Below are 117,874 nucleotides of genomic sequence, written 5' to 3'. Positions count from 1 at the left end.
TCATTCAAAGATTTTCATGTATATATCATTATCTAGTGATCCATATAAATATGCGCTAACCATATCCATTAAACGCATATCTAAACTTTATATGACTACCAAGTTAGTAAAAACTATGAATGTAAATGAATCCATTAAAGGAGAATCTGTTTCTTGATAATCAATGTCAGGTTTATGCAAGAAGCATTCTGCAACAAGTCGTGCTTTATATCTCACGACTTCATTTTTCTCATTATATTTACATACAAATATCCACTTATATCAAACATGCGTCACACCTTTAGGCCTTTGGACTATAGGTCCAAATACTTCACGTTTTGCAAGTGAATCCAATTTTGCATGAATTACATTTTTTTCATTTTGGCAAATCATTTCTATGACAGCATTTTGCAGCTGTTTGTAGTTCAATTTCATCGTTACTTCTTGTAATGTTTAGAGAAACTTTAAATGAAAATAGGTTGTCGACAACGAGTTTATTTATATCCCATGATTCTCCTGTACTTACATAATATATCAAGATCTCATTATTTTCAAGTAGTTGTTCCACTTATTCCTCTTCAGGAGATTCTTTTTTAGGAGAATTTGGTGTTAAGAGTTTGGATGGATCAATTGATTTTATTGCATATTTTATGGGTATGGCTTCTTCAGGAACACCAGTTTCTTTTTCTTTTAGTCTTCTCTTTAGAAGAATCTTGTCAATTGCACCAATAGGTCTTCCATGCTTTAGGCATATCTTTGATTCGTTTGCTGCTAGATTTCTTAATTGTCCTATAGGGACTTCAATCATCGCAGGGATATTAGCAGCTGAAATATAAGATTTTATTATTTTCTTACTATCAGTAAATTCATTTGGTAAATGATTCACAATACCTTACAATTGAATAATCCTCTGAACTTCCAAATCATATTAATTTGTATGAGGATCAAGATGAGATAATGTCGAAACATTCCATGTTATTTCTTTTTGTGCTTCAGGCACATTTTCTTTTCATAATGGTGGGAAAATTGTTTCATCAAAACGAAAATTTTTGAAACGTACTTTAAAAATATCACCAGTTAAACGTTCAAGGTATATAATAATAGAAGGAGAATCAAAACCAATATAAATTTCAAGTCTTCATTGAGGGCCCATTTTAGTACATTTGGGAGCTGCAATTGGAACATAGATAGCACAACAAAAAATACGAAGATGAAAAATATATGGTGATTGACCAAAAGCAAGTTGTAACAAGGAGTATTTCCTATGGACAATTGGTCTAATCCGAATTAATGATGCACCATATAAAATTGCATGTTCCCAAGCAAAAATGGGTAGTTTTATTCTTATAAGTAAATATCTAGTAATTAATTGTAGTCGTTTAATATACGATTCCGCCAAACCATTCTGAGTATGTACAAGGGCAACTAAATGTTCAACATGAATTCCTATTAACATGCAATAATCATCAAAGGCTTAGTATGTAAATTCTTCTGCATTATTCAATCTGATAGACTTGACTGAATAATCAAGAAATTGAGCAGTAATCTAATTATTTGTGCAAGAAGTCTAGCAAATGCAACATTACGAGTAAAGATAGACAAACATATGACCACCTAGTTGATGCATCTATTAAGATCGTAAAATATCTAAATGGTTCATATGGTGGATGTATTGGCCCACATATGTCCTCATGAATTCTTTTTAGAAATAACAGGGATTCAATTACTACCTTAGAAGGGGATGGTCAGATAATTAGTTTACTTTGAGAACATGATGCACATGGATAATCACTTGGTAAAAGAACTTTCTGGTTTTCTTATATCCATGTGAGTTCTCAAATATTCGATGCATCATAATTGATCTCGGATGTCCAAGGCAATCATGCCAAAGCATAAAGATCTTTGGATTAGAGCACTTTCGATGCATTACAATATTTGATTCAACTGTATTCATAATTGTTTAATATAACATCGAAAAGAAATCTGACAGTTTTTCTAATTTGAGTTTCTAGCCCAAAATCATAGAAGTAATACAAAGATGTTCATTATTGCCTTTATTGATGTTTCAACATGATCACCATTACGATGTATATCTTTAAAACTTAGTAAATTTCTTCTAGAGTATCGTCAATACAAAATTTTGTACAATTTGGTTACACTATATTTGTTCTTTCGGAGCCTTTAATTAGGTTCGAAAAAATGGATATAGTATTGCCATTAGTTTTATTCAATGTTAAACATTGAAAATATTTTTTATCTTTAAAAATTGTATGTGTGATACAATTGTCTGCGAGACATACATTTCTTCCAATTTTCTTCAAATTGATTAATTCATCAATAAAATCCATGATTCCTTGTAAAAGAAAAACATATATAAAACTTCATTAATTTAAAAGAAAATTACAAAATATATTTCAAGATAATAACTGAAAAATATAATGTGATTACAAGAAAAAGAATGAAAATTAATTATTATAACCATAATCATCACTAATAAAAAAAAAAATATTTTTGTTGGGGTTCACAAAAAATCAGAAAACATCTAGGTGGCTGAGATCCATTCTATTTGGGGTATAAGTTGGATCTATTGGATTCGTATGATCAGCAAAATTCATTTCGACCCCATTTTCCTTTTCTTTGATATAGGCCTAATATAGGTCTACCAAATATTTTGATGTACAATAGGTATGTGACCAATGTATATTCATACCATATCTGTAACATTTATCCTTATAGTTTCTTGCAGGCTTATTCTGTAAGCTTTTATTTTCATCATTTTTTGTCTCTGTGTGATTCCACTTCTGGTAGTATACTGAGTTCCTCTTTAAATAATTTTTAGTACAATATCCTTAATTTTTATAGCTTTTCTTACCATGTCCACGTCCACATCCACGATTTCCTTTATGATAATAAAATGAGGTTTCATTCGCTTCAAGGAATGAAGTAGAACTGGTTGGACGAGATTAGTGAATTTTCATGAAAAACTCATTATTCTATTCAGCCACTAACAAATAAGATATTAGTTCATAATATTTTATGAATTTGCGCTCTCGATATTGCTGTTGCAAGAGTACATTCGATGCATGAAATGTGGTATATGTATTTTCTAACATATCCTCATAAGTGATTTGCTCTCCACATAATTTTAACTGTGAGCTTATTTCTCTATTTTAAAATCTTGCAACCTCACGTGCATCCGATCATAGTGAGCTTTTGGCAAGATTATGGTCTTATGATGCTCATATCTCTCCCTCAGATTATTCCATAGAATCAATGGATTTTTTTATATTGAGATACACAGTTTTCAATTCTTCATATAAATGAAGGCGAAGAAAAATCTTTGCTTTGGTGCGATTTTATAGAAACGTTTCATTCTCTTATTGGATAGCATTTTCAAGTTTCATTGCATCAAGATATATCTCATCATCCAAGATCCAAGGTAAATAATTGTTGCTAAAAATGTCGAGAACAACAAATTCTAGTTTTGTAAGATTTGACATTATCTATAACAAATATCTTAAGAAAAGAATATACAAAACTCATAAACTCTATGAAGTCATTTGAATTCTATAATATTTTGCTTCAAAGAGCATAGAACATACGTTATAACATAATTCATAATAGATGTCAATATTTATAAACACATGATGCAGACATAATGATTAGAAAGTGACATTATAAAATTGTGGAGAGACGGGGGATGTTTGGAAAAAAATTTCATATCATCCTATCTCATCATATCTCATCTCATCTCATCCTATCTCATTTCATTTCCAAACATTTTTTAAATACAAACACTTTCAAACTAATCATTACAACTTTCCTAAACTTTCAAATAAAAAATAAAAAATATTTCAATATTTTCAAATTTCAAAACAAGAATTATACTAAAAATTATATTCTAACAATATTTTAACTTTATAATATTTTTTATTCAACTTTTTCTCTCTCATTTTTTCAAAACCTAATAAATACTTAACTCAAACTATCTATCTACTATTCACAAACCATCTTACTATTATTCACAAAATTTTCATTTCATCCCATTCCACAAACATCCCTTACATTGATCAGCGAAAATCTCACATATAGTTTTCAATATCAAAGACCAAAAGAACACTACAATTGGCTAGAGTCTCGTGCTGATATTGTATTGTAAAACTAAAGAGAAGTAATAAAAGAATTGAAAGACCACAATATATGAAACTAGTTCTTCAGGAACTCAATATTGTTGTTTCTCTCAACTTCCTTGTTGTGTGTTTACAACAAATGCTCATCAATACTCCCATTTATAGGCATGAGATAATACATAATATTAAATGAATATATGAACTTAGACAATGGAAATACATGAATCAAATGGATATATGAACATGAGAAATAGGAATACATGGATGTATAAGAATTCTAATGGTCATCTATCTAATATATGGAATATATTTTACTACATTTATGCGTTTACAACATATTATTATTATTATTATTATTATTATTATTATTATTATTATTATTATTATTATTATTATTATTATTAAATTCTATATATTCTAATTAAATCTCATTCACTTTTCTTTCAGTTTAATTTGATTTCTTAAAGCCTTTAAAAGTTTTTTGAAATTTTTTGTCCTATGCAATTTTTAATGGGGACTGCTCATACTAGCTCATATAATTATATTTAAAAAAAATTTAAAATTATAATAATATCATTTTTAAAATGATATTTTCTTTCATTTTACCCACATTTATCAATGAAACTGCATATATAGCCCCCACTCAGGATTACAAATATAATTTCTCAATTTGAAATAGGCTTACCCAATTTTTTTTTTGTTTTCTCCCTGTAATTACAATATTACGAGGGTTGCCTATAATTTTATGGGCCAAGTCACTTAACAAGTCCAATGGACTAATGTTAAATTTCAAAATGAACCAACTCGTCCAATAAATATTTTTGATCTTTTAAAATAATTCATTGGGCCTAATATCAATTAAATATGGGTCCATTTGCTCAATAAAAATCATTAACCTATTATATAAATGTTGATTCTGTAGTCTATTTAAAATTATCTAAAAAATATTAATTAGGTTTTCCAAAAAATATTGGCCATTAATTCCATCCAAAATCCTTGTCTAAACCTCAACGGGCCTTAAAAATAAACTTTTGGGCCTACAAGCCTAATTAAAAACTCATAGCCAAACTCAGTAGACTATTGCTCATAGGCTTATCCAAAAGGAAAATGCTAGTATGCCGCCTGAGTTTGCTCTCTCATTTTGACTGCTCATATATATTTTTTTTAATTTTTTTATTTAATGATTAAGGAAGTGACTTTTAGTGTATTAATGTATTTTTTTTTCTTTTTTTAAAAATATTTAAATATGTTAACAAAATAAAAAGATAAATTTGTGCTAGGTGGTACGGCTCGATTCGAAGCTGGGCGGCAGCCTAGCACAACTCTATCCAAAATAGACCATTAAACCTAATTTAGGCATGATAAAATTATTCATATTTTCACTACGAATATTGGGGTAGGGTTGCTACATAACCAATTCAAGAAAGAACCTGTTTTCTAAGTTCTACTTAAATCTCTCCCAAGTTAGAGCTGTCGGGCTTCCCAATTCCATTATTAACGGCTATCTCTTGGTATCCCACCAGATACTCCTTTCACATGTCATCAAATAATCTTGATAGACTCGATCAAATTCAAGTTTCACTCGATTCATTAATTTAACAAGCTATTAGCACCTAAAATTATGATCTATTTCTAAATGATATAATTTGTATAAAACTCGATTAGACTCTTATAAGCTTGTATAAACCAAAATAAATTTATATTTATTATTTGAGAAATGCTACAAATACTTATCACACTTTCATCTCACTAGATGAAATGTGGCATTTTTACTACTTTTGAATGATTTTTTATTTTTTTAAAGAAGAAATTCAAAGAATGATGGGCAATGTGACATCATCATAATTGGATGAAAGTGAAATACGTATGAAATGAGAGTGTGATTTGTAGAATCTTTATTATCATTTATTATAGTATTATTCTACATTTATAAAGAGAATATTCTACACATTTTAAGGGAGAGTATGAATCATATCCTAATACTAAACATGTTACTTGAATATTTATTGAATATAATCATTAATACGTGGAGTGGCCGAGCCCACATGTATGTGAGTGAGTGCAATTGCATCCCGTAGATTTTTGGAAAATTATTTAAATGTATATGTGATTTATTTTGAGAAATTTTTTATAATTGCGCCCACTATAAATATTTCTTGGATCAACTATGACTGTTATTTTGATAGTTGCACCCATAAAATGCTAAGTGCATCGAAAGGGTCAACAGATAATGTGCACTACTATGCATTTTGTGTATTTTTTTAAATATTAAAAATAAAAAGATAAATAACAAAATGCATGCACATTATCGATGCATCCTTCAATTCTCATGAAGGTATACTTGAATTAAGGTCTCGTTTGTTTTTAGAAAAATATAATCTGAATTTATTTTATTCCATTTAATTATTATAATTTTTTTAATTTTTAATATAAAATAAAATAAATAATTTCTTTTTAAAATCTTAAAATAAAAATAATATTAAAAAATATATTATAATAATTTTTTAATTTTAATCTCAACTCATTCCGTTTTATCCGTCTCATGTCATTTACAAACAATCGCGATGTTGCTACGTCCATAGGTCTACCGAACATTTGAAATCTCTTTTTCTTTTTTTTCTTTTTTACTTTTCTTTCACATTTTTTTAAACTTTTTAGATATTTTTTAAAAATAAAAAAAAAATTATATGTTCATTTAAAACTTTTTACTTAATTACTATAAAAAATACAAACTAATTGGTGGAAAGTTTCGGAAAAACATTTCTGTGGACATATCATTTTTCAAAAAAAAAAAAGAGAAAGAGAAAAAAAAAATGTTTCGAGAAAGGGACAGAATATTGCAGTGATTTACTGGTTGGGAAAGGATACAGCTCACGCAGGAAAGGATAGGATACAGCTCACGCAGGATGTGCAGTGATTTACTGGTAGGGAAAGGATACAGCTCACGCAAGAAAGGATAGGATACAGCTCACGCAGGATGTGACCTAACCTCACTTGACTTCAACACGAAATTTAAAAGAGATGATGAGGGAATTTTTTTTTTTTCTTTAAATAAAGGATTGGTGAAGGGATTTCACTTTTGAAAGAGATGGTTTGATTTTTATATAAGTAATGCTATATACAGTTGTAAAATGTATAAATATCGTGCAATCGTTTTGAAAAAGAATGAGATTCATTATTAAAAAATTAATTTCTTTTCATGTGGGTCTAATATTTATTCACATTTTTCAAAGCGACTGCACGGCGCTTGCACACTCACGACTACAAGTATCATTTCTCTTTTTATACTGACATAAGTTGAAATAAAATTAGAATAAAATATCGTTTTTATTTTAAAATTTAAAAGAATTGAATTATTTTTAATATTTTATTTAAAAATTTAAAAAATTATAACGATTAAATGATATAAAATAAAATAAGTTAAAATAATTTCATTTTTCAAAACGAGACTAAATAAGGGAGCTTCTTGTCCTCCTAACCTTAGCTTGAATTAGAGGTGATAAATCGTGTTTTCGGATTGTGCCAAGTTATAAATATTTAATTATATAGGTCAACTCGAACCAGGCTCGTTAAGTTAAACTTGTCAAACTTTTAAACCCTGACCCAACACATTTAGATAATGGATCGTGTCATCTTACCCGTTTTGACCCTTTTAAGAACACTTTAGCATTTGCTTTTTAGTGGTATAATATGTCTAGTTCAATACAGTTTTGGATAAGTTTTAGAATCGAACCAATATATATTAGTTTTAAAAATTTAAGAATTGATACAGATCAATTCGTTATTGAAATTGAAACTTTTGCCTTTTTAGTTTCGGTTCGGTCTAATTTTTAGGCTTATTCTTTTATTTAATGTTTAATAAGTATTTTGAATGAGTTTGTAATTTTTTTTAAAAAATATTTAAAAAGATTTCCAAAATACTTAAAAACAAAGAGAGTGCAAAATGCACTTTCGCTCGGTGGATGTAACAGGTCCTTCACTTTTACCTTCCTATGTCGTAAACAAATATTAAGGAAATTTTGTAAACTCACTCAACCGAGTCTAGTGTCGTCTATTGCAATATATATATATATATATATATAATTGAGAAAGTCTATTTACAACCGGCAGGAGAACCGTAGGGAAACCACATCCCATGTGGCCAAATAGAAATGACGACGTTTCTATCATCTTCTGTCTTCCCTTTTTTTCTCATTTGTAAATCCCAGGGGTAGCACGGGAGAAAAGAGCTCAATCCACTAGACCCAGGTCATGCTCTGTAGCTTCAATGTCCATTTGGAGAAAACTGCAATCGGATATGAAGTAGAAGACGAAGACGACGGCAGCGTGCTAGGGTGCTACAACGGAATTATCTTTACGGACCGGGTCGACGTCGGCATCGAGTAGTACGACTTTTGTCGGATCCTGGCATGCCATCATCCGAGAACCTCCTCCCCGGTGATAGACAACTCCGACAAGTTATGGAAGGCTGAAGAATGGAAGACCCAGCTTTTCATCGCCTATATTCTCTCATTTATGCTTTTCTTGCATTTTTTGTTCTTATTTTTACAGTATACCCAAAACATTTGAGTTTGAGTATGGCGAGTTGCCATAGTCGTTGATCCAATAGAGATATCAAGAATAGTATTTTGCTACTCAAGTCGAAATTCAAAACTCATTAAATAAGCAAATGCATCTTCAAGAGAGACTTGATCAACCCAAGTTGAGAGGGAGGTGACTATGGAGTTGTTTGTAGAATCTAGGCCTACAAGTAGATACGTCAAAAATTCTGAGTCCCGAAGGGGTTCTCCCACAGCGGCCAATGTATCGGCCGACAATTTCACTTTTTGATAATACTCAGAAATGGACATATTACCCTTCTTGAGGGTTGATAGTTCAATGCGAATTCCTACCACAGGTGCTCAAGCATGGTTGGAGAGCATTCGCTCAAGAGTAAGGGTGTAAATTTAAACCGAAAAATCGGTCCGGACCGGACCGGTTGGTCCGGTTTTGAACTGGTTCCTATTTTATGAAAACCGGCCGGATTTGGTCTGGTTTCGATTCTGTAATTTCCGGGACTGGTTGGAAAAAATATATATATAAAAATTAATTTTATATATTATACAAAATATTTATATATATAATATATAATTATATATTAAATATTTATATATAACATATGAAATAAATATTATAATTTATAAATTATAACATAAAATGTTAATCTTAAATATGAACATTTGTAATTTGTTTGATCATATGTTAATAATATAATTATATATAAGATAATGTTCTTATAATTTATAAAATAAAAGTTTACTTTTAAAGATGAAAATTTAATTGATTATATGCTTTAAACATAATATATATATATATTAAATTATTAATAACATTTGATCATAAGAAGTAACACTTTATTATATGTTTTTCACATTTCAAAAAAATCAGAAAACAAGACCGTACCGGACCGGAAGCAGGTAACACCGGAGGTACAGGTTTAGGAGAATAATTGAAGTGTAATCAGTTTTGAAAAATGAAAAACCGGTACATACCGGTTCGATCCTAGATTATGTCCAAAACTGGACCGAACTAGTTACACCCCTACTCAAGAGCATTCCACACATCCTTGGAATTTTCAAGTCCCACCATGTGGGTAATAACTGATTCGAAAAGAGATGACATTAGAGCACTGAGTATGACTTGATCCTGATTGTACTAGTGAGAGTACTCAAGATTTGGAGCAGTTTAAATTTTTCCATCCTCTTTGGACGTGATATGAAGAATTGGAGGTAGACATGGGATCATGCCATCCACATATCCGATCAATTGTTGGCTTTTAAGGTACGGGAGGATTTGGGCTTGCCAAAAAGATAATTATCCTTTGTCAGTTTTATAGTGACAAGATTTTGTAGGCTAAGTGGGAGTGAGACGGATCCTATTTGTGAAGCGATGAAGGATTGGGAGATTGAAGAAGAACCGACAGGGTTAGGGAGGCCATTGGAAGAAAAAAAAAATGTTTAGACGTTTATCTTTTAGTTGGCTCTTGATACTATAAACAAATATTGATAGAGAATGAAATTTTGTAAACACACTCAACCGAGTCTAGTGTCGTCTAATGCAATATATATATATATATATATATATATATATATAAAATTACATGTGTATGGTAAAGGAATATACAGCCTTAGGAAATTAGGCTATACATGGAGAGAAATCAATCCTATAATGGTCTATTGCAGGAATCATGTGGCCTAGTCTTGTGCACATTCAGTGATAGCATTTGTTTCCTTATTATGTCGACTGCTTATTTTACTGTGACGATCCAAAAAAGTTCCAACTTCTTCAGAGAAACTGCTCAACATAATGCAGAGAAAAATAAACGCATTTTTTTTAAATCAAAGTGATGAATGCAATTAAAAGCGACGGTTTGGATAGTGAAGTATTTTTAGGTATTATGTAATAATAATAAAAAATAATGATAAAATAGTAAATAATAATAAATAGTAAATAAATAATAATAAAATAATAAATAATAATAAGATATTTTGAGAATATCAATATCCAAACTAGTAATAAACACATTATAGAAATAGAACCACGTTTGGTCCAAACTAACCAAAGTGGGGTAAAAAAATATCAATCTTCCATTATGTTTGGTTAGAATCAATGGTATCATAGCACAATAATCTTAGGAATGGCTTAGTTACGTAAAATCAAACTATCTCATTTCATCTTATTTCATATAATTATTATAATTTTTTTAAATTTTCATATCAAATATAATAAACAATTTAACTTTTTCAAATTCTAAAATAAAAATAATATTATAAAAATATTTTATTTAATTTTTAACAAAATATCTCATTTCATTTTATCTAAACTGCGTAACCAAACAGGACCTTCAGTTGGGTTCCAAAATTTCATTTTATTTCATCTCTTCTCATCTTATCTCATTCTCAAACATAATTTAAATATAAATATTTTCAAACTAATTATTACAATATTTTCAAATTAATTATTAAAATTTTTTCAAATTTTTAAACATAAAATAAGAAAAATTTTAATTTTTTCAAATTTCTAAATAAAAATAATATTATAAAATAATATTTTTTATATAAATTTTTTTCTTTTATTTTTTAAACTATCTTATTATTAATTATTAATTATTTAATTATTATTTTAAAAAATTTCATCTCGTATCATTTTTCAAATAAATCCTTATCAATAATTTTACTTATTTTTTGGTGGACATGCATTTAATTCTTACTTTTATGGGCACAGTATACCTACTTCAATAATTTGGCGCCTGGTCTCACACCGGTTCGACTCGTGTTGGTGTTCGACTCGTGTTAAGTTATAAATATTAAATTAAATAATTTAATTTGAATTCAATTTGTTAAATTAAACGAATTAAATTTTTAAATGTTAATTTAATCTATTTAAATAATAAATTATGTCGTATCATTTATTTAATCTATTTAATAATTAATTAAAAATATATTAATACGATATGATTCATTTAAATCTGTTTATTTCATTTTATGAATTGAATTAAAACGTATAAATTATTTAATTTTATTAACATAATTTTATATAAAAATTAAAATTTATATTTATTAATAACTACAGTATCTAAAAAAATACATATCAATATTTTTCAAATGAAAAATGATAAAAATACATCACTTTATAAAAATACTCTTATTTTAAAACATGTATAGTAAAATATATTGTGTGTATATCATTATTCCTAATTTTGAAATAAATTTTAAAATGAGTTGATTTTATATATGTTAAACAGATTTACTTGATATTAACTTGTTTATAAATCGTATCTTAACCGGTTAATATATTTTAATCCAAATCTATTAATATCAAGTTCAAATTATTAATTTCTTATTTTTAGATTTACAAATTATATCAGATATTACCACCCTAATATTAATGCATATATGAAATATTTTATTCCAATATTATTTAAACCAGAATCTTCAAGGAAGCCGAATTCCAAATTAACTTTACTCATACTGTCCTATCTCAGATGACGCGTAATGATTACGTCTACGATGACGCCTAATGATGCTTGTATATAAATATCTCACCTCCATACACTCCATTTTCAAGGATAAGCTCTTCTTCGTCCACAGGCATGGTATGTCATCTCCAAGCTTGTAGCTCCACCACTTACCCTTTAACGCCGCCTGTTTTCTTTTCCCCTTCGAAGACGACAAACCCAAGACCCTCTTTTTCTTTTCGTTCTCATTATTGTAGAGTTTGCTGATTAAATTGTGCTTCATTGGGATTCAGGTCATGAGGTCGATCGAGAAGTAAGCTTGCTTCAGGAAAATTAAAGGAGCATTACTTACTAACTTGGAATTAGTAAGGTTCGTTTTCATTTGTGCTCTCTATAAATAGTTCATGATGTTAATAGTAGCGTAAGTAAGGCATAAAACAGGGCAATATGCGAAGGTTAGAGAAGAACTGGAATGGCTCAGGGTTTCCTTTCTATTTATTTTCCATACTGCTATTTTACATAGGAGCTGGACTATTTATAGAATTCTTGCATGAGTCAATAACCGAGAAAGAATATTTAATTCAATACAATGATAATGCTAACTCAGAGTAACAAACTCTAACAAACTATAACAGAATTGGTTTATGGACTTTCACGTGGAGCTGTGATTGTTTTGGAGGGATGAGCTTCCGTAGAAGTGTGAGCTTCCTGCATCTTCAACAGCCCCCCGCAAGATGGAGAGTAGATGTTAATTACTCCCATCTTGAGTAGCAATCGATTAAATGTGGGAGAGTGTAATGGTTTGGTGAGCAAATCTGCTATTTGAGCCGAAGATGATACATGAGAAGTGATAATCTGTCCAGAGGTGATCTTATCGCGAACGAGATGACAATCGAGTTCTATGTGTTTTGTTCGTTCGTGAAATACGGGGTTGGCTGCGATGTGAATTGCAGCTGAGTTGTCACAGTATAAAGTCGCAGGCTGTGAAATATGTATGTTCAAGTCATGGAGTAAGTATCTTAGCCATGTGAGCTCTCATGCAACTAATGCCATGGCCCTATACTCAGATTCTGCCGATGAACGAGAGACAGTTGTTTGCTTTTTGGATTTCCAGCAAATGAGTGAGCTTCCAATGAAGACGCAGAAGCCAGTTGTAGAGCGACGGGTGTCTGGACAATTTCCCCAATTAGCATCCGAGTAAGCCACAAGATTGAAGGTAGAAGCTGTTGGAAAAAATAGACCTTGACCTGGTGTGCCTTTGAGATATCGAAGGACTTTGATGACAGCATTGTAATGAGGAAGCCATGGGGTCTCCATGAATTGGCTAAGCAAGTGAACACTGTAGCTTAAATCTGGTCTTGTGTTTGTGAGGTAGAGCAATTTTCCCACTAGCTTCCGATACAAGGTGGGGTCATGAAAAAGTTCTCCTTCAGCTTTGCTTATTTTGAGGTTGGGTTCCATGGGCAGAGGGGATGGCTTTGAAGCTAGTAATCCGACTTCAGATAATATATCCAAAGCGAATTTACGTTGGCAAAGCTGAATGCCTTTGTTGGAGCGTGCGATTTCCATGCCAAGGAAGTACTTAAGTGGTCCGAGAGTCTTAATCTTGAATTTGGATTCCAGAAAACTTTTGACAGCAGTACATGAGATATTATCTGAGCTCATTAAGATAATGTCATCGACATAGATGAGCAATGCAACAAAGGAGCTTCCTGTGGTCTTGGTAAATAAGCTGTAATCAGCTTTTGATTGAATGAATCCATATTCAGCAAGTGTTGAGGACAGCTTGGAGTTCCATTGCCTGGAAGCTTGGCGAAGACCATAAAGACTCTTTTGAAGACGACAAACCTTGTTGGTCTTGGCAGCATGGTGACCAAGGGGAATTTTCATATAAATCTCTTCGTTAAGTTCACCATACAAGAAGGCGTTGTTGACGTCTAATTGCTGAAGTTCCCATCCTTTGATAGCGGCAACAGCAAGGATGCAACGAATGGAAGTAAGCTTGGCAACCGGAGAGAAGGTGTCATGGAAGTCTATCCCTTCACGTTGAGTAAAGCCTTTGGCAACCAAACGAGCTTTAGCTCTTTCAATAGTTCCATCGGCATGAAATTTATATTTATAAACCCATTTGCAATCAATTGGCTTCTTGCCGAGGGGAAGATCAACTATAGACCATGTCTCATTTAACTCAAGAGCAGTTAGTTCTTGTTCCATTGCTTTGCACCAAATAGGTGATTTGAGAGCTTGAGTGTATGAAGAAGGTTCAGTGTGAATGGAAATGGATGTGGTAAAAGCTTTGAATGTAGGTGAAAGAGAATGATATGACAAAAAAGAAGAAAGAGGGAATGAAATTATTTTACCTGCAGTGGAGTTAGCACCAGAATCTGTCATCATAGATGTGGACTGGAGTGAGGCAGTAGCTTGTTGGCAGTGGAAGTCTTGAAGATATGCTGGAGCTTTTCTAGTTCTACTGGAGCGGCGTGGAGGTGGGTTTGTAGAAGTTTGGAGAGGAGAAGATGGGGGTGTATTGGTGTTGGTTGGGTAAGGATATGAAGGGGCTAAATGGCTGTGATCAGTTGGAGTAAAGGAAAGGTGCGGAAGTGGTGGAGATATAGTGGTATGTAGTGTGTTTGTTGGTGGGGTAAAAAATGGATCAGAGGAAATGAATGTGGTGGTTTGTTTGAAGGGGAAACAATTTTCATGGAAGATAACATCGCGAGATATGAAAATGTGTTTGGTATTGAGATCAAGTAGTTTGTATCCCTTGACTCCATAGGGGTAGCCAAGAAAAATGCAAGGACGAGCTCGAGGGTCAAATTTGGTACGGGTATGGACAAGGGTGGATGCATAGCACAAGCACCCGAATATTTTGAGGTGAGAATATGATGGCTTGCGGTGGTATAAGATCTCAAAAGGAGATTTGTGTTGGAGAAGAGGTGTAGGAGTTCGGTTGATGAGATATACTGCTGTTGTGATGAATTCAGACCAGTATTTCATTGGTAAGTTTGACTGAAATTTTAATGCGCGGGCCACATTTAAAATATGTTGGTGTTTACGTTCGGCCAAAGCGTTTTGTTGAGGTGTAGCAACACAAGTGAGTTGATGTATTACACCTTTAGAGTGATAAAAAAATGGCATTTGGAACTCAGCACCATTATCGGATCTTATGGTTTTGATGTTTGTCTCGAATTGAGTTTGGACAATTGAGAAAAAATTTTGAAGGGAGATTCGAGCTTCAGATTTGGCCTTGAGTAAATAAACCCATGTGCAGCGAGTAAATTGGTCAACGATGGTAAGAAAGTATTTGATGCCATCGTGAGATTGAGTTTGATTGGGCCCCCATATGTCCACTGAAATGATTTCAAAAGGTTTTGATGCATTGTTTTCGGATTGAGGAAATGGTAATTTATGGTGTTTTGCAAGTGGACACACTGTACAAGGATTCGTAGAAGCTGTATGATGCTTGGGAAAAATATTAATATCATTCAAAATGTATTTAGTCATTGAACTATGTCCAAGAAGATAGTGCCACAAAGTAACTGTATCAAACTTGGTATTATTTGTAGTAAGAGCTGTGCTATCCGAATGTAAAAACTGGGAAGAAGGAGATGTTGGTTGCAGAGTAGTGGTGTTGGATCTTGGTAGCTGGAGGTGATATAAGCCGTTAAGGACAGTCCCCACTCCAATCGTCATCCAAGATGAAAGGTCCTGGATAAAACAAGAAGTGGATGAAAAAATTAAACAGCAATGTGAGTGAGTTGCTAATGCTCTAGCAGAGATAAGATTAAATGAAAATTCAGGAACACATAAGGCATTTTTGAGAATGAGTGAATGAGAGAGGTGTACATCACCGATGTGTGTAGCTGCTGTGGAGTGACCATTGGGTAGTTTAATGGAATGAGTAACAGGGGTCATGTTGTGTATGAATAGGTGGGGGTTACAGATCATGTGATCTGTAGCACCCGTATCCAATATCCATGAGGTGGTGGGACATGTGGATTGTGTGGGAACACTTATTGAATTACAAGAAAAAATACCAGATGTGGGAGAGGTGCTAGAATCAGAGATGCTAGCTTGGACTTGGTTCACTGCTGGAGTGGAAACGACATTGGAGGAGGAAGATTTGAGCAAAGTAAGGAGCTGACTATATTGTTCCTGAGATAGAGGTGGTCCATAGTTGATCTGCTCGAGTGAAGATTGATTTGCGGAGCATTTGGATTTGGAGTGGTTCTTGTGTCCGGGAGGGAATCCATGTAACTTGTAGCACTTCTCCTTGGTGTGTCCTGGGATGCGGCAATCAGCACAAACTGGAAGATTCGGGTTAGCCTTAAAACAACGTTCAAGAGAATGACCTGAGATATTACAGTGGGAGCAAAAAAGTCGAGTCATGCGGGATGAAGTGTTTGGACGTTGATCTGAAACTCGAGTAGCCATGGCAAGAGGTGCAGGTATAGCATGAAGCTGTCTGCGTCGTTCCTCTTGCTGTACCAACGAGATGATGCGATTTAAAGGAGGGAGAGGTTCCTGAAGGAGAATTTGAGCTCGTATTGCATCATATGAATCTTGAAGTCCCATTAAAAATTGCATAACCTTGTGTCGATGATTGTATCCCGTTAATGTCCTGAGCGAGCCACATGTGCATGTCGGCATTGGTTCATAGATCTCTAGTTCATCCCAAAAACTCTTGAGTTGATTGTAGTATTGGCTTACTGATTCGTTGTCTTGAATGAGAGAGGAAATTGATTTTGTAAGTTGAAATATGCGTGGAGCATTTTGGATGGAGAAGCGTTCACAGAGATCCTTCCAAACGTTTGCTGCTGTGTTTGCATGCGCAATGCTCGATCTATGTTCTGAACCAACAGAATGTTGGATCCAAGCGATGATCATGTCATTACATCGCTCCCAAGGAATAAGAAGAGGATCAGAATCTTGAATTGGTTTGGAAATTCTGCCGTCGATGAATCCGAGCTTATTTTTTATGTTTAGTGCCCGACGCATGGTTCTTGCCCAGGTGACATAGTTCTCGGTTGTGAGGAGATCTGGAACCAACAGAGAAGATGCACCCTCGCCAGGTTGAATATAGTACGGGCTGGCGGGATGATGTGGATTGTTTTCGGGATTGGATGGTGGAATGTTGGAATCGGTATTGGAGGAACTTTCGGTCATGGCTGCTCTGATACCATGTTAATAGTAGCGTAAGTAAGGCATAAAACAGAGCAATATGCAAAGGTTAGAGAAGAACTGGAATGGCTCAGGGTTTCCTTTCTATTTATTTTCCATACTGCTATTTTACATAGGAGCTGGACTATTTATAGAATTCTTGCATGAGTCAATAACCGAGAAAGAATATTTAATTCAATACAGTGATAATGCCAACTCAGAGTAACAAACTCTAACAAACTATAACAGAATTGGTTTATGGACTTTCACGTGGAGCTGTGATTGTTTTGGAGGGATGAGCTTCCGTAGAAGTGTGAGCTTCCTGCATCTTCAACACATGAATGGTGAAATGTCTCGTTCGTAGTTGTGGTACTGAATGATGAATTTTTTATTTTTTAGTTTTGGATCTGAGATATTGCACGCTTTATTACTGATTAACTATAAATGTTTTTAAAAATTAAATCAAATAAAATATATTATTATTATCAACAAATCATGATGGAGAGGGATGCAATCTTGGACATTTTTATCGTTAATAATCACGACGGTGCAGCATACAGATCTGTATGCTAAAATCTATAAAGCGGTGGCACAAGGAAACCTGGAGGTCTTGGAAAAGTCACGATCCATTTGATTGGTTTTTAACAGTTAATCAAAATACAATCCTACATATTTGCATTTCAAGTATCCTCGTAGAAGAAAAGTATCCAGCCACTGGAGGAACTGACCAAGCCTCAGCGGCAAAATTTGTGAAAGATGTACTGGACAAGTGTCCATCACTTTTATTGAAAGCCAACGCAGAAGATGATACTCCGTTACATTTGGCGGCAAGTTATGGGGCATGCTTCCATCGTCAAAGTCCTAATTGAACATCAAAAATCTCAACATCAAGATCTCGAAAGTGGAGTCGTTGAAGCTATGAAGGAAATGATTGGGAAGCTGAACATAGAGAGAGACACGGCCTTACATGAGCCTGTACGACACAATCACATTGAAGTGGTAAAACAGTTATTAATGGAGGTAGATCCAAAATTTTCGTTTGGTGCTAATGCTGCCGGTGAGACCCCACTTTACTTGGCTGCCGAGAGACATTTTTCAGATTTGGTGTCAGAAATTTTAAGCAAATTCAAGTATCCAGCTTATGATGGCCCCTTGGGTAGAACGGCTTTGCATGCTGCAGCATTTTGGGATGATAAAGGTATTGCCTATATATCTTTTCCGCATTCTAGCTTCATTACATGGTCCAATCGGTTTAAAATATGGTTTGGTTAAAAAATGATCACCTGAATAATCCTTTTTCTATCTCCTAACGTCGTTCTTTTAGGAATGACCCAAAACATTTTGCAAAGATACGGAGGCGATCTATGTAAACAAGCAGACCAAAATGGTTGGACTCCGCTTCACATGGCTGCATACATGAACAATATTGAGCCAACAAAACTATTGTTGGAATCGGATAGAGAAGTAGCATATGTGAAAGATGCAGAGGGTAGGATTGCTCTTCACATTGCAGCTCATTGCAACCACTCCTTCGTAACAGAAGAGATTTTATCAAAGTGTCCGGATTGTTGCGAAGTGGTTGACAATGAAGGCCGCAATGCACTCCATCTCGCCGTGACGACCAACTGGCAGCCACATGTTGCGCTAATGATCCAAGATAATTCGTCTCTCCGGAATCTTTTGAATCAAAAGGACAACCACGGGAATACACCTCTCTATTACTACTGCAATTCTTTACGGTACCACGAGCGTGTCCTGAATTCTCCAAGAGTTGAGAAAATGGTCTTCAACAAAGAGAACCAGTATGCTTGTAAAGTCTTACTTCAAAGCTATCATACTGTTGATGATCAATTTAAGGTAACGTAATCTTTTATCTGTTCATGAAATTTTCTTGAAAAAACTATTCATTTTTTTTTTAACTATCGATGGATCGACCTTTTCTTTTTCAATTTCTCCCATATAGAAATATATACTATTTTTCTCTCTTTTATCAAATATATATTTTTAAGCCATACTTCAAGAATCTCAATAGGTATTGAATTCTTCAAAGCAAGCTTTTAGCTTCCATATCTCTTAAATGATTTATTATATATTTATGACCACCCACAACTGTATTTTTTAACTCCGAGCACAATATTTACCATTATTTCCTTTCGTTTGGCCCACAAAGTCTCTAAATTAGTGTGAAGAAGAGTTTGAAAGAAAATGTCACGTTAATTGCAATCGAGGTAGACAATTGGGTTTGTAGTATTCAATTTTGCTTTCGTATTGTGTTGTACTTGTATCGGGTTAATATAGGGCGTGGGTCCAATCCGAATAGAAACCAGACCCGGTCCAATTCCATCCAAGCTGAATCCTTTTAGGTTACGACTTTAATTTGATGATGATGTGACAAAGAAACCACGACCTTTTCCTTTGATGTAAACTTTATCCATTTATCAATATTATCCATTTATGACTCAAATTATAATTATAAACCTAGCTAACAACATAACTTGTTTCGTTTCAAAACATATTTGATTTGATATATCTTCTATATTTTGATGCATCTTGGGAATGATACTATTTTTCTATTCATTTTATAACTACTAAATGTTTTTGAGTGGGACTACTTTACCGCTCCACTCTTACCGCTGGGCATACCGTCCAGTGGTTTTTTTTTTTTTACATTTTTTTAATATATTTAAATATTTTTAAAAAATAAAATAAATACACTAATACACTTAACATTACTTTCTTAATCACTAATATATATTTTTTGGTCAGAGGTCAAATAGAGTGGTCAAAATGGGGAGGTAAAGTAGTTTTATTCAATATTTTTTTGTAAGATGCATTTAAATACAAAGTTAACTATCTTCATATATTCTGATTTTTGTCATTCTTTTTTACCGAGCTGCCTTGCTTTCTCAAACAAATGTTCTTTGGATTTGTTTTATTTTCTCGCTTTCTTTCAATCTATAGAATAATACTGAATACTCACGATTCCGCCAAATAAATATTTTACAGAAGATGGAGAACTTTTTTGGAGACTTAGAAAATGATAAACTCTTTCACAGGGGACGAGTATTAGAAGTCGGGTTTGGTGCCATTAATATGAAGGAGCCGAAGTTGGAGGATGTGAAGTTGGAGGAGAGGGAGAAAAAGATGAGAGAGGAGGATCAAACAACTCAAGCCAGTTTGGTAGTTGCTGCACTCGTTACAACCGTGACCTTTGCAGCAGGCATTACCATGCCAGGGGGCTTCATTGGTGGAGATGATCATCCACATCCAGGCTCTGCAGTTTTGGAAAAAAGTACTGCTTTTAAAGCATTCATCATTACAAACGCCCTAGATGGAGATGATCATCCACATCCAGGCTCTGCAGTTTGGTAGTTGCTGTCTTTATCCACTTATTTATTCCGTTTATCCATCCTAGACTCATCTTCAAAAAGCGCACAAGTTTTCTTCAAATGGCCTTTCGGTTCCTTCTGTCCTCCATGGTACCAATGATTTTGGCATTTGTCGCAGGTACATATGCTGTATTAGAGCATTCAAATATTGCCATTCCTGCTTGTATTATTTGCTTATCCTTCGTTCCCATTCTTGTTTACATATTTATAAAATTATGGCGGTCAGCTCTATGATTTAACCACTATGCAAAGATGTTTATGATCTAATCAATAAAAATATTACGAGTACGTAACATTTTTATTTTAAGATAAATATCATTGTATATGGGGTTTAGTTGCAAATTTAGTAACTTAGCTTTTGCCAGTTTCCAAAATGCCACCTCGGTTACTTATGAACTAGTAACATTTATACCTACAATTTCAAACTTTTACAACTGGCAACTTCCATTGATCTCCATTGACGAACTTTTGGCCTCATGGCATGTAACGCTCTGTCCTCCTTTGAGCATTATCAATGGCTTATCTAAATTTTCATATGAAAATATCTAATTAAAACTCATTTTTTCTATTTTAATTAACAATTTTTACAATGTAGTATACATCAATTTAACCATTCTTTCTATGTATCATTTAATTTTTTTTATTTTTTCTTTCTTTATTCAGTTTAAATAATTTTCATACCTACCATTAAATTTGTAATATTTTCAAATATTTTTCATATATTAATATGAATGCAATATCTCTCTGTTGACAAAATGATATCAATCGCGCAATAAAAAATTAAAAAGAAAATAAATGAGAAAAACTTGTTCATTCTATTTTTTGTGATCTTTTTATCCTTTTATCATATCTTGCACAATTGTTAATATGAGTATTTTTCTTTTTCAAAAAGATAAAATATTCTAATAATATTTTTACATTTGCATGTTTTTATTAATAAAAGTGTAAATTTGAGAAATAAATATAAAAAAAGATTAGGAAAAGTAAAAAAATAATAAAGATGATACGTAGATGAGTTCGTTAAATGTATGGAAGCACTTTAGCTCATACGTATAATGTATTTACATTGATATTACACAATTCAATGGAAGCCTTATTTTGACATATTGTTAGTTATTTTACATGAAATTGAAAAATAGAGAAGTCATTGAGAGTGCCTGGCCTAAGTTTAAGAATAAGTTATTTTAGATAACAAAGGGACCAGAATGAAACTCAATTTTAAAGAATGAAGCATCAAGTATAAGAGATCTCCTTTAATTTATAAGATAAAACGCATTGTATGAAAAATGAAAAGAGAGTTCGCAGAAGCTCTTGTTAAAACTTTTCTCAAATCTTATTCTATTAAAATCATAAATGAAAACATTTGTACATAATCTAGGCATCTGCCTCTTCTCCTTGTCCCATCTTGCGGCTTCAAACCTCAGTTTAAGCATTTCTTCGGATAGTCATTCATTGAAATAAAAATAAGTCGAATACTCAACAAGAACTACTTCATACAATAAACATATAAAAACATAAGTTTTCGCAAGAACTTTCACACTCAAATTCATCACATTCAGTCACATTATGAATACATCCCCTTGATTTCTGAAGGCCTCAATCATACAATTCAGTTGTGCAGTCACATTCAATAACATCAATCTCATTTCTGCTATAATAGGCTTTCCTCTTTTAACCTCTTGGTCAGTATATACTATTAACTCTCGTGTGTTAGGTTAGCAATCCTTGAGGTCATGTTCTTCCATAGCAAGTGGATAAGAACCTAGCCTTGAGAATAGGCATCACTAGGTGCATCGCCAAAAACTTTTTGGGCGTTGCAATCCACCCCTTAACATTATGGTTACCATCTTCACTAGCAAGGCACTTTATATGCAATTTTCTTCGAATAGACAAATATGCAATTCAGTCCATTTTCATTTGGTCTTACATTTCCTTATCTTATCATTGATTTATTCATTTAATATATGGAGATACTATAATAGTCAGAAATATGCAATCTATTTCATTTCATACATCAAATATAATAAGAAGAGGGTACTTAATTGTCTAGCCTAGTTTCCCTCCCGTTCGGCGTTGCAAAGCTATTAATTGGCAACAGCCTCTAGCGGGTTGGGTTAAACTGAACATAGATGGTAGTAGTTTGGGTAACCCGAGGGTTTCTAGCGTAGGTGGGATTATTAGAAATGATCATGGTAAGTTAACTCTTGTTTTTTCTGCGTTCATTGGTACTGGTTCTAATAATCAGGTAGAGCTTTTAGCTCTCCTTCATGGGCTCTAGGTTTGTAAATTTCTATCCTTCAATTATGTGGATAGTGAACTTGATTCTATAACTGTTATTTCTTGGTGGATGAGTAAAAGATGTGGGGTATGGTATCTGGAGGATTTTTGTAAAGATGTTCTTGATATTATGAGTTCCATGACTTGTTCGATTTACCATGCTTTTCGAGAGTGAAATAAAGTTGCAGATTGGTTAGCTAAACATGGGGCTTCTGATAGTGATTCTGTTTTTCCCCACTTGATGGAGACTCCCTGAGTGTTGCATGGCCTTATTCGCATGGACTACTTCGGGATGTCTTCGCTTCGTATTATATAATCTCGTTTGTCTTTGCTTGAGATTTTGTTGTTTTTGTTTTTATTTCTCCTGGTTTGGTTTTCTTTTGGCATGCTAGGTTTAGTTTGTACCCCAGATGCTTGATTTGTAACCACGGTTTTCCTCCATAACAAGTGAAGGTTATTAATAATATTGGGGAAGGGTCACTATTAGATAGGTGACCCTAACTCTTCTAAAAAAAAAAAAGGTACTTAAAAAGAGGCTATCGATGAACAGTCTATACACACATTTCATTAAAACATGTACACATAATATAGCTTGCAAAAATGACACTTTTCTTTCCAATAAAAAAGTAAGAAGGGTATGAACATAGTCATTTACCCTCGAGCTTGTGCAAAATCACCTCCCTTCAATCAAATCTCATTCACGTCCGTGCCACGCCAATTTCCTAATTGTTAAGTGCATCATTAATAAAAAGGCTTAGAACTCTACTTAATGAGGCTATCCATGACCTTAGACCCATAATACGTACTTAAATAATTCCCACTTGACCTTGGAATTAGTCAAGTATCCAACTAATGACACAATGTCAAATCCTTGACCGTCGTTTTCTTTTATAATCAACCTTATGGCCGTAATACTTGTAAATTTTTAAATGTTAACTCGTAACATAAAATAACCTTTGCCATTTTTTCTTTCAACATTAAGCCCATAAAATTCATTTATATCACATATTAACCTCAAATCTATCAAACCTAACCGAACATAGTAACCATATACCTCGAACATGCAAATTCGTGATTTACATAACTTCATAATTTCATGCAAGTCCATAATGCTAAAAATTCATCACCATGACCTATAATAATTCCTCCTAAAATTTATCATCTCCTTGTAACATGCATATGTAAAAAAATAAAAAACCTAATTTAATTCCATGGCCTATCATAACCAATATTTACCCTATAATAACTATAAGAAAAAGGCCCTTTTCCCTCCATAATCGTCGCAATTACAATTTCCCAGCGGTTTTTGCATCGACTCACATTGGATGCCAAAGTTTCTTTACAACTGCTTTTTACCAACGATTCAAAATTATTGTCCCAAATGGATATTATTTCTGGTGCCCATACATTGTCGCAAATATCCAAACTAAGTGCCAGAAAAAAAGCCACATGAGTATCACCCATTTTGTTGCGAAAGACATTTACCGACAAATTTTTTTTTACCACAAATATGAATACAAACGTTGAAAAAACTATAATTCTTTTACTGACAATATTTGGAATCGCCGATTCAGTCACTATACAAGCGCCGCAAATAAGTTTTTGCCTCTGTTTTGAGTGATGAAATAATTATTAGGGCGATTTAGTAGCGCTAGAAATAGTCTTACGCTTTAAGTCGTCGATGCAAAAGGTATGGCCATTTTTGTCGCCCTTTACTTTGCAATGTTTACTATGAGGCTTTGATTGCCTTTTGTGCGACCGGTCCGCGACGTGTTAGACGTCCTGGGGCTCGCCCCTGCTCAATTGTTGCCCAACGCCTGAAGGATTTTGATGGCCATTTGCATTTTTTGGAGAAGGGTACTGGAGAACTTGGGCGATTGTACCCTGACCTAACAGCCCATGAGTTTTTGTCTTTACATGGGTTTAGGTGTTTGGTAGGGAACATTTGTAGTTTTAGATCCTATAGTAAATTGGTCAAATTGGAGCGTAAGTATTCTCACAACAAAGAGTGGGGGAACAAATTTTTCTTGCTTTCTGGCTCGGGTTGAAAATTTCCCGCCGATGAAGCTTCCACTCGAGAATTCCCTATTAGGGCTTGTTGGTCTCCTGTTCTTGACTCTAATGACTTTGAGATGATCTTTTCCCCTCGCGAGGAGGCCCGTGTGAAGTTAGTAGAGTCCTGAGCCCAAGCTCATTTCTAGCTATGCTTCTCGGATGCTCTTTTATTTGGTCGGGAGTTTTTGGGCGCTCCTTCGCTGATGGGCGATTTGAAGAGGAAGAAACGCCCTGGCGTAGGTGGGAAGAAACAAAGAAAACTTATGAAGGCTCGTATCTCGCCTCACTGAGATGAGTCTATTTCATCCAAAGGTGGTTCATCACTTTCCTCTGCGCCAAGCGGAGGTATAAAATTAGTATCTCCTCGAGAAAAACAGAGTGGGACAACATTTCAGGCCGTTGGTAATGTTAAGTTGACTTCTTCTCGAGAATTGCCAAGTAAAACCACCTCTCAGGCAGGTGGAAGCACCAAGTTGGTCATTTTTTGGGACGAAACAAGTGTTATGGCCACCTTTGTGGATCACCAACTCTTTCTCTGAATGACATCATGTCCTTGGCCGAAGCTACTGCTCAGCCTTCGACGACACCAGTTGAAGATTTCCAGCATCAAGGTGATAACAATCCAGTGGAAGATGATATTCTTATTTTGAATCTCGACCTCCTTACGGTGCCTCCATCCACTTCTTCAAACTTTCCGCCCTTTGATGCTTCTATGCCTTTATTGATTTTGCCCTTGCCGATCATTGTTGGGCCCTCTAATGTTCCTCCGGAACTTCCCCAGTTGGAACATGACGAGGAGGGGAGTGTTGAGGAGTTAGCAGTAGTGTCTAGTTCCCCCCTCGCCTCGACAATTTCAAGTGGGGTTACGCCTGACTTGCCCTCCGTGTTTCCAGCCCCCACCCTCGCCAGTGGTAGTAGTGTTTCGATTCCTTCTCCACCATTCAGTGTTTCAAGTAGCGAGCCATCTTTGACAGCTCCTGAGGAGAATCTTGGGATTGATCAGCTTGTTCACTGCCAGGATGAAGCTGGGGCAAGGCATGAAGTTGAAAACTGCTTGGGTCCTCCTGTTAACCCACCTGTCAGCACTCCTTCGTTTGTCCCAACTGAAGCTACTTTTCCTCAGGAGTATTTTGATACTGCCTCCTTGCCAGCCGTGAACCCGAGTGGTTCCTCAAGTTCTCATCCATTAATTTCCCTGGCATCCCTACATCCCTACATACTTGCCGAGCGGAGGTCATCAATGCTTTTTTTCAATAGCCTTGTAGTGTTTTTGCGTCGGTACTCCCTTTTTTCAGGGAGTTGATTGCCTTACCGCCAACTTGGCAGACGATAAGCTACAATTGGAGGATGAGAAGAACCAGGCTCATTCCCATTCTTCCGACGGCGAGTTGGTTACCCTTCATGCCCAAGTTGCTTCACTCTAGGAGGAGTTGGCGAATTCTGCCGCTAATGTCGATCACTATCGTTAAGAAGTAGCAACAATCGAAAAAGAGCAAGATGATCTTGCCACTTGCCTAAATCAAATAGAGGGAGTTGTGTGAGAAAGGAACAACTTAGCTGCTCAAGTAGAGACTTTTAAGAAAAAACGAGATGAGTTGGTTGCTCGGGTGGAGTTTGCCTTGAAAGATAGGGATGACTTGGCCACCAGCTTTGATCGTGCAAAGGTAGAGATTGAAAAATTAACCAAGTCCAAGTCTGACTACGCTTCTCGCTTGGCCTCTCTCGGAAACGAACAACAGGAGCTACTCATAAAGCTAAGGGTGGCCGAAGGGATGAAAGCTGAAGCTAAGAAAAACTTGGCCGAGGTGAAGAGCCTTCTAAAAAACAGCAACCATCAATATCTTCAGCTTGATGAAGTTGTTAAGTTTGCTAAGAAAAAGATTGCTCTCCTGGAGCAAAAGTTGGCCGAGTTGGGCCCTGCTTTGGAGAGTTCTCAGAACAACCTTAATCGGGTTCTCCCCCAACTAGCTACCACCCCCAAGGTCCGATTACGAGACTGGGGTGTAGGTTTCAAATTGGGTGTCAAACAGCTCCGTGAGCTTCTTCTTTGGGAACCCACAACGAATCTGCATACTCTGGAGTGGAAGTCTATTCGGGCTAGTGAGGTTGCCCTTCATTTCTATGACTCCCTCGACCAAGCCGAGATGCCTGACACTTTCCTTCGCCCATCCTAGCATTTGTACACAATAGAACTTTGTAAGCCGTTTTGAGGCTATTGAATTTTGTAAGCCGTTTTAAGGCTTTTGAACTTTGTTTGTCCGTTATAAAGTATTTATTGCGATTTCTTGGTGACCTGCATCAAGATATCAATGCATGTTATTCATACCTTAAGTATTAGGCTATGTCGTTCACAATCTTGAGCATTACGTTAGTAGGAGAGTTCATTGTCCCTTTTGGGCGAGAAAGTGTTAACAGAAGATCCCTCGACCGTTTTACCTTTGAATTTGAGGCTAGTGGGAGAGTTCCTCGACCACGTCACCTTTTGGTGAGAAGGTATTCACTGGAGATCCCTCAACCATTTTACCTTTAGGTATTAGGCTTAGTGGGAGATCCCTCGACCATGTCACCTTTTGGCGAGAAGGTGTTCACGGGAAATCCCTCAACTGTTTTACCTTTAAGTATTAGGCTAGTGAGAGATCCCTCGACCACGTGACCTTTTGGCGATAAGGTGTTAATGGGAGATCCCTCGACCGTTTTGCCTCTAAGTATTAGGCTAGTAGGAGATCCCTCGACCACGTCACCTTTTGGCGAGAAGGTGTTAACGAGGAGATCCCTCGACCGTTTTACCTTTTAGTATTAGGCTAGTGGGAGATCCCTCGATCATGTCACCTTTGGCGAGAAGGTGTTAACCGGAGATCCCTCGACCGTTTTACCTTTAAGTATTAGGCTAGTGGGAGATCCCTCAACCACCTTTTGATGAGATGGTGTTAACAGGAGATCGCTCGACCACGTCACCTTTGGTGAGAAGGTGTTAACCAGAGATCCATCAGCCGTTTTACCTTTAAGTATTAGGTTAGTAGGAGATCCATCATCCACGTCACATTTTGGCGATAAGGTGTTAATGGGAGATTCTCCGACCATTTTAACCTTTAAGTATTAGGCTAGTGGGAGACTCCTCGACCACGTCACCTTTTGGCGAGAAGGTGTTAACAGGAGATCCCTCGACCGATTTACCTTTAAGTATTAGGCTAGTGGGAGATCCCTCGACCACGTCACCTTTTGGCGAGATGGTGTTAATGGGAGATCCCTCGACCGTTTTAACCTTTAATTATTAGGCTAGTGAGAGAGTTCCTCAACCACGTTGCCTTCAGTAGAGAAATCCCTTATTTTGGGTTGTCACAAAAATTAAAAAGTAAATCAATGAAACATAAATTTTAGAATGCCGCCATTTATTATTGGAAATGGGAGTGACAAGTAAATCAATGAACCATAAGTTTTACATATCTTTCCCTTAGGAGTAATATTTTCATAGATGCTCTGCGTTCTATGGGTGGGGTAGTGCACGCCCTGTGGCATCTTTGAGGTGGTAAGTTCCCAGCCTGTGGCTTGTAGTCACGACATAACAGCCTTCCCATCGAGGGCCCATTTTTTCTCCTTCTCTCTTGGTGACACCGGTCTCCTTTAGCACCAAATTGCCAATTTTGGAAGATCTGGGTCTCACTTTTTTGTTGAAGTACTACTCTGCCTTCTTTTTAAAAGCTGCAACTCTGGCTTCTGCATACGTCTTTATTCCTCCAACAGATCTAAATTTTCTTCCAACCTTGCCACGTTTGTTTCTAGGTCAAAGCTTTCTCTTCTGTGGCTTGGTAACCCCACTTCTAGGGCAAAAGGTGTTTCTCCCGTTGATGTTTTTGGTGTAGTTCTGTAAGCCCATAAGGTTTTTGAGAGCTCATCGGCCCACACTCCCTTTCTATCTCCCATCTTCCTTTTCAATATCCCTACGATGGTTTTATTGGTTGCTTCAACCTGCTCGTTCACCTGATGGTGGCCTAGGGAAGAGTACTTGACTTTGATTCCTAACTTCGTACACCATTGGTGATAATGTTCGAAATCAAACTGTCTTCCATTATCAGAAATGATACACTGAGGTATCTCGAACCTGCACACTACTGCTTTCCACAAGAACTTCGTCACACTTTGGGCGTTTATTGTAGCCATCGCCTCAGCCTCTGCCCACTTCGTAAAGTAGTCGATGGCTACGATGATGAACTTGGTTCCTCCTTTGCTGGGGTGCATAGGGCCTACCAAGTCTATCCCCCATTGGGTGAATGACCATGGGGACGTTAAGGATTGCAGCTCTTCGGGACGTGCACCTGGAATTGTTGCATGAATCTGGCACTGGACACATTTTTTCACGAACTCCTTCGCATCTTTGAGTGCGTTTGGCCAATAGTACCCTGCCCTTACAATCTTTATGGCGAGTGATCATCCTCCTAAATGACTTCAGCAAATCCCCTCTTCTACTTCCTTCATCATGTACTCTACTTTCTCCTTTGTTATACATCACAATAATGAGTTTGAAAAACTTCGCTTGTAAAGCACCCCGTCTAGCATAGTAAACCGGGTCGCTCTGCTTTTTAACTTTCTCACGTCTTCCAAAGATGGGGGAAGATCACCAGTCTCTAAATATTTTTTTATATCAACAGCCCATCTTAGCATACTTTCTCCAATTTGCAAACTTTCCTCTCCTACTACTAGACTAGCCAAAGTTCGTAAATCAACCTTTCATGGCAGCACCTCTTCTTGCTTTGCTGAGGCCGCGCGTGCCAATCGATCAGCTTTGAAATTATCTCCACGAGGTATCTTCTTGATTTGAAAGTATTTGAGGCCTTTGCACTGCTCTTGAACTCGATGAAGGTATTTTATTAGCTTGGTTCCCCTCGCCAAATACTCCCCAATGATTTGCCCGACTATTACCTGTGAGTCGGCTTTCATCTAGACTTCCTTGCCTGCAATCGTACTGCATCATATTTAGCTTCGTTGTTTGTTACTTTGAACTCCAATCATACTTCATCCACTTATACTTGCCATGGATTCTTCTTAGGTGGTTTATGGACTTCTTCTTTGAAATTTGAAAATTCTACTACGAAATCGGCCAAGATCTGTCCCTTCACAGTGCTTTTTGGTATGTAACTAATGTCATACTCACTTAGTTCAATTGATCATTTGACCAGTCGTCCCGAGGTGTGCGGTTTCTACAACACTTTCTGTAGAGACGATTGTGGCGCCCTTTGCCTCCGCCTGGGATTGGACAGTGCCTGAAACGCCGGGACATATAACACAAGGCTACACACCCCTCGTACATGATATATAATATGCTATGCACCTAAGTACACTAGTAGCATGCCATAATATAGCAGCGGAAAAATAGTAAAAGTCGGAATATTCTAAGCAACGCGACAAGCAATTGCAAATCGGTACCGTACTAACAAAATATCCCCACATCGTCCATAACCATAAACATGTACCATAAGATATGGCATCCCAAAAACATAGAGTAAATTTTAATCTCCCAAAACATGGGACCTCCTCAAAATATTGTTCCTAAAAAAAGTTGAGATCTAAACCATAAGTTCTCTCTTTCTTTTCTTTTCTTTTCTTCTTCACAAAATAACTAGGTTCCATCTCTCTTCATTTCTAAAGTCCCATCGAGAGTTAGACACCAAAAGACTCCATGGGATTTCTAAGGTCTGGGTGGTGATGACTCTAATTCCTTGGCTACTGCCCTTTCGTCAGATGAGGGCTTCGAGGTTTGCTTAAGACAAGCGGACAACTGGTCCATATACCAATCAAACGTCAAAAAGTCAAAACGAGCCTGCGCAGAATACTCATCCTTTGCCACGGAACCATCTAGATTAATGATTCTTGGGAATCCGGGGTACCTGTAACCACTTCTACTATTCGGGTTGGGGAATTATAGTGGAAACTACCACAATGAGATTTTGAGAAATCTCAGCAAGTAATCACACAACATACAATAGTTAACGGAAGTATACAAGAGGTATATCATGAAATGAATGCATAGACATGTACTTGACTTATGACTTGACCATTTTTAAAAGACTTGTATCCTTAACGTACACTTGAGAGAGTTTTTCCCTAGAATCTGTGTTAGCTATGGGTAGAAAATGTGCACTCTTAGTCAATCGATCGACTATAACCCATATCGAATTCTTTCCTGACGACGTCCTTGGCAGACCTAATACAAAGTCCACTGACACATCTTCCCATTTCCACTTTGGGATAGGCAAAGATTGTAGTTCACCTGCTGGCCTCTAATGATCAGCTTTTATAATTGGCAAACAGAGCATTTTGCCATGAACTCAGCAACTTCCTTTTTAATTCCATCCCACCAAAACTGACCTTTCAAATCTTGGTACATCTTTGTACTGCCAGAGTGCGTAATGTAAGGGGTCAATGAGCCTCCCTTAGTATCTTTTCCTTTAGCTCGGCAATGTTAGGAATCACTTTCCTCTTCTTATAAAACAGCATCTCGTTCCTTCTAATAAAGAAATGTTGTGGTCCTTCTGATTTTAGAATCTTCTGTCAGAGCTTCTCCAGTTTGTCATCCTTACGCTGTCCTTCCAGAATTTCTTCTCCAGTCACGGATATAAGCTCTTGTACTACTGCAGAAATAGCATCCCACGGTGGATCTCTAATCATCAATTTCCCTAATCTTGCTAAGACAAATGGCAAGTCTACCTGAGCTTTGCGGCTAAGTGCATCAGCTACAACGTTAGCCTTGTCGGGATGATATTTGACCCCACACTAATAATCACTAATGGTTTCCACCCATCTTCGTTGCCTCGTATTCAAATTTTTCTAACTAGATAGGTACTTGAGACTTTTGTAGTCCATGTACATTTGGCATTTCTCCCCATACAAGTAGTGCCTCCAAATCTTTAGTGCAAAAACTACCTTTGCCAACTCCAAGTCGTGGGTAGGATAATTTTTCTCATGATCCTTAAGCTGTCGTGAAGCATAAGCGATGACTTTTCTTCTTGCATTAGAACACATCCCAAACCCATCTTAGAGGCATCACTATAGACTATGTAGGGCTTGTGAGGTTCTGGTAATGCCAATATTGGGGCCGAAGTTAACCTCTTCTTTAACTCCTAAAAACTCTTCTCACATTGCTCGGCCTAGACATATTTAGCATTCTTCTTTGTTAATGCCGTTAAAGGGCTAGAAAGTCTAGAAAACCCTTCTACAAACCTTCATTAGTAAACTAGTAACCTGCTAAGCTGAGGAAACTATGTACTTCATGGGCGTTAGTTGGCCTTTGTCATTTTGTTACAGTGTTGATCTTCGCGGGGTCCACTGCCACTCCTTTACTGTAAATGACATGTTGGTGAGTGTATGAAAGTACACTCTAAATATCCTATTATTAGACTAAAATGCTAAAATATGAGTAAAAATTATAGGAATTAATTTACAGGAATGAATTTATTCTTTTATTTATTCTAAGATATTTTTAATCACAACTTTTTTTTTATTTAATTTCAGAGTTCATAAATTGAAGGGCATGCATTTTGACATGGACGTGGGACCAAAAGACAAAAGAAACGAAGCAGCTTTATTCCTCTTGGAAGGCTAACAGATTTGGATGACACCTTATCTTTTGGTTGGAGACGTAAGAAAGGAAGAGTTTTACTTCATTTTGACTTCCTTTTTGGAGTGGAGACGTGGGAAAGGAAATGGGGAGTTTTTGAATTTACTTTGACTTGGTCTTCCTTTTTGTTTTTTTTTTTTTTTGGGGGGGGGGCTCACATATAGATCAAGAATAAAAAATTTTCATGGCTGCCGTTTGTTCTATTTTTTCCTTGAGATTTTTGTTGTCCATTATATTTATGGGTAACTAAATTCTTAAGTAGGGCTAGGGATGAACTTGGACAATAGGCGATATTTTTATTTATTTTTTAATTTATATATTTGATTTTCAATTACTAAAACTTTTTTGTTTTATCATTCTCAATTCCTTATTGATGTTTTCTTCTCCGAATAATTTTAAAATTTATTCTATTTATAGATTCAGTCATGCCTTTTCTATTGAATGAATTAGCTCTTTGATTATGTTTGGATCAATTATTTATCTATATTGATTTAATTCTTTGCTGCACTATCACTTCCTGAGTATATTCTTGTCGTTGGATTTTCTCAATAGTGATAATAATTTACATATTTTAAAAGCAATAAATGATTTTTCAAAAGGTTACATTTGATTTAATGTTGGTTTATAAATCTATACATTCCGATTGAGAATTTTGGGAATTGAATTCTCAATTGAGTTATTCAATAAATTAAGAATAATTAAAATACCAGATTTGTGCAAGGGATTCCTTACGCTTTACTGTTTGTCAAATTTGAGTACTTTTTTCGTTAGTCAGTTTGCTTCACTTTAATTTGCATTTAAAATTAATCTTTGTTCTTCATTAATCATTTAATATTTTTCTTTAGTTTATTTGTTCATTCTACTATTCTTTTAATTTGTCTCTTTATGGAATCGACACCCTAAAGCTGTGCTACAACTACCGTGTTATTCTTTGGGAGTAATCACATGTCCTAAAAATTTCACTTCTTGGAGCCAAAACTCACACTTACTACTGATGTTCTTGCAGCATTTCCAGTACAATCCTGAAGTGCTTCTTATGCTCTTCCGTATCATAGGAATAGATCAATATGTCATCTATGAACACCACTACAAAAATGTCCAAGTATTGCCAGAAAATCCTATTCATCAATTCCATAAATGTTACAGGGGCATTCGTTAATCCGAAAGGCATAACTAGGAACTCGAAGTGTCCATGGCATGTTCGAAAAGTAGTCTTAGATACGTCTTACTCCCTTATTCTGAGTTGGTGATATTCGGATCGTAGATCAATCTTTGAGAAAATCGCAACTGCTTGCAATTGATCTAACAGATCGTCTATCTTTGGCAAGGGTTATTTATTCTTGACAGTCACCTTATTCAAATCCCTATAATCGATGCACATTCCAAAAGTCCCATCCTTCTTTTTGACAAACAAGACTGGTGCTCCCCATGGCGATGAGCTAGGTCAAATAAAACCATTCACTAGAAGCTCTTTGATTTGCACCTTAAGCTCTTTCAACTCTGCTAGTGCCATTCGATAGGGTGACGTATGCATTGAGGTTGTGGCCGGTTCAAGCTCAATTGCAAAATCTGTCTCTCAATTCGGGGGTAATCCAGGTATTTTCATCGGCGAACACCCTAGGAAAATCCTCAATCACAGGAATTCCTTGGATTTCTTTAGGTTCTTCCATTACATCTGTCATCATTACTAGATAAACGATGTCCACGTTCATCAGACTCTTCTTGGTTTGTTCAGTTGTTACCATAGATGGATCAAACAGAACAATCTCACCCATATAGCAGATCCTTTCCTCAGTAGGTAGATCGAATACCACTTCCCACCTTCGACAGTGTATCTTGGCATAATGCCTCGACAACCAGTCCATTCCTATACTCGTGCAACCAATTACTTTCCCATCTAGAATAGCTACTAAAACCTTATGAGACATCGGCTTAGTCTCGAATTCACACTGTCGCACGCATCTACTTGAAATAAAAGACCTTGATGCTCTGGAATCAAACAAAGCTCACACCACGTACTGCTTCAATCTAACTTTACCTAAAGAGGTAACTATAGTTATTCAAGATTCCCAATTACAAACTATCGATGGGTTTAACGCTTGGCATTGACGGTCCTCTAGGCATAATCTGTTGACAATCCCAGATCATATGGCCGGTCTGATCACATCTGAAACATGCTCCTAAAGCCTTACGACACTCTCCACTGTGCCTTTTTCTGCATCGGCGACAAGGTGGTAGCATGTGACCCACGTACTGGACCTTTTGCTCTTTGGTGCACCCGCTAACCTCAAAAGTCCTTTCTAGGTCCATAAGCCATTTGTTAGCCTTCATAGGTCCTTCCATTCCAAAGAATTCGAATATCTTTACACCATGAACTTCTCGTAAGTACATCCGGGTTCTACTCTGGGCGGTACTTGTCTAGCGTTCTGTCCTTGTTCCGTCTGATTATGCACTACTTCTGTCATCTGGTGAATAACTTCTACTATAGCCTGTCCCCCCTCCAGTGGAGGATTTTCAGTCTCTTGATCCCCACCTCTCTGAGATGTATTCTCAAGTCGGTTTCATACCATGATTTCCTTATCCTGAAAATGCACAAAACCAGCGTTGGTCAATCCCTTCCTTAGAGAAGGATACCCTTTCTTCTCTTGAACTCACAATCTTGCGGGCATATCTTCTCCTTCCTCATGATTCAAGCCTATAGCTATAAGATCCAAGCCTACCACTACAGATCTCAAAACTAGTTAATGGTACCATGCATCCCTAGCACAAAGTGTGGGTTTACGCAGAGACAAAATTGCTCTGATACTATGCTCTTTGGCGCCCTCAGCCTTCACGTGGGATTGGTCGGTGACTGAAACATCGGGACAAGGCTACACACCCCACGTACATGACATATAATATGTTATGCACCTAAGTACACTAAAAGTATGCAATAATATAGCAGCGGAAAAATAGTAAAATTCGGAATATTCTTTGCAATGCGACAAGCAATTGCAAAGCACATGGTATCATACTAACAAAATATCCCCACATTGTCCATAACCATAAACATGTATCATAAGATATGGCATCCCAAAAACATAGAGTAAAGTTTAATCTCTCAAAACACGAGACCTCCCCAAAATATTGTTCCTACAAAAAGTTGAGATCTAAACCATAAGTTCTCTCTTTCTTTTCTTTTATTCTTCACAAAATAACTAGGTTCCCGCTCTCTTCATTGCTAAAGTCCCATCTGGAGTCAGACGCCAAAAGACTCCGTGGGATTTCTGAGGTCTGGGTGGTGACGACTCTAATTCCTTGGCTACTGCCCTTGCGTTAGATGAGGGCTTCGAGGTTTGCTTAAGACAAGCGGACAACTGGTCCATGTACCAATCGAACTTCAAAAAGTCAGAACGAGCCTGTACAGAATACTCGTCCTCTGCCATGGAACCATCTAGATTCATGACTCTTGGGAATCCGGGGTACCTGTAAGCACTTCTACCATTTCGGTTGGAGAATTCCACTACCACAATGATATTTTGAGAAATCGCAGCAAGTAATCACACAACATACAATAGTAAACACAAGCATACGAGAGGTATACCATGAAATGTGTGCATGGACATGTACTTAACTTATGCGCTTGACCATTTTCAAAAGACTCGTAACAAAGACTTTATAACATTTTCAGAAAACTTCTTTGACTTTCCTTTTTATGTTGATCTTAATCAGAACTTGTCTTATCAGAACATATCATAAGATTTGTATCGAGTGATCCTTATCATATGAGCTCTTATTCTTGTTCATAGGGTGAACACAACACAGTTCCCCTTTGCACTGCGTGTTCCTGCTAGTTACCGCATCATCAACGGTCCGTACACCGTGATGAATACGTCATAAACACATAATCATATTAACTCGACCTTACTTCATAGGGTTACATGCCTTATGCACCCACTAGCATTAGGTACTTTCTCGCTCCGACATTCTTAAGAATTATGACCCTCTCTCTCGACCCAGGGGTTATGTAACATACCAGTTTTGATTTTAGGGTATATAAGTAATTTTCCTAGTAAACTTTTTTTTTTAGAATTATGATTATAGTTTTATCAGAATTTATATTTACTTTATCTTTATATTTTCTATTATAGTTGTTATTTAAGATTTGTTAGAGTTTCGTTTTAATAAGGATTTCTAAAGTGTATCAGATTTCGTTTACTACGGTTTTGTTTTGAAATTTAAAGTTTTATTTTTCCTCTAGTCACCAAACCTCATCTCGATGTTAGCCTCTGTTTACTCACTTAAAATCTCCAAAACCCGTATGTTTCTCAGTGATTTTCGCTAACATCCTAGTGGAAAACCCAACTCTGTTGCCGAGTATTTTTCTACACATGCACGTCTCTACTCTCTTGCACGTGCACGTCTATGCTCCTCTAGGGTTTCTCTTATTTTTCTCTATCATTCTACCACTATAAAATGTGCTTACCTGTACATGAGAGGAGAAACTTGTGAGCCGCGAGATTCCCCTGTTTCTGAAATACCCGAGTATCAACACTTTCGTTTGAGCCGTAGGTTCTACCCGCGTCAATGTTGTTGCCCTTCTCCTCGGTAGCCACCTCTAGAGGCGCCGAACCCCTCTCCGACGACACAGAAGCCTCCGACCCGTAGCCCCGTCAAGCCACTCATTTTTCCGGTAAGGCCTCGGCCGCCCCCAACCTTTTCTCTTTCTCTTTTGTTTCGGTCTAGTAGTTCCTCTCTCTAACTCCCTCTTTCTCTCACTGCATCGCACCACCATACTCAGAGGAGTCACTAGTTGTGCCGCTGTGACCCTTTTCGCCAGAACCGCCGTCGCAGTGGCCTTCTTCCTTCCTTGGTGAGTTTCGAACCATCGCAGACCCTCTCTCTCTCAACTCTTTGTTTTCCTTGCTTTGATTAGCCATGTTTTCGGATTCTAGAAAGAATCTGTAAGTTTTGATGGACTTTGGGCCCTGGGCCCTTATGTGCATGCGTGTGATGGGCTTGTTCTTTTGATTGGGCTCATTGTAGTATTATTATTATGGGCCAGGTTTTTACTTTTACAAAATTATAATGATGTTTAATTGAACTTGTATTTTAAGTTGGACATGATCTTAGTTTATTTCAATAATTGTTTTAGTGATTTTTATTGAGTTTAATATTCCTAGTTGAGTTTATTTTTATTAAATAAATATATTAGTTAAAGGTTCATTTTAATAAAAAATGTTTAAAGAATTGGAAATATGTTTTAAAGTATAATTTTAAGTCTAATATTTTAGTTAAAATTTCCTATGTCAATTTAGTAGGATTTAATAAAATTACGAAGTTAAGAATTTAATGGAATTTATTAGGTTTCTTATAAGATTTAATAATTATGTTAAGAAATGAAACTTAGTTTAAGAATTTAAGTTTTTATGAATTATTTTAAAATAGCTCGAGTATTTCCACTAAATTATAAATTAGTATTTTTAAGTAATTTAAATACTAGAAATTATTGATTTTAGTATTAAACAAAATATTTGTTTGACTATCTTTTAGAATTCCAAATTCAGTTAAGTAAGATATTAGTATTTATTTATTTATTTCCAAACAATTTAGTGATAGTTATTTATTGTATATAGGTCTCAAGTTATAAAGTATTATTCAAGAAGAAACGCAGCGAGGTAAGTAATTTGATCATAAATTAGGATCATCACAATTAGCCTAAATGTATGTATATTTTAAGCCAGTTCATTGACAGCCATTATTTATGAACCGCTCATGTCATGTGCAAGCATGTCATCCAGCATAGCATACGATCATGTCATTCCGCATCATGTTTAAATTCAGAAATTATGATTATGTATGTAATATGTCATGCATCTCATGTGTATAAAACACGTAAGCCAGCTTAAATTCAAGTGATACTATCATAATAATACTATATACTATACAAATACTAATACCATATATAGTTATATATATTTTGTTATAGTGATTTAATCTATTAAAAAAAATTATAGTGACTTATATCATATAATATAGTATAGTATTAGTTATAGTGATTTAGTATAACTATATTAGTACAAGTATAACTATAGTTTATATTAAACTATTAGTATTAGTATATATATTAGTATTAGTTATAGCTATATAATATATTAGACTATATAATAGTATTAATATTAGTTATATATTAATATTAGTTATAGCTGTGTAATATATTAGACTATATAATAGTATTAATATCGGACTATTAGTTTAGCTATATATTAGTATTAGTTATATATTAGTATTAGTCTTAGTGATTTAGTATAACTATATTAGTATAAGTATATAACTATAGTCTATATTAGATTATTAGTATTAGTTAGACTCTATTATACTATTAGTATATCTATATAATATAAGTATGACTATAGTCTATATTAGACTATAAGTATAACTATAGCTATAGTGAGTTTGTTAATTGTTATATTAGTATTTGTTAATTGTTACATTGAGTTTAATTTATTATAACTATATTATTGATAGTATTATGGTGATAGTATTAGTATAGTAATTTATTATTAGTAATTAGTATTAATTAATTACTATATCATTATTTTATATGTGATTATTTAATATAGTGATTATTTAGCTATATATAATATATCAGTATAATTAGTTATATATTAGTATAAATAAAATGTTATTAATAATTTAAATATATATTTTATGTTTAAAGCATATGATAAATTAAATTTTTATATTTAAGATTAAACTTTTATTTTATAAATTATAATAACATTATCCTATATATAATTATATTAATAACATATGATCAAACAAATTACAAATGTTCATATTTAAGATTAACATTTTATGTTATAATTTTTAAATCATAACATGAAATTATTTCATACATAATTATATATTTGTAACACCCCCTTCCTGTAGGCTAAGAGTGTCACGTGTTTTTCATAAAATAAACCCGACAAGAGATCTCATATTTAATAAAATGAACTTAGGATTTATTTTGTAGAAAAACTGTCTAATAAATTTTTTTTTCCAAAAACATTAAATGAATAAACTGAATAAATTCATGTCATAAAGCATGTTTTATTCTAGAAGATCTGAAACTAATTTAACTGCTCCTTCTAATCCTGGCTTGCCTGCTCGTATTCATCATCCTCACCTTGGTGGTTAAAAAAAATGAAAACAAACTAAAATGAGTCGAAGACTCAGTAAGAAATCCATCACAACGTAAACGTAATAAACATAAGATTTTCATAAAAACTTTCATGCTGAGAGCTTAAGATCCATGATTGTTCATACTGATGCTTATGCTATGTATGATTGATTTAACTTAATTAATTGACTGATCTGACTGATTTATCTGATTTAACTGATTTATCTGGCTGGCCAACACACTTAACCATGTGTGCGAGGTTGTGCATCGGCCCCACGTCCTGCTATAGCAAGGGGAGCCGCTGATAGTATTCTAGCATACTATGGTGGACCATGACTGAGTTCGTGGCCTGCACATCCACCCTGAACTAAACTGCATTGGTACCATGCTTCTGAATGACCATCCGATTATTAACTGATCTGATATTATCTTGCACTTTGAACTTAAGATAACTTACGTGTCTTATACACATAGGATGCATGACATAATACATACATAATTATAATTTCTGAATCTGAACATGATGCAGAATGACATGATCTTATTCTATGCTAAATGACATATTTGCATATAACATGAGTTGTTCATAAATAATGGTTGTCAATGAACTGACTTGAATAATACTTATATATAAGCTAAACTGTGATGATTCTAATTTATGATCAAATTATTTACCTCGCTGCGCTTCTTCCTGAATATCACTTCGTAACTCGACACCTATACGCAATAATAACTATCACTAAATCTGTTTTGAAACAATATTTACTAATATCCTATTAAATCAAATTCACAATCTAAAAGGTAGTCAAATAAATATTTTGTTTAACACTATAATTAATAAATCCTAGTATTTAAATTTCTTAAAATACTAATTTATAAAACTAATTCATAAAACTTAAATTCTTAAACTAAGTTTCATTTCTTAACATAATTATTAAATCTTATAAGAAACTTAATAATTTCAAATATTGTTTAAATATTCTTAACATAATAATTTTATTAAATCCTACTGTATCGAAAAAGGAAATATTAATTAAAATATTAGGCTCAATGGTATACTTTAAAATATATTTCCAACTCTTTAAACACTTTCTAATAAAAATGAGCTTGTGACTAGTATATTTATTTAATAAAATTAAACTCAACTTAAGATGTTAAGCACAACCCAACTTAAAAATGACATAATAGTTTCCATAATTAAAATAAAGTCAAGCCCAATGTAAAACATTAAGTTCAATCCATATAAATGAGATAAACTTAACACATATTTAAGTGTAAGGTTATAAATGTAATTATACTTGAAAAAATCCTTCAATATACTTCACAGAATACCAAACGGGAAAATTAAAAGGGCATATATTTCTCAAAACTAAAACAATCTACGCATGCTTTCTGAAAAGGCTAACTAGTAAGAGCATTCTCATTGAATTAGCTAAAAGCTAAATTCAATGAGAATTTAGCTATTAGGTCATAAAATCTCTCACATTAAATTAGCTATATTCCAAATATTTGGAATATAGCTACAGTAAAGTCTAAACTAATTTCTAAATTTGAAACACACTATTCATTCATCAAATCTTTTTTATATTATTTCTTTCTCTCTCCTTTTAATATAAATTATTTCTCTCTCCATTTTAAATGACAATTGAAAAAATATAATTAGAATACAATTACTAATTAATATATAATATTATGAATAGTAAAATATGATAAAATAAAATAAATTCATAATTAAAAAAATTAAAAATTTTTCAAAATTATTAATTATTCATTACTATATAATGAATAAATGGATAATTCAATTTGGAGATTTGATGCGAATAGTCAAAGTTAAATTTATTTTATATTATTTTATTGTCATATAATGAAAAAATGGCTATTCCAATGTAGAAATTTATGTGAATGTAATAGCTAAATGTTAAATTCATCTTGCATTCATAAAAAATGTACTTTAATTTAGCTAATCCAATGAGAGTGCTCTAAAAGGTAAAAAGTTGGTAGGATAAAATTGTAATGTCACTTAAAATTTTACTCTAGCAGTACACGAGGAAGAACTCAAGGCATCATTTTTCTTCTTTTTCAGCCGACACTCTCTTGAGAGGAAAAGAGTAGTGAAATGGAGGATTACCATGCAAGAGAAATAGAGATCGACGGAACTGTGGCTGGACTGAGAATCACGGTGGTTGCTAGTCGGCTTCCTTTGTAGGTGTGGTGGCGTCGAGAGAAGAGAAATGAGACATGGTTGCTGCCATGGCTAATGGTGGTGAGTGCGGCAGTAGAGAGCAATGTGCGGCGGATCTAAGCCGACGGAGAGTGCTCGGGTGGTGGTTTCCGTGGCCACCTAGCTAGATGGTTGGTGGGTGTATTTCGGTGATGACCAGCGGAAATTTCTGGGCCGTCCGTAGCTGCTTCGGTGTGGTGGAGACTCGTGGTTTCTCATGAATGCAGCAGTGCTCTGTTTTGACGAAGAGGAAACGGGGGATTTGTGTTGGCTATTTATGGTGGTCTCCATGGTTACAATTTGTTTGCTTGTGTTTGATGGTGTCTCTACTGTGGTTTATGGCGAAGCAAGGGCTGAGACGTGGGGGAAGGCTTGTTGTTTTGTTTGCCGAGGAAGAACGTTGTTTCGTGAAGATGGAGAGAGTGCTGCCATGAGGATAAATTGTTACGGTTTTTGAGAGGATTTCTGAAGGAGAGAAAGAGTATAAAGATAAATACTAGTTTTAATTCGTGGGTTACGGAACTGAGTAACGTCTAGAGGAGAGGGAGAATGTGGAGTGGAGAAATTGATCACCAACTGAGTCGGTTTCAATTAGAATACTAATAACGAATACTGAGAGACATACGGGTTTTGAGGTTTAAAGTGTTTAAAAAGAGGCTAAAATCAAGAGATTAGATTCAGTCGAGATAGGAAGAAATAAGATTTAAATTCAAATCAAAATTTTAGTAAAATATGATAAAATAATAATAATAATAATAGAATATTTATAGCTATATGAAAAAAAATACATAAAATTTATATTATAGTCTAAATTTAGGATCGGGTAGTTAAAATATTATATATAAAATTTATATATAAAAAATATTTTGTATAATATTAATTATGTATAAAACTTATATATATATAATTTTTATTTTTTTCCCAACCGAGCCGGTCTGGTCCAGTCCGATCTTGGAAACCATGGAACCGGAATCGGACCGAGTCCAGCCGGTTTTACGGTTACAAGAACCGGTCCCGGACCGGACCGGTTCAAAACTGATCCAACTGATCAGGTTTTTGGTTCAAATTTACACCCCTATGTAAAGTCATAAACATTTAATTATATAGGTCAATCCGAACTTGGCTTATTAAGCTAAACATGTCAAATTTTTAAATCTTGACTCAACACATTTAAATAATGGGTTGTATCGTGTCATCCGTTTTGACCTTCTTAAGATCACCTTAATTAGCATGTGCTTTTTAGTGGGATAATTTGTCTGGTTTGATTCGATATTAGATAAGTTTTAGAACAGAATCAATATATATTAGTTTTAAAAATTTAAGAACTGATACAGATTGATTCATCATTGAAATCGAAACTTTTGCTTTTTTTAGTTTCGGTTCGGTCTAATTTTTTGGCTGATTCTTTTATTTAATGTTTAAATAAGTATTTTGAATGAGTTTGTAATTTAAAAAAATATATATTTAAAAAGATTTAAAAAATACTTTAAAAAAAAGGGAGTGCAAAATGCACTTTTGTTCTGTGGACACAACAAGTCCTTCACTTTTACCTACCTATGTCCACTGCTTATTTTACTATGAATATCCAAAAAAGTTCCAACTTCTACAGAGAAACTACTTAACAATGCAGAGAAAAATAAACGCATTTTTTTAAATCAAAGACATGATTTAAAAAAATGCGTTTATATAATGATAAAATAAGATATTTTTAGGTATTTTGTAAATAGTAGTAAAAAAATAATGATAAAATAATGAATAGTAATAAAAAGTAAGTAAAAATAATAATAAAATAATAAATAATAGTGAGATATTTTATTAGATATTTTCAATACCTAAACTAGACCTTAATAAACATATTATAGAAATAGAACTATGTTTGGTCAAAACTAACCAAAGTGGGGTAAAAAAATATCAATCTTCCATTATGTTTGGTTAGAATCAATGTTATCATAGCACAATAATCTTAGGGATGGTTTGATTACGTAAAATCAAACTAATGAAATTTTATTTTATTTCATCTCATCTCATATAATCATTACAATTTTTTCAAATTTTCACACTAAATATATTAAACAATTCAACATTTTTTAAATTATAAAATAAAAAATATTATAATAATATTTTATTTAATTTTTAACAAAATATCTCTTATCATCGTATCTAAACAGCGTAACCAAACGAATCCTTAACAAGGTTAGTTGGGTTCGCATAACAGGTCATGTAGCCCTCTACATTTATATTGGGTCCACGTTATCGAATTATATATATATATATATATATATATTTATTTATTTGTTTATTTTATCTTTCCTATTTTATACCATTTATTTATATTAAACAAGTCATATAGAGATTGCTATTGACTACCAAATACTACCGTGTAAAGAAAATGGTTCATCAAACCGTACAATAGCGTTTTTTTTTTAAATATATCCGATTTCAAAAATTTTATTTTATCTTATCTTATCTTATTTTCAAACATAATTTAAATATAAATATTTTCAAACTAATCATTGCTACATTTTCAAATTAATCAATACAATTTTTTCAAATTTTAGAACATAAAATAAGAAATAATTCAAATTTTTCAAAAATAAAAATTATATTATAAAATTATATTCTAATAATAATTTAATTTTATAATATTTTTTATTTAAAATTTTTACTCTCATTTTTTAAACGTCTCACTTTTAATTACAAATTATTTTATTATTATTTATAAAATTTTCATTTGATATCACTCTCTAAACGAATCCTTATCAATAGTTTTAATTTTTTTTGTTTTTGGGTGGACATGCATGTATTGTTACTTTTTATGGGCACAATTTACATGCTTCAATAATTTGGCGCTTGGTCTCACACCGTACAACCAGTTCGAACCCCCACTCCGTTCGGAAGGCAAATCGTATTGGTGTTTGTCTCCTGTTAAGTTATAAATATTAGATTAAATAGATTAATTTGAATCCAATTTGTTAAATTAAACTTTTCCAATTTTTAAATCTTAACCCATCTATTTAAATAATGAATTATATATTTTCATTCATTTTGATCTATTTATTAATTAATTAAAAATATATTAATACGACATAACTCATTTAAATCCATATATTTCATTTTATGGGTTGAATTAAAATGCATAACTCTTTTGACTTGATAAACATAATTTTACATAAAAGTTAAAATTTATATTTATTAATAACCACAATATCTTAAAAAATATATATCAATCTTTTTAAAATTTTAACAAATAATTAAATCAATATTACAAAATATACATACGTTCCATGAAGCAGCACATCAGTTTTGAGAATTAATTTAAAATATTACAAAATATTTTAAATCAATATTACAAAATATACAAAATATAATTAAATCAATATTAAAACACATTCTGATCACCACATCAGTTTTGAGAATTAATTTAACCCACTTTCATGAAGCAGCACTACCAAAGGGAGGCGTAATTATGGCCATATATTTTGATTCCAGTTGAAAATTATTCACGGCTGAAGGCCAACTCGAATTAAATATTATTCTACAGTCTCTATGTGCAATTGTTTTTATTTTTTACTCTGTCAGTGATACATGTAGTTTTCCTTTTCTTACTTCTAAAAGAAAAGTATTTTCTTATACATGTAGTTTTGCTGCTTCATATGATTTGATGGATTTACTATATCTAACATGTGTTTTCTCTCTCATTCTTGATATATCTAAAATTATGCGTGAGGCTACAAATATTATTGTGAGTGTTTCAAACCCAATGTGGCATAATTCCCGCTTAAAACTGTAAATCTCTTAGTGTCAATGAAGCTTTCTGTGCTTTTAGTCACAGCTGGACTAGTTATCTTAACTGAACTAGCTATCTTGTTTATATGGTTTGCAATATGCTGCCCAAACACTTTGTGAAAGTTAATATCTTCTAGTGTCGCAAACATTATTGTATTGTTATTCTTTTCTTGGGAAAATGTTGCTGAGGATTCTTGTGTGCTTACATGGAATTTTCAGTTTGTGAATGCCTTGGCGGATTTTTTAGTTTGTGAATGCCTTTGGGGATTTTTTTAGTTTGTGAATGCCTTCGATTTATGGTATATTTTTTATCCCTTTACATTTAGAAAATGTTATGTTGTGAAGCTGAAATGGTGTTGTGTTGAATTGGATAGATTTTCTATATGTATTGACTGTGTTGATTGTGGTAGACTTAGAAGAAGTGAGGTGTGGCTGTGATTGAGGAGTAAGTGTGGATATGTAAGTGTGCATCATTTTGCAGTTGTAATGTGGTTGGATGTCATGTGAAGTGTTGGGATGAGCCATGTAGTTTTGGCGTACTGCGTGGAGTTTTATTTTGGTTTGGGTTTGTATAATTGGTGATTGGTGTGGAAGAAGCTATAAAGCTTTATGATTTTAATTGTGATTTGTGTGTATCAATGTTATTTTGGTTTGGGTTTGTATAATTAGTTATATGGTTATATTGTTGTGTAATGGGTTTGTGTTGAACTCAAGTGCTAGATGGATGGAGTATGTGTAATTTTGCTAAATTAAATTACGTGGACAGCAAGCATGTGTTATTTTTTATTAATTGAATTATGTATATGGAAATGTGTAGAGGAATTTGTGACTTTGGTGCTAAGTAGTCAAGTAGTCAATATGATGTAATAAAATCATTTTATCGCTCTTATTACATCATATCAAGAGCGATAAAATGATGTTATCAACTGGAGTCGTTTTTACTCACTGCCATATATATGGCTTCCTACAAAAGCTAATTTGGTGCCAATACCTGAAGTTCACTATGTTGATGTGTTGTTAGGGTTGATATTTACAAACCAACAATTTTTGGCTAACTTTTTCGTGTCATTTGCTTATTCAGTGTTCCCTTGATGTAACTAACTTTTGAGTTACATGGTTGTGGAAAGTGGTCATTGACTCTTTATGAACAGCCTGATATTCAGTCCAGCTGCATTTTAATTTATATAAACACAACCCCTTTTGGGAATTGGAGTTGTTTTCATTTATATTTCTATAGCATAAATAACTATTGGATATTAACCCTATTGTCTTGATGATTATTTTGTATGATTATTTTTATGTTATATTAGACAATTTTGTGTGTTTATTTTTGGCTCAGTCTCATCTTTTTTTGCTTTTATAATTTTTTTTTCGTGAATTCTTTTAGCAATTGCCATGAGATGTTCTCGCGGCAAATACTATTTTTTTGCCGGAAGAAGTTTTTTCCACGAAATGTTCTAGTGGGTTATACGTACATGTCCATGAAGTTTGCCGCAAAAGCATGTCCATTTTTGTGGAAGTGCTTGAGCTTGGGATCCAAGAGATTATAACGTATTTCCGTTTGGCCATGTTTCCTTTCTTTCCTCTGTTTTGTTCTCTTTGTTGATTTTGGGTTTTTTTTTATGAGAATGTTTGAGGAGCATTTTTATGAGTTAGATCTGTTTAAATTTTTGAGGAGTATCTGTTTAGATCTGTTTAGCTGCAAAATGCTAGAGCCGTGGTTTATTATTATTTGGAAGATTTGTTTAGATCTGTTATATCCGAAAACGTATATATGTGTGTGTAAAATGAAGATTTGTTATTATTTGGAAGAAATGATTTTTAGGATGTTGTATCTTTGATTTTTCTAGATTTTTTTTTTTTTTTAAATTAGTTGTGTTTTTGGGTGGAGTTTGGAAAAAAAAATTTGGGCCTTTTGTTTCCAAAATAGTTTTAGGAAAAACAAAGACTTTAGAGAGTTAAGCCAGGTCCAATCCAGTTTCAGACTTTAGAAGTTGTAGCCTTCCTTTTGTGGTCCATTCCCATTGCTATGTTCTGGTTCATTGACCTGGTAGTTCTGTATCCGGGTGGAAACTCAGTCCGGATGAACAGTCTTATTAATGTATATATATGTCTATTAAAGATTACTTCGATTGGAAGTAATTTCATTTTAGAGTGTTTTCTTGCGGCGTTTCAATGTTTTTTCCCGGGTTTATTCAATTTATTTTTTGGAATAATTAATGGAACTTTTGTTTTGAACGTTTTCGGCCTCTTTTAATAAGAAAACTTCTGTTTTGTTTACAACGTTGATCATTTAGTCGTGTTTCAAAACCAATAATCTATATACTCTGTAATCTATATACATAGGATTTGTGCGCTAATAGAAAAATGTTGAATGTGACATCAACAATTGTGGCTAAAATATATAGGATTTTCTGGAGTACTCTGTTGCTTTGCATTGAGGCCTCCGCAGCTAGTAATGATGATCGTGCAGCATACAGAGGCCATCATTTTAATGGATCCTATTATCTATAAAGCGGCAGAACAAGGCAACCTGAGGGCCTTAGAAAAAAAATATGATATCTCCCATCTACTTGATGAGTTTTTAACCGTTAATAAAAATACAATCCTACATATTTGCATTTCAAGTATCCTGGTCAAAGAAAAGTTTCCCGCCACTGGAGGAACTGACCTTGCCTCAGCGGTAAAATTTGTGGAAGATGTACTGTCCAAGTGTCCAGCATTTTTATTGAAAGCCAATGTGGAAGACGATACTCCGTTACATGTTGCGGCAAGGTCTGGGCATGCTTCGATCATTAAAGTTCTGATTGATTGTAAAAAATCCCAACATCAAGATCTCGAAAATGTCGTTGCTACTAAGGAGATGATTACTAGGGAGATGATTGGAATGCTGAACAAAAAGGGAGACACGACCTTACATGATGCTGTACGTCACAATCACATTGAAGTGGTAAAACAGTTACTAAGGGAGGTAGATCGAGAATTTTCGTTTGGTGCTAATGGTGCTGGTGAGACCCCACTTTACTTGGCTGTCGAGAGACACTTTCCAGATTTGGTATCTGAAATTTTGAACACATTCCAATCACCAGCTTATGATGGCCCCTTGGGTAGAACGGCTTTGCATGCTGCAACATTTTCAAATGATGCAGGTATTGCTATGTTATCTTTTACGCATTGTAGAATATGATTTGATTAAAAAAATATTTATGTGGTGGTATCAAATATGACAGGACATCGAATTCATGAAATATAAAGATGTTTGATATGCACAGAGCTGGTTTTAGATTAATTTCGTGCTTACCTTAAAGCTTGAAATATTTGATCATGTCTGCCTTGTCCTGCATTTTACCACATTAAATGACCACCTGAATAGTCTTTTTTCTGTCTCCTAACCTATGTCTTCCTTTTTGTCCATCAGAAAATTATTACATTAATTTAGCATGTTTAAATTCTTTTAGGAATGATCGAAAACATTTTGGAAAGATATGGTCGCGATCTATGTAAACAAACAGACCAAAAAGGTTGGACTCCGCTTCACTTGGCTGCATACTTGGGTTGCGTTGAGCCAACAAAACTATTGCTGCAATATGGTAGAGAGGTGGCATATATGAAAGATGCAGAGGGTAGGACAGCTCTTCACATTGCAGCTCATCGCAACCAAGAAGGAGTTACAAAAGAGATTATATCAATGTGTCCTGATTGTTGCGAAGTGGTTGACAATGAAGGCCGCAATGCACTCCATCTCGCCGTGCACAGCCGCTGGCCAACTGCAGCGCTAATCATCCAAAATAATCCATCTTTACGGAATCTTTTGAATCAGGCGGACAATGACGGGAATACACCTCTCCATCACTATTACAATTCTGTTGGATACATGAAGGGTGTCTTGAATTCTCCAAGAGTTGACGAAATGGTCTTCAACAAAAAGAACCAGACTGCTTTTCAAATCTTAAGAAGTAAACGCTTTCCAACCGATGGTGATGAGGTAACATAATCTTTTATCTTTCTTCAAAAAATAAAATTATATACTTAATATTTGAATTTAGTTCTTTGCAATAATATATGCTAAGGACTACCGAAACCAAAGGAATTCTTAGAATCATAATTAATCAAATTGGATTTTTTTTCATTTTATTTTAACATTAAACTAATTTATGCATGTATCACATCACATAATATATAAATCAGATATTTCTACAAAACCTGTTTCGTTTCAAAACATATTTGATTTGATTTGATATCTTCTTTATAATGATGCATCTTAGGAACTGTCTTTACATGTATTTTTATAAGATGCATTTAAATATGAAGTTAACTGTCTTTACATATTCTGATTTTAGGTACAATATTCCGCTTTACAGAGGAAGCGGGACGAATTTTATTTAGTTTTAGAAGTTGACTGATAAAGAAAAGGTGCTTAGTGGTCGTCTATGGTTTTTTGATAGGAACCTCTTAACCCTGCTTCAAGTGGATAAGGTTGTGTCCGTCAATGTGTTGCAGTTTAACTTTGAACCCTTTTGGGTTTAACTTCATAAGGCAGTTATGACAGAAGAGGTCGGGGAACCGTTTGGATTCTCAATTGGTCATGTCATTAGAGTTGATGTTGAGTCTGATGGTTTGGCATGGGGGAGATGTCTTCGAGTGAGGGTTGCTTGGACCTCCATAAGCTTTTATTGAGAGGAAGGTGGCTGAAGTTTGAGGAGCAGCAGTATTGGATTTCTTGTAAATATGAGAGGTTGTAGAATTCTTGCTTTCAATATGGTACTTTATTTCATAAAGGGAGGGGTTGTTTCGGGCAATGGTTTGAGCACCAAGGGGATGATTTGAAGTCTCAACAGTTTGGTCCTTGGATTCGAGCACAACCAATGATGTAACACTCGTCCTTGTGGTGTGAGTTTTTATAAAATGATTTTAGAAAAGATGACGGGAATTACCATTCGATTTAAAACTTTATACTTTCATACACATGGTGCAAGACTCTACATTATAAAATAAAATGTGCTTTGAGAATAAAAGAGATTTACAGCGAAAAACATCAATCTTAAGATAAAAATGCCTCTCATACATTAAAACTCTCATACAGATTAGGGTTTCAGCCATAAAGACCTACATGCCCTTGAAGGTTCATTGAACCTAGACCACTTGAGGAACACACCAAGGGAGATTTAGGGTTTTCGATAAGGGTAAGGGCACGCCATTTGTCATGCATGCTAGTGGGTCTTTTGCTTTTCCCAAAGGAAAGCAATGATGAAAAGGGAAGTTTCGACTACGGGAGGCAGGGTATGCCACATGGCGCACATGTACCTAGACTGTTGGGTTTCCATTGTCAGAAATAAGGATAGGAGAGAGAGAGTGTGTGGGGGGGGGGGGGAAATGAAGGAGTATATAAGGGGTTATTTAAGGGGTTCGACACCCAACACACCCCAAAGAGACACCCAAAAGTCACTTTGTAGTTTTTCAGATTTCCTCACCTTCCTCCTCTCTCTAACACGCCCACCTTAGGAGAAAACCAACCACCATTCTTTCATTCCATCCAAACACACTCCACACGACTTGGGAAGGAGAGCAAGGAAACCACGTTGGACATAATTGCACGGTAGGAACCACCAAGCCTTATTCTACACCCACTTCTTCAAAGCACACATGTTCACAAGGGTTTTCTTGGGAAGAGAGGGTTCAGTTTGAGTGAATAAGGAAACCACCTTATCTCAAGTTATGAAGAAAATAAGAATGTTTGGGTTCCATCTTGATGAGCTTTGCAAAGCATGGGAAACTAAGGTTTTCTTCCAAGGGGAAAATCTGAACCCCACTGGCCAAGAGCAGGAGTGGAGGGGACTCGTGAAAGGCTGAGAGTTCTGGTCACCCACATGCACGACATACACTTCTCACGCACACATACCTCACATGTATTAGCAAAAATTAGGGTTGAAAAGACCGAATCTTTGAAATAGGTACAACCACCACTCGGCCTAGGGCTTTTCCCTTAGGGTACGAGCTCATGAAAGGTCACACAGAGTGAGATTTGAAACCTAGAGCCGAATAGAGTAAACCCGAGCACACTACACACGCATTCTTGGATTATGGTTTCATTGGTTTCAACAAGTCTAATGATTTAAATAATACATTTTCAGCTTGCTTGATCGTTGGTATTTTTTTGCTTTGGAATATTTGTAAGTTAGCTTTTAACGTTCTGTTGGTCAAGTTGGATTATGAAATTGTTGCATGATGTATGTTACATAGACTTAAATGCCATTCTAAAATATTATTCATAGACTTACATGCCATGTTTTGATTCTGCGTAATGTTGCATGCCTCGGTTGAGCCTTTACATTTTGTTTTATAGGTATAAATATATTTCATGTTCTAATTCTTTCAAGCCATAAATGTGATGCACTTTAAAGTATGGCATGAGTACATGATTTCATTGCACAAGAGTCACACGGTTCATGATGTACATATTCGGGTCTTACATTAAAGGAAAACAGGTTTTTTCACAAGCACCTATCACATGCATTTCGGGTTGTGTGCTTTTGGAAAAAAAAAGTTAATAGATGTTTTATCACGATCCCAAATGTTAGGATGAGGGAATATCCTAGTGGAAGCCATTTGTCCAGTCTTGAGTATTTAAATTGGAGTGGTAACCCCTGAATTGACGAAGAACAATCAACGGACTTGAATGGGTCATTCTTAAAGGATTGCAGAGCGAGGTAGCACCTAATGCTAAGGGGTGCACCACATTGAAATCACAGTGAAGGTGAATTATGAATTTCCGTGTGGTATGAGGTCCGACATACTCACACTCAGTCAAGAGGGACGGTTATGTGATGCGGTAACTAGCAGGGAGCCTGCGGTGCGTAGGGGAGCCTGCGGTGCGTAGGGGAGCAGTGAGGTATCCACTCATATTGTACACGTTATAAATTCTTATAAATGACTAATGTGAATTGGAAACGAAACTTTTATATTTTAAGTTGCAACTCTTTTACATGGATACACGGTCAATGATTTTGAAAAGAGTACAAGCATGAAACAAGTTTTGGGTTAGGTACATGTTCATGCATTCATTCTCATGATCTGCCTCTACATGCTTATATTATCCTCTTGTATGTTACTAGTGAACTTGCTGAGATTTTTCGAAATTTCACCGTGGTAGTTTTCACTACCATCCCCCCTGACCATTAAGGAAGCCCCAAAGAGGCCCGAGCGCTCAATGGTACTGACTGTAGAAGAGAGACTAGAGGTAGTAGATCGCTTTATTTGTGTCGTACTTAAGTTATTTAAAGAGCTACGAAAAATTATTGACAAGGACAAAGTCAAATAGGATCCTTCTAGCTTTGCAATGTGAAAGTCATTACATTTTGTGAACTTGGTATTTCGAGAGTTATGGTTTAACCCCTCTTTTGTACTATGAGATGTTGGACAAATACTTTTGGGATTTTTAATTACTCTATAATGGTACGATGCATTAATTGCTCTAATCTTTAGTTAGAATCAAGCTTTTTCCTATGTAATTATTGCATATTGCTATAAATATGTTAGGTGCATTGCATGTTAACTATCATAAATGGGGGCATGTAGCCATGAGTTACATGTTCTGACGCTTCAATATCCGCCCAATCCCAATCGAGATCTAGAGGCATCACATATGTATTTTACATTGATTTTAAATAATTCAATGGAAGTGTTATTTTGATATATTGTTAGTTATTTTACATAAATTTGCGAAATAGAGAAGTCATTGGGAGTGCCCTAAGTTTAAGAATAAGTTATTTTAGATAACAAAAGGAACATCAGAGTTGTTTTTTTTTTTTTTTTTTTTGGTGATTCTCTTGTCTTCCTTCCCTGAGAATTATCTGTTGAAACTAGCCTGTAAAATAATCTCTATTATGTCTGGCATTACATTCGGTCACATTAATCGGTATGGATACAACCCCTTGATTTCTCAAGGCCTCAATAATACAATTTAGTTGTGCAGTCACATCAGTCTCATTTGTGCTGTAACAGTTATTTAACCTCATGGTCAGTACATACCATTAAGTCTCGTATGTTAGGTTAGTGATCCTTGCGGTCATGTTCTTCCATAGCTAGTGGATAAGAACTTAGCCTCAAGAATAAGCATCACTAGGTGCATCGCCAGTCTTTCTTTTCGGCATTACGGTCCACCCCTTAACATCATGGTACCATCTTCACTGTCATGGCACTTTATATGCATTTTTCTTTGAACAGACAATCATGCAACTCAATCTATTTCCTGTCATTTTTCTTTAGTTTGTCATTTCCTTATCTTATCATTGATTTATTCATTTAATATATGGTGATACTATATATAACAATTAGAAATATGCAATCCATTTCATTTCATACATCACATATAAAAATAATAGGGTATATAGAAAGAGGTTGTCGATGAATAGTCTATACACATATATCATTAAAACATGTACGCATAATATAGCATGCAAAAATGACATTTTGTTTACAGTAAAATAGTAAGAAGCGTATAAACATAGTCATTTCCCTTGAGCTTATGCAAAATCACCTACCACTACAAGAAAAGAGAACATTTGTGACTGATTATTTACGACGATAATGACTATTTGCAATGCAAACAAACTCATTTTGGCAAGGAATAATCCTTTTTGCAAGAATATCGTTGGCCACAAATATGCAATTTTCATGTAGTGTACCTTCAATGAAATCTCATTCACGTTAGTGCCACGCCAATTTCCTTGTTAAGCACACGATTAATAAAAAGAGAACTCTACTTAATGAGGCTATCCTTGACCTTAGACCCATAACATGTCCTTAAATAAATCCCACTTGACCTTGAAATTACTCTAATATCCAACTGGTGACAAAATGTGAAATCCTTGACTGTTGTTTTCTTTGTAATCAATCTCAAGGCAATAAAACCGCTTTAGGCAGTTTCCATTTGTTGGAAATGGGTGGGCGTCAAGTCCTTGGCCAAATCCCCCACCTTTTTTTTCTTTTCCTGTGTCGTACCAGTTGGTTTGAGATGAATGTCGGGGCCTCCCACCCTATTATCTCTTGTATCTTGTAACTATTTTATATATCTATAATATGCTTGATTAAAAAAAACCTCAAGGCTATAACACTCGTAAATCTTTAAATATTAACTCATAACATAAAATAACCTTAGCCATTTTTTATTTCAACAATAAGCCCGTAAAATTGATTTATTTCACATATTATCCTCAAATATGTCAAACCTAATGTAACATATTAACCATATACCTCAAACACGCAAATTACTTCATAATGGTAAATGTTCTTCCCCATGACATAAAATAATTCCTATTACTAAAATTTATCATCTCCTTATACCATGCATATGTAAAAAAAGAAAAAAAAAATCCTAATTTAATTCCAAGGCCTATCATCATAACCAATATTCGCCCTACATGCCTGTTACACATTAATCCATCACAAATGCCCTAAAACCACATTAACTCCGCAAATTGATCTTATAGCACTTGCCAACTCATAACCTATATATTTCTCCAAGTTAATTCACCTCTCCATTAAAACGTAAATCATATTCAACTAAACCTTATATATTCATGAAATTAATATTAACACTCAACTATAACTTAAACCCGTAACAATTATTGGACTCAAGATATATGCTCTGTTGACCACGTACCTAACAAGGACTACATATTAAGACCTCATACTACAACCTGTGCAACAAACCCCATTTCATGACCCATGTCTTGAACGCCTTGCTGTTGTAAACCTTAAGATGTAATCACATGAGCTTAAATCCTCAATTTGTTGTAACTTCAATGTCCACTTGTCCTATTAAACCAACTGCATGCTAACCATTCTTGTAAGATAGGGAGAGAGCCATACCGTAACTATGGCTCCCCCTTCCTAAGTAAAGAGTTTGGCGAGGATTCATGGTATCAGGGATGCCAGCTGGTCGAAAACAACCTGAAAATAAATTGGAAAATAAGCATGATTTCTCACGAGAAGTATACGTGTAGGAAAAAGTTGATTAAGTCGCAATGGAATAAGTAACGACTTAGTCAAAGACTAAGCACTAACTGTACCAGAGGTCTAGACCGGTAAAATTTCATCAATTAATAATAATAATACCCATATGTCACTTTTACTTCCCAAATAATATTATATGGCACTAATTGTTCATCACTTGTGTCTAAGTACAATAAATTGAACACGACTGGTGACCTGACTAAAATGTACATCTTACCTTTCTGCACAACTAGTGCGAGAGATGAGAGACGAACGCTGTAGGAGGCCACTTGCTGAGGTAGATAGGTGAACAAGTTCTATTGGCAAAAGATAGAGCACCTAGAGCACCATTGCACCCACGTGATGGATATAGATAGGAATGTTATCCACCTCTTCGCCCTACCACCTAGATGGATGGAGATAACTTCAAGGTGAAAATGGCACGGGATGGAGCTAAGTCCAACCGAGCAGTAGAGGAGCGTGCTGTAGCCGCAAATCTTGAGCTTGAGACATCAGGATCATCGATGTCGTCTACTCATCAACAACGACTACTCGTTCACAGTCACATACTTGACAATAATGATAAGGAGGTTGAGTAGCACCTTGGCCCTGGGCATTTTGGTAATGTTGCTTATGATTCTAAGGATGACAAGTTCTACTACTTACCTCAACATAGAAAGCCTATGGATATCAACTCACCCATGTCCGCATCGACTAGCCAATATATGTTCAGTGATGGATAATAGGATTGGTGAGCAACATCTTCTCTCTTGTTTTGTAGTAGTTGTTTTTAGTGTTACATGCATAGATTTCGAGGATGAAAACTTTTTTTGGAAGGGGAGGATGTAATAGTCCGCTGGAAGTTCAATGGATGAATTTCTTAAGGCTTTAGAAACCTCTTGAAAACTCCAGAAGGTTTCACGAATCGAGCAATTATATCGATTTTAGTCTGTCAGCATAGTCAGTCTTATTATTCATTATGATGCCAAAAATGTGATGTTATATATTTCAAGTACTTATGAGTGTGAGAATAAGAAACGGCTTCTGCCGTTAGTCTCATGAATATTTAGAATTTTAGGGCGTAATAAATCGATTTTCATTTTTTGGAACAATAGTTGTTTGAAAATGCATTTTGATTTATTCGAGAGACTTCAGATTCGAAATTTACAAAAAAAAATTCTACTTTGAGGTTAGTATGATTATTTAGGATTTTATAGTGCATATTTGATTTTCCTATTTTTTGGAGTGAATAGTAAGCTTAGTCAAAATTGATTTCAACCTATTAGCTATTACTTTAGATGTGATCTTGTGCCATACATTGCATAAACTAATAGGTCGAAATTCATTTACTGTTTTTGGGGAATTGACCTTTGGAACCAGAGCTATAAGAGTGTGATTCAAACCTGTTGCATACTACCAGTGTTAAGAAATCCTAGAACCTCTTTTGTTACATCTGCACCAACAACATCCCAATGGTCCTGGAAGAAACCTACACTATAGCCATCTGACCCTGGAGACTTGAAAGGAGACATTTGTCTCAAAGCAAACAAATCCTCTTCTTTAACAAAGGCTCGGTCCTGTTGTTCCCTCAAGTCAGATGTGACTCTTTGTTCCACCCCATGTAAACAAGCCTAAATGGAGTCTGAAGATGGATGAGAAGACTGAAAATTCTAGAAAAAAATGGTTCCAAAATCCACTAGCTATGTCCTCCTTTGTCTCTAGCACCTGCCCTGAGCCATCCTCCATCCTTTTAATCATATTTTTCTTCCTTCTTTGATTGACACAAGTATGATAGAATTTAGTATTTCTATCACCTTTTTCCAACCAATGAGCCTTTGCATGTTGTTTCCATTTCAAATCCTCTTGGTCCAGTAACACACCTAACTCATTTTGAATCCTTTTAATGGCTTGTATATTTTCTGAACATTCCACTATTCCCAACTGTTTGATCTAACTTTCTGTTTAATTGCAGCATCTTTATTTTTGTTAAGATTTCTGCTCCAAGTCTTCAGTTCTTAGCTACATTTCTCCAATTTCTGTTGTCAAGACCAGTGTATGACTGCAAACCTCCCCCCTTCTGCCAAGCAGCACTAATATATAACCTTTTTGCACCCATGCTCTTTAGACCAATTTGCTTCACACTTTATCGAAAATTAAAATCTGGATGATGGGCCTCTGTTTTGTGAGCATACTAGAACAATTGAACGATGATTTGAACACATAGCACTCAATGTGTGTACTTTAACATCATTAAATTCATCCCTCCACATGTTGTTTGCCAATACTCGATCTAACCTTTCTTTATTAAAAGAGTAATCCTCATGCCTATTACTCCAGGTTAACTTACAACCTCTCCACCCCAAGTCATAAAGATCCCCATCCTGAAGAACCTCTCTGAACATACCAATCTGTGATTCAGTTCAAACTGTACCACCTACTTTCTCATCATGTGAAAGTATCTCATTAAAATCACCTATAATGCACCAACCCATAGTCCTTAGATTAAAGGTTTTCAGAAGTTGCCAAACCTCCCTTCTCTTACTCGAATCTGGATGCCCATTAGAGAAAGTCAACAACCAATATGGTTTATTGTCATTTGGTCTCAGAATTAAATTGATGTCTCTGGGAATAACTGACCAGCTCCAGATTTATATCTTGTTTCCACATGATCATTAGACCACCACTCCTTCCTATAGCATCCACGACAACACATCCCTTCTAAGTCATTTTCCTTGCTATTCTTAAAGCACTCACATTGTTCAACTTGGTTTCCATGAGGAAAACAATATTGAGAGTTTTTGCCTTGAGTTGGAAACTAAGGCTTTGAATTGTTCGGGAGTTCCCAAGCTCTTGACAGTTTCAACTGAATATTTTCATGATGCTCGGCGAGGCTGGACCTCAGTCTGCACCGCTTCAAAAATACAATCATCACTAGATTCAAGAGAAGAAAGCTTACCTCTCTTTGACCCAAAAAGATTCATGGGCCCCAACGACAGATTATAAATTTGCAACTAGAAAGATTCAACATTAATTTTATCTTACTGGGTTGTAAACCACCCTCATAAGGCTTCAGTACGAAGAGAAAATTGTCAAACAGCCATGGCTTTCCCTCTTGTACACACTGCCTATTTGCTTGGTTTGCAAAGGTGATTATAAAAACATTATTTTCAACTTCAAGAAAACTAATCCTTTTGCTTATTCTCCATATTTTCCCCATAGTGTTTGCAACAATTTCCTTCCCTATTGCTCGATCAACACAAATCTTCCCAACCAAACTCATTTCACCCTTCTGTAGAACTTCCTCTTCACTACCATGAGAACATTCAACTATTGTTTCCTCTTCCTCAGTTAAACGTAAGTTACCACACAGATCCTCAATTTCTTCTGTTGAGAACCCACCAAGCCTTCCCCATTGAACCTCTCCTCATTGAAGAATACTATTTTTGCCACCTCTAGAAATGTCACCAAAGAGGAGACTTCTAGCACAATTTCTAAAACTTTCAAACAAATAAAAAACAATACAACCATTTCAAATTACAAAACAAAAATGATATTAATAATTATATTTTAAAAATATTTAATTTTATAATATTTTTTTCAACTTTTTTCTCTCTCACTTTCTTCCCACACAACTCACATCTAACTCAAGGAGAGGTTGAAATCTCCAAGGGGTTCGACTTTGGAAAAAACACACACGATTTTAAGGTTTTCTCGTTTGAAGCAACCTAGGGCTTTCTAAAAATGTAGAAGCCAAAAGTTTAAGGGCATGAATCCTCTACATATTCTGCCACCCTCATGTATTTTCACACTTATTCGAGATTAGTCAAATATACAAGGAAGTTGAAGGGTTTCTTGATTCAAAACCCTAGAAGCCGATTGGTTTGTGACTTCTCAAGCCCTAGTGATAACCTTAAAAACTTTCACACACTCAAGAACACAGATTACGATTTTGGAATACCCACCCTAATGAGTTATATTTCAATTTACACCTTGCTTGTATTTCATTTCGTGGATTTTTGTAAGTATACACTTAACTTACTCTTGGTGAATACTTGTATATATTTGTGTAAATCCTTTTATTGTTTTGATTGTTTTGTTTTTGATTTCTTGTTTGTTGGTTTGAATATGCATACATTAACTTGGAATATGAACATGGAATGAATGATATGATTCGGTTTAAGATTAAAATGACAAGAATGTCCTTTGCATGTTTCGATTTTATGGAAAACAATGTTGTTAATTTGTGACACTTGATGATTTGGCTATACTATGTATTAGAGGTTTCAAATCTTAGCCAAACACCAGGATTTTATGTTATGCTTTGATTTCGAAGCAATATGTTTGAAGTTTGAAGTATTTTTTAAGTGAACATTCTTCATTTTTTGCACTTATATGTTTCAGCCAAGGCCCTTTTTCATAGTTCCATGTATGTGTTTTGATGGTTCATGTGATCTATGTTATCACACCATAAATTGAACATGTTACACTTGGTTATTTCATGCACGGCATTTCATATATCATATGTCAAGTATACGAACGTAAGTCTTAAATCTCATGTTACATGCATTTGGGAGAAATGTTTTCGTGTTTCCAAATAAAAGAATCTAAAAGTTTTATCACGACTCCAAGTTCTAGGGAAGGGGAATGTCTTAGTGGAACTCTTCTGTCCACTTTGAAGTGCTTAAGAATGGAGTGGTAACCCCTTGGTCAACAAAGAACCATCGAGGACCCTCAAATGGATTATTTTTAAAGAATATCGGAGCGAGAAAGCGTCTAATGCTAGTGGGTGCATAAGGCATGTAGCTCGATGATTTACTGTCGAGTTAATATGAAATGACTCTATTTATGACGTATTCATCATGGTGTAAGGATTGTTGATGGTGCGGTAACTAGTAGGAACAAGCAGTGCAAAGAGGAATCGTGATGTGTCCACCCTCTGAACAAGAATAAGAGCTCTTATGTTATGGATCATTTGATGAGAATCTCATGATATGATAAAGATCACTCGATGAAAATCTTGTGATACTCTCTGATAAGGCAAGTTCTAATTAAGATCAACGTAAAAAGGAAAGTTAAAGATGCTTTCTGAACATGTCACTATTACAAGTCTTTTGAAAATGGTCAAGTGCATAATTTAAGTTCTGATCAAGTCATATGTCAAGTACATGTCCGTGCATGCATTTCATGATATACATCTTGTATGCTTGTGTTAACTATTGTATGTTGTGTGTTTACTTGTTGAGATTTCTCGAAATCTCATTCTGGTAGTTTTCACTACCATTCTCCACCCGGAATGGTAGAAGGTACTCTAGATTCCTGAGAACCATGAACCTAGACGGTTCCATGATATAAGACGAGTACACCATACAAGCTCGTTACGACTATACTACAGACGCACTAAAACACACGGACTCGCTTCTTAGGGAAATTCTAGCTAGTATTAGTGAGACCGAGATCGATGCTACAATCTACCAACCATCCAAGAATTTGGAATTTTGGTGGAACATCGACCAATTGTCTACTTATCTTGAGCAAGCCTCGGAGGCCTCGGCTGACACCAATGCAGCACCAAAAGACTTAGGACTATTACCACCCGAGCCTCAACAATCCCATGGTGTCTGACTCCTGATAGGACAACAGTGATGAAGAGGACGAGAACCTAAAATATTTTGTGGAAAAATAGATTTATGAATTTAGGTCTCAACTTTTTGAGGAACAATGTTTTCGAGACGTCTCGTGTTTTGGGAGTTTAAAAATATACTCTATGCTTTTGGGATAATATATCTTTTAAGATGCATGCTTATGGAAGTTGACAATGTTTGGGGTATTTTGTTTGTAACGGTACCATGTGCTTTGCAATTGCTTATCGCATTGCTTAGACTATTCGACTTTAATTATTTTTTTGCTGCTATGTTATTGTATAATGCTAGTGTTCTTAGGTGCATTGCATATTATCTGTCATGTACGAGGGTTGTGTAGCCTTGTGTTACATGTCTTGGCATTTTAGTCATTGTCTAATCCCAAGTGGAGGCTGGGGGCGCCACATGTTAAACCCTAGATAACAACTGAAGGGTCCATGTTCAATCAATCAACACTGTGCCTAGAAGATCAATTATATGGTTCATCACATCTTTGCAGAAAGCTATGCAGGTAACAGTGTGCCTGGAAGCATTTATAACACAGTAAGGCACTGTTATAAGTCCACTTAATAATGGCGAGACTAGTCGAGTAAAACCTTTCCCTAGACTTTAAATGTCAACTTTTACAGTTTTCACATTGGCCTGTAAACATGCCAGAACAAACCATGCCCACATCTAGATCAGCATTGTGGAGGCATTCTGAAGATAGCAAGTGTCAGTAATCTGTCAAGGGTAGAACAGAGTTTTAGAAAGTATTATTTATCCCAAATGCTAAGTACCAAGTGGCGCAGTGCAAAAACAATAATACCAAAGCAGATGAGTCACAAGGAAACAATGCTTGGTAGATGTTTGAACCCTTATTAATGAATTAACCATGCAGAGAACAATTAAACTAATATACCTGATAATTGAAGAATATTACCTGTAAAGCACCTAGCCAATGTATCTTGTCCAAATCAACTCCAAATGTTAAATGGTTACGAACATGGAAATAACTACATAGGAGAATATTCCATAAAGAAATAGAGAATAAATCTTTATTTATCGTATGTTTGAGTAAGTAAAAGAACATATAACTTAGTAGTCCTTTAGTACTCTATTACATTAGGTCATTGAGAATTTGGATTCACAGCTTCTAAATTATACCAGTGAAATAGACTGAGAAGTTGAGTTTTGTTGAGTCTAATCTCACAGTAACTAATTAGTGCCAGAGTATACAAATGTGATCGTGACTAGTTTACTCTTACATCAAGTACTAATCAGCATACATAGTACCTTATAAAAGGCAATGGGAAAATGAAACCTTTTATGGCACTAGAAGAAGTTTTAGAATCAAATTTGAAATATGTTACAGTTTAAGAAAAGGCAATGGGAATTGGAAAGGTTATTCTAGTGTGGCCATTGTAGCCTCCAACTAAGGACTGGGGAATTAGCCCTCACAGGTGAAAAACTGGCTCGAGCATGCTAGCTTGCTAGTCTGTCACAGTGTTTACAGCATTAAGAAGCAATTTCTTCCTGCAAATATAGTGCTATCATGTTTACAACAATCACACTAACTCTTAGGTAGGAAAACCCCACAAATGAGCTGAGCAATTGACCAAGCTTTGATCAAACCACTCGCGGGCAGTTTAGACCCTAAGTTGCTACTCGAGATAGAGATAAAAACCATTGCTAGTGATATGGTCTTTAGGTTAGACCATATGGGAAAAGAAAGAAAATAACTTTCTTCACTGCAATTTATCAAATCTGAATAATAATCAAATTAAAAACCTTAAGCACACTCTTATACCATAGAAACCCAAGAAAAAACTAAATCCCAGTACCTCTAAGTAGCATGAATGGTACCACTACAGTGTGAAAAGTCACCGCACAACTTCTGATAAAAAAAAACTTGTAATCTTAACCATTCTCAAGGTATCCTTTTACCGTCTTTTCTTAATTCTTTCCTTTTAGATTATGTCTCTATTTTTTTATTTTAAAAAATTTTTGTCTCTGTTTTAGATACTGTCTTTGTCTTATATATATTTGTTTTGCATCTAATTTCTTGATCATCAGGTTTTAATTTTTTCTTATGTTCACACCTTTTATCAATTATATTATAATTAACCGTTCACACATAGGAAATCTGATCAATGTTTCTATCGTATGTTATTTTGTTATATTTTGGGATTATTATTTTATAGATATGGGATTTTTATAGCTTGTATATATGTTATTTTTATTTACATATGAGATAATGCACAAATATGTACACATGAGATTATTATATTATAAATTATTATTGGATTGTGAAAATGAAAATGAATATAATTGTTAGAGGTGTGAAATCACCACTTGTCCCAAAAGCTTAAGCTGATAGGAAGAGGTAGATTTTATTATTTATTTTATATCTTAACACTCCCACTCACGTGTGTGCTAGACTCTCCCTCAATGGGTGGCCCAACACGTGAAATATTTAATTAAATGAGATAGAGTGTAGAGTCAAGGTTCGAACTCAGGACCTTTGCTCTTATACCATGTGAAATCATCACTTGTCCTAAAAGTTTAAACTGATAGGAAGAGGTAGATTTTATTATTTATTTTATATCTTAACAGGAAATTATTGGAGATTATGAAAATAAAATAAAAAAATAATTAAAAAATATAAAATAATTAAAGAAATATAAATAATAAAATAATATTTTATTATTATAGAGAATGTGATGACTAATCCAATATAGATTTTAAGTGTTAAGTGATTAGTTCAAAGTTAAAAAGTTACCTATTCGTCAAATTTTGAAGATTAGAATGATCAATCTAATGTCAATGCTTTGGTCTTCTTCCTCCACACGGTATGCTTCCTCCAAGCTTGTATCTCCACCACCTACCCCCCTTTAACCCTCCTTCATTTTCTTTCTCTCTTCCATTTCGTCATTAATATTGTACAGTTTACTGTTGAGACCGAAAGCTTATTTCTGCGAAATATTTAAAGGAGCTGGTTCCATTACTTACTTGGAAAAGTAAGGTTCTTTACAAGTACTTGTGCTCTCTAAAAAGTTCATCAGTGGTGAAATGTCTTGTACGTATACGTAGTTGTGGTGATGAATTTGTCTTAAAAAATAAAATCATATAAAATATATTATTTATATAAATAATATATTTTATATATATGAACATAGGTTGGAGAGGAGTGCAATGTTTTGGACATCTTTGCATTCTGAAAAGAGATCAACTTCTTTATGCCGAAGTAATATCTTATGACCAAACGTGATTTTTTATTAATCCTTTTTATTTATTTCATGTATTATTAAAGTGTGAAAAAAGTTAATAGAAATTAATGTTATTAATCTTGGCTTTCTTGCACAGTTCCTCGCATTTAGCAAAGCGAAAGAAACATCACTCAATTCAGAATAAGATAAACGGTAAAATATCATTTCCCATCTCTCACAGAGACATGATATATACAAGATATTATATATATATATATATATAAGAGGGTCATGTTTGGTATTTCAAAGAACAATTGTAAAGTTCAAATAAAAAGTTTATACTTTATTGTCAATTTTAACTGTACGTTTTTTAATTAATAAGTGTTAATTATATAGAAAGTAGATGATCTTCGATCATTGCATAGTAACAACTTAAAAAGTATGTGTAAACAATGTTTCCAAATAGATTCATTACAAAATGTATATATGGGGTACGTATGAGGTCTATTAAAGAATATTTCTTTGACACGAGTCGATTGACACATTAAACATAAATGGCTGATCATTTAATATGAGAATGTTTTATTGTGGTGTTTCAATTTTTGTTCCCATAGGTTTCCTCAATTATTTTTTGGAATAGTTAATACTGGAACTAATTTTATTTAGAATGCTTTCGTCTTTTAAAAAGAAATTAAACTTCTTTTGTGTGTTGTTTATAATATGTTGTCTCCATATTTTGTTGATCATGATAATTTAGTCGTGTTTCAAGACGAATCATCCAATATTTCATTTTATTATTAACTGAAATTATTTCTATAAAGTCAGACAACCCTCCAAGTCTATTTTTATTTCAAGACGAAATATAGCGTCTAAAAAAGAATGAGCATATTGAAATGTCGGGTAAGTAGTACTGGTTGTGCACCTAGTGCTGCCCCCTGACTGAAGGGGATTTGCAACTTGTGGCCACGGATGGAATCCAGGTCCAAAGAAAGACCGCTAACCCTAACACATGTGGCGTAATAGTATGTACCGGCCAAAGAAAATGAAACATGAAAGTGTAGTTAGTTCTTAAAATGTTTATGCATGAAAGCATAGTTATTGCTTATTTCTTAAGTGTTTATGCATAAAAGTATGGCTTATTCTTTAAACTGTTATGCATGAAAGCAATGTCACGATTAGCAAATGTTTATGTATGCATGTTTTCAAAAGAAAAAGAATAGATGCCTAGTATGTTCACTGCATGGTGTACTACTTATTGAGTATTCGACTCACTTTTATTTTAAATATTTTAAACGTCCAGGTAATGACGAAAAGGTTGGAGAGCAAGGCACTATTGCAGAGGGAGAGGCAGCTGATTAGGATCTTCCCTAACTAGAATAGTTATGTTTATGGATGATTGGTTATGTTTATGTATAGACATTTTATGAACATATGATGGACTCTGAGAGTCTCTTATGGGTAAATGTTGAATAACATGTCTATCAGGTATTCCCTTTATTAAATTAAAAATTTAGAGTACACGTGTGTCATGTCCATGCCGATTGCATATTACTGGAAAAAGAAAAAGAAAAAGAAAAAGGAAAGTAAATGACAAGTATGTACGTCGCGATCCCGCCCTTCCCAGGGTGGGGTTGTGATAGGTTGCCAGTGAGAGGGAAGGTTATTAGTGCGGTGGTGGTGGCTAGACTGTGGCGACGCCGCAGGGCTGAAGAGAAGAAGAGAATCAGTGAAGGAGGAGGGAGGCGTCGGCTAAGCTGAAGGAAGAGGGAGTAGAGAGAGGGAAAGTGGGAAATGGGGGAATTACGGTTTCTCTTTGGTATTTAATCCCAACCATCCATCTAAGGGTCCTTAGACTAATCTAACGGTGGAGATTAATCCTAAAAATAAAATAAAATAAAATAAAATAAACAATAATAATACTAATAAATAAATTAAAACACCCTAATTTTTGGAGTCTCACAATAAGCTTTCTTTATAGCATTTATTTTTACTTTAATAAGATGGTTGACGTGTGACGCTTAACTAGTTAAAGAACTAAACTTTAGATTTCAAAACCTAAAGAATTTTAATAAATTAATAAAAGAAAAAATACTGACTTTGAAATTAATCTAGGTGATGAGCGAGATATTTTACCTCCTCGGCGAGAAGACTTGGCGACAATGTTCTGTGTGGTTAGATTGGGCGACTAGTCTAACTGACCAACTTAAACGACATCATAGCCAACAACTAGCAAAGGGCTTGAAAGTAATTTTTATCAAGAAAAAGAGAAAGAAATCAGAGAAGGAATCCACAAGAAGTCTAAATTCGGAATACACTGAGAGACAGCCTGGACATACTTGAGTGTTTCGATTATAACTTTCTACTCACATATCCGTTGGATACGATTTTGGATGGGCTGGAAATCTGACTTAAAGGGCTACAACTTTCTTGCTAATAAGGATTTCTAAATTCAGAGTTCTGGAGCGCGTACAAGGTTGCCAACATTAGTCCTAAAAGTTAGGCAATATTTTAGGCGAAAATTATGAAAACATCAGGATTTCTTTTCTACCCTATATAAGCATATCATTAGAATGAAATTAAGGGGAGGAGAGCCTGAGTTTTAGATTCCAATATTTTAAGTTTCTTTAGATTCCAATATTTTAAGATTCCAATATTTAGATTCCTGAATTTATTCTTTAATTTCTTTCAAGGAGGTGGATCTGGGGAGCAGAGGCAAGAGCTGCATGTTTCATCAATCGACTCCAACGAAAAACACTAGTTTTATTTTTTTTCTTTTCAATTTCATTATGAACTAATTTTATTTTCTAGAGTTTTGATGTAGTCTAATATTGAACACACAATTTATATTCTAAGTTATTTTATGTTCAATATTTTTATGATTGATTTTATTCTTTGTTCTTAATGCTTGCAATTCTCTAGCTAATTATTGTTCTATCTATTGAATCGCAATGAGACCGAGAGGTGATTTGTGATTAGAGCTTAAGGATTAAGCACCATTAGGTGAGCGAAAGTAGAGATACTTTACCCCGATTAGTGTGATTTTCAAGAAGAATCCAAAGAACTTAATGAGCCTCCAATTAGTTAAATTCACATAGAGATATGGAGTTTTTAATTGGAGATAATTTTAGTATTGTTCGAGAGAAAATATTGAATAGTTAAGAGATTTTTATCATCAACTTGGGATAATTGAAATTCTATAACAAGGAAGAATAAATTGTGTGGGATTTGCTAGGTGAAATCAAGCGCTCTAGATTTATTCTTACTATCTTTAAAATCTAAATTTTAATGCTCTTTTCTTTAGTTTAATTTAGATAATCTATTCTTTCAATTTCAGTTTTCCAAATAGTAATTAATTTAGTAAATTTCTATACTCAGTAGCATAATTAATCTCTATTGGTTCGACATTCATTTTCTTTAAAACATTTTACTACTTGTTACGATTCTGTACACTTGCATATATTTTTATGCGAACATTTGGCTGCCAAGTGAAAATGGAGGTGCGGCTCAAAGAAAATGATGCAATGGAGGGTGATTGCTGAAATGGAGTTGTGCACAAAAGCCATTCGGTTTTGGTGCCTTCTTTGGGTGGAAAAACCTGGTCAAAGGCTCATGATGGTCATGAGGGCCTCTTGGGGATTGGGTGGTGCTGGAGGTGGTGTGGGGTGGTGGCTTAATCATGGCAGATGGGTGGTTGAAACTCTACCAACTTGGTTTCCATCCAACTAGCACCCAAGGTGCAATCGGTTTGGTGTTTTGGTTTGGTTCTTGAAACCAAATTCGTCCAAGGCTTGGTCTAGGTTCAAATGGGTCTAATGAGGTGTTTAAGGACCATAGTGCCCTTGAAAAAAAGGCACAAAAAAATTGGACTTAAAGGCAAAACAGTCCATGCATACAAAGGGCACACATGTGTACCGATTGATGTAGTTTGGGGTTTTGATATGTCATTTGTTCTAATGACATGTGTGGAGGTTTATCTAGAGTTTCAATATGATATAAGAGCAATGTAATTGAGTAATAAAATAAGAAAATTTCAGATCAAAGAGGTTAAAAAGATTAAGAAAGAAAACTAAGCTCCAAAACATGGTTTAAAGATCACTAACCATGGGTAAGTTGGTTAATGGTCTTAACCCAATTTCAGAACTTAATTTGAGTACTTAGGGTCTGACATGGGCTTAAGAAAACCCATTGTATAGTGTATTGAACTTTCAAATTGAAAAGTGAAATAAAACAAAACAAGGCTTTGGGCATTGTGGGGCATAAAAGGGCCATGAGTGTTGGCCGAAGGATCTTGGGCTTTTGGGCTTGAGTGAGTGGGGGGCTAGTTTCCAAATTTTGAGAGATTAAAAGAGACCTCAAGATCCACAAAGATGGGGCTTGAAAGGGCTTACCTAGACGTAATTAGGTCTTTCAAATCTATATCAAGCTAGGCCCAAAGGCCTTATGCCTTTCTCATACTTGGGCCAAGGCTATCCTACCAAGTCTTGAATTCCTATGGGACTTGGTTTAAGGCTTCTAAGGCTTGGCCCATAAATGTCCTAAGGTTCTAAAGGCCTTATGCCTACTAAGTTGGGCCTAATAAATAGTTAGGCTCGTAGTCTTGTGTCCAATAAGTGAGGCCTAAATTCTTATATTTTTCAAGTTGGGCCTAAGTCCTTCACTCTTATTAAGTTAGGCCCAATGACCTTATGTCTTTTTCATTGGGCCTATTTTCTAGTGTCCTCAAACAAAGGCTTAAAACTTAATATCTCCCAAGTTGGGCCCAAAGCTTCTTAACATCTTAATCTTAGCCCATCAAATCTTTAGTGCATTAGGGTCATAAAATCTTATTGCCTCTCCTAAGCCTTTATATCCAAAAAGCTTGGGCCCTTTGTAAACTATTCTTTGGGCCTTCTTCAAATCTATCAAATATAACCCAAATTACTTAGCCCAATAAGGTGGCAAAATCTCCAATATGCCACTTGTCATTCTAACATTGACCTCTTGGCTCCTTTCCTCAAAATAAATTAAGTACTAAAAATTCTCCAAAATAATACTACTAAACCAATCAAGATCCAAAAATCTTCTTTTTCTTCAAAATTAATATTGCACTAGAATCTTCTAAAAATTCTTCTAAACCCAAAGTTTACGATCCTCTTGCCAATTCAAATATCCAAAAATGTTCTTATCCTCAAATAGCTCAACTCCTAATTAACTAGGATTAAGGCTACTAAAGTCAAGGTCTAAGGAGTTTTTTAGGCGAGGTGTTACACTACATGCTTCCCCTCTGCGAGCAGAGGATAAGTTTAAGGCTTCGTTTGGAAGTTTAGAACTCTAGTAATGCCTAGTCCTGAATCTTCAACCCCGGTTGCATTTCACAATCAAGTTAAGAAAAAGGAGAGAACTGACATCACCTACTACCATTGTGGCAAAACTGGCCATACCAAAGAAAAATATTATCGATTGATTGGTTTTCCTCCTAATTTCAAGTTCACTAAGACCAAACCAGGACACACCCCTTTGGCACATCCTCAGCTATGCACTCAGCTAACCAAGTGACTTCTCAAAGCTAGGAAAAAGTGTCTCCAAGTGGTTCACAGTTGCCTTTAAGTGAAGTTCAAATTCAGCAGCTTGTTGCTCTTGTCAATGCTAAGTCTTCTCAGCTCAACCTTAATGAATCCACCCCCTCAGCAAGTCAACCTAAGACACACTCCACCATGCCAACCAATGTTGTAGTTGGCACCTCTCATTCCTCAAACATGGCAAGTATAAGATATTGTCTGTCGACTGCTTCTGATACACCAGTTAGTTCCATTTTTTCTACTGATCATACTCAATACTTTCTTTCTCTAATAAATCACAAATCTGATGAACCACAACTCATGCCTTGTATTCTTGACACTAGGCTACAGACCATATTGTATGCTCAATTTCCCTCCTCACCACCATCACTTGTGAAACTCAAGCTTATGTTCATTTGCCTAATAAAACACACGTTAGAGTTAGTCACATTGGTACCATAAAAATTTCAAATTCCCTCACTCTCACCAATTTTCTTTGTGTACCTACTTTCACCTTCAACCTTGTTTTTGTTAGTAAACTCACTCACAACTCTTCTCTTTGTCTTGTTTTCTTGGAAAATTTTTGTTTCATACCGGACCTGTCTTCATGGATAATGATTGGTCTTGCTAAGATCTGCAATGGTCTTTACTTTCTCAATCATCACTCGATTTCTTGCATTGTTGTCAAGAGTTTTCTCTCCTCCAGTCAAACTGCCACTAGTCAAGTCCTCAATGCAAATAAAATGCATAGTTTTGATCTTAGGCACTTTAGATTAGGACATGTATCTCACCAAAGAATGGATGTAATCCAGTCCCATGTTCCTAACGTAAAGTGTAATAAAGATATGCAATGCACTATACGTCTTTGGCTAAACAAAAGAGAAAACCATTTCATTTGAGTATATCTTCCACTTGTTCACCTTTTGACTTAATACATTACGACATTTGTGGTCCATACTCTGATCCATCCATTCAAGGTCACCATTATTTATTAACTATTGTAGATGATTATAGTTGGGTCACTTGGCTATATCTAATGAAATTCAAATATGAAGTTAGAACCCTATTGCAAAATTTTGTCCATATGGTTAAGACTTAATTCAATGCAAACATCAAGCAAATACGATCTAATAATGGATTGGAAATTCATATGCATGATTTGTACAATTCTCACGATATTTTGCATCAAACATCTTGTGTCTATACCCCACAACAGAATGGGGTGGTGGAAAGAAAACACCAACACCTTCTTTCAGTTGCTCGAGCTCTTCTGTACCAAGCCTCACTTCCACTCAAATTTTGGGGAGATGCAGTTTTAACTGCAACTCACCTTATCAACAGAGTTACAACCCCAGTTTTGAACAACAAGTCCCCTTATGAGGTCCTCTTTTCTTCCATTCCGTCGTATGCACATCTAAGAGTCTTTGGATGTTTATGCTTTGCCTCCACTCTAAAACACATTAGAACTAAATTAAGTCTTCGGGCAAAGAAATCCATCTTTATAAGTTATCCAGCTGGTGTGAAAGGCTATAAACTCTATGATCTTGAAGATCATTCTTATTTCATTTCAAGGGATGTTACATTCTATGAATATGTCTCCCATTCCACAGCTCAAGTCCAAATGTCACTCCTCCTGATCATACCAATGATTTGGTTCTTCCTCCTATCCTACCAGATTCATCATCATCCCCTTCTTATTGTCCCTCTCATGTCATGTCTGCACTTCCCAATAAACCCACCATTGAACAACACACCTCACAAAACCCTCTATCCAGTTCTCCTCTTCTCCATGAAACTCCTACTCCATCTTCACCAACTCATGAAAATCATGCTCCTTCTCCTACTGATATCACACCTCCCATCCATCTTCAAAGATCACATAGAACTCACCAGCCACCAACATACTTACAGGATTATCATTGTGAAGCTATTCATGCCACTGCCAATCCCTATGCCCTCTCCACTTCTACAGCGCATCCTCTACTTCAATACCTATCATATGATCACTTATCTCCTCATCATAAATCTTGAGCCCATTCTCTTTCCCTGCTTTATGAGCCCAAGACCTACCATGAAGATGTGAATTCTAAACATTGGCAAGATGCAATGAAATCTGAGTTGGAAGCCTTAGAGGCAAATGGGACTTGGACAGTTACTACTCTACCTCCAGGAAAAATAGCTATTGGTTGCAAGTATGTCTATAAAGTCAAGTTAAAATCTGATGGGATAGTAGAGAGAGATAAAGCAAGGTTGGTGGCAAAAGGTTACACTCAGAGGGAAGGTTTTGATTATCAAGAAACCTTTAGCCCAATAGCAAAGCTCACCACAGTCAAGGTTTTTCTTGCATTGGCAGCCATCCATAACTGGCACCTCTATCAGTTGGATGTACACAAAGTTTTCCTTCATGGTGATTTGGATGAGGAAATTTACATGGACTTGCCTCTTGATTTTCACAGCAAGGGGGAGTCATCTTGTGCAAATAAGAAGCTAATTTGTAAACTTCATAAGTCCCTTTATGGCCTTAAACAGGCCTCTAGGCAATGGTACTCCAAATTTTCTACTTCTCTTACTCATATTGGTTTTCAACAATCTAAATCCGATTACTCTTTGTTTACAAGAAATGATGAAAATGGATTTATAGCCCTCTTGGTTTATGTTGATTAGGGGTGCTACCTGCATGGTGCGGGGTGGGGGCACTCCCTTCCTGCCCCCCGCCCCACTAATGGGGGGTGGGGATGAAACCGCACCCTACTCAACCCAATGTCTAAAAATTTTTTTTGGTCTAAACTTTTTTTAGACCTAAATTATAATATAATTTAAATTATAAATTGAAATTTATACATTTTTTAAACTCATTAGAGTTATATTTTGGATTGTCTTGAAGTTAAATTCAAGTTTTTAACAAATTGTATATATCTATATACAATATATTTATATAAATATTAAAAATTATAATTTGTTATACTAAAAAGGGGAAGGGTGTGGAGGGGGGGGGGCGGGCATGGCCCAACTAGGTTCAACCCGCCCCCACATGGGGTGTTCCATCCGGGGCAGGGTGGACGAGGGCAGGGCCCCACTACCCACCCATAATGTTGATGACATAGTCATAGGGAATTCCAATCTTGAAGTTGTTGATAACATGAAAGCTTACTTGCACTCTCAGTTTAAGATCAAGAATCTCGGTATTTTGAAGTATTTCTTGGGTTTGGAAATTGCTAGATCAGCTGTTAGCATCCACTTGTGTCAAAGAAAGTACAGTCTCGAGATCCTTGTGGATACAGGGCTTCTTGGATGTAAGTCAGTTAATACCCCGATGGAAATTAACCATAAACTCACCCATTCTTCCTCAGGTTTATTGGTTGATTCCACAAGATATAGAAGACTGAATGGGAGATTGATTTATCTTACAATAACTAGACCTAACATCACCTATGCAGTCAATATCCTCATCCAATTCATGGACAAACTAGCAAAAACACATATGCATGATGCTCATCGAGTCCTAAAATATCTGAAAGGTTCTATAGGGTAGGTCATATTCTTCTCATCTTAGTCTCATCCACACATCAAAGCCTACAGTGATTCAGATTGGGCAGCATGCCCAGAAACAAGAAGATCAATCACTGGTTTTTGCACCTTTATTGGTTATTCTCTAGTAAGTTGGAAATCTAAAAAGCAAGCCACTGTTTCATGTTCATCTGCAGAGGCAGAATATAGAGCCTTGGCTCTCACTAGTTGCGAAATTGTATGGCTCATTTCTTTGCTAAAAAATTTCAGCATTGAACATCCTAAGCCTGCCCTTCTATATTGTGACAGCCAAACAGCTTTGCACCTCACTAAAAATCTAGTGTTTCATGAGAGGACCAAGCACATCGAATTAGACTGTCCTTTTGTTAGAGAGAAGATATTAGCCAAGGTCCTCACACCAATACATATATCTTCAAAATTCCAACTTGCAGATATTTTCACTAAGGCATTGTCCACTGCCACCTTTCATTTCCTACTATCCAAGATGGGCACAATGAATATCTATGCCCATCTTGAGGGGGAGTCACAAAAACTCCATAAAATGTAGTCCACTGAGCACGAATCGAGTGCAGCTGCTATTGCACCGGACAAATATGCAGAGAGATGGAACGTGAGTGGAATGAGCACATGACAGTGATCTGCAGGCTACTCCTGTCCTTTAGCATAATTGTATAGGCAATACTCCTTTGTTGTGAATAACAGGTTACGTCCTTTTGTACAAAAGTAGCAATTTTGTCTTTTTCTTTTCTTTTGGTTGTTTCCTCTATGTATAAAGCTTATGAAACATGTAATGAACAGATATAGAATTGAGACCATTTTCTCAAAACCTTCATCACAATGCTCTCTTTATCATTGTTTTCTTCCTTCATTTCAATCACCACAACTTTATGCATTTTTCCATCAGTACTCACGCGTATGCAAAAAGTTGTCGAGGTTTGATTTTAATATTTAAATCCTCGAGTTTGAAAGTACTTTAGTACTTTTTACAGTTAACTCATTCCAACTTCTATTATATCCATTAACGCCTCAGTTGCCATGTCCATGTGTCAACCAATTAGATTTTACACGTTAAAATCCAAGGACTAAATATGCCCTTTTCTTTTTTTTGTAAGATAGCTCTTCAAGCACTTTCAAGTGACCCATGAAAGGTGATCATGGAAATTGATTGGTGCTTAAGGGGAATGTAGTTGATGTAGTAGTTACATCTTCAAGACAAAGTACATATTACGTCTTATAACACTTGATAGTGCTGCAAGATATTTGTTTCAAAACTCAGAACTTCACGGATCATCTCAGCAGCATTCTGTGTTGGATCCTTCTAGCTGCTCCCGATTATCTCCTTGTATGTGTCTCTCATCTTCTGTATTAAACTTTCCTTGAAATTCATTGATTATGATTTAATTATTTAAACAGAAATATCACTTAAATGAAATTTCAAACAGTGAGCATAAGCATTTTTTAAGGAATCGATGCAAAGAAATGATATTTGCAGTCGTGAGTGGGCATACGCACAATTCTTTTGAAAAACAAAAAAGTGAGAATGCGGGATCTACATGAAAAAAGTTAATTTTTTTTATAGTTTAGATAGTGTGTGTTTTGGATGTTTGTGATGAAATTCTTGACAAGATATTGGTCTGATATTTTTATGAATTTTACTTAACATGTTAATATACAATTTTGGTAAAAATTCGTTGCATGTTAAAAAGTTTTGATAGGAGTATTGCACAGATCTAGAAAGTTGAAAACCGGGAGTATGAAAACAATTTTTGTTTTGAGAAAGCTAAGGTCTTTTATTATGACAGCATGCTCCAATGACTTTGATATTCTCCTATGTTACTCTTAGAACTTTGATCTACGTGTTAGAATGTTATTTTGAAAATTTATGGTGTTGAGCGCGAGGATATGAATTTTTATGCATACAAAGGCCCCGATTACATCTTGTATTTGAGGCTCACGGATGGATTTATGTTTCTATGCAATTTTTGTCATGTGATGTTAGGTTTGATGCTTAGATCTATTTTAGGACTTTAATATGAAGCAAATGATCTTATTTATTGATTATTTACTTCATGGAAAATTCAGATCTAGTGGTTTGATAAAAAATACAAACATATAGTACTCAATTTTGGAGTATGGCTACAAACTGATTGTGTTGAATATGATTTTGTGACTTTTTGTGGTTTTGATTTAATTATTCAAAACATGATAATTCTTAGGAATCTTTTTTGAACATATTTAGAGTATGTTATTGAACTTTTGGACTTCTTTGAGCTGTTTTAAAAAGAGATTGACCAAGAACATCAAAAGTTGATCTTATGGTAAAGCACTTGAGATTTTGACATGAAGAAAGTTGTGATGTTTATGATGTAAGTTTTTGTAGGAATGTTCATTCGGGCTGGGTTATTTCCTCGCCCAGTCTAGAACCTGGAAAACCAGATTCTGGTTCCAGATTCCATCATGGATCCAACCTGGGTTGGAACCTGGGTTGCCAAAACTCATATCTGTCCAGTCTGGGTACGGGTTTTTTTTAAGGACGATAGCCCAAGAGTCCTCAAAGCTGTAACACCAGGACCCAAAATTGGTATAGTTGGACTATGGTTTTTATTTATTTATTTGAGCTTGATATTTTAAGTTTTTAATATTACGGACTTGAGTAGTGATTTTCTTTTTATTTGGAGATCTTGGCCGTTTATTTTTTATTTTTTTTTCCCGTATGTTTTATTTTGTTTTCTCTCTTTCCGTCTATTTTTTTTTTACACCTAAGTTTTCCGTCGCCCACGGCATGCATGCACACACACGTCTATTTTTTTTTTCAGCACTCTACACACGCACGTCTCCCTCATCCCTCTAGGGTTTTCTCATCACATATATATATACACGCAGATACACTCATCCCTCGTGCATGATGAAGCCAAGCTGCCGCTGCCCTCCTTTCATGACCTCGGCCAGCCAAACTTCCCAGAGCATCTGCCCTCCTTGGTGAATCACTGCCATCTCCCAAACTCCTCCTCGAAACCATTTCCAGCCACTAGGCATCGCAGTCGATCCCAGCCTGAGAAACAATTGGTAGTTGTTATGTGCATCATTTCCTTAAAAATACAAATCCCGTGCGTCCACGCCATACGGAACCACTCTACCCAAACCGAGTACAACCAAGTTGCAGCCCGAGTGCACATCCAGGGCAACCACCGCGAGCCATCATGGCACGTCCACATACACCCCTGTTTTTGCTCCCCGAAACAGAGCAAGTTTTTGCTCAAGCCGTCCATCGAGCCCCCCTCCGTTGGCCTCTCACTGGGTGTTGCACCTCACTGTCGCCTTCGATCTCCACCGTCGATACCTCACAGAAACCACCGCCACGGACTTTCTGACACCCCCAGTCCGTCGCGCCTCACGGTGAGCTACATCTCTTTCCCTCACGTTTTGCTCTCTCTCGTCCAATGCACAGCCGCCAAGTTCACCACCTTCCACCGCACCCAGCGCCGCACACCTTCCATTAAGGTGAGCCTCCGTCGCACACCACCTCTTTCGGTTTCCTCTTCTTTTTATCGGGTTTTTAGTTTTCCCTGGAAACAAGCAGAAGCTTTGGACTTATTGAAAATATTAACGTGTAGATAGTTTTAAAGTATATGGTCTTCATATCCCTAGTAATTACGAAAATGCCATCAAGCATTTTGGTCATTTTTTTTTTCGTAAAACACCTCAAACCCTTTTTTTAAGCGTTTTCACATTTGTACCGTTCAAGTTATAAAACTCTTTGTAATTTTTTTAAAAATGTACTCTCGCTCATTTTTTTTAATTTAGTTTAAAAAGTGTTATAACAAATAGTAATTACAAATTTATAACTTTATTATTTAGTATTAATTTTATAGTTAACTTCCGAAAATAAATAAGTCAGAGTTTAAATAGTCAAAGATTTTTTCTTAATATCGGGATATTTGAGAAATTATGGTATTTTAGGAATTATGAGAATTTTAGGTTTTAAGGACTTAAAATAGGTTCCTTTAGCAATTTATGTTTAAATATCGAAATACGTGATTGATTGAAAATTTAGGAGAATTACGTGATTTTTTTATAGGTGACGATTAATATTTGTTCGGCATTTTGAGGAAATTTTCGAAAAGCTAAGAAGCCCAGGTAAGCGGGGTTCCTATGCTAGACTCTGCATTAAAATAAAATGAGCTGAGGTTATTTTTGAAAAATGTGCATGTTTTGCTATGAAAAGAAATTTGAAAATAACCTCAGATATTTGTTCTGCATTACTCATAAGATTCTGTTTAAGAAGAACGTATTTTCTGTCATGACTGGTGTAGACATGAGCTTATTTTTTACATTTTGTTCCTGAACTTTGAAAAAGAGAGTGAATATGAAATTTGTGCATAAATAATGTTGTGATATGATTTTGTTCTGTTCTGAAGATTTTGTTCAGTACTCTGTTTGGATAAGACGTAATTTCTGAAAAGCTTTGGCATGACTCTCTGATTCTGAATTTGATTATGTTTCCGCTCTGTTCAGTTACGGTCCTGCCACGGGTGATAATAGTGGCAAACGGCCCAACCACGGGTAATAATAGTGGATACGGCCCAACCACGGGTTATAATAGTGGATACGGCCCAACCACGGGTAATAATAGTGGATACGGCCCTGCCACGGGTTATAGTAGTGGTCTCTGTTTTAAGTACACACCTTGGTGACAGAGTGTTTTATGTTCTGCTTGGCTATCCGTAGATGCACAACCCTACCACGGGGGTTATACATGGCCTCTGTTCTGATATGATGTTCTAATAATGATGATGATCATTTATGCTATGCCAAAGAATATTTTTGAATGAGATTATTTCTAAATTTTCGCTCTGTTATTTTGATAACATGTTTTGCTTCCGCACTCTGAAAATGAAAATATTTGTTCTGCATTCTGATTTCTATAAATGCTCATATTTACACACTGGTATATGTTCTCTACTTACTGAGTTGTTGATAACTCACCCCTTATCTCCATATATTTTTCAGATAATTTTGATGCTTCAGCTGGAGAATAAGAGTAGAAAGTTTAGCAAGGTGTAATGATCGTAGAGGAATAAGTGTCTGAGGGTACAAATGCTTATGTGAGAATCGTAGTTAGTAAACTGATTTATTTTTCGGATATTTGATTTGATAAGTTGAGGATGTTTTCGAGTTTTTTGGAGAATTTCTAATTTATGTTATTGGGGATTTCTTTATTTTCACCATGGAGGAACTTAGATTTTTGGATTGATTAAATGGATTAATATTTTATGGGATTTTCTGGATTTTATAGTTGTGTTATTTAAGTTAATTTTAAGTATTAAGAGCTAACTCTCCAGACCTCCAGGAACGGGGCGTTACAAAAGCTCTTAAAGAAGCCTCGCACCAGTTACAAGCTCACCCAAACCCCATCTCCGACGAGCTCAATTCTTCCTCCCCCATTAAAGCTTTTCTCGAACTCCAGAGTTCAAACCGAGTCCGACACCATCCTCTCCAAGGACCTAAAACTCTCCACCCTCTCCCAACACCTCTTAGAGACTTCGACCTCAAAGCCCTCGTCAAGACCCTCCAGGATTCCCACGACCACTACGGCATCCAATCTTTCCTGGTCTGCCGGGTTTCAATAGTCAAATATTCTGTGCAACCACTTTTTAACTGTCAAATATTTGGGACCATCGGGTTTCAATGATTTTCAGAGTCACAGATTTTTGCTAGGGTTCCTGGAATTATTTCATAACTCCAATTTGATCATTTTTTCTAATCACCTCTTCTTACTTTCTCCAAACAGGAGGAAAAAAAGAACTGAGACAAGAAAAAAGAAGATTTATTTCTGCCATTAGCGCTCTGATCAGGTTCAACAAGGATCATGTTCGTGGGCCAAGTACTTATGGGTCCGACAATTGGCTCCCTGGTAACAATGGCTTCCCCGGCATCAATCAAAGTTCTATGTTGTTTTTTGATAAGGTCTTCACCCGTGGTCCATTTCCTCTGTTTTTTATTTTGATGGGTGGTCCATTGTCAGTATCAGTCTTGGTTCCCTATTAACAAAGTCTCCGCTGGTGGAAGTATAGATCTGACTTGAAAACCGAGTTCAACCCGGAACTTAGAATCAGGGTTTTTAAAAACTCGAATTCATTCGGGTTCCGGCCTAGGTCTGACCCGAGCTAATCCGATCCGAGTTCCGGCCCAGGTTTGAAACCTGGGTTCCGGTTCGGGTATACCCGGGTTCCTGGGGCAGAACCCAGATGAACAGTCTTAAGTTTTTGGTATTTGTTCTAGCATCTTCTTAAAGCATAGGATGATATTTTGTATGTTGCATATTTAGGTCTTAGCATGAAAGATAGGGTTTGATCCTATCAAACGATAGGATCACAGAGATAGATGGCTAGAGTATGTCTGCACACTCCTAAGGCCCACCATCTCCACAATCCTTCCTTGCCACATGGTGTCGGGCCATACTTTTGAGTCTAGACAACGCGACTTGTCTTGCCTTCACTTTTCAATGCAAACTCACTCTAGATGTGACACTTCAAATGGAGTGTGGGCTTTTGCGTATGACACTGTAACCTTTTTGAGCCCATTCGTGTTATCTCAGGAAGTTCCCACGTCTAGGTTAGTCTGGCATTGACTATTGCTCATCCCGGGCATGTAATCCTATCTCGCCTTTGGGCAGGTAACGCTTCATTCGAGTTCGCCAACCTCTTCAACTCCTCGTCATCTTCACAGCAAGCGGCTTTTCTAGCTTGCCTATTATGGTCGAGACATTCATCTCCAACTTACTCTAGGACATATCAACTGGGCCTCCTACAAGGTGCTTGCTCATCCAGATGTTGGACTAGCTACACTCTGCATCACCCACTGCTAATTCCTTAGACCATTGGAGCAGTTCTCATGTTTTCCTTCCACTCGACATTAAAAATGGTCTATTCCCATTCGTGTGACGCGGGACCCTCACATATTGGGTCAAAGAGAGAGAGAGAGGTATGTGATGGCTAGACATTAAAAATAAAAATAAAAAACTACATTAGGTGTAGGGTGTGGAGTAAATAGTAGCTGATGTATAGCATATTTCATATAGCTAAATCTGAAATAATATATACATCAAGATGTACCGATATTAAAATGTTTCATTTAATTATTTAAACAGAAATATCACTTAAATGAAATTTAAAACAATGAGCAGAAATATTTTTTAAGGAATCGATGCAAAAAAATGATATTTACAGTCATAAATTTGCATGCGCACAATTCTTTTGAATAAAAAGTGAGAATACTGGATCTATAAATGAAAAAAAAAATACTTTAATAATTATATCTTTCCTTGCCGCCTACTTCTGTTGGCACACTTTACATACTTCAACAATTGTGCGATTATAAATATAAAGATCCCCTGGTTCATTTATATTTTTTTTTTCTTTTTTCTTTTAAATATTTCTTAAAGTTTTATTAAAATTTAAAAGAATATATGCAAATACACTAGTAATTATTAAAAAAATCTAGGGACAAAATAAGGGGAAAACTAACATTTTTCAAATATAAAAAATATTTTCTAACCTAAAGATATTAATTTTCCCATAAAATAAAAAAATAGAATCGAATAATGATTTGTATTTCTGAAAAGTAGACCAATCATTAAAAAAAAAAAAAAAAAAGGTATAAAAATCATTTTATTCTAATGAGAGTACTGTTCTATAATGGAATTATACGAAAATTGTACAGCTAAAACTTTTACCCAACGTTATTCATTAATTGGAAGAAAATCCGCAACACTGTACGACCCTTTCAAACTAAAAATAAATAAAATAAAAGATCCGGTCCTCTCCTCGCTGGCAAAAGGTAGCCTATACTGATGATATAACGCGCCTCGTTTGGAGGATGGGTTGAGGCAAAATATAAAATTTTCAACTTATTTTATTTTATTATTATATTTTTTAAAATTTTTTATATAAAATATAATATTTTAAACTTTCAAACAAAACATAAAATTCTTATATCAACTCCAAACTTGCCTAAGAAACACAAATTATGTCATCTTATTTTTAAACTTTTTAAAATGTTTTTCCAAATATCACACTTTTCAATTTCAAATATTTAAATTTTTTCATTTAATAATTATAATTTTCTTAAACTTTTAAACAAATCACAAAAAATAATACAACTTTTTCAAATTACAAAACAAAAATGATATTAATAATTATATTTTAAAAATATTTAACATTATAATATTTTATTTTAACTTTTTTTCTCTAATTTTTCAAAATCTAGTAAAATATCTTTAGTCAAACTATTTCACTTCTATTTACAAAATTTTCACATCATCTTCCAAACGATACCTAAGAGTAATAATTTCACATGGTTGTTCCACATTTTTAGTCAGGGAGTCAACTAAGAGTGCATTTGGATTTTGAGCTGAGCGTAATTCTTAGTGAGTTGAGTGAGTAGTGGAGGGAGTTATGTGAAGTCCATTTAAATTGAGTTTAAAGTGTGTTTGGATGTTAATATGAGTTTAATACTTTTTATGAAAAGTTAAAAAAGGTTGTGGGTACTACATATAAAGATATGTTAAGTTGAAAAAAGTTACGGGTCCCACGTGTAAGGAGGTTTTGAGTTGATATGAGTTTAGTAATTGGGCGCTGCTACTCATCCCGCACTAAGGTCCCGTTCGGCCATCCCGCTCGACGTGGCAATTAAAATATAAAAAGCAAAGCAATAAAATTAAAAAAATAAGGGGCAGAGAAGAACGCACGCGGGCAGCCCCGCAGCAGGACTAACCCCCCGCACCCGAGCTTCCTTCGCGAGCAGAGAACCCAGACCCCGTTCGGACCCAAACCCCGCGAGCAGAGAACCCGTTCCGACCCAGAGAGCGCGAGCAGAGAACCCGTTCCGACCTCATCTCCCTTACCTCCATCTCATCACCGACCTCCATTTGAGTTTTTTTTTTCCTCACCCAGACCCCGCGCAGCGCTCTCTGTGTCGTCTCCCACCCGTCTATCCCGTTCGGCGCAGCCATCTCCCCCAGCCCCACGAGTTCGAGCACCACCACTCTCGGCCATCTCTCCGTCGTCGGACCCAAGGATTTGTTTCCCAGCAGTTCCCGAGTTCCCAGCATTGTTGTTTCCCACTGCAACATGTCCGAAGGTTTATTAGATTTTTTTTTTTTTTTTTTGTGGTTTGTTTGGGATTCATATGTTCTAAGCTATGTTGTTATTATCTCAATGTATTGTATTAAGGAAGGGAAATAAAATAGAAAGATGAAGAAATTTGTGAAATAAGAAATTGCACTTTACATGTTTGTGTAAATGCTTGTGAAAACCGAAAATCAATATATCTCACTAATTCTCCGTAGTGGTTCTGTTCAGCATCAATGCATTTACACAGATTGTCATTACACAGATTGTCGTCAATGATGAACACAACTTGATTAAAAATGAAAAAGAAAAAGTCTTGATCTCCCTATGCTATTTTATTATACAATAGATACTTGGCTGAATGTAATATTTTTATTTTATTCAAGTTTAATAAGTTGTGGAGAATAGCTGATCAGTACATAGAATAGCTGATGTGATGAATTTCAAGACTTATGCCAAATGCTTTATTTTAATATCCTTGTTTCACATGTTTTATATTTGCAGAGAATTTGAACGTTGCAATGGATGCCGATATAGAATTTTCAAATAATGAGTGTGATGAGGTAGAAATTGATAAGGAGATTGGAAGTGATGAAACAATTGAAGAACCTACGGTTGGAATGCAATTTTCATCTGTAGAAGAAGTGCATGCTTATTATATGAAGTATGGTAAGAAGAAAGGGTTTGGGGTATCCAAAAGGAATATTAGATAGGATGACGATGGGATAGTAAGATGGTTTTGCTTGGCATGCGCGCGAGGAGGCACATCGAAGAGTACGGTTGCCAATGTTATGAAACCAAGACAAACTGTAAAGATGGGATGTAAGGCTAGAATTAATGCGGTATTAAATGTTGGAGGTGGATATACTATATCTAAGGTGATATTGGATCACGTCCACGCCTGTAGTCCGGGGAAGGCAAGACATTTTAGATGCTTTAAGAAGGTTGATGCTCGTGTTGCCAAGAGGCTTGAAATAAATGACGAGGCAGGTATAAGGTTGTCCAAAAATTTTAAGTCTTTGGTTGTTGAGGCGGGGGGTTATGAGAATTGCGCATTCAGGGAGAAGGAGTGTCGAAACTACATTGACAAAGCACGACGACTTCGCCTCGGGGTTGGAGGTGGTGTAACTCTATGTAACTATTTCGAAGATATGCAAAAAAGAAATCCGGAGTTTTATTATAAGATTGACGTTGACAATGAAATGCGGTTGAAGAATGTGTTTTGGGCAGACGCTCGGAGTAGAGCTGTGTATGAATCATTCGGGGATGTTATTACATTTGATACAACATATCTCACTAATGCTTATAAAATGCCTTTTGCACCGTTTGTGGGTGTGAACCACCATGGACAGTCAATCCTACTCGGTTGCGGATTGATATCCAATGAGGACGCAGATACATTTGAGTGGTTGTTTCAGTCATGGTTGCAGTGTATGAATAACCAACCGCCAAACGCAATCATCACAGACCAAGACAAGGCCATGAAAATTGCAATATCGAGGGTGTTTCCAACTTCTAGGCATCGATTCTGCTTGTGGCATATAATGAAAAAACTTCCTGAGAAATTTGGCTCACATTGTCGATACGGGGAAATAAAGAGTACCATACATAGATGCGTATATGACTCTTTCAGTCAGCATGAGTTTGATGAACATTGGTGCCGTATGCTCGATACATATGATTTGCATGAGAATGCATGGTTAGTATCACTGTATAGTGATCGACATTATTGGGTGCCGGCCTATGTTAGAGACACATTCTGGGCAGGAATGTCTACCACACAGCGAAGTGAAGGAATGAATGCATTTTTTGACGACTATGTTCACTCTAGAACTACTCTGAAGCAATTTGTTGACCAGTATGATTCGGCCCTTAGGAGGAAGGTAGAGAATGAAGCAATTGCTAACTTTAATTCCTTTAACACGGACATTCCTTGCATCAGTCGCTATCCTCTTGAGAAGCAATTTCAAAGTGCATATACTCTTACTAAATTCAAAGAGGTACAAGAGGAATTGCGAGGATTTTTATATTTGACTACTAAGGAGATGGGGTGTGAGGATGGTAGATATATGTTCGTTGTTGTGGATGAGATTCAAGTTGGTAATGACTTATTAAAACGTGTAACATTTAATGTGGAAGTTGATCAAGATCCCCTTGATGTGAAATGCAGTTGTAAGTTATTTGAGTTTAGGGGTATTTTGTGTAGACACGCTCTCCGTGTCTTAACTCAAATGGGCCAACATACAATACCATCAAAATACATCTTGGATCGGTGGAGAAAAGATATTAAGCGAAAATACACCTTCGTGAAAAGTAGTTATGACACTACTAGCATCGACGATGCACGAAGGTACGATAGGATCCAAAATTGTTTCTATGAACTGTGTTCCAATGCTTCAAAGGCTGAGAGCAGTTGTGTTAAATTGATTAGTCAGATAGAACAGTTGAAAACACAGTACCCTGGTATCGCTGATCATGACACTAGCAACACAGTTGATACAGCTCCTTCGACGGAGGCTTCAACCCCTAGAGTTCTTAGTCCTTTGGTAGTTCGGAGTAAGGGAAGACCACCGTCTAAGAGAAAAGTGCACCCCGCTGAGAAGAGTATTAAGAAATCGAGTACGAAAAGGCGATTGCACAACAACCAAGTTGAGCTTCATTTTTATTAATTTTGTATACTAAATTTACAATTCACTTGGTCTTGAATATTTTTGTAGTTATTTTTTTAATTTATTTTTAATTTATACTTTCAACACTAGGATGAACAAAGTCAAGTTTGGACACATGCGCCGGAATTTTTTTCAACTCCTTCAACTGCTCATCACTCACAGGTAATGTAAAAATAAAATATTTTGATAATTTTTTTACTGAATTGTGTTGCTACTAACAATATTTTTTATGCCTTTATAGGACAACATTACGGAAGCTTTTCATCAAGACTTCAGTTATTTTTTATTGGTAGTTGCCAAGAGACAAATTTGTACTTGGGATTTTATATTGTAATATTGGGATATTATTGAACCTATTTTTGTATTTACGTGTTTAGATCATGTTTATGTAATATTGGGATTGTATTGAATCTGTTTTTGTAATCGTCATTTTTATAATAGTTGCTTGATGCAATTTTCATCATACTCATGACATTGAAATTGCTTCAAAACAAGCCTAAACAAGGTACCCATAACATTGAAATTAACTTCAAAGATTACATATTGTCTTAGCATTTCCCTCAAAATAAGCCTACACAAAGTATCCATGACATTGAAATTAACTTCAAAGATTACATATTCAAACATTACATATTGTCTTAGAATTTCCTCCAAAAAATAAGCCTAAACAAAGTATCCATGACATTGAAATTACTAAAATTACAATGACTCTCTCAACATTTCTCTTGCGCCTCTCAATCTCTATTTCTAGTCGACGTCGAGTTGTTTGGACATCCATTGCTAGTTGTATTTTTTCAATTTCGATTTTCAAACGGTTGATTTTCTTCTCGCCATATGGTGGTATTTCTGGGTCATACCAACAAAAATATCCGCAAGAATGCCCAGCCTGCAAAATCAGCCAACACATTAGGAAACAAGGATTACCATTCACTTTATAGCAAACAAAATTTAGATTTGAGATACCTGAAAGTTTTGACACGTGAAAAATCGACGCCCGTCATTATCCTCTGTATGCGCAGTTCGTCTGCATGCTTTAATACCACAAAAGCATATTGGGTATTCATTTTGACAAGTGTTCTTTGAGCGTGAGATATTGCTAGTGCTACTACGTGCTTCCGACATTGTAGAATATCTAGTCTCGTGCAGGAAGAGGCAACATAGCTCGGGTTCAGATATGCTTTTCTTCATTAATTGAAAAAATGGTAGACAACACATCTAGCTTATAAATTAACATCAACTAATAAATTAACAAATATCATATTTCATAATGCATGACCTTGAAAGCAAATATACATGGAGTTGAATGAAAATCACATGACTGAAGATGAAAAGCGTTAAGAGTGACAGCTCAAATTATATACATGCCACTACTACTAAGTCCAGATTTTGTTCTCTGGCAAAATATATATTAGTATCTCTTGTATAGTTGTATTGCTTAATTGCTACACTATCTATTAGAACTGTTTTAATTAAATTACTTCCATGATTCCATCAAAATGTTGAAACCAGCTTGATGAAAGAAAGACAAATTCATGGTGCAATTACGTACTATTGATTCTTATTAATTATACGAATTAGTAATGGTTTAATTACTTATACTAAGTACTCAAGCTTAGCTAAAATTAATCTCTAGACGCCTGCCTAGCTTATTCTCAAACAATTTCATTTTTGGGTGTATTATCACAGCAGGCGCCATCACAGTAGCATTTTCAAATGTAAATCATCAACACTACTTCCACATCTCCAAACATGCATATATATATATATATATATATAACAAATATAGTAGCACCCCCCGCAATTAATTTACCCAACCCATTTTGATATTCGGTTTTCACAAGCATTTGCACAAACATGTAAAGTGCAATTTCTTGTTTAACAAATTTCTTCATCTTTCTATTTTATTTCCCTTCCTTAGTACAATACATTGAGATAATAACAACATAGCTCTGCAGAAAATACGAATTCCAGACAAACCCAAACCGAAAATAATAATAATAAGCCTTCGGACATCAATTGTAGGAAACTGAGAAAGGGAAACAAATACAACAGACCTTGGGTCCGACGACGGAGAGATGGCCGAGAGTGGTGGTGCTCGAACTCGTGGGGCTGGGGGAGATGGCTGCGCCGAACCGGATAGACGGGTGGGAGACGACGCAGAGAGCGCTGCGCGGGGTCTGGGTGAGGAAAAAAAAAACTCAAATGGAGGTCGGTGATGAGATGGAGGTAAGGGAGATGAGGTCGGAACGGGTTCTCTGCTCGCGCTCTCTGGGTCGGAACGGGTTCTCTGCTCGCGGGGTCTAGGTCCGAACGGGGTCTGGGTTCTCTGCTCGCGAAGGAAGCTCGGGTGCGGGGGGGTTAGTCTGCCCGCGTGCGTTCTTCTCTGCCCCTTATTAATTTTATTGCTTTGCTTTTTATATTTTAATTGCCACGTCGAGCGGGATGGCCGAACGGGACCTTAGTGCGGGATGAGTAGCATTTTCCTTAGTAATTTGACCGTTCGGTGTTTAGATGTTAAATTCAACTTAAAATTTTACTGAATTCAGCTGAATTTTACAACCAAACATAGCCTAAAGCTTCCCTTTATATTTAACGTGATGCCAACTATTTTAACGTGATAATTTCACGTTAATCTTCTTTAACGTGATGTATTCGTTTAATCTTCTTTGACATGCTATTTAGTTTGCTTTGTTTTAAACTTGAAACAAAGATAAAATAATTCAATAAAAATTAGATGTATTCGTTAAAAGTTAATTTAAAACACTAATTTTTTGTATTTCCTTTTTCATGGATTTTTTTCTCTCACATTTTTGTTTTAATTAGACATTTTACACTGTTGCAAACATAATAAAAATAGGAGGCTTTCGTGTATGTGGGGGGCCTAGGCAGATGCATTTGGTGATATTTTGATGAAAATGCTTTGGCAAATATTCTATGAATAGTGAAGCGATAAAAATTGAAACGAAAACTTCATAGGTCTTGCGAAAGTTGTGGACACAGCTTAAAAGTTGTCCCTGCACCGTGTCTAGGCAGTGTAGTTACACACCGTCCATGACTGCTGTGATTCACTACAAGAAAATGTACTTTTATCGGTTATTTTGTGTTTGAAAAAAATAAAATCATCGCAAATATTCGCTATCTACAGCGATTTATTTTTTCCGCTGAGTTCTTACATTAATTTTTTTCCCGTGTCCTTTTGAAGCGATTTTAGTTACTTTAGTGGCGAAAATAATCGCCGTAAAATTACTCTACCTTTTTGCGACCTTTTTAATCGCTGATATTGGGTCCTTTAATGAAAGGGACATTTCTCGTGCCCTTTTGCAGCGATTTGAGTTACTTTAGCGGCGAAAATAATTGCTGCAAAATTACTTTGCCTTTTTGCGATGTTTTTAATCATTGCAATTGGGTCCTTTAATGGAAGGGCATCAACACGAAGAGAAGTTACGATTTTCCCCCCACCCTTCGACATTTCTCTTTTTTCCTCAAGTTCTTCTTTGACAACTTCTCTTTAACCTGCAAACTATCGAATGCTCCCACCCATCCTTGTTTTCCTAATCTATTTTATTGTTATTGTACGACCCTTTTCTTGGTGGAAAAGAAATTACATGTTACTTATACATTCAACGATCACATTTACCATTACTAATGACCACATTTATCATTACTAATGTGTGGACGTTGGACGTGACAATGAAATGAAAATAATGAAAGGGTACAGTACTAGAAGCGAGGGACGGTCTTGTCGGCTTCCGCTGACAATATTAAAGTTGGGTAGGTTAGCTATAAATGTAAATAAATGCGAGAAAACGAAATAAAGAGCACACTAAATGCTGTCCTTGCCACCTACTTTTGTTGGCACACTTTAAATACTTCAATAATTGTACGATTATAAACAACTGGCAGCTATCATGTGGAAGCAGCGCCAGAAAATATTAAGATCCCTCAGTTCATTTATATTTTTTTTTCTTTTTTTATTTTAAATATTTCTTAAAATTTTGTTAACATTTTATAAAAATATATACTAATATTTATTAAAAAAATCTAGGGACAAAATAAGGGGAAAACTAACATTTTTCAAATATAAAAAATATTTTCTAACATGAAGATATTAATTTTCCCATAAAATAAGAAAAAAATAGAATCGAGTAATGATTTGTATGTCTAAAATATTATTCATTGGAAGCAAATCCGCAACACTGTCCGGCCCTTTCAAACTAAAAATAAATAAAATAAAAGAGCCGGTCTTCCTCGTGCAGGCAAAAGATAACCAGTAACCTGCTGGTGATATGATGCTCGTCAATTGGAGGAAATTTAAGGCCAATTTAGAAACACGAATTATATCATCTTATTTTAAAATTTCTCAAAAATTATTTTTTAAATATCACTTAAATATAAATACTTTTTAATTTTAAATATTTAATTAATTATTAATAATTATAATTTTATCAAATTTTCAAACAAATCACAAAAAATAATATAACTTTTCAAATTATAAAACAAAAATAATATTAATAATTATATTTTAAAAATATTTAAGTTTATAATATTTTTTTCTAATTTTTTTGCTTTCATTTTTTAAAATCCAGTAAAACATCTTTAGTCAAATTATTTTACTACTATTTACAAAATTTTCATATCATCTCATCTCATATCATCTCATCTCATCTCATTCTTCAAACGACATCTAAGAGTAATAATTTCACGTGGCAATTCTAAATCTCATGAAGTTTCTATATTTTTTTACAACTAGATTTTGGTAGTAAATTCATGTAAGTGTTTAATCTTTTATTTTAAACACTTTAAGTCTATTATATAGAAATAAATATTTGATAGTTTTAAATTAGATATGATTAGTAGTTTAAAATGATTTTTAATGTAAGTATTGTTAAGGATATTTTATAAACTACTATTTTTTAAGAGATTTACGATTTTCTACTACATTATATGTTTATAGTATTAAATTATGATTTCAATAATAGTTTATAAAGAAATAAGTTTTAAATATGGCTAAGTTGATTTTCAAAATGAATTTAAGTTGTTTTGTCATATTTGATAAAATTATACTAATAAGTTAAGAATATATTTAGTAGTAGTAACGTTTAGTATTTCATATAGGCGACGATTGATATCCGTTCAATACAGTTGTGGAAAGATTTAGAAAATTTAAAAAATTTCCGGTAAGTGGGGTTCCTATAATAGGTTTTGCATAAAAAAAAAATAAATTGATGTTGATTTTATGAAAAATTGTGCATACTATGTTTTGAAAAAAAAAATGTGAAAACAACTTCAATGATAACATATCATTGAAGGTCATGTTGCAGATTGAATGTCCTGGTGAATGGCGGGTGGAACACATCCCTACAAAACTAAAATAAATAAATAAATCATAAATGTATTGTATGGAGTGTGGAATGATGAATAAATTACCACCTAACTTGTAATGTTTTTTTTTTTTCTTTTAAACTTTAGTCTTAGGTATTAATGTGGTAATGGCAACATGATCTGGTAGTTTGGTACTGTAGATCAGAGCCTGCAGTACTATCTTACAATTCATTTCAACTCATCTCATTTCATTTAGAGCACTCTCAATGGATTATATAAAGTTAAAATACATTTTTTATGATAATTTAACTTTTGGCTATCCCATTTACATAAATCTTCATATTGGAAAAACTATTTTTTCATTATATAACAATAAAATAATATAAAATAAATTTATTTTTGGATATTCACATCAAATTTTTACATTAAATTATCCATTTATTTATTATATAGTAATGAGTAATTAATAATTAAAACAATATTTAATTTTTTAATTATTAATTTATTTTACTTTATCATATTTTACTAATTTCTATCATTCTCATCTAACTATATATTTTTTTTATCAAATTTGGACAGAGTATCCAAGAACCCGTACAGTTGAAGAGAGCATTCATTCAACAAACATTTCTAAAAACTGGACATGTTGGTTTGCTGGAGAGAGAAATAATTCATAAAATAAGAATTTGGCCTATGAACATGAACATTCAAATTTGGAAATTATTTTGAATATAATTGTAGTTAAATTTTAATTATTTAGAATTTGGCTAATTCATTGTGATCATTTTGTATTTTTTAATGGCTAAATACTCAATGAATTTAGCTTTTAGCTATTCTATTGAGGATGCTGTTAATCATTAAAACTTTATCAAATTTTTATTCAAAATATAATAAAAATTTAATTTTTTTAAATTCTAATTCAATGTTTTCAAAACTTAAAATAAAAATAATCTTAAAAAAATATATTATAATAATATTTTATTTAATTTTTAATTTTAATATCAACTTTTTTTTTTTTTTTTTTTATCTCATTTCAAAAAACCAACGAAGTGATCAGCCATACGCAGCACAACGTGATTGGGTACAAGTATTGAATGCTCATTATATGTGCACGCCCAATATTTTCTCCTTGGAAGATGATAAAGTTACCGAGCGTGCCAATAGATAATTTCTTATTTATTTTATTTATTTATTATTCTTTTATTTAATGTTTAAATAAGTATTTTGAATGAGTTTGTAATTTCTTTAGAAATATATTTAAAAAGATTTAAAAAAATACTTAAAAAAACAAAGAGAGTACAAAATGCACGTTCGGTGGACGTAACCGGTAACATGTCCTTCACTTTTACCTTCTTATGTCGACTGCATATTTTACTGTGATGATCCAAAAAAGTTCTAACTTATTTAGAGAAACTACTCAACATAATGCATGCAGAGAAAAATAAATGCATTTTTTTAAATCAAAGAGAAAATGCAATTAAAACCGATTACATAATTGGTGAGTTAGGTGGGTTTGGATAAAGAGGTATTTTTAAGTATTTTGTAAGTATATCAATCTTCCATTATGTGTGGTCAGCTGTCAGATCAATGGTATCATAGTACAGTAATCTTAACGAGGTCTCCATATGTAGCCCTCTAATCAGTTATCTCATCTCATTTCATTTTATTTTTAAACATAATTTAAATATAAATATTTTCAAACTAATTATTACAATTTTTCTAAACTTTCAAACAAAAAATAAGAAACAATTCAAATTTTTTAAATCTCAAACAAAAATAATATTTTAATAATATTTTAACTTTATAATATTTTTATCTCTCATTTTTTAAAAACTTAAAAAATACTTAACTCAAACTATCTCACTACTATTTATAAATTATTTTATTATTATTTATAAAATTTTTATTTTATCTCACTTTTAAAAAAAAATCCATATAAATAGTTTTATTTTTTATTAGACATGCATGTACGGTTACTTTGATGGCACAGTTTACCTTCAATAATTTGGCGCCTTCACTAAATAATAATAATAATAATAATAATTTGGCATCAGGTCTCGCAACGGACAACCAATTTGAAGCCCCATTCCGCTAGGATGATAAATTGTGTTTTCCGTTCCAAGTTATGAATATTAGATTAAATCGATTAATTCGAATCTAATTCGTTAAATTAATGTGTCAAATTTTTAAATTTTAACCTAATTTAGTTAGATACGGATTATGTTATGTCATTCATTTTGATCCGTTTAATAATTAATTAAAAATATATTAATACAACACGACTCATTTAAACTCAATTGTTTCATTTAATGAGTTGAACTAAAACACATCACTCATTTAACTAGATTAACATAATTTCACATAAAAGTTAAAATTTATATTTATTAATAACCACAATATCTTAAAAAATATATATCAATATTTTTCAAATTTTAACATATAATAAAACAAATATTACAAATCATACAAAAACAAATATCAGCCTATGTTTAAAATTAAAATCTCAATAATAAAAATATAAGCATACTAAGATATTCCAATATTACAACTTAACAATAATAAAATTTTAATTTTGAAATAAATTTTAAAATGGTTAAAACGGATTAATTTCGTGTTAAGCAGGTTGATCTGTTATTGTCCCGTTTATAAATCTTGTCTTAACAGATTAATCTGTTTTAACCCGGATCCGTTAACAGAAAATCTAAACACGTTAATTTCGTATCATATTTGTTTTGAATTTACGAATCGTATCACATATTATCATCCCTAATATTAATACATATATGAAATCTTTTATTCCAATATTTAAACCAAAATCTTCATGATCCGAATTCCAAATTAACATTGCTCATAGTGACCTATCTTGCAAGAGATTTCCACTGTCTTTTTCACAAAGAGTCATGCTAGGCGCCTAGCATGAATTTATATTTTTTTCATATTTGTTTAACATATTTAAATATTTTAAAAAAATAAAAAATACATTAATACATTAAAAATCACTTTCATAAACATTAAGTAAAAAAAAAAAATTAAATACATGAGTAGTCAAAATGAGGAGCCAAACTCAGGCGGCATATTAGCATTTTCGTTTCACAAATCTAAACGAAGATTTTGGTCTCGTTTGGATACAAAATGTGTTTTATCTCATCTCATCATTATAATTTTTTAAAATTTTCACATAAAAGATAATAAATAATTCAAAATTTTCAAATATGAAAATAATAAGAATATTAAAAAAAATATTTTATCTAACTTTTAACTTTTACTTAAAATCATTTTATTTCATCTCACTGTCCAAACTGCACGTTTATTATAGGAGTGGGCAGCGAGACCCTGCACCCCACTACCCCACCCTTGTTCACCCTGCCTCTGCATGGCGGGGCGGGCAACCCAGCGCTCCCCATGTGGAGGCAGGGCCCCCCACCCCGCATCTAGAGCCCCTAGTGGGGCAGGTGGTGGGGAGGGCCCAACCCCGCTCGCTGCGTATTTCCCCTGCCTGCCCCCGCTTGTATTTATATATATATATATATATATATAAACATAAATATATATTTATATTTTACAAATTATATATATAAATATAGATTACAATTTGTTAGACTTGTTCACAAAATATGTATTAGTAAATTTAAAAATTACATAGTTTAAAAGTTAATACACTACAATTTATATAAAATATATACTAACAAATTTAAAAATTACATAATTTTTAAATTATAGTCATATTTACAAAATTTAAATTTATAATTTGAATCTAAAAATATATTTTTATTTACTTTTACACTTATAATTAATTTTTAAACTAAATAAAATGTAATATTTTTTTTTAAATATATGGAGGCGAGGTAGATTGGGAATCCACCCCGCACCCCACCCTTGCATCCTGGGGGCAGGGGATGGGGTGGGCCCGCCTGTAGGGGTGGGTAGCACACCTAATTTATTGTGTTTTACAGAAAGGAGTCGATCTGTTTTATTTTTATTTTTTCGTTTTTGTTATAACTTTCCCTCCCATCTGGTAAAACTGACAATGGATTTCAAAATTTAAAATTTAAAAAGTTGAGAAAGCGCACGTTTCCTAAACCGTATGGAGACAAAGGTCTTCCTCCATGGCGCGTAATGATTACGTCTACAATGACGCCTAATGATCAAGCGCTTGTGTATAAATGTCTCACCTCCATCACTCACTAGTTCAGTATCAAGGATAAGGTCTTCTTTCTTCACATGGTAATTGGTATGCCATTTCCAAGCTTGTAGCTCCACCACCTACCCTTCAACACCGCCTCCTTTCTTTTCTTTTACCCAGTACTATTTTGGAAGACGACAAACCCAAGACCCTCCTTTTCTTTTCTTTCTCATTATTGTAGAGTTTGCTCATTAAATTGTTCTTCATTTGGATTCAGGTCATGAGGTCGATCGAGAAGTAAGCTTATTTCTGGGAAATTAATGGAGCTGGTTCCGCTCATTACATACTAACTTGGAATTAGTAAGGTTCTTTTTCATTTGTGCTCTCTATAAATAGTTCATGAATGGTGAAATGTCTCGTTCGTACGTAGTTCATGTGGTAGTGATGAATTTGTCTTAATTATAAGTAATTTGCTTGTAGAGTGTTTATTTTTTATTTTTTAGTTTTGGATCTGAGATATTGCTTTATTACTGATTAACTATAAATGTTTTTAAAAAATAAATCCTATAAAATATATTATTAATATAAACATACATATGATGGAGAGGGATGCAATCTTGGACATTTTTACATTCTGAAAAGGAAACCAACTTCGTTATCCCAAGTATATATTTAAAGTCTCGTGATTTCTTATTTTTCCTATTAATTATAATTTCTTGCATTATATATTAAAGTGTATAAAAGCTTATTATATAGAAATGGTTAATAATTTTGGCTTTCTTGCGTAGCTCCTCACATTAATTAGCAACTAGGTGAAAAAAAACATTACTCAATTTAGAAGAAAATTAACTATCATTTCCTATCTCTCACTCACAGAAGAAACGGTACATGAAGACAGAGGGTCATGTTTGGTATTTCAAAGAATTAACAATCCCTTTATTGTCAATTTTAATTGTTTATTAATTAATAAGTGTTATTCAATTTATTTGTAATGGAATAATTAATGGAACTTTTGTTTAGAACGTTTTCTGCTTCTTTTCGTAAGAAAACTTCGGTTTTGTTCAGAATGTTGATCATTTAGTAATCTATATACTCTGTAATCTATATATATATAGAGGATTTGCGCGTTAATAGAAAAATCTTGAATGTGACATCAACTACATGAATGCTTGTGGCTAACATAGGATTTTTTGGAGTACTGATCTGTTGTTTTGCATTGAGGCCTCCGCAGGTACTAATCACGACTGTGCGGCATACAAAGTCCATCACTGCAATGGATCCTAAAATCTATGAAGCGGCGGCACTAGGAAACCTGGAGGCCTTGGAACATGATATCTCCGATCCACTTGATTCGTTTTTAACAGTTAATCAAAACACAATCCTACATATTTGCATTTCAAGTATCCTCGTTGAAGAAAAGTATCCAGCCACTGGAGGAACTGACCAAGCCTCAGCGGCAAAATTTGTGAAAGATGTACTAGACAAGTGTCCGTCACTTTTATTGAAAGCCAACGCAGACGATGATACTCCGTTACATTTGGCGGCAAGGTATGGGCATGCTTCCATCGTCGAAGTCCTAATTGAACATCAAAAATCCCAACATCAAGATCTTGAAAGTGGAGTCGTTGAAGCTATGAAGGAGATGATTGGGAAGCTGAACAATGAAAGAGATACGGCCTTACATGAGGCTGTACGGTACAATCACATTGAAGTAGTAAAACAGTTACTAATGGGTGTAGATCAAGAATTTTCGTTCGGTGCTAATGCTTCTGGTGAGACCCCACTTTACTTGGCTGCCGAGAGTTGCTATCCGGATTTGGTGTCAGAAATTTTAAACAAATTGAAGTCACCAGCTTATGATGGCCCCTTGGGTATAACGGCTTTGCATGCTGCAGCAATACATAAGCAAGAAGGTATTGCCTATTTTATGTGATGGTATCAAATTTGACAGGACATCTAATTCATGAAATATAAAAATGTTTGATATGCACAGGGACGGTTTTAGATTAATTTCGTGTTTAACAAGCTTGCAAATAATAAAGACTGATGTTTTCCTTGTCCTGCATTTGCCTTGTCCTGCATTTGCCTTTTGTACATACAAATTTTATTTGATGATCAAGGACTGATTACTTAACACGGCTTCCACATTAAATGATCACCTGAATAGTCCTTTTTCTGTCTCCTAATGTCTTCCTTTTTGTTTTTCAGAAAATTATTACATTAATTTAGTGCGTTTAACTTCTTTTAGGAATGACCGAAAGCATTTTGCAAAGAAAGGGACGCAAACTAGGAATGACCGAAAACATTTTGCAAAGATACGGACGCAAACTATGTAAACAAGCAGACCAAAATGGTTGGACTCCGCTTCACATGGCTGCATATATGGGCAACTTTACGGTAACAAAACTATTGCTGGCATTTGATAGAGATGTAGCATATATGAAAGACGCAGAGGGTAGGACAGCTCTTCACATTGCAGCTCTACGCAACAAAATACGAGTAACGAAAGAGATTATATCAATGTGTCCGGATTGTTGCGAAGTGGTTGACAATAAAGGCTGCAATGCACTCCATCTCGCCGTGAGCAACGACTGGAGGTCAAGAGATGCAGCGGAAATCTTCCAAGATAATTCGTCTCTCCGGAATCTTTTGAATCAGAAGGACAACGACGGGAATACACCTCTCCATCACTGTTGCACTAATAATATTGATGATTACGTCATGAGTCTCCTGAAATCTCCAAGAGTTGAGAAAATGGTCTTCAACAAAAAGAACCAGAAAGCTCTGCAAATCTTACGAAGTAAAATCTGCCAACTTAATTTCAATGAACGTCTGGTAACGTAATCTTTTATCTTTCTTAAAAAAATAAAATTATATACTTAATATTTGAATATTTAGTTCTTTTCAATAAGATATGCTAAGTTATACTGTAACCAAAGGGATTCATAGAATAATAATTAATCAAATCGGATTGTTTTTTAGTTTTTTTGAATTAAACTGATTTATGTATCAGTACATCAGATAATATATAAATTAGTTTGATGTGGTTTGAATTTTAAATTTTAAACCGATTTTAAATTAAATTGATTTTATGTATCACATCTATATTACTTAAATATAATAAATTTAAATATAATCAAATCATTTCTAAACGGAAGGGAATAATAAGAAATTTAATGGAAAAAAATATGTGAAAATACTTTTTTTAATTGATTGTTTTGGTCTGATGTCGAGTCTCTTGGCTCTTGAGATAGTAATATTCATTTTGTGTTAATTTGCTACTGAAACTCGGCTAGCTTAGCTTCGCTTTCGTGTAGTTTAAAAAACTATTCATTTTTTTAAACTATCGATGGATCGATCTTTTCTTTTTCAATTTCTCCCATATAGAAAATATATTTTTTTTCTCTTTTATCAAATTTTTTAAGCCATACTTCAAGAATCTCAATAGCTATGGAATTCCTCAAAGCAAGCTTTTAGCTTCCAATACTTACCATTATTTCCTTTAGTTTGGCCCACAAAGTCTCTAAATCAGTGTGAAGAAGTGTTTGAAATAAAATGTCATGTTAATTGCAATCGACGTAGACATTAGGGTTTGTAGTATTTAATTTTGCTTTCGTATTGTGTGTTACTTGTTTCGGGTTATAGAGCGTGGGTCCAATTCCAATAGAAACCGGACCCGGTCCAATTCCGTCCAAGCTGAATCCTTTATGGTTATGATTTTAATTTGAAGATGATGTGACAAAGAAACCACAATCCTTCCTTTGATGTAAACTTTTTCCGTTTATCAATATTATGAGGACTAGGTACTATATCGTTATGACAGAAATTATAATTATAAATCTAGCTAACAACTTCCGAGAACATGTTCCTATTATTCTGGCGTACATAACTTGTTTAGTTTCAAAACATATTTGATTTGATATATCTGTTTTATAATGATGAATCTTGGGAATGATAATATTTTTCTATTCATTTTATAACTGCTAAATGTTTTTTTGTAAGATGCATTTAAATATGAAGTTAATTGTCTTTATATATTCTGATTTTTGCCATTATTTTTTATCCAGCCGCCTTGTTTTCTCAAACAAATATTCTTTGGATTTGTTTTGTTTTCCCGCTTTCTTTTAATTTATAGAAAAATACGAAATACTCACTATTTAGCCTAATAAATATTTAACAGAAGTGGACAAAGTCTTTAGAAGATGTATACGATTTTCGGTCCTCTGTCAATGTACGAGAATTGAAAGTCGGGTATTTAGACATTAATATGAACCTGACGGCGGAGGAGTCGAAGTTGAGGCGGGAGAACCAGAAGCAGAAGAGGAAGAAAGAGATAGAAGTGGAGCATAAAGCGGCTCAAGCCCATTTGGTTGTTGCTGCACTCATTACAACTGTGACCTTCGCAGCAGGCATTACCATGCCTGGGGGCTTCATTGGTGGAGATGGTCATCCACATCAAGGCTCTGCAGTTTTGAGGAATAGTGTTGCTTTCAAAGCATTCATCATTACAAATGCCCTATCGTTGATGCTATCTAGTTCTGCTGTCTTTATCCACTTATTTATTCCGCTTATCGATTACGAACACTTCTGCAAAGATCACAGTAATTTTCTTCAAATGGCCTTTTGGTTCCTTCTTTCCTCCATGGCACCAATGGTTTTGGCATTTGTCACTGGTACATATGCTGTGTTACAGCATTCAAATATTGCCATTCCCACTTGTATTATCTGCTTATCCTTTGTACCCCTCCTTGCTTATATATTTCGAAAAATAAGGGGGTATGTACTATGACTTAACCACTATGCAAAGATGTTTCTGATCTAATTAATAAAAATATTATGAGTACGAAACTTTTTTCTTTTAAGATAAATATCATTGTATATAGGGTTTAATTGCAAATTTTGTAGCTTAGTTTTTGTCGGTTTCCAAATTGCCACCTCGGTTTCTTAACTAGTAACATTTATACCTGCAATTACAAGCTTTTACAACTTGCAACTTCTATTGAACTCCCTTGATGTTTTTGCTGCCTGGCATGCAACACTGTCTCACTTTGAGCATTCCTTATCTAAGTTTTCATCTGAAATAATCAACTAAAACATTTTTTCTATTTTAGCTAATGACTTTTACAATGCACTATACATTGATTTATTTATTTATTTTATATATCATTTAAATATTCTTGATTTTTTCTTTCTTTATTCATTTTAAATATTTTTATACCTACAGTAAAATTTGTAATATTTTCAGATCTTTTCAATATTTTTAATATATTAATATAAACACAATATCTCTCTATTGATAAAATGACATCACTCGCACAATAAAAATTAAAAAGAAAATAAATAGAAAAATCTCGTTCATTCTCTTTTTTTTTTTTATCTTTTTATCCTTTTTATCATGTCTTCCACAAATGGTAGCATGAGTATTTTCCTTTTTATTAAGATAAAATATTCTAATAATATTGACATTTGGATATTTTTACGAATAAAAGTGTAAATGCGAGAAATATATCTATATATATATATATATATATATAAAGACTATGAAAAGTAAGAAAATAGTGAAGAATGATACAAAGATGAATATGTTAAATGTACGGAAGCACTTTAGCTTATATGTTGTGACGACTCGGACTTAGGCAAGTCCTCCCCCATTATTTTCAATGCCTTTAGCCCTGTTCCTATTAGAAATTTGGCCCAAAAGGATTAATGAGGTGAGTATTTAGATAGGGACACAAGGCCATCTCATCCTTAGTACATTAGGCGCCCAATCCCACATGAGAGGCCCAAAGGAGTGATATTTGGCCACTAGAAGACCTAGGGTTTTGAAACCTTAATTAGGGTTTTAAGGATAGAGGGAGGCATCTAGAAGGAGGTAGTATCATTTAGATTGCCTAAGCTCTATCATTGTGACCTAGGGATGGGGCATCTCGGTTTGGCATGTCATGCAAGGAAGCTGCTAGAGGAAGCAAGGGAGAATGAAAGGAAGATAAGGGCTCGGCACACTTAGGGCACATGCCCATCTCCCTCACCAACACGCCACATGGCCAACATGCAAGCATGCCTTTAAGGTTCAATGAATCTAGTGTGTAAACACGAGCATTTACAGAGTTCAGAATGCAGAACAAAAATATTTTCTTTCAGATTGCAGAATCAGAATAACGTTTTCAGAATGCAGCATCAGAACGTGTTATCAAAAATATTAGAGAGAAAATTTGAAAATATTCATAATCAAAATCCCTTTGGCATAGCATAAATTGAAACATCACATCTTATCTTACCATATCAGAAGAAATACCATGTTTAACCCTGTGGTAGGATTGTGCAAACCCCGGTAGTTAACCGAGCAGAAATAGATTGTGAATCTTCCCCTTATTCATTCTCGGAGCCCCGAGTATGCACATAGGAAAGACCACGCAGAAAACTACTTTGTTTCCAAAGTGGGTGCACCAGAAACAGAAAAGTTGGTACCAACCCGAGCATAGGCCACAGTTTTACACCCGTGGTAAGGTCAGAACAGAACAGAAACAGAAACAGAATGTTATGCCAGAAGTTTTTCAGAAATCACATCAGATCATATCAGAGTACAGAAAATCTTCAAAACAGAACAAAATCATATCACAACATAATTATGCACAAAATTTCATATTCCCTCTATTTTTCAAAGTTCCGAAATAGAATGTAAAAAATAAGCTAATGTCTACACCAATCATGACAGAAAATACTTTCTTCTTAAACAGAATCTCATAAGTAATGCATAACAAATAACTGAGGTAGTTCAAATTTATTTTCATAACTAAATATGTATATTTTCCAAAAATCAACCTTAACTCATTTTATTTTAATGCAAAATCTAGCATAGGAATCCTGTTTACCTGGACTTCTTAGATTTTTCAAAATTTTCCTAAAAAATGCTGAACAATCATTAATCGTCACCTATAAAATAATCATGCAATTCTCGTAAAATTTCAATTAATCACATATTTCGATATTTAATCCTAAACTTCTAAAATAACCTATTGAATTTCTCAAAACCAAAAATTTCATAATCTCAAATTATGAATCATCACTTTCTAAAATTATCAATATTGATTTAATAACTTGGACCAAAACATTTAAAAGTCTGACTTATTTATTATTGAAAACCAACTATAAAGTTTAATGCTAGATAATATAATTATCCCAAAATATTTTAAAATAAATCATAACTGTTTTTTGATAGACTAAATCATATCTAAAGTGTAAAAATAACATTACACCAATATTGTTTACTCTTAAAATAAATCTTTACTTAATAACATGTTAAAATACTTAAGTGATTTTCCGTAATCATAATTAAAATGTTCAACATAAGATTCCACACCTACTATAAAAATAATATGCTAAGTACAATTTAAGAATCCTATGTATTCTCTATACAATATCTTATACTTCCCACAAAGACTACGTAAAACAGATTTAATATAAACAAAATTTCCAACTAAAACCATCCAATAAAAAGGGCAATATTGTAATTTTATACCAAAATATTATGCAAAACTATATTTACATAGCCTCTATAACACTTAGTATAAGCAAAATGTGCTACGTAGTGCAATCGTTGGCGAGGCAGGGGCGTGAGATACTCATCGAGAAAGGAGGAGCTGCATGCAGTGCGGAGAGGAAGGTGGTTGTCCTAGCGGCCCAGCTGGGGGCGGAGGCAGAACACTAGTTAGAGAGAGAGAGAACAACTAATGAGAGAGAGAGAGAGAGAGACGGAAAGAGACGGAGAGGAGACTGGGTGAGTTCGGCGGAACCTTACTGAGAGGAGAGCGACGGATCTGGATGGAGTGCAAAGCCCGGCAAAGCTCCCTGTGCGGCGATAATGTCGAGGAGGAGGTTGGCGGCGTAGGGTGGCAGGTTGGTTGCACACGATGGGGAAAGCAACTTCCTCTGTTTCGGAGGTCAAAAACAGAGTATGTCGTGGGTGTTCTTCCTTCAACGGCTGGGTGACGATGGTTCGCTTTCCGTGGTGGTGAGGACGACCTGGAGGGTGGTGCGCTGTTTGCAAGGAGGAGTTGCTGACTATGACTTCGTGTGGCAGGGCAACGACGTCACTGAAAATAAAATTGTGTTGCGTTATGGCTTGGCCAGTGGTTGGGGGTGCTGCATGGCTTGGGGTGTGTTTACGTGACCAAGGCGGAGGAGTTTTCTGCAATGGACTATCTTTCGGTGTTGGTGGTTTGTGATGGAGGTTTATGGTGGCGTGGCTTATGGGTGCAAAGTTGACGAGCGTTGAGCCGAGAACGTGGAGAGGCAGTGAACGAGAGGGAGTTATGTGTGGGTTGCTGCGGCTACTACTTTTTCAGGAGAGCAGTACAAGTATATAAAGAGTTGATTGGCAAAAACCCTAGAGAAAAATAGGCAAGAGACGTGCAAGATCATGCATGCCGTGGACGTGAGGAAAACTCTAGGGGTGAAAAATAGACGGAAAATAAAACGTGCGGGGAAGTTAACGTGTGAAAAAAAAAAGGTGTTTGAAATAGAAAAAAAATAAAAACCCTAAAGCTGAGGAGAATAGAAGCGTATGTGCATGGGATTGCAATTGTCTGTGGCGGCAAAAAAGAAAAAAAAAAGAAAACGAAATTGAGCTTGACTGGGTCTGGGTGTTACAACACGCCTACCATGAAGATCCATCCTCATTTCTGCCACTTGTCTTTCATGCACATAGTATGAGAGTTTCTAAAAGAAGGCAATCAGAGGCACACACATTTCTCAAGGTTTCAAGAAGAATTTTTGTGGGAGGAGGATAAAAGAAGGGGTAGCTAGGGCAAACACACACGCACACGCCGATGCCAAATGGCAACCATGCACATGCCTAGGAGCAATAATGGCTCTAGCATTGTGGAGACACATTAGGGTTTCAGCCATAAAGACCGAAACTCCCTTGAAGGTTCATTCAACCTAGACCACTTGGGGAACACACCAAGGGAAATTTAGGGTTTCGGTTTAGGACAAGGGCACGCCATTTGTCATGCATGCTAGAGGGTCTTTTGGTTTTCCCAAAGGAAAGCAATGATGAAAAGGGAAGTTTCGGCTAAGGGAGGAAGGGTATGCCACATGGCGCTCATGCCACATGACATTATTTCCAAAGTCAGAAATAATGATAGGAGAGAGAGAGTGTGTGGGGAAAATGAAGGAGTATATAAGGGGTTCTTTAAGGGGTTCGGCGCCAACACACCCCAAAGAGATACCCAAAGATCACTTTGTAATTTTTCAGATTTCCTTACCTTCCTCCTTCTCTCTCTAACACGCCCACCTTAGGAGAAAACCAACTACCATTCTTTCCTTCCATCCAAACACACTCCACGCACGACTTGGGAAGGAGAGCAAGGAACCCACGTTGGACAGAACTACACAGTCAAAACCACCAAGCCTTATTCTACACCCACTTCTTCAAAGCACACATGTTCACAAGGGTTTTCTTGGAAAGAGAGGGTTCAGTTTTGAGTGAATAAGGAAACCACCTTATCTTAAGTTATGAAGAAAATAAGAATGTTTGGATTCCATCTTGATGAGCTTTACCAAAGCATGGGAAACTAAGGTTTTCTTCTAGGGGGAAAATCCAAACCCCATTGGCCAAGAGCAAGAGTGGAGGGGACTCGTGAAAGGCTGAGAGTTCTGGTCACCCACATGCACGACATACACTTCTCACGCACACATACCTCATGTGTATTAGAAAAATTAGGGTTGAAAAGACCGAATCTTTGAAGGAGGTACAACCACCACTTGGCCTAGGGCTTTTCCCTTAAGGTACAAGCTCATGAAAGGTCACAAGGAGTGAGATCTGAAACCTAGAACCGAATAGAGTAAACACTAGCACACTACAAACGCATTCTTGGATTAGTGTTTCATTGGTTTTAATAAGTCTAATGGTTTAAACAATACATTTTTAGCTTGCTTGATCATTGGTATTTCTTTGCTTCTGAATATTTGTAAGTTAGCTTCTAACGTTCTGTTGGTCAAATTGGATTATGAAATTGTTGCTTGATGTATGTTACGTAGACTTAAATGCCATGCTAAACTATTGTTCATAGACTTACATGCCATGTTTTGATTCTGCGTAATGTTGCATGCCTTGGTTGAGCCTTTACATTTTGTTTTATAGGTATAAATATATTTCATGTTCTAATTCTTTCAAGCAGCAAACGTTATGCACTTTGATGTATGACATGAGTACATGATTTCTTTGCATAAGAGTCACACGGTTCGTGACGTACATATTCGGGTCTTACCTTAAAGGAAAACAAGTTTTGTCACAAGCACTTATCACATGCATTTCGGGTTGTGTGTTTTTGGAAAAAAAAGTTGATAGGTGTTTTATCATGATCCCAAATATTAGGATGGGGGAATATCCTAGTAGAAGCCTTCTGTCCAGTCTGGAGTATTTAAATTGGAGTGGTAACTCCTGAATTGACGAAGAACAGTCAACAGACTTGAATAGGTCATTCTTAAAGGATTGCAGAGTGAAGTAGCACCTAATGGTAGATGGTGCACCACATTGAAGTCATGGTGAAGGCGAATTATGAATTTCTGTGTGATATGAACTCCAACATACTCACACTCAGTCAAGAGGTCCGATTATGTGATGTGGTAACTAGAAGGGAGCCTAGAGTGTGTAGGGGAGCCGTGAGGTATCCACTCATATTGTACATGTTATAAATTCTTATAAATGACTAATGTGAATTGGAAACGAAACTTTTATATTTTAAGTTGCAACTCTCTTACATGGATACACAGTCAATGATTTTGAAAATGGTACAAGCATGAAACAAGTTTTGGGTTTCGTAGATGTTCATGCATTCATTCTCATGGTCTGCCTCTACATGCTTATATTATCTTCTTGTATGTTACTGGTGAAGTTGCTGAGATATTTCAAGATTTCACCGTGGTAGTTTTCACTACCATTCCCCTGACCACTAAGGAAGCCCCTATGAGGCCCGAGTGCTCAGTGGAACTGATTGTAGAAGAGAGACTAGAGGCAGTAGATCGCTTTATTTGTGTTGTACTAAAGTTATTTAAGGAGCTACGAAAAATTATTGACAATGACAAAGTCAAATAGGATCCTTCTAGCTTTGCCATGTGAAAGTCATTACATTTTGTGAACTTGGTGTGAACTTGGTATTTCGAGAGTTATGGTTTAACCCCTCTTTTGTACTATGACATGTTGGACAAATACTTTTGGGATTTTTAATTACTTTATAATGGTATGATGCGTTAATTGCTCTAATGATCTTTAGTTAGAATCAAACTTTTTCCTATGTAATTATTGCATATTGTTATAAATATGTTATGTGCATTACATGTTAACTATCATAAATGGGGGCATGTAGCCATGAGTTACATGTTCTAATGCTTCAATCTCCGTCCAATCCCAATCGGGATCTGGGGTTATCATATATGTATTTTACATTGATTTTAAATAATTCAATGGAAGTGTTATTTTGATATATTGTTAGTTATTTTACATAAAATTGCGAAATAGAGATGTTATTGGGAGTGCCCTAAGTTTAAGAATAAGTTATTTTAGATAACAAAAGGAACATAATGAAACTCAACTTTGAAAGAATTTTCTTCTTAATGAAGCATCAGGCATACAAGATCCCCTTTCAAAAGATAAAACTCACTTTATGAAAAACAAAAAGAGAGTTCGTGGAAGCTCTTGTTAAAATTTTTCTCAAGTCTTATTCTGTCAAAATCATAAAAGAAAACATATGTACATGATCTGGGCATCTGTCTCTTGTTCCTGAGCTAGGTCCCGTCTTGTGGCTTCAAACCTTGGTTTAAGCATTTCTTCGGACAACCATTCATTGAAAAAAAAAAGTCAAATACTAAACAATAACTACTTCATACATTGAACATATAAAAACATATAATTTCGTTTCGGTTTCCCTATTTGGTTGGTTGTTATATTTCAGTATTTTGTTTCTTGTTATATGGAAAAGATAAGTTGGCTAGATTTGGTTGCCACTGAAAGCATCCAAAGTTTACGAAAATGATGGAATGTGTTTTTTAAATACTGTTAAAATCTATAGATAAATTACACTACTTTTACTCTCTTCTATTTATGTTAATTGAAAATTTAAAAAGTACTCTTAAAACTATTTTAAAACTAATTATAGTTTTTAAAAGAGTAGTTTTGTGTTTGTGTAGAATTGTATTTTTTAATTAATTGTATTTTAAAAGACTTATGATATAATTGTTTTTTGGAATCCCCTATTGGTTGGTTGAGATTGTTTGAAATTGATGTGAAATGCATTCCTATGAAGATTCTTATAATAGTGTGGTTTCCATAAAGATAGATTGAAGACAAACGAAAAAGGAAGTTATGTTTCAACGTACAATGTTTAAATTGTTTTAGATTGATGGTTTTGCTTTTGTGTTAATGATATTTTGGTTTTCAATACCGTTAAAAGGGAAAATGCACGTTTTGTCTTCACCGTGCATGCGAGTATGCATGCATTTTGGAACTAATACATTTAATGTCTTCATTCCTATAGAGATTTTAAAAGTACTGTATGGTTGCAATATTGGAGTGCTAGATCATTGGTTATGAAATTGAGAGTAAGCCAATCTATATGACTGTGGATAATTGAGCACAATCTGTTTGATGAAATAACTCAATTAATTGTCTTCCAAATTGTTTGCATGTGTCTTGATATAGAATTTGCCGAGAAAGATATATAAACCAGTGAGTTATTTACCAGAATGAGGTTTGAGGAAAATTAATCCTGGGTATGCTTAATTGATTTGGACGCAATTTTGACAAACACAAATTACTGTTTATAAACGGATAAATGCTTTTTATAAAACAGTTTTCACTCACATGCTTATTCACTAAAAGGTTTAAATAAAATATACACATGCTTTATTTTAAATAGACATACATTTTTTTTTAACATTTTTCACATATTTATATATTGACCAATTATTATATATTTAAATAGAATAATTATATTTCAAGGCCTTTTCATGACATATCATCCACGTAGTTTATGTATAGTAAAACAGTTTTCACTCGCATACTTTCTCATTCACTCAAAGGTTTAAATAAAATATATATACGCATGCTTCATTTTAAATAGACATACATTTTTTTCTTAACATTTTTCACATATTTATATATTGACCAATTATTATAATTATTAATTTATATATATTTAAATAGAATAATTATATTTGATGGTTTTTCCATGACACATCATTCACTTGGTATAATTTAATTTGAAAGATAAATTTTAAATTTTAAGTTTTACAAATCAAATTATGCCATATGGATAATTTGGAGTCAAACATAACATATTCTTGGTTTATTTGCAATTGGGAACATGAAGATCATAACAAAAAGTGAAAAGGTTGGGATTGATCAAAGAAATAGAAAGATAATAAACAAAAAACCATAGCTGAAATGGAATGTTTGATTGAAGGATTATCTTTTTACTTATATTGAGAGTTCGTTTTAATAGCATTAGGGACTGAGCAACTGTGCAAAACTCTTAGAATATGAAAATCTTAGCCGAATGAGTTTAATATTTTATTTATTGAGTTTAGATAGACTTTGCACCCAAGCCCTGTTTGGATTGAGAAGTGATCTATCTCAATTCATCTCATAATTACAACTTTCTTAAATTTCTACACAAAATGTCAGAAACAATTTAACTTTTTTTAAATCTCAAAATAATAATAATATTAAAAAATAATATTTTAACAATATTTTATTCAATTTTTATCTTAACTTATCTCATCTCAACTCACTATCTAAACAGTACCTAAATAAAACTTTTAGCTTCACATCTAAATACATGTATTATAAACTATATAAAAATATTAGGAAAAGGTTAAAGTATGCGTTTGTCAGAATTTGTACACAAAGTTATAAAATACATTATAACTAATTTATTTTGTCAAAATGCATGTGCAGTTCGTGAACAAATTCGAACTTACCTAATATCAAGTCGTTCATAAACTTAAAATGAAACATAAAATGATCATGGTAGCTAATTTTTTGGCTAGGTGTTCAACTGGATCCGGATCTGGATGCTAAAATCTGGGCAGTTATCCGTCCGGATTAATTCGAATTTAATCCGGGCGGATATGAATCCGGATATCCGAATTGTAGCCGGATATCCGGATTTAATTCGGATACGGATTATAACCGGATTTAATCCGGGTTATAACTGGATAAATCCGGTTTTAATTTTTTATTTTTTTTAAAAAGACTTTAAAACTTAAAAAATGTTTTTATAGCACTTGTTTTTTTTTTAAAAAAAAATTCTGATATGCTTAAATTGCCCAGATTTTTTTCAAAAAATAATTTAAACACTTTTTAAAAGATTTTTATAAAAAAAATAAATTAACAAAATAAATAAATAAAAATGCAAAATAAATAATATGGTTATTACATCACAATACAAAACATAAATTTACAAAAAATAGAATAAATAATAATACATCACAACTAATTAACTAAAACATAAACCTACAAAGAATAAAAGAAATAATAATACATCACAACTAATTAAAATAAAATATAAATTTACAAAGATCAAAATGCATTAGTCTTCACATCTTGAGTCTGGAATGGGGGAAAACATTGATTTCTTTCACCTTGATCTAGTGATGCCATTTTGGGCAATTTTCTACTGGACTGAGTCTCCATAAGCTGCCAACAACATCAATTACTACAGACAAATGAAAAATTACAACAGATAAATGAAAACTATAATGATTAGAAACAATAAGTCAAAAAGAACAAGAGAATAAAACAATATGTAGCCATGTTTGTTTCAGTGTCTAAAATGAGTGTCTATAACTTCAACCAGCAGAACCATTTTCACTATTAAATCATACTGATCGTAACCCCAACATCACCTAATAATCACCTGTGGAGTATTCTGTTCCTGGAATCTTTTTCATTGAGCTACTTACTTTGTCCATCAACTTATGTTGAACATACTCCTTCTCTAGCCCCTCCCTTGAAAATGACTAATATGACTTTTGTTTAGTACATTAATTTCTCCTTCCACAATATATATATATATATATATATATATATATATATTTATATATCATTATGAGCAAATTGCAGATCTGGTTGACTCTAGAAGGATTAGAATAAGCAAGGTCTTAATTATTTTCTATTATTTTATCGTTCTCTTTTCATTTGTATTATTCTTCCATATCTGCAAAACTGTTTGCTTGTGTGGATTCTAGTACCCAACTCAGACTGTGGAGGCCACAGTTTATAATATTATGAACAAGGGCAAAGCAAAAATAGCAGGCACTATAGCCAAACTTTTGCCATGATAACATACCTGATGAATATTTTTAAGCACATATTTACCAAGTGTGTTAGCAATAGCTGCAACAAACCAAAACACACAAATATTAATACAAAGAACTAAGAAACTCATGATCTGGTTAAATTAAATATATCATGGTTCCAATAACTTACTGCAAATTATACTATCTTATCCAAGAAGAAAATACCATTCTAAGTGAATAATACTATCTTATCCAAGAAGACCCCTTAAATGACAATCTCAAAGCAAATTATAGACAAAATTAGTCACTCAAGGATTTTAGTTTGTTTCATTTGGTGGATGCAAAACTTGTACGAGCTCTCAATTCTTACAAAGATCCAATAGCGACGCCATGATTCTTAGTTCATAAGAACAATTTAAGAATTAGCAAAAGACTTCACATCAGCAATTAACTGATTTACAATATTATTACATTTGATCGCATGATCAGAAGCTAAAAAGGAAAACAAATTAAACAAACAAACACACACCCCAAGACTTTATTTAAGATCGAGTAGATAGAAACCATTTTTACCAATATCATTTTCAACCGCGTGTACATGTAGGTAACACACTTTTGTTGTGGCTTATTGCCGGTTTTACAGGGAAGACAGCTTTTAGAAAGAACAACTACCAAGAAAGCCCCAAGTCAAGAAAATGGATTTTGTCAAGGGGCCTAATTTAATTATAGTTTAATTGTGCCTTAATGAACCCCATTTTAGTTTAATCCAAATCGAGGAATCTCAAGAAACCACCAAATCTGGAGCTTCTAGGGATCATGGGTCCATGTTTAATTTCCCAATTATCATCTTAATTTCATGAAAGTTCTGATATTTTCACTGCAAATCAAGACAAAGCAAACTTCCAAGGAATTAGTAATTTTATATTGTTAGTCTTTGAACTATTATTTGGAAATGTAGGTAAGTACGTAGACCTGAACCAAGGTTCCAACACGGCTCAAATTTATATTCAACTGATCTCATGTGAAAAATAGAGCAAAGAAAAAATAATATAAACCAAACAAACAGAGTATTACATAAAACAGTGATTAAAACTAAATTTCATGTGAAAAACAGAGTAAAGGAAAAATTCCACTAATAAGGTATCGAAATAAGCTTACAGAGTAAAGGAAAATATCTTAAGAGCTTAGAGAGAAAGAATATGGATGGTAGCCTCCGCGTGTCTCACCCAGATGCGCAAAGCAATTCGAAGTTTCTGTCCTCTTTCACTGTAAAATAAAAAAAAAAAAAAATTGCTTGACCCGTATTCGAATTAAAATTAAACGGAAAAAGTTTAACTACAAACATCGCACTTGCCACTACTAAATATTAAACCTATTTGCAATATTAAACTTCGGTATGTTTTCTTTTCCAGGCAATATATATAAATATCTTTGGGAAGTTGTGTAGTGTTGGATATAAAATATGCAAGGACATTTAAGGACCCATGTTGCTAAGTGCATCGAAAGGGTGCACCCCAATCTGACACCACTCTTTGTAAATAATAATAATAATAATTAGCTCTTATAAGTCTACCAATGATCTAATAAATTTCCAATTTGTGAGCAAAACAGAGTTCAGTTCAGATTCTATCATGGCATCTCATACGGCACCCCACCCAAGCAATCTTGATGGTGACCAAAAAGAAGAAGATGAGAGCTTCGTCTACGCCGGCCAACTGGCAAACTCACTTGTGCTGCCCATGGCCCTGCAAACGGCCATTGAGCTCGGCGTTTTCAAAATCCTGGCTAAATCAGGTCCTGGAGCTAAGCTCTCCCCCTCACAGATTTCAACAGAGATGCCCACCACAAATCCCGAGGCACCCAAGATGCTGGACCGCATACTCAGGATGCTAACCAGCCATTCTGTGCTGAGTTGCTCCGCGGGTGCTGATGATGCTGGGTCTTTTCAGAGGCTCTACTCTCTTTCACCTGTGTCTAAACACTTCGTTCCTGACCAAGACGGAGTCTCCTTCCGCCCTTTGATGGCCCTCCTTCAAGACAAGGTCTTCTTAGCTAGCTGGTCTGTACTTATTTTCCCTTCGTTTTTTTATTTATTTCTTCTACTTCTATTTATATATGCATAGTTTAGTTAGCTTTGTCTTGATCCATAGTGTATACTTAAAAATAAGTGAAATGGTTTGGTTACAAAAAATGTCGTAAAATATAATTTGTAAATTAACTGTAAAATTATTTTTATTATAAAATAAATCTAATTTATTATATAAAATTATATTAAATCTAGATATATTTATTTTTATAAAATTCTTTACGGTAATAACACTCTCTCTGAAATACAAGAATATCAAATAAGATAAAATCACCCCAACTTCTGAATTGTAGAGGGCCACGTGCTCCCAAATCTAGAATCACCCATATCCAAGAGCTTTTCTGAATTGCCAATAATTAATAATAAGGTTTATCTTGGCATGGACCCCAGGTTTAATAAGGTTTTTAACACAGCTATGCTCAATCACACTACAATGCTTTTTAAGAAGATCCTTGAGTCCTACAAGGGCTTCGAGCCACTCAAGCAATTGGTCGATGTTGGTGGTGGTCTAGGCGGTGCGCTTCACTCAATTACTTCAAAGTATCCCCACATCAAGGGCATTAATTTCGACTTGCCTCATGTCGTACAACAAGCCCCATCTTATCCAGGTATGATTTCAATTCATAAATGATCTCCACCAAATTTCCAATCTTGTTTACCAATATATCTTCTTATTTTTACCAAGTTAAAATTTGATTAAAACAATTAGGAGCTAAGTGGCAGTTAAATCAATCTTTTTATAAATATATTAATATGTAATTGGATTGAATTGGATCAAGCTTTTATAACTTGGAATCATATTATATATAATATATATATATGTATCAATTACGATCATTTACACCTATATTCGTAACAAAACAAATAAAAATTCATAAGAATAATTAAGAATATAATCCAAAAATGTTACTGAAAATCTAATTAAATTCATTAAATCAGTATAATACACAAACAAATTAACACGTAGCAATAGATAAAAAGCGCTTATTAACTTGCTCAAGTTGCAGGTGTGGAACATGTAGGAGGAGATATGTTCAAAAGCGTTCCTAAAGGAGATGCAATCTTCATGAAGGTGAGTGAAATATTTAACTTGCAGGGATTCTATCTTGTATGACTCGTACGTATTGACTTAGCCATCCAAATACATTGCAAATTTATTGCCAACGGCACAATGCGTCAGTACAAAACACTGATCAGGTTGCTACGACTATATATAGCATTATTTTAAAAATTAAGAGCACTGCAGACATCTCTTTCAAATTTTTGGAGATTGTACTGTCGTTCGGCATAAAACTTTCACAAAAATGCATGACGGAGTTCAAGGTGTGAAATGTTATTCTTCAACATATAGATTTTATCATCCATCTTCACTTGATGAAGTGGTTGGCTTATGAAGCAACTTGAAAGACTGTCATATCAGTGAGTATGACTGAGATTGATAAATACATGATGAATATAACATTCCAGCTTTGTTCAAGAAGCTATGTGTGATCCCATCTATGGATAATTTTATAGGGGATACTTCATGATTGGGGTGATGAACAGTGCTTGAAGCTTCTGAAAAATTGCTATACAGCCATTCCAAATGATGGGAAGGTAATTGTTGTGGAGATATTTCTTCCAATGATGCCCGAGGTTAGCACTTATATGAAGCGCAACTCTCAACTTGATGTGCTTATGATGGCTCAACACCCAGGAGGGAAGGAAAGGACGCGACAAGAATTTGAGGCCTTGGCAACCAAAGCTGGATTTAAAGGCATCAAATACAAATGCCTTGTTTATAGTTTCCAGGTCATGGAGTTTTTTAAATAGATTGCTTGCTTGTAAAATTTATAATTGTATCTGTTGTGGACATGTTTTGTACTCCTGCCAATGGCCTATGATGACCTGTATCAAGCAAATAAGAGCGGCTCGGTATAGTATAGGACACCTCAGACGCCTATAAGTTAGAATAAAACATACTGACTGTTTCAATTTTCAGATTGTTTAGAAGTTACATCTGGCGTGAGCTTTGACCCCCATTTATATAGATTGAGTGTTTAATTGGTACGACTTGCTAACGGCTTGATCCTCTCCAATCATGGTTAGAGTGCGGGTTGTTAGTACTTTTCTCCACTATCGTGCTGGGCTGGATTGATATCTTGGGTGAGTATTTTGGGCAATTATCATGCTTGAGATCGTTCATACCATTCCTTGCCGATACATCATTAAATAGCTATTAATGATGGCTAGACCTGTATCAGTGCATTTGGGAGTCACGACCTTGGTTTTTTGTTAGGCGGGCATGTGATTTTGGATTCATGAACCTCTATGGTGTGGGGCTTGATCCACTTCACAAGAAGAGAATATTTGCTCCTCCAGTATCTATGAACCCTGAAATGAAAATGTTCACAATATAATTAGGCTTGATTAGAAATTGTTAATAAGCAGACCAAAATGGTTGGACTTTGCTTCACATTGCTACATAAATGGAAAACATTGAGCCAACAAAACTATTGCGAGAATTTGATAGAGAGGTAGCATATATGAAAGACGTAGAGGGTATGACAGCTCTTCAGATTGCAGCTCATATATGAAAGAATCTCAATAGCTTTGAAATGGACTTTTACTTTGGCCCCATGTTAAGATTTTTTATTGGGCCTTTCTTTGGCCTCAATAGTTCACTAAGTTTGATCTTAGTCTTGGGTCTTATCCTTTTCTTTTTATCATGTCTTGTACAAATGATTATATGAGTATTTTTCTTTTTATTAAGATAAAGTACTCTAATAATATTGACATTTGCATGCTTTTACAAGTGAAAATGCGGGAAAAATATATAAAAAAAGATTGGAAAAAGTAAAGATTAATACAAAGATAAATATGCTAAATGTCTCTAGATAGAGTAAGGTTTAGTGCTTTTGTCTTGTGCAAGGGTGTAAGAGGGTGGTATGATGATGGAAGAGGAAGAATTGGCTAAGCGTTGGGAGAGAACTTGTCAAGGGAAGAGAGCTCTATCTTCCATGTCACTCATGAGGGTGTTAAAGAGTGGGGAGTACATGGGAAACACTATATTATTGAAAGAGTATTGTATGAGAAAGGTGGAAACAATGAAGCTTTTATGATGACCATGTCCCAAGTTTGGAGGTTGGAGGGATGGGTGAGTTTAAGGAACTGGGTGATTAGAGTTTCTCGATTGAGTTTCATAAGTTGATTGATAAAGAAAAGGTTCTTAGTGGTTTTCTATGGTTTTTTGATAGGAACCTCTTAACCTTGCTAGAAGTGGATGAAATTGTGTCCAACAATGCATTGCAGTTTAACTTTGAACCCTTTTGGGTTCAACTTCATAACTCGCCTTTGGCAGTTATGATAGAAGAGGTGGGGGAACAGTTTGGATCCTCAATTGGTCATGTTATTAGAGTTGATGTTGAGTCTGATGGTTTGGCATGGTGGAGATGTGTTTGAGTGAGGGTTGCAATTGACCTCCATAAGCTTTTACTGAGAGGAAGGCGGTTGAAGTTTGAGGAGCAACAATATTGGATTTCTTTTAAATATGAGAGGCTGCAACATTCTTGCTCTCAGTGTGGTGCTTTATTTCATAAAGGGAGAGGCTGTTCTAGGCAAAGCTTTGAGCACCAAGGGGATGATTTGAAATCTCAGTAGTTTGGTGCTTGGATTCGAGCACAGCCAATGAACACCAACATTTTTTATGCTTGAAAATATGGTGGTGCACTTGGTCACAACCACCAACAGAGGTGGAAGCAGGTAGATGCAAAAGGTGGTGACATGGATGAAGCCAATTTAGGACAAAAGGAGGATAAGGAGGATACTAAGGCTGTTATGAAGGAGTTTCCTATTGTGCATAAGATGGATAAGGAATCTAGAGTAATTGGTAGAGACTAATCAAAAGAAGTGGATGCAATTAGAGGGGCTACAACTGTGAATGATTCCTGTAATCATGAAGTTTGCGTGGAGGTTTTTGTCTGGAGATAGTCTTAGGAAAAAAAATTTTCAAGCCAAATATGTTAAGAAGGGTCATGTGGTGTTGGCGAGTAGTAGCGGTTCTCGTTTTTGGAAATCAGTCATGGGAGTTTTCCCAGAGGTTCTGGATCATGTTCGGCTATTGGTTAAGGAGGGTAAGGGGTCATTCTGGTATGACAGGTGGCTATCTTGTGGTCCGCTTAGTCTACATGAAAATTTGGATAGGAATCCAACACTGTGTATCAAAGATTTATGGGTTGATAATAGATGGGACCGAGACAGGTTAGTTGAGTTAGTAGGCACTGCTAAAACAAAGGAGATAATGGCTATAGCTGCGGGTAGATGTGGCAAAGACGTGCTGGTATGGATGCCGAGTAAGGATGGAACGTTTTCTTCAGCGTTTGCCTAGGAACATATTAGAGTCAAAGCGCCTAAGGCTCCTAAAATGGCATGGATTGCTTCCAAAAAAAGTGTCTGTTTGTGTTTGGAAGGCTCGATTTAATTGCTTGCCGGTTGATGAAAAGATTTGTCTGGTCGGTATCCCACTGGCTTCCAAGTGTAATTGATGTGTTTCAGGACAAGGGGAAATGCTGGATCATGTGTTGAATTCCGGCGAGTTTGCAGATCGGTTGTGGGCTTGTGCGGAGGCTGCATTGGGGTTTCGGATGGTGTCACATTCATGGTAGTCGAGAGTTTCTCAATGGTGGTCTGTTGCAAAAAAGTCTTCTACACGGGGTATTCTCCTTGGTATCATTCCATGCATGATCACGTGGAGGCTTTGGGTTCGTCAATGCAAGGCTCAAATGGAGGGTACACTAGAAACTGTGGAAGGCGTTTGGCATGCTGTAAAGACATGGTTGAGAGGTATTTCAGATAGAATGAAGACAGGTAAACCAGTATCTAGTGTAGATTTGGAAATGTTTGAAGCACTGGATGTTGGTTGTACTCTGGTTGCTGCATGTAATTGTCAGCTGGTAAAATGGAGGAGACTTGCAGCTGGAAAAGTGAAGTTGAATGTAGACGGCAGCTATAGAGGGAATCTGGGGAGGATAGGTGGAGGGGGAGTAATACGTGATTCTGAGGGTAAGTTTTTAGCTGCTTATTCAAAGCCGTTCGGTCATGAAACTAATTCTGAAGCCGAGTTGAGGGCATTGACGGAAGGAGTAAAATTGTGCATAACGTTGGGTTTGACGCAAGTTGAGATTGAATGTGACTCAAAAATTGTGGTCTAGTGGGTACGAGCCAAACGTTGTACACTTTGGTATTTGTGGGATTTTTGGGAGGAATTTATTGATGCAGCTAATGGCATCTCTTTCTCTATCTCTCATCAATTTAGAGAAGGAAATATGGTTGCCGATTTTTTGGCAAGATGTAGTGAGGCAGGGGACAGTCGCAGGTATGAGGTTTTTGAATTGCTTCCTAAGGAGTTGAAGGGATCTATACGGTTGGAGAGGTTGGGTCTGCCTTACATTCGCTTTTAGGCTGGGAGGTTCCTTGGTTTTATTTGGTTTTGGCTGGTTTTTATATTGTTGAGGTTAGTGGTGTTATGGGGATTGGGTTGTAAGATTCTTTTCATTTGTTTATACGGTTTTTCTCTACCATAAGTGAGGTTATTTAATAAATTGGGAGAGAGTCACTATTGTACAGGTGAT

At 34.8% G+C, this 117,874-nt stretch overlaps 4 protein-coding genes, 1 long non-coding RNA gene and 1 pseudogene across 12 annotated transcripts; 5 read left to right on the top strand and 1 right to left on the bottom strand.

Moving 5' to 3' along the window:
* Positions 1-12,454: 12,454 nt before the first annotated feature.
* LOC108990408 (protein ACCELERATED CELL DEATH 6-like) lies at positions 12,455-99,741 on the top strand. 6 transcript variants are annotated; one of them, XM_035692057.1, is made up of 5 exons: positions 94,948-94,987; positions 95,157-95,239; positions 96,111-96,792; positions 97,170-97,714; positions 99,060-99,736. In XM_035692057.1, the coding sequence occupies exons 3-5, from the start codon at positions 96,153-96,155 to the stop codon at positions 99,666-99,668; spliced, it is 1,794 nt and encodes a 597-aa protein (XP_035547950.1). In that variant the 5' UTR covers positions 94,948-94,987; positions 95,157-95,239; positions 96,111-96,152; the 3' UTR covers positions 99,669-99,736. The 6 variants fall into 6 exon arrangements, with proteins under 6 accessions (XP_035547949.1, XP_035547950.1, XP_018819915.1 ...); XM_018964370.2 differs by having other exon boundaries at positions 97,128-97,714; XM_018964372.2 differs by having other exon boundaries at positions 94,951-94,980; positions 97,128-97,714; positions 99,060-99,741.
* On the top strand, positions 17,415-20,715 carry LOC108997983 (annotated as a pseudogene).
* Positions 48,208-49,743, top strand: LOC118348880 (serine/threonine-protein phosphatase 6 regulatory ankyrin repeat subunit A-like). Its single transcript, XM_035691420.1, has 2 exons — positions 48,208-48,898; positions 49,208-49,743. Exons 1-2 carry the CDS (start codon positions 48,208-48,210, stop codon positions 49,741-49,743), a joined length of 1,227 nt encoding a protein of 408 aa, XP_035547313.1.
* On the top strand, positions 83,581-85,434 carry LOC108990372 (protein FAR-RED IMPAIRED RESPONSE 1-like). Its single transcript, XM_035691419.1, has 2 exons — positions 83,581-84,196; positions 84,914-85,434. The coding sequence occupies exons 1-2, from the start codon at positions 83,581-83,583 to the stop codon at positions 85,432-85,434; spliced, it is 1,137 nt and encodes a 378-aa protein (XP_035547312.1).
* Positions 99,742-109,408: 9,667 nt separating the features above from the next.
* On the bottom strand, positions 109,409-112,008 carry LOC108984506. 3 transcript variants are annotated; one of them, XR_001995029.2, is made up of 4 exons: positions 111,908-112,008; positions 111,338-111,445; positions 110,230-110,276; positions 109,409-109,596 (listed from the first exon to the last, which is right to left on the bottom strand). It is a non-coding gene; the product is annotated as an uncharacterized LOC108984506 (long non-coding RNA). The 3 variants fall into 3 exon arrangements; XR_001995027.2 differs by having other exon boundaries at positions 109,409-109,577; XR_001995028.2 differs by having other exon boundaries at positions 109,409-109,577; positions 111,835-111,942.
* On the top strand, positions 111,623-114,273 carry LOC108984504 (caffeic acid 3-O-methyltransferase-like). The gene is made up of 4 exons (XM_018956488.2): positions 111,623-112,238; positions 112,656-112,873; positions 113,273-113,337; positions 113,781-114,273. The coding sequence occupies exons 1-4, from the start codon at positions 111,811-111,813 to the stop codon at positions 114,075-114,077; spliced, it is 1,008 nt and encodes a 335-aa protein (XP_018812033.1). The 5' UTR covers positions 111,623-111,810; the 3' UTR covers positions 114,078-114,273.
* Positions 114,274-117,874: the final 3,601 nt, after the last annotated feature.

This window comes from Juglans regia, chromosome 7, assembly GCF_001411555.2.
Source record: "Juglans regia cultivar Chandler chromosome 7, Walnut 2.0, whole genome shotgun sequence".
Taxonomy (NCBI): Eukaryota; Viridiplantae; Streptophyta; class Magnoliopsida; order Fagales; family Juglandaceae; genus Juglans; species Juglans regia.
Note: the sequence above shows the minus strand (reverse complement) of the source record. Positions and strands in the feature narration are given on the sequence as shown.

Coding starts and splice junctions, on each gene's coding strand:
- LOC118348880 (XM_035691420.1), top strand. CDS start 48,208: ATGATGATCGTGCAGCATACAGAGGCCATCATTTTAATGGATCCTATT. Junction 48,899..49,207: donor AACATTTTCAAATGATGCAG/GTATTGCTATGT, acceptor AAATTCTTTTAG/GAATGATCGAAAACATTTTG.
- LOC108990372 (XM_035691419.1), top strand. CDS start 83,581: ATGGGATGTAAGGCTAGAATTAATGCGGTATTAAATGTTGGAGGTGGA. Junction 84,197..84,913: donor GTTTCAGTCATGGTTGCAGT/GTATGAATAACC, acceptor AAGTTGATCAAG/ATCCCCTTGATGTGAAATGC.
- LOC108990408 (XM_018964372.2), top strand. CDS start 96,153: ATGGATCCTAAAATCTATGAAGCGGCGGCACTAGGAAACCTGGAGGCC. Junction 96,793..97,127: donor AGCAATACATAAGCAAGAAG/GTATTGCCTATT, acceptor AACTTCTTTTAG/GAATGACCGAAAGCATTTTG. Junction 97,715..99,059: donor TTAATTTCAATGAACGTCTG/GTAACGTAATCT, acceptor AATATTTAACAG/AAGTGGACAAAGTCTTTAGA.
- LOC108984504 (XM_018956488.2), top strand. CDS start 111,811: ATGGCATCTCATACGGCACCCCACCCAAGCAATCTTGATGGTGACCAA. Junction 112,874..113,272: donor ACAAGCCCCATCTTATCCAG/GTATGATTTCAA, acceptor CTCAAGTTGCAG/GTGTGGAACATGTAGGAGGA. Junction 113,338..113,780: donor GAGATGCAATCTTCATGAAG/GTGAGTGAAATA, acceptor ATAATTTTATAG/GGGATACTTCATGATTGGGG.